At 42.7% G+C, this 118,555-nt stretch overlaps 4 protein-coding genes and 2 long non-coding RNA genes across 10 annotated transcripts; 4 read left to right on the plus strand and 2 right to left on the minus strand.

Moving 5' to 3' along the window:
- Positions 1-6,272: 6,272 nt before the first annotated feature.
- Positions 6,273-32,864, plus strand: SYNDIG1 (synapse differentiation inducing 1). 3 transcript variants are annotated; one of them, XM_081015233.1, is made up of 4 exons: positions 6,273-6,350; positions 19,455-20,007; positions 28,284-28,421; positions 31,275-32,864. In XM_081015233.1, the coding sequence occupies exons 2-4, from the start codon at positions 19,513-19,515 to the stop codon at positions 31,431-31,433; spliced, it is 792 nt and encodes a 263-aa protein (XP_080871359.1). In that variant the 5' UTR covers positions 6,273-6,350; positions 19,455-19,512; the 3' UTR covers positions 31,434-32,864. The 3 variants fall into 3 exon arrangements, with proteins under 3 accessions (XP_080871359.1, XP_080871361.1, XP_080871360.1); XM_081015235.1 differs by lacking the exon at positions 6,273-6,350 and adding an exon at positions 7,915-8,018; XM_081015234.1 differs by lacking the exon at positions 6,273-6,350 and adding an exon at positions 15,391-15,465.
- On the minus strand, positions 24,814-60,646 carry LOC308482271. Its single transcript, XR_013989175.1, has 3 exons — positions 58,529-60,646; positions 41,409-41,572; positions 24,814-26,083 (listed from the first exon to the last, which is right to left on the minus strand). It is a non-coding gene; the product is annotated as an uncharacterized lncRNA (long non-coding RNA).
- SEC23B (SEC23 homolog B, COPII coat complex component) lies at positions 57,889-89,068 on the plus strand. 3 transcript variants are annotated; one of them, XM_081015161.1, is made up of 20 exons: positions 57,889-57,994; positions 60,676-60,911; positions 62,836-62,893; positions 64,118-64,204; positions 64,369-64,605; positions 64,728-64,813; positions 65,630-65,774; positions 66,225-66,383; positions 67,188-67,303; positions 67,668-67,791; positions 68,164-68,244; positions 77,631-77,720; positions 78,220-78,326; positions 78,497-78,650; positions 79,853-79,930; positions 80,173-80,334; positions 81,750-81,836; positions 83,965-84,120; positions 86,575-86,640; positions 87,837-89,068. In XM_081015161.1, exons 2-20 carry the CDS (start codon positions 60,691-60,693, stop codon positions 87,924-87,926), a joined length of 2,304 nt encoding a protein of 767 aa, XP_080871287.1. In that variant the 5' UTR covers positions 57,889-57,994; positions 60,676-60,690; the 3' UTR covers positions 87,927-89,068. The 3 variants fall into 3 exon arrangements, with proteins under 3 accessions (XP_080871287.1, XP_080871289.1, XP_080871288.1); XM_081015163.1 differs by having other exon boundaries at positions 57,899-58,008; XM_081015162.1 differs by lacking the exon at positions 57,889-57,994 and adding an exon at positions 58,179-58,331.
- Positions 89,069-94,943: 5,875 nt separating this feature from the next.
- On the plus strand, positions 94,944-96,210 carry SMIM26 (small integral membrane protein 26). The gene is made up of 2 exons (XM_081015250.1): positions 94,944-95,162; positions 95,985-96,210. The coding sequence occupies exons 1-2, from the start codon at positions 94,994-94,996 to the stop codon at positions 96,173-96,175; spliced, it is 360 nt and encodes a 119-aa protein (XP_080871376.1). The 5' UTR covers positions 94,944-94,993; the 3' UTR covers positions 96,176-96,210.
- Positions 96,211-97,218: 1,008 nt separating this feature from the next.
- On the minus strand, positions 97,219-102,333 carry LOC308482262. Its single transcript, XR_013989164.1, has 2 exons — positions 102,110-102,333; positions 97,219-99,437 (listed from the first exon to the last, which is right to left on the minus strand). It is a non-coding gene; the product is annotated as an uncharacterized lncRNA (long non-coding RNA).
- A 5-nt stretch (positions 102,334-102,338) lies between these two features.
- On the plus strand, positions 102,339-117,740 carry DTD1 (D-aminoacyl-tRNA deacylase 1). The gene is made up of 5 exons (XM_081015241.1): positions 102,339-102,474; positions 104,922-105,012; positions 106,438-106,673; positions 111,562-111,659; positions 117,565-117,740. The coding sequence occupies exons 1-5, from the start codon at positions 102,432-102,434 to the stop codon at positions 117,718-117,720; spliced, it is 624 nt and encodes a 207-aa protein (XP_080871367.1). The 5' UTR covers positions 102,339-102,431; the 3' UTR covers positions 117,721-117,740.
- Positions 117,741-118,555: the final 815 nt, after the last annotated feature.

The raw sequence follows: 118,555 nt of genomic DNA on the forward strand, positions 1-118,555 counted from the left end.
GGATGGGCCGGGTTCAGGACCCTGGCGGGCTGGATCTGGTCCTTGGACTGTAGTTTGAGGACCCCTGGTTTAACGCACCAGGCTTCTGAAACTAAACCCACTCAACAAGTTGCTCAGAAACATCATTTCACAGGGGTGCGGTGTCACATTGCCACACGTCCTGCCTGTCTCTAATTGTGGCTGCCATGTTCAGAGAAAGGTGGTGACCCACATGAGGATGTGGACATGAAGGTGCCTTCCATTAACTTATGGGCTAGCAATTGACATGCCAGAATAAACACAGTTGAAAACCCTTCATAAATTTACCCAGTTCTGCCTTAAAACCAGTAAAGGAGTAGCTTGGCTTCTCCGGTTGGGAAACACTTCATGTTCTACAATTTGTAGAACAAGCCAACACTTATTTTGTCGAGCACAAAACTCCAGGCAGATGTGGGACCCATGAACACAGCTGCTGGCCTCCTCCCTTGGGCAGCTTGTAGCGGTTGCTGGAGAGCATGGGGGAGGGGTCTGCTGCCGCTGTGGCCCAGCCCTATGGGACACACTGGCTCTGAGGGGCAGGCAGAGGGGCAGGACCACCATGGGTGGGAAGAAAGGCAGAGGAGAAAGAAACAAGGAGCCTTGATTTAAAAACTGTTTTGTGTGTGTGTGTCTAATCTTGCCCCTGTCTAAAATTTATTGGTGTGTGCTTTTCTTTTCGTAAATCTACCAAAGAATAAAATAAAATTGGGATTAGGGGTTTTCTCAGGACAGTGGAGGGCATGTGCTGTGTGCCGTTGGTGTAGAGGTGGTGGCACTCACCCTTCCTCTGGTAGGAAATGTTCTGCAGGGAGGTTGAGGAGGGTCAGGGAGGGAGGGAGAAATGTCCCTGAAGAATGTTGCAGGGTGTGATACACACACTAACCACTTCTGCAAGCCTCCTACTGAGATTCTATTGTTAGTTTTGTGCCTGGTTTGTCTTTTAAACTTGTTTAAAAGCCCATTTTGGCCACACCCTTTTGGACATGAGGCCCCCAGAAAGTTGACCATAGATCCATGGCCCCAAGGGATTTGCCACCCCTGGTTGAAGGAAACCCCTGTGAATATTATTGTTGGTATGTAGTTGCTTAGAAGGAAAGCCCCAAAATATTAATTTTTATTTTATTTTAACCTGAAGCTTAATCAGCATTAAAAGGCTTATAGCATTTGTGTTAGCCCTCACAGGCTAACTCCCATTGGCCACACATTCAGCAAAGGGGAAGGCTCTCTCTGCATGGAGTGACAGACATGTACTAAGTTCCTTTGCACAAAGAGGAGGCTGCTTAGCACAGACTCTCTCTTCACAGGGAAGAGCGCTAGGCTTATGTACTGATATGTGCGTAACACCCCTTCACACATGCATCACCCCTTCACGCAGCGTCGGAAGATGCTGTGCAGGCCAGTGGAACCTGACGCAGTGGAAGCACACTAGTCCCCACTGCTTTTCCGGACACCATGCAGGCTGGGGCAGCCTTCCACTAGCCGCAGGAAGACCCAATGGGGCTGGCAGGCTGTGGGATATTGGAAATTTTGGAGATGGGCCTTGGCTCCCAGCCCCCACTAGATGGCGCCCCTGGTATTGGGAAATGTTCCTTGTAATATTAACGTTGGATTTTACAGGATTGTCACAAAATACAATCTTCCAACCCTTCTCCTAATAATAATAATAATAATAATAATAATAATAATACCACTCTGGGCTGCTTACAGCACATGTAAAAACATAGTAAAACATCCCTATACAGGGCTGCCTTCAGATGTCTTGTAAAAGTTGTGTAGTTCTTTATCTTCTTGACATCTGATGGGAGGGCGTTCCACAGGGCGGGCGCCACCACCGAGAAGGCTCTCTGCCTGGTTCCCTGTAACCTCACTTCTCGCATGGAAGGAACTGCCAGAAGGCCCTTGGTGCTGGATCTCGGTGTCTGGGCTGAAAGATGGGGGTGGAGACGCTCCTTCAGGTATTCTGGTCCGAGACCATTTGGGGCTTTAAAGGTCAGCACCAATACTTTGATGGCACATGTGCCTGGAAGATTCTAGGACAGTCAAAGAAACAAACATTTCAATATTGTGTAGTGTAGTGTAGTATAGTATAGTATAGTATAGTATATATAAAATTATTTGCAGAATATGGATAGATATCTTTTCAAAATGAGAGCAAGAGCATCAAGTGATACTGAGGACAATCCTTGTTTTGATTTGTTTTTAATTAGTTTTTATTAAAGATTTTCTTGTGTAACAAAGCAAACAAGAAAAAGGAAATCCTGCACATGTCCTCTTTTTTGGGGGGGCTACATGCCCATCTGGGGGGATTTTTTACAAGTTATAGCAATCGCCTGGTTTTGGTGGGGGGTTGATTTTTAATTTTACTTTTTTGTGCTCAGGTGATTCTGAATCGTGCTCGGGCTCCGACAACTTTTTTTTGTCCAGATTCATGTTCTTATGCAGCTGCATTGTTTGATACTTTCTGGGTGTCCCCTGATCACATAATAATGTAGTTGTGTTCTATGCTATAAATCAAAGATTGCTATGAGTTGTTTCCTTTTGTTTTCCAGCGTATTTCTTATCAATAAAAAAGTTTGAGAACCACTGGGTTAGAGCCCTCACACATCTCTGTGTGTGGAGGACAGAGGAGTTTTCATATATATATATATATATATATATATATATATGCAGAAATCTCATCTGGCTCCAAGGCATGTGCTGGCTATTCACATTCAGACCTGCATCCTTCCCTCCACGTATTATGACAGTGGCAAGTGACTGAGGAGACAGGCCTCTAAGGAACAGGATGCATTTCATAACTTTATGAATATGGGAATGATAATTGGGGGAAAATGCACTTCACACACATATTATAAAGCAAGAGCGAAACCTAACATGGAAAGCTACCATATCACTTCCTTTCATCATCTTGAATTTTAATTTATCTATTTACTTTACCCAAAGCTGTTGGGAATCACATATTACAGCAAACAGCCAATGTTATAAGAATGGCTATGTAAGGGGTACAAAAAGTGAACAAGGAAGGTTGTATGTACTTCATTGCGACAATGAAACTTATTTTGGGGAGCAGTGTGTGTCTGTGTGTTCATGCAACCTTTGTTCAGGGTACTTAAGCAACGCTGCATTGAATCAGAAGAAATGGGAACTGAGAATCAACTTCAGCCTTGTAGCTATGATTAAAGGGAAGGAATCTGCTATCAGTGATGTGAAGCAGACCCAACTTGCATATGTAACAATGCATGCGAATTTTCTGTTCACACAAGCAAAGTAAATGTACACCTGGTCACATTGCAGTCTTGATTGTGCACATAAAAACAAGTAATTTATGTGAAGTGTTAAATGTGCAGATTGAAGCAGTTTCATAATTTTGAGCCAACAATGTGATGAAAGAAGGAGAAAATACAGTTTTTGGAAGCATCCGCTTAAGTCTTCTTAACAGGCGCAAGGCAAGTCTCATCTGTCATTGTGTATTCAATGTTGAAGAGGAAAGTCAGGTTAGAGCTAAAGCATCTCAAAGAGCAACTAACATGATTGCAGGACTGGGGAATCAGTATTCTGAACATAAGTTAAATGAGTTTGGCCATTCTAGCTCTTTTCTAAAATGGGAGGATGATGGCACTTACACTTCTGAGCTGACACTTTAGCACTAAACCAGAAATGTGTTTAAAATTTCTCTAAAAATAGGGGTGAAATGTGATGTTGGGCAACCCTCTGGCTGCCTTGGCCTCACACTTTGCCTTGTCTGTGGTGCAGATGAGCAAAAGGACAGGAAGCGGAGGCAGGCAGCGCTGAGGAGAATCAGATGCACGCGAGGCGTGTGCCCCTCAGCACCACCACCAACTCTCCTTCCAATACGTGCTTAAAGGAGGGGAATTGTGCTCAGACATACATCTGAGAAGTGAAGTATTTGGAAAATAGAAGCATACACATTTGCATTTATAATGGTTAAATGGCTCTGATTCAAAAGGAAAGTCACAAATACGCGTCAACAGTATGTAAGGTCCTCCATGCTTCTACCCAAAGATCTGTGTCATAACAATGGATTTCAGTGTCCTGTGCAGAGCAATCCTAAACGTGTTCAATCAGAAATAATCCCCACTCAAATTCAATGGGACTTATTTCCAGAGAAGTGCACACAGGATTGTAGTCTGGGTGTTTAACTCTGTGCAGGATTGTGGCCTTGGAATGATAAGCGCTTTATGCAGAGAACCTTTCACTAGCAAATATAAGCTTTTCTAATGTTTTTATCATTGAAATCCCTTACATAGGATATTTCTAGATATTAAAAAATGTGAACCAGACCATATAGACCCACTTTAAATAAAGAGGATGGAAAGTGAATGTCAAGTTTCTAGCTCTCTCTCGTTTAAGGCTATTATGTGAACTAAAAAGTGCTGGAATGCAGGAATTTCAAAAACCGAACATAAACCAATGGCCTTAATGCCATTGTTTGTACAGGTCTGGTTTTCGGGACAAAGTGCCTTCCTTCCCTCCTCCTAGTCCTGCCCAAAATGGGTTGGACGGAGGCTTCAGCTCACGCTGTTTCACAAAGGTGACAGTGACCAGCAGAGAGGGCAAGCGCACACCAGTAGCAAACCATCAGGACAGGAAGCTGCTCTAGGGGTGGCGGGGGGGGGGGCTTGTGGGAAGCTGTGAGCTGTTTCAGAAATCATTGTCCCTGGATGTCTTCAGGGCTCCCAGCCTCCCTTGCAGACACGCCCTGGAGAAGAGTGGACAAGACAGAGAATAAATCCTTGTTCCAAAGCCCAGCAGAGTTGCCTACAGTGGAGGCCCCTTCATCCCTACCAGAGACCAAAATGGCTGGCTTCCCTCTGTCCCAGGAAACAATGGAGGAGTGTGCCTTTGGGGGTCAGATCAAGCAGTAGGAAGGTTACAGCATCTGTTGTGGCTGTAGAGACTGATACAGGACAGATATGTTTTGTTGCAGCTGGGGCAGATTAAGGCGTCCAGTTGTGCTGCTGCAGATGCACTGCAGCAGTTCTTTGCTTTGCACTCTTCCCAGTGGTCGTCCCCGCCCCCCCCCGCCCCCATCACTGCTATGAACTTGACTGGTACCACGGTCGTCTGCAAAGGATTCCCACACAGTGATGTTGAAGTTGCCGGCCTTCATGTCACATTTGCGGACATTTTTGTTAACACAGAGTTGATCTGCCAATTGCCCTGGTGCTGGAGGCCAGCTCCCCATAGAGGACGTCCTTGGGGATCCTGTCCAGTGGGTTGTTTAAGAGACAGGTCTCTTTTATTTCCTGAGAGGTATCCTTACTGAAGAGTGGTGGCCAAGGAAGCAGGGAGGAACTTGCCTGAATCAGGGCCAATCCGGACCCCTGGCCCCCAATTTATATGTTTGTGAGTGGGTGGGGGTTAGCCTGTATGATGCCCGAGGCCCTTGGGGTCCTGGATCCAGCAAGGGTTAAAATCTCATGGAGGATTCAGTTGTTGAACTGACCAGGCAACCTTCTTCTGGAGAACCAAACTCTGGCTAAGCACCTGGAACCCCTGGAGTCTTGCACCATTGGGAGACTGGGGCCGTATGCGACAATATTTTCATCCCAGCATTCTGGCCAGTGAGCAGAACATTCCAGCATAGTTTGGCCTGGAAGGAGCAGGGTCTTCTCTGTGCCTACTCTCTCCCAAAAGGGGTTCCTTTAGCTTTCCCCTCCTGCCCTTTTCAGCATCAGAAGGTGATCTTTCTTTTTCAGAAGGCCTTTGACTTTGGGGCTCAGCTTGCCTTTGCTCTCTAGCCGGCTGCTGCTTACTCCTGCAGTAATGTGATTTGCCTGTTTCACAGGCAGCTGGGATGTTGTTGGTCTGGTGCCGTAGGCTTGGCTGGGCTGGCTGGGCGCCTGACGACCACCTTGGCTCGCCTTCCCTTCTCCGGCGCTGGGCATCGCCCGCGTTCCGCGGCTTGGCGCCGACGTTTCGCGCCGCTTCGCCGCTTCCCGCCTCCCGCCTGGCTGCCGCCTGCCCCGCCCCGAGCTCCCTCTAGGACCCGGGGGGATCTTCGCGCCCCCCCCCCCGCCGAACCGCGTCTCGGTGCAGGGCTGTAAATTCCTCCCGTCAAGCCCCAGATGCGGCAGCGCTGTCGGCTCTCCCCGGGCGGCGGCGCTGCGCCCCGGCTTGCAGCCTTCGTGACATGCGGCAGCTCCCCCTGCCGCGCCGACTCTTTCCCCGCGGGCTGCTCGCGATCCGCCGCGGGGCTGCCCTGCCCGGAGCCGCCGCAGGGTGAGGCCGCCGCCGCCGCCGGCGGAGCGCCGGTCCCGCAAGCCGCAGCCTGGACGGAGGTCACCTTGCGGCCGCCGCTTGGCCCGGAGGTAAGTCCCGGGAGGGAAGACGGGGGGAGATGGAGCCCGCGCCCGTCCCGCCTCCGCCCCGAAGCCTCGCGGGGGGCGACGCCTTCCCCTTCTCCCGCGGCTCCGAAGTGGCGCAGCCCTGCGGGGAAGGACCCTCGACGGAGGGGCTCCGGCTGCTGCCGCGGGAGCGCAGGCTGAGTCGCCGCCTCCTCCTCCTCGGGCGCCGGGTCCTCCGACGGCAGCGCGAAGTCGGCAGCCCCGGTCTTTCGGCATGTGCCGGCCTCCGCGCGGTTTCGCGAGCCGAGCTCCCCCGAGCCGCGTTGGGCATTGCTGCCCCGGGAGACGCCGAGAAGGGCTCCCTTGGGACAAATCCAGTCCGGCAATTCCCCACCTGCGAATCTGGGCTCGCCAGGGTCATCTAGTCCAGCCCCCTGCAATGCTCCGCCTGGGGCTCGAACCCGCCACCCCGAGATAAGAGCCTCCTGCACAGGCGCGTCGGGAGCCCCATCGCCGGACGCATCCCCGGGTGTCCGGCCGGCAGAGAGGCGCCTCCGCGGAAGAGAGGCTGCCACTGGCCGGCTGCCTCGGGCGGAGAACTGCCTGTCGCCCGCGCTCAGCTCCGCCACCGTTTCCAGGGATTTCTCCCCAAGGGACGCGCTCGGGAACGTGCTCTCTGCTTCCTTCCCGAAGGGGGAAGATTTATGGGGAGATGCTAAAGGAAGTCCCTTGGGCTTAGAATGCAGAAGAAACTTCTGTGAAGACGACTAACACCACATTCTTATGCAAGTCTACTCTGAAATAAGTCCCAATGAATTCAGTGGGCCTTACTCCCAGGTTGAAACTTATTAGAGCAGTAATAATATAATAATAATAATAATAATAATAATAATAATAATAAGTACCACACCCTTCTGGCTGGGTTGCCCCAGCCACTCTGGCTTCCAACTCATATAAAAACATAAAAAAACATCAAACATTAATAGCAACAATCTGATCCAATATAAAACAGTCACAACAATTTAAAAATAAACAACTTATATCAAATAAAGCAATATTCAATAATCCATTAGAATCTAATAGTAAACAGTAAAATTAAACATCAGCAAATAATAATTAAATTGTTTACACTTATCAATTACAATAATTACTAATCTATAATCAATAAAGGAGATCATGTATTTATTCTTCCAGTTCATCAATATAAATTTCTTGGCTACCATTAGAGCGTGTAAAATCCATTTTCGTTGTCCAGTGGTTAAGTTCCATACAGTAGGTATATAGTACAGCAGAATATTCTTTTTCTGAAAATTTTAGTTAAAGGCATAATCTCCTTTAATCAGTGGGTTGATAATATGAACTTGCAATTTATGAATGGACTGCTTACAGACATAGACTCTGCTTGGATAAAGTGATGAAATTGAGAAACAAGGACACACAAATTATTCTTAAAATTAAAAAAATATATCCCTGAACTCCTCTCTTCCCAGCTGCGCCTGCCTGTTGCCTGCCTGCTGTTCTCAAAGTCGTGGTCTGAGGAAGACTCCCAGGCCTGGAGGGGGGCGCAAGGCAGGTGGAAAGAGCCATTGCCTGATGGCCAGCAGAAAGTCCCTCTCCCCTCACGTAAAAGTGCAGCTATTTGTAAGCTCCACTGAATTTTGGAAGTCCCACAAAATTCAATGGAACCTGGAAGTAAGTAGAGGTCTATAGGATTGTGTGGGTGAAACTGCTGTTTATTTCCAATTAAAAATGGATCCAATGCATTACTGCAGTAATTCTTCAGCTGTGGTCCATGGGCCACCAGTGCTCTATGGCGTTCCTTCAGGTGGTCCCCATAACCACAGCGACAGTAATTCAGAAAAGCTTCTAAACTGTATTTCCAGGACAAATGGTGATACCGTAAATGTCAAATTGTAACTCTTTCTTCTGCACTTTAATGCATCTACACTGAAAGTGCAGAGAAGGAAATGGAGAAACAAATAGATGCCAAAATGTCTTGACTGAAAAAAGACTCAGTGACACGGACCAAACTGTGGTTCACACCTGTTCTAGCATGGTAACCCAGAACTCCAAATTTACCTGATATAGTGACACTGATTTATTGTCACATGAATTCTGGACCTTGGGTCTCCAGCCACTGTCGGTTTCATGCATTTTCACTGCAGGTTTGCCTATTTTTTTATAACTAATTCTTGAGATTCTTGAGACAACCAAGTAAAATTTTTACATAATGCTCCTGTTAATGTGGAATTTGTTGAAATATTTATAGTATTTACAAAAGTTATTCACAGTTTTTCTTAATGGAGATGGAAGAACACCAATTATCTGAATGCAAGATATTGCTTCATAAGGTTATAAATACTTTTCCTGAATACATACAGGTTACACAAGCAGTGTTCAATATAACAACCTGAATAATTTTAGTAGTTTTATTCAGGATGAAGCCCATTTTGGCAAGTATCAGTGGGATGTCAGAGTTTGCATTTTGCCAAAAGTAGGTCAATGTGGGGTGTGATGATTGTTACACATAGTCTCAGATCATTATTGTAGGGTTGCCATATTTCAAAAGGTAAAAACCAGGACACCCCAAAAATTGTTGAGATGCGTTGTTTTTACAGTAACGCCCAAAAAATGCAGTTATCCTTTTAATTTTTTTTAAGAATAATTTTTTATTAACCGACCAATCACATCAAATCAAACCAAATTACATAAATTCCAAATTACACAGCCGAATTTTAAATTTTTGTTGGGGGTACCCATATTTCAAGTTCCGAAGGGATCCAATCAACTTCTTGCTTCTTACTGCTGTTTTAATGTCCACAAATCTAACCTTATGATGTTCACAGCACTATCCAGTCCTTTCTTATTGTTTTTCCACATCTCTTGTTGTTATTTTCATATCTTTTTCCTTTCTCTTTGTGACCTCTGATAGTCTCCGCAAGCTGGTTAGAACAGTTTGTAATCCTGCGTGGATATTATTTTTTTTATCCAGTAGCCATATCCAGACGTTTTCCATATAACATCACTTCCATACATCAAAACAGTCTTAGCATCATTAATCTTCACCAATCTGCCTCCTTTCTCAAAACCTCTGAGGAGATTCACTAGGAATGCAGTCTGAAAACAAATCCGTTCTTCCTCCCGGCTATAAATCCTTTGGCAAGATGGCGACTCCGAATTAATTGCTGCGCCATTCCCAAAAGCTCTTATTGCTTCTCGGTCTCCATAAAGCATACTTTTGGTTAAAGTTTATCTCCACACAGACCTTAATCATTCTGCTTGGGTCAGTTCAACTGACGGTTCTAATGAGGAGGGGTTCTTGTAAATCACATAGAAGGAAAGTAAAAAAGGTTCCCCCCCCCCCATTCAGTCCCGTTGCCGACATACCCAGCCTTTGGTGTATTTTCATCGTAAAATATTCCTGTTTCTCCAGCCCGTCGTCTTCTTTCGCAGAGGTCACTTAAATTAGCAGACTTCACTCCCCTTCTTCACTTGAAATATGTGCATTTGCTTCTTTTATAATTAATTATTCCAAATTGCTGCAACTAGTGCGCGATCAGAGACAGCGTCCAGGAGAGCCGATGTCCACACGGGGGCATTCTGCCTAGGGCCCTCACCCCTTTCTTTCAAATTAGGGGGTGTTTTATGGGCACAGCAGGCAAGGGCAGTGTTCCCCATTTCCTTGGGGCAACAAGGGAGGCTGCCTACTCCCATAACAGCCTCTTAATTACCCCGTGTGGGTCGGAGAGATGGTATTGTCGGCCATCTTCCAATGCGCCCCCTAGTGGCCCCCCCAAAAAATGCAGTTTTCCAAATGACTTGCCTAAGATCCAGGACAAAGGGCCACACTTCAGAAATCCCCCCCGGATGTCAATTCCACCTTTGTAATCCTGGTAATGTCTGGCAAAATCCAGATGTATGGCAGCCCCACATTATTAATACATTGCTAAAAAACCTGTCTCAAAGACAGGTTTTTGAAAAAACTCTCAGGCAGAGCCACAGCTGGGGGGTGGGGGCTAACCAGAGGGGCGTCACTGAGGCTCCCAGCCTGTGTATGTATAGAAATGCACGGGGGCGGGGGGGGGAGTGCCAATCTGGGTTTTTGACCTGGGTGAAATAAAACCTACCAGTAGTTTCACCGCTGCACCCGAGCTTATATTGATTCATCAGCAAGCTCAGGATAGTACTAGAGTAATTTTAATGGCATGAAGCCAAAATTTGAATAGCCTAACTTCCAAAAAATTATCTTCAAGGGTCGTGTCACATGACAATTCAATTAGCTGTTGTTCTTTTTGTGCAGACACATTGAGCAATAACATCCATTCAGTACTGGATGCAGGCACCTTTGGGGGGGGCTGTATACCCCCATGCTGTCACTATTTGTCACTAAAGCACATTCTGCTGAAGCAGAAATAATCCACGTGATGCCAAAGTGCACTTCTCAGTTTAATTCTTATTAATTTTCCAAACAAATGTTCTATATAATTCGGAAGCCATTTCTGCTGCAACAGGAGTCCATAATGTCAGAAAAACTGGAGGTCTGCAATGAGCAAGCAAGAATACAATGAAGTTTAAGGTTTAAGTCTGAGCAAACCTCAAATTGATTGAGACTGACCTTTGCAGAGTTCACTACACATCTAGCCTTTCACCGCCACCACCTTCAGAGTGAGGTAATAATAAACCTATATGGATAGGAAGGATAGGAACTATTTATCATCACAAATGCCATATTAGTTTTATCAATCTTTAATTTGTGATAAAAGTGGGCATCTTCAGTTGCTTCAGGGCAAGGACACTTTCTATCCAGATAGTAACTTGATCAAGCGCATTGCTTCTTAGGCGGCATATTTGGGGTCATAATGCCTCCTGGTGATCTCTTTCCTCCCCTTAAACACCAGCTGAGGCCATGGCAAGGAGCTGCGAAGCCATAAAGAGTAGGTTTTCTTTGCATTTGCAATACAGGCGGAAGCCCTTATAGCATGGCAGCAAATCAGAAAGCGCCCCTTCAAATCTTGCCTCTGCCATAATCGTGCTGGACACCCTTAGGCAAATCCTCTCAGCCTCTGCTCCCCAGCCCTAGCTCAGTGGTGATGATAAGGGCTGGTAAGGATTGCTGTGAATTACTTTTTGAGAGCTAAAAAAAAATTGTTGTATAAATGCTTATTAATAGGTTGCAAGTAACCATGGCTGTGTGAGGACAAGTAGAGTCACACAAATATACCCGTATTTTTCGCTCTATAACACGCACCCAACCATAACACGCACATAGTTTTTAGAGGAGGAAAACAAGAAAAAAAACATTCTAAATGAAACAGTGGATGTATGATTTTTGTGGTTCATGCTGTGGCCACAGACATGTGATCTGATGGTGAATTTGGGGTGACCCAGTGCAAAAATCCTGAGGATCCATGTGGATCCATGCTTTGAAACCACGTTTTAAGTGGGGAGGGAAGGAAAAGCACTCAAGGGACAAGGAACACACGTGGGGTGTGTGGAGAAGGATGCTGCTAATAATGCAGGCGAGGGGTTTAAGGGGAGAAGGAACACGCGTGGGGTGGGTGGAGAAGGATGCTGCTAATAATGCAGAAGAGGGGTATAAGAGGAGAAGCAAGCAGGCTCTGCTTCTCTCCCTCCTCCCTGGCTCGCTGAAAAACTTTGCTGCTATTTAGCCAGCTAAGTGGGGAGGAGAGAGGGACAGAGAGCCTGCTTGCTTTAAAGGAGCCAACCGGACAGGAGCCGCTTACACTCGTGTAAGCGGCTCCTCTCCTCTCCCGCTTTGCTCCTTTAAAGCAAGCAGGCTCTCTGTCCCTCTCTCCTCCCCACTCAACGGCTCTTCTCCCGCTTTGCTGTTTCAAAGCGAGCCACGGAGGAGGGAAGGAAGGGGAACCATGGATCCTCTGCTCACGACTGCAGCAGATCCCCCCGCGACCCATAGGCATTCGCTCCATAACACGCACAGACATTTCCCCTTACTTTCTAGGAGGAAAAAAGTGAGTGTTGTGGTGCAAAAAATACGGTAATTCTCCACTGCAGTCTCTCTCCCTGCACCCAAGAGCCTCTCCTAAGAGTTAGGAAAGGGGTGGGATGGAAAAACCAAGCAAGCAGATGCACAGAGAGGCATTCCAGACCTTTCCTGAGCTCCCCACCCAGAGAAAGGTGTTGTTTTTGGGGAGCATGCAGGAGCTTGCAGTGTGGAGGAGGTGAGGAATTCCCCTTGAGTGACCGTTCTCCAGGAGTGTTGCATTAGATAAATCCATTACCTTATTTTATTGTGTGCTTTTGTAGCAAACAGCATTCTAATGCATTAATGATTGCAAACAGAGGCAAAGGCTGTTTTTTAAAATATAGATTTAATTAACATGAAGCACAAGAGCTTGATTTTGTGCCCACAGAGTTTGAGTGAGTCTGTCTGTGGAAACATGCAAAACTGCAGCTTCTGCTCATGGTGAACGTTTCGCCCAACCTGTTTGCCATATGGGGAGAGCTGTGTGGCGCTGAGCCTGAGCATCAGCGTTAACTCTAAGTAGTCTGTTTCTCAGGGCAGAAGGTGACAGAGTAGATTCTCACATTACTCTGCTAATGAGGAAAATGCTGTATTTCAGACCTTGCTTTACTTGTTTTAGAATCCTGTGGAAGCTTAAACGTTGGCATGAAACTGTGGAGTTGCAATACTATCCATCAAGATTTCAGGGGATATCCAGCAAAGGATTTAAATTGGTTTACCAATGTCAGACTATCTGTGATATCAACAACAGTTTGCAAATTACGTACTGCTAATTACATAAATATCACTGTCTGTTCTTGACTGCATTTCATTGCCCTCTGGCCATAGCTTCATGCATCTGCTGAAGTGCCTGTAGTCCACAAAGCTTATGACGCAAGGCTCTGTCCTGTTTGCTGCAGCAGGCTAACTGTGCTACTCCTCTGTAAATCTTCCACCAGAGGCCAATAAAGAGATCAGGAATGAGATGCTCCCAAGATTGGTTTAAATTGTCACATGTTTTGAACAGCAAGTGAGAAACCTCTTCTTGTGATATGGCACCTAGCTTAAAAAAAAAAGCTAATGAAGAGAAAATAGCTGATATACCCTGGTAAACAAAGTATGAATGGTTCCTATTCTGCTACTTAAGACATGAATGGGTTAGGTCTTCTTGTATCTCTGGTGGTGCAACAGAGTTTGTTCCCTTCTACAGGCAAAACAAGTACGTGTTTCCTCACTCTGAAGGTTAACAGGCAAACCAGCTTTTGCATTGCAGTCTCAAAGCGCACGGTGCATGCCGATAGCTGGGTGTGAACAATTTAGGGTTGCCACGTTTTCGGAAGCAGGATCCTGGACTAGATGAACTAGATGATGCAGCAGAATCCTTACCTCTCCATTTGGGATATCCGTCCTCTTCCACTGAGCTCACTGCTTTGGGAGAGGAGGAGCACACTGAGTGGTGAGGGAGTCAGGGGACTCCTGGCAAGTCAGCCAGATCAACCCTGGCAATCAGTGGGGTAACCAGTGTTGCAGCCAGTCACCCTCACTATCTTTGATAGGAGGAGCATAATGCATGTGACTGACTAGTGGTAGCTGTGTTCGTCTGCACTGTTTTTGGTCATGTCTGCAGGTTCAGAAACCAGTTTAGAATTCAATGGCAATTTGCAAACTTAGCTTCTTAAATTAATGTAGTAAAGTGTGACTACAAGACAGATTGTCATTTACATATTATAATTAGATGCTATGTTCTCATATGCTTATCTCAAGGAGGATTAAAAAATTAATTCAGAAGATAATTTTAAAACCTAAAACCAGGAATTATCATACATTAGAATTTGCATTGGTATATTTGTTGTACTTTGTTTACACTGTGCTACTCAGCCAAAAGGTTCTTGTTGTGGCAGCTAACTCACAAGTTAAAACCCATCAAAAAAAATAAATAAAGCAGAGAGTGGTCATTGGTGCACAATTGGACTGTGGTCGAATTACTCCAGTGCAGGGTACTTGGGCTTGCCTTGGGAGAAGAAACAGAAATTTCAGCTGCCCTCAAACACAGCTGCTTCTTCTTTAGCGATCACTCGTAGCCAAGTAAGATTTTCTTCCATAAACACAGTCTTAACAGTGAGTCTGTAAGTGACTGTGGAGCCAATTCTGGATCCACATGACCTTCCACAATGGGGACATAGGTTTCCGGGTTGGAGTTGATCACGGTGAGGGTTTGCCAAGCGTGCCTTCCTCTTAGCACGTTTCTCCCTTTCATCCTGAGTTCAAGCGTCTTCAGAGTCCATGACACCTTTGGTAAAGGCTGTTCTCCAGTTGGAGCGCTCACAGGCCACTGTTTCCCAATTGTCAGTGTTTATACTACATTTTTTTAGATTTGCCTTGAGAGAGTCTTTAAACCTCTTTTGTTGACCACCAGCATTACGCTTTCCATTTTTAAGTTTGGAATAGATTGTGATGTCACATAGAGGAGGGAGGAAGGTTGTTTTCTGCTGCTCCAGAGAAGCGGACACGGAGCAATGGATCCAAACTACAAGAAAGAAGATTCCACCTAAACATTAGGAAGAACTTCCTGACAGTAAGAGCTGTTTGACAGTGGAATTTGCTGCCAAGGAGTGTGGTGGAGTCTCCTTCTTTGGAGGTCTTTAAGCAGAGGCTTGACAACCATATGTCAGGAGTGCTCTGATGGTGTTTCCTGCTTGGCAGGGGGTTGGACTCGAAGGCCCTTGTGGTCTCTTACAACTCTATGATTCTATGAGTTGCCTTCAAAAACAAAAATCAGGCATCCAAACAACATGACCGGTCCAGCGAAGTTGATGTTCAAGAACCATTGCTTTAACACTGGTGATCTTTGCTTCTTCCAATACACTGACATTAGTTCGCCTGCCTTCTCGAGTGATATAAAAAAAAAAATTCAGAGACACTGTTGATGGAATCTTTCGAGGAATTGGAGATGACATTTATAAGAGGTCCATGTTTCACAAGCAGACAGTAAGGTTGGCAGTACAATAGCTTTGTAAACAAGCATTTTGGTTTCCCTGCAAATGTTCCAATCCTCAAATACTCTGCACTTCAGTTGGGATGGGCTGCATTCATAGAGCTCAGGCGATGCTGGATTTCAGCATCAATGTAGCCCCTTGTGGAAAGATAACTGCCCAGGTAGGAGAAGTGATCAGCACTTTCTAACATTACACCATCGAGTTGGATTTGTGGCACTGCAGAGGGGTTCTTTTGTGCTTGTTGGTACAGCACTTAGGTTTTTTGGATATTGAGCAATGGGCATTTTTTTCTGTAAGCATCTGCGAAGATATTTAGGATGGTTTGGAGGTCACCCTCTGAGTGTGCACACGCTACATTTTCCTCAGCATACTGAAGCTCTATGACAGAAGTTATGGTAACCTTATTCTTTGCTTTCAGCCTGCTCGGATTAAAGAGCTTTTCATCTGTTCAATATATGACTTCTACTCTGCTGGGGAGTTTCCCTTCGTCAAAGTGTAGGATCATGGCAATGAAAAAAATAGAGGCAATAACACAACCCTGTTTAACACCTGATTCCACTGTGAATGGTCACTTTGAGAGCCATTGTTATCTGCAATTATTGCTGTCATATTATCATGGAGGAGCCGAAGGATGTTCACAAGTTTATCTGGGCAGCCAATTTTCAGAAGGGCATTCCACAGGGCATTACGATTTATAGTGTCAAGGGCCTTAGTCAGGTCAATAAACACCATATACAAGGCTTGGTTTTGCTCTCTGCATTTTGCTTGAAGCTGTCGCGCGGTGAAAATCATGTCCACTGTTCCCCTATAAGGTCAAAACCATTTTGGGATTCAGGAAGGGTAGCCTTGGATATTGTTAAGAGACGGTTTGCTAAGATCTTTATAAGAATTTTACGAGCCTCAGCTAATAAAGAGATGCCTTGATAGTTTCCGTAACCTGCTTGATCATCTTTTTTAAAAAGATTGATAATTTTGACACCCCTAAAGTCTGCTAGGATTTCTGTCTCCAAGATTTTTTTGATGGGATTGTGAAGTTGTTGTGTAAGTTAAATTCCACCCACTTTGAAGACTTTGGCAGGTATTTCACCAGGTCTCTGGCTTTGTTGTTTTTCATTTGGTTAATAGCTGTACACAACTCTCCCAGATTGAGATACTGCAAGCTCATCTCTAATTTGTTTTTGCAGAATTTGTGAGAACACCTCAGCAGATACGGGGGAGTTGCGGTTAAGGAGATGCTGGTAATGTTCTTTCCAGTGCAGTTCAATAGCTTCTTTATCTTTTAGAAATGTGGTACCATCTGTAGAGCATAGGAAGCTTATACCATAATTTAATGGCCCATAGATGGTCTTTGTGGCTTTAAAGAAACTCTGTACATCATGAATGTGGGCTCAGTGCTGGATCTCTTGAGCATTTTTTATCCAGCATTTTTTATTCTCTGGTTCTTCTTTGAACCTCAACCTTAGCGTTGGCATAGATATTTTTCTTAGTGGCGCAGTTTCTATCTCTTTTCCAGATCTGAAAGGCCTTCCTTTTCTTGTCAGTCATTCATTCAATCCCACTGTCATTCTCATAAAACCAGTCCTGGTGTTTCTTGGTTTGGTATTCAATAGTTTGCTCACAGGCTGCAATAATAGATGTTTCTAGCTTGGTGAGCTCCCGTTGCTCGGTCCCTGCTCCTGCCCACCTAGCAGTTTGAAAGCACATCAAAGTGCAAGTAGATAAATAGGTACCACTCTGGTGGGAAGGTAAATCGCGTTTCCGTGCACTGCTCTGGTTCGCCAGAAGCGGCTTAGTCATGCTGGCCACATGACCCGGAAGCTGTACGTCGGGTCCCTCGGCCAATAAAGTGAGATGAGCGCCACAACCCCAGAGTCATCTGCAACTGGACCTAACAGCCAGGGGTCCCTTTACCTAGTGTTCCTCAGTGTTATCAGGGAACTCCAAAAGCAGATGGTCCTTAAGAGTCATTTGGAAGCAATCCTGCTTAATAGGACCTTGAAGGGCTTGAGTGTTCATTTTGCACCTTTGGGTCTGGTGCATAGACATGTAAGAACCCCAACAACCACTTTTTTTTGAAGTTTTTTAAGGATAAGAGGCAAGAGGGCAGTGGTGGAAAGCAGAATGGTGCTTCAAGAAAGCAAATGAATAATTTTAGAAAGTGAGATTAGCCTAGGAGTTCATGGCACAAACCTAGGGTTCTCTTCAAGCAAAGCAGCATCTTGGATGGTCACGGGGGGGGGGGGGGGCATAAGGGACAAAGCAATATTGGCAGCTTGGGCTCTGATGGACAGGTGACTCACTGAGGTTGCACATAGCACAGAAAATGCCCAGGGCTGGAGGAAGAAGCAAGCAAGATAGCAAAAGGAAGGAGATGGGAGCTGTCAAAATACCAGTTTGTGTATTGGAAGGGAGATGCAACCTCTTTATATGATGGAGGACTAGTGAAGCTGGGTCATATAAAGGGACTGGTTCTGGGTAGGCCAGAATCATGTCCCAGTGCCAGTGCTATCTTTAGGTGCCAGTTGCAGATCTGTCTTTTGCTTCAGATGTTTTGCATGCTGTGGAGGTGGTCTCTGTGGTAAAAAGAAAAGCCGACAGACAGTTGACATTTTATCTGATTTGATGAGTGGGTACAGGACTTTGTTTGTGGATTTGTATGTTTGTTGTTACCCTTCCTAGTGTCTTACGATGGAGGGCGGGGTGCAAATCTCACAAGTGAATGAATAGCTAAAGTACAGCAATCCCACCCCAGGAAGGGCCATAGGTGGTTTGTGCAGCAGGGAGAAGCTTGAGGTTGCCACTTCACCCTTCACTGCAGCACTGTGATAAGAGTAGCAAGTTCTACAGAATATTTTTGGCCTCATATGTCATTGGGACACATTACCAGACATGGTATAAAAATCTTTATAGGAGTGTATTCCCACCCACCCTGCACATTTAGAGAAGGGTGAAAAATACTGTCGCTGCAGAAATTAATATCAAACATACATGGTTAAAACCTTTGTATTTCAGGACTCTGTAATGTTCCTGAGAATCCCTTTTTATCTTGCTTGTGAAAGGAGATTTTAAGCATTAAGATTAATTCCTGTGTGAAATGCAGCCCTGATTTGCCTGATAAATCTGCATTCGTTTTATGTTCAGAGCAGGTTATGCCATTGTAGTGCCAAATACAACATGAAAAGGTTCTGCTAAAAATAGTTTTTGCAATTCTGGCTTGACTTTCCCTTCCCATGCTAATACAAGTGTGTAAACATTTGTCAATCAAATGAAATTGGGTGTTAGAACATAGGAGACGTGGTGGGGGTAAAACAGCAGTCCCTCTTGACCAGGACTACTCAAAGTGGTGGTTCATGAATTGGGTAATGGTCCATTAGCCATTGGTTGTCATTCCTCAGGGACACCCAAGGTTGGGGGGGGTGCTTCAGGGACCTAATATGGTACTGGTCCCTGGCACATTGGCGTTGGCGGAATTGCTAGTCCACCACATCAGATAGTTTGAGAAACAGGGGTCTAGACCAGGGGTCAGCAAGGTTTATCTTGCCTGGGCTGGATCGGTCCCACAGAGATCCCTCCGTGGGCCGGATCGCACGCTCACTCGCGATTTTCGGCATCTGCGCATGCGCAGACACGATTTCTGGCACCATGGAAGCAAGTCCCCTGCCCCGCCGCGCTCTGCCGGTTTAGCGCAGCATGTGAGTGGGCAGCTCAGTTGGGGGGCGGCTCGTGGGCCTGTCAGTCGACCTCCGTGGGCTGCTTCCAGCCCCTGGGCCTTAGGTTGGTGACCCCTGGTCTAGACCATATTGTCATCTTGCAGAAGGGGGAGCAGGTGCTGAGTTTGAGTGAACACTAACTTACCTAAGTCCATTTAGTGATAATTATGTAAACCTTTTCCTGTTGTAAGCCTCCTTGAGCATGTATGGAATAGATGGCATACAAATATAGTGATGGTGATGGTTAACAGCTCTGTCTCTTAGCCCTTTTACTACAGTATCTTTTCAATGCCGTGAGAATCCTCTGTGGTGAAATAATTTTTAGCCCTATCATTTCCACACAAGAAGCAAATTGTCCAGGAAAAGTGATTTGTAAGGCCTAGGAATGAATGGGGCTTTTTTTGCTAATTTGTGGTTTATTCCCTTTCTCATGCCTCAGGATATAAGATCTCTTCATCCCATGTGATAATCGTCCACAAAGATTCCACTTCAGTGAGATGGTAGAGGAAAAGGAAAACAGGATGGATGGCTTGGCTGAGCAGAAGAGTGTCCTTAAGCACACCAAAGCAGCTGATGCCAAGAAGAGGAATGGGCTGATTAACACCAGAAACTTGATGGCTGAGGGCAGGGAAGGTTTGGTGTCTGTGTACCCCACCCCCCAGTATCAGAGTCGGCAGATTGGTACTCTCTACTCTCCAGGCTACCCACGGAATGACCCAGTGCAACAACTCCTTGACCCCAATACACTACCACAGACAGTGGAGTCCCGCTACCACCCGAATATCATCCTCTATTCGGAAAGCATGCTGCGATCATGGGGAGAGAGTGTGAGTGCGGAGTGCTGTGAAACCACCTTCATTGAAGACAGGTCACCCACCAAAGACAGCCTGGGATACTCTGATGGCAAATTTGTTAGCCTCTCCACGGATGAGATCAAGATCCATACCCTCTCCTATGAAGTGGAAGAAGAGGATGACTTCCAGGAAGTAGAGGTCAGGCAGGTCTTCTTGTCATTAGTTGCAGGAGTTTTTCTATGATGTGATCTGGTCCAATGGCATGCCTTTAATATTACACGATTAAAGACTACTTGGAGTCCAAAGGGACCACCCACAAAAGAGGTTGCCCGTTCCTTCTCTGCCTGAGTGGCTACTCTGGGCTACCACCCTTCCAGCTGGTCTCCATTGCAGGTGAGTAATTCTGCTACATCTCTCCATTAGGTGTGATAGGCTCGGTCACGTATTCCCAGTGCAGAGACATAGCAGAATTACGCAGTCTGAGAATCCTTCCCTGCTCAAGTGGTGAGTTTGTTTTGAAAAATACTGTATATTTTAAAACAAACTTAAAATAAGTTTTGGTTTCTGTTTTTCAGATGACACCACTAAGATTCTAGTGTTTGTGTATTGCCATTTATGTGTTGCTGTTTATGTGTTTAATTATGACTAGTGTGGGAGAATACGTATAGTTGAAACATGTTCAGTTTGCTCAGAGTGGTTGTCAGTCAACACATGTATTTAAATGAAACTTGTACGATGTCAGTTCTTAAAATGGTGTGTGGCTTCAGTGTAAGTGAAAAGTCACAAGTAAAACCCCTCAAAACTACCGTCATCTTCAGTTTGTGGATTTTTAGGCTACACTTGGGACTGTCCTGAAACATCAGGTGGGGGAGCAGGTAAATATTTGGCTCCCTGCTTGGTGCTTGCAATATCCTCTGCCTTTGACCATGTGGTGTAGAGTAAAGGAAGATCCATTACACTCACTCTCTCTCTCTCTCTCTTTGTAAATTAGTCTGTGTTTTGCTACCCAGAGCTTAAATACATGATCTTACACACACCCTTTCAATTGAAACCATGCATTTGGAGAGGACCCCTAACTCGGCAGAGAGAGAGAGAGAGAGAGAGAGAGAGAGAGAGAATACATGAAATTCAGGACAGACTATCAGTACAGGACATAGCATTTTACATTGAAATACAGGAAAATCCTGTATTATGCAGGACAGGAGACAACCCTATGAGATGTCCTAAAAGACTGAGGGGAAATAGACTGCTATTGTTTTGTGTCTTTCATTTTTAATTTTTTTATTTTGGAAGCAAATGAGACTCTTCCCTTGCAGAGCCCGATGCAGCAAAGTGAAACTGTTTTAATTTCAGTTGTTTTCAAGGGGAGACATTTAAGCACATGTGAAATCAATGAGACTCAAAGGTACTTTACTTCAGTTGTAGTCTCGTGTGCTGTCTCGATCTTTGTGGAAAGCAGTTAAAGCACTGCAATACAATTTGTGCTGGAATTAATATACTTGCCTAGTTACCCGGGCCACCCCTTATATCATTGCTCAGATGTAGGGTCCCTGGCAGACAATTATATTAGTTGCCTGACGTTGTTCCAAAGACTTGCTCCTATACATTAAATAGCACAAGCAATACATTCTTCAGCCAACAAAAAGTCCCATGCCAATAAGGAAGCAAATTACAAAATGTGTATAGAATATATAATGAAATCATGCAGGTCTGGATGCTGGCGCAATTTCTTTTCCATTGCACAGTCATTAGATGTTCTTGATTTTTCTTTTTGCAAAAGCAGAAAAAAGTAAAACTGAATATCTGATTTATTTATTTACTAAGATTGGAGGAATCATAGCCCCCCTCCCTAAAGTCGTGCTATCATTTTAATTGAAATCTAGCCCTCAAGAGAAATAGAGAAACCAGGGGTATTTCTCCACACAGCCAAAATTTTAAAAACAACAACAAAACCAAAATCTAGTTTCCTTTATCTCAGCAGCCAATGGCGCCATCAGGGCAGGACTTTAGGTAGAGGTTCAAAGCCCAACTCAGATGGATGAGCAGGACTGGCTTGCCATTTTTTGAAGTAAACAAAGTGGTAGCCATCAAAACAGGAATCCTCCATTAAGTCCAGAGCCTAAAATTATCCAAGTGCACTACTGACACCAGTCCATGTGCACAAAAAACTCCAGCATTGCCCAGGTTTAAAACTTGGGTTCATTGATATTTAGTCTGCTGATTGGCTTAATTTAATTAAGACAGTCCATGAACAGCAATAATCTTGCTTTCCTCATTCTCTCAGCCAGGTAAAAAAAATCAATAAAGGGGGTGGGGGACCACAGTCTTAAATGGCTCAATTTCAAATCCCTTAAAATAAAGAAAGTCTTCCCAAGCCGTTTTCTTCGCTTGGCAAGCCTCTGAGTTGCTTCTTTGGCGATACTGTCACCAACTACACACTGGAGTTCAGATACTAATTCTCATAGGCAATATTCCTCTCTGTTGGCAGCTAATGCGTTGCTTTGAGTGACTTTTCCTTGGAAATATGCTTTCTACCGTTACTCTCAGTGAAGTGCCTAAATCGGGGGGATGGGGGGAGCTTCAGGCCTGGTGGGCCCCCTCACCCAACCCTCAGGAATCTCCCTAGGCTGCGCCTCCTCTCCATGCCCTTCCCAAGTGTTTTTGTCTTGCTGGAATGTGTCTTTGAAGTGTGATCATGCCACTTGCTTGCCAGCACAGAGATCGAGGGTGAGGCATGTCGCCGACTGTACAAATGCACAGTCCTTTGCTCCATCCACTGTTGCCTCTGGCTCAACCCTCCGCTCGCACAAAGCCCCTGGGAAGTTGCTCTCAAACGAATGTGGCCCTCAGGTTGAAAAATCTTTCCCGCCCCTTGTCTTAAACAACGGTGTCCTTCCAAAACACAGTTCAGAATGCCTCCTAATTTGGATATTTATCCAAAGTGTCTCTCCTTACTTGGTTTCATGCCAGCTTCCAAAATTCTTTTGTGTTCTTATTTTTAGTGTAACTCAGATTGTCTTCAATTGCATCTTCAACTGTTCGCTCTTAAGAGGTTCTTGTTCACAGTACTGATCTACACAATGCAAAATGCTGATAAACTGGAGAGTTCTGTTTTCTCCAGGAAAATAATAATCTGTGCTTGCACTGAAGCATGTAGAAATATTTTTAATTCAGCCTCAGCAGTAATCTTGAGATTAGTCTACAGATCTGAAGGCTTTTTACTAAACATTTGAATGAGAGCAAGTATTGGAATTGAGGGGAGAAGAAACTAAATGATTTAGCATGGTGTGGCTGTGGGTGCTGCATTTAGTTTGAGGAGACCCAAATTCAATCCCCCGCACAGTGTGAACTTGGACCAGCCATTATCACATTGCCTGATCCACCTCCTAGGACTGTTGTGAGGATAAAGAGGCATGTATGCCAACCAGAGTAGGAACTTGTTTCTGATACACACCTGGGCTATAAATTTCAGGTGTAGCCCTGATGCTAGCCATGGCTTTCTTGCCAGCCTACCTCCTTGTCTATTTCTGTCAGACACTTCCTTTTTCTGTGAACAAGCTGTCAGTCACCAGTTGGCATGGCTGAGAAGGAATTCTCCCTAGATTCCTGGTTGGTAGCTAGGAGCTGGTGCTTTCACCAGATAATTTCAATAGCAAATTATATATTTATTGGTATTGGTTCACCTGTTATAGACTCAGCGCTCTATTCTATTCCCCTTCAGAAGAGCTGCTGATGTACTGAATCAGCGTGCAAGATGGAAGCAAGGGCGCACTGAGTGCCCACCCTCCACACTGCCCGCTTCCTCTGCCCCCAGCAGCCACACATACATGCATGAAGACTTTCACACAGTCTGGAGGCCCAGTTGTGTATGATTCTTAATTGTGCAGAAGTCTTCACACATGCAGATATACCCACAGATATAGACTTCTTTGCTGCTGGTCTTTGCACTGTATGCTCAGATGCCAAGCGATGAGCACATTTGTGGGGGCAGAGTGGTCACTTGATTGCTTTTCTTTTTTGAAGTGGGCTCCTCATGCTCACAGGGTCCATATTCAAGGGGTGGTGGTGAAATGTTTCTCAGATATCCCCACAGAAGGGTCACTTGAGACTGGCATGCTAGCTACAGTGGGCAGAAGGAGTGGCATATTGGCAGCCTCCCTAGGCACATCAACCAGCAGAAGGGCTGCTGGAGATTCAACTGCTGGCAGATGAGCTGCTAGTTGAAGTCCCTGCCCTTGCTACACCAAACTTTCCTGGAAGTTAAAATCAGTAAACCTGTGGACTGATTTATGGCCGAGCAAAAATACTGCCACTATTCTAAATTCATCACACTATGCACAGAAGGTGAATGGAAGAGGGTTTCGGTGATTTTTCCAGCAGAGTGAAATTATTAGCAATAGCAGTTCCCACCTCCCCAGTTTCTTTGAAGAGTTGATGCCACAAATGGTGGGGCTCCTTTCAGTATCCACCAGTGGGCAGCTGCCATTTTTGTTTCCCAGAAAGTCCAGAATAATGTTATGTCTGAGGCATTCTGGGAAACAAAAATGGCAGGTGCCAGCTGATGGCTATTGAGAAGAGCTGCACCACCAATATCTTTTCTTTTTTGTTTTTATTTTAAAGAAATTGTTACTTTGCATCTGTCACCCATGAGAAAACTGAACATTTCAAACAGTTTGGTTGCCCCTGAAATATTTCCCACTTTCATGAATTTCACCCCTCCTCACGAACGCACTGTAGCTCCTCTCCAATTTAGTTGTGAAGGTTATCTATTGAGAACCTCTTCCTCAGCCTTAGTCACCATGTCAAGTTCAGTCTTTTTTCTTGTTCCTCACTTACCCTGCTGAAGGCACAATCTTAACCCAGGCTGGCTTTGGAGTTATTCTAGAGAGCATGACAGAACCTTGAGATTTTGCACGTGTGTGAGATGCTTTTTATATAATTGCCAAGTCACGTCTTTCTCTGTCTCTCTCTCTGCCCCCTCTCACACACCCACACCCACACCCACACACACACTCAATATTCAGGAAGGCTGGTGATGGGGCTGGGAAAGCTAGTGCAGACTACTGAGAACACAAAGATAAAAGCACACATACGCAGACAAATGTCTTAGTCTGCAGTCTTATAACACTTACCTGGGAGAAGCCCCATTGAACTCTGAGACTTCCTTCTAAATAGACAGTACAGGATTGCACTGCAAATCAGGAAGGGGGGCTGAAGATTAACTTTATTCAGGCACTAAACTATTTATGGCCATTCTGAAGCTGCCATGCCTGAATAATGGCTGCAACCTCAAATGATTATGAATAAATTAGTATTCCTTTCAGCCATTTATTGCTGATTGATAGATGTTAAGATTTGAGAAAATTGAATACCAAAGTTCTGAATTATGAAAAGTTAGATTAACATTTCATGGGAGGTGTCAGTGCACTGAGCTTTTCACTTGAGCTGCCGTGCTCTTTTATCCAAAAGTCTCTCTTTCCGCAGCAAATGTTTGCTGGGCCTGGGCCAATTGAATGTCTACAGAATTCACTCAGTATGGTGGTGGAATCTTATAGTATAGACGTCATTTAAAAAAAACCTCACGGTCTTTGTTGGCTTTACCTTTGCAAGAGATGAAATAGAACAAACCAGTCTTCATTTTCCAGACAGAGTCCAGAGCAGCAAATTAAATTCCTTCTGCAAGAACATACAAGGTGGCTATTGGTGCACTGCACCTAAAGGCCTCTCCAGATGCAAAACATAACCTGACCTTCGTGTGCCAAGGCCCTGAGACCACCCCATTCCCTAGATGAAAAAACCAGTCGAAACGCGGTATAATGATTTATGGGGTAAATTGAGGCCACAGCTTTATTGGTGACAGATGTGAAGGTTTGGCAATAGGCATTGGGTGAAGCCACCACTAATCCACTCCAGCCCATCTGTTGGAGGTCTGATGGTAAACCCAACTGGGGGTGGGGGCACCCTATGACTTACATCAGATAGGGGTGCCCCCAAGAGGTCCCTGTTTGAGGAGTGGTATGGCCCTAGCCCCGGTCTGAGCGTTGGACAGAAGCCACTCCTCCTGGATCCGCAGCTGAGTCTCATCCCTTGATCCACTGCTGCACAAAGTTCCAACAAAAGGAAGAGGTCAATTAGCCTGGCAGGCCACAGTTTATTCTGTCCAAGTGCCCCTGTTGGTCAGTTGGTCCCGCACCCAGGGCAATGTCCAAGACCTCCTGCCTGCTCTTCGTTGGTTCACTAGAGCAGCTCAGAGCCCGTCCACAAAACTGCCTGCCTAGGAGGGCAAGCAGACTTAATTCAACAGGGGAGAGGAGAAAGTGTACATAGAGTAGAATGTTAAGAGCATCTGTTCAACTTTCTGCCATTGAGAAGCCACGACAACTAAAAAGAGCTTGGTTGTGGTTGTGATGTGCCCCATTTTCTTTTTCCAAAAGCAGCCATGATTAATGTGCAAGTTCTAAATAATGCTAATCATAAAGATGAAGCCTGACTGCATTCCCCTTTTGGTCAAATACTTTCTCATAGTCCCACATATAGCGGGATAACCCTGGCTTCTTAGAATCATAGAATCTTAGCCTTAGAAGGGGCCCAAGGGTCATCTAGTCCAACCCCCTGCAATGTAGGAATCTCAGCTAAAGCATCCGTGACAGATGGCCACATGACCTGGAAAGCTGTCCCCTGGCCTGAAAGCGAGATGAGTGCCACACCCCATAGTTGCCTCTGACTGGCCTTAACCGTCCAGGGGTCCTTTACTTTTACCTTTTTTACCTTCCCCAGATAATGAAATGTATTCTAGAACTCTCTGGAATAGAAGTAAACGGTCATCAGCCCTCCCAGAATTTCCCTTGAAACATTAACATTGCCAATTGATTAGGGAAAAAATGCCTGGCTGTTGGGTTTTTTTTGCTTTGGGGACAATTCCCAGAAATGAACGGAGCAAGCTTGTTTTTCTCAACAGTTCTTCAACCTGGCTAAGCGCACTGGGCTTCATCAGATGGATGTGCTTTGGGACCTGCCTTGTGACTCAGAAGCCTCCTTCCTACTGCAACCAAACCATCTCCCAGTGTTGTTGTTTTTCATTTCACAAAGTGGCAACCTTATGATCCATGTAGTCCTCTGCTGCTGCCATGTGGTGACTCATCCGTGTGTTGGTGGTTCTGGGAAAAGGGAGGGTGTAACTTTCCTGGGAAGGACAACTGAATGCAGCCTGTGGGCTTTACACCACCTTCTCTAGGTTTAGGGGACTTTCTGTCTGAACTTGATGGCTTACTTAGGATGCTGCCCACCTCTGAAATTCAGGATCACCATAATCACTCACACAGGTCCCTGGCTTACAGAGGGCCTGAGGCAGATGAAAGAGGAGAGACTCCTCAATAGGTAGCCTTAACAAACCACCAGTCTCTACCTTACCTGCCCCAATTCATATTACATAATCATGATATTGACCTGCCTTTAACATTTGAAATGTGCTACACACTGTCTACAGCCAGTGTTTACTTTTCTTTGAACAAGAGCACACTGCAGACTTAGACAGATCCCAGCAAGAAATGACAAAGACAGCCTATCTTGAGACACAATGGAATGCACCTTGGCGGCAGGGGTGTGTGTGTGTGTGTGTGTGTGTGTGTGTAGTCAAACTGCTGCAGTAGCAGCACTGAAGGGACCAGCCCCAGGGTGCAAGCCTGAAGGTCCTGATGTGCTCCAAAGGAAAGCAGAGCAACACGTTTGGCACCAGCTTGGCTGCAGGAGTTGCCGGAAGGAGGCGTACTAGGCACCATCCAACTGCCTTAAGGACTCTTTATAATGTTAGCCTAGATATATAGCTAGATACAGATAAATAAAGCAGAGCCTATAAGAAGCAAGCAGACTCTTAAAAACAGGCCGCAGATTCTCTGAGGGCAACTTGTGCAGCTTTCACAAAACCATATCCCCGGTTTCAGCTACAGACTCTCAGCTGTCTTTCTTCCAGGTCTGAGGCAAGCTGCCTGTTTCACTAATTCACCCCCTCCCACTGCAGAGCACCCACCTGAGACCCCACCCACGCTCATCTGAGAAAGCACCCAGTCGCTAGGAAAGAATACATTTTTGTCAAGGTTCCGATTGCTTATTCCCAGTGGTCAGGGCAGCCAAATTCACAACAGTATTATTAATAAGGTTTGCTAGTTTTTAAGAAGCTTTTGGCTAGTCAGTTCAACTTTCGTGAGTTATTTTAAAAAGATATCTTCTTAAGATATAGAATAGTAGAGTTGAAAGGGATCCTGAGGATCTTCTAATCCAGTTCCTAGCAGTGCAGGAATCTTTTGTGGGGCTCAAACCCACAGCCCTGAGATCAAGAGCCTCATCGTCTACCAGCTAAGCTATCCCGGCTATATAGCAAACTTTAAATAAATGACCGCAGATCCAAAAGTGGCAGGCAATAAGAACTTGCCTCTAATCAGTGTCCTCTTTACGTGCCCTTCCTCTTGCTGTTCCAGAGCGATTATTCAAGTGACACCGACAGTGAAGACCATTTCCTTATGATGCCGCCCAGGGACCATCTTGGACTCAGCGTGTTCTCCATGCTCTGCTGTTTCTGGCCACTGGGAATTGCTGCCTTCTATTTGTCACATGAGGTAATGTAGAATTCTGTTATCCCAGTTAGCAGTGTGTGCAGGCATGCGCTGCCCTGTTTATGCTGAGGGCATGATGAAACCATCCATGGACTGGGCAGACAGAGCTGAGTATGTAGGGGGCAGGATGACCTTGCGCCTCCACTTTTATTTCTGTGTAGCAACTATTCCCCTCCCTGGTTTGATATTTCAAGCTTGCCTTATCAACTGTACTCAGGAGTTCTTTCCGTTTCATGAAATAGAGGAGATAAATTCTCAGCGCAGGTGCTTGGATGGCTTTACTTTAGGCTAAATATGCACAAGATTGTATTTAAGATAAGCTCATCATGCAAGAGGTTGGTTGTCAGAAGTAATAATTTAGAATTCTAAAGCTTAGCTTATTAAAATTTGATATATCTCTGGAAGTTTCAACCCTTCAAAAGAAGAGAATTGGGACTGAAAGACCAAGGGGAAATGTGGGTGCATGAAGCATAAGTTGAAAGCAAACACAATATTCAGGATGTGGTTATTGCTTACATGGGGCAGAAGTTAATGGGGGCACTTTAATGTATAATGTCTATACTTCTTGGTGCATTTGAATTTGTAAGTACCTTAATTTTTCTTTCAGACTGAAGGGCTTTTGATCCTAGAATGCATTCAAGACCATTTTTGATGAGAGATCAAAAAAGCATTGAGGCTCTTTAGTGCATTTTCCCCACCTGCCAACATTGTGAATGCAGGATAGAGAATCCACCTGGTTCCTTCCACTGCTATTTTTAAATGCCTGTGCAAGGCTGTGATCTAGTCCCCGCTTACTTGGGAAGGAGCCACACTGAATTCAATGGAGCTTACTTCTCAGTACACATGTATAGATTGCACTATGAAACTCAAATTTTTGTTCTCTCACCTGACACCTTTATTATTTCCCACCTCTCTCCTTCCATTGAGTGTCTCTCATCTTACACTGACTTGTGTTTTATATAGAGCACCTACTTTGTTTCAGCACTCTAGAAATAAAATTAGAGGGTGGAAGGAAGTCATTCAAATGTGCATTCTTGCTACTGTGAATTTGACAGTCACTTTATAGACTGATTTAAGCAACTGGCTTCCTTCTGTTGCAAAATCCCTAAAAATATACCCATTTTCACAAGCACATGGCACATATGATCATATAAATGTCACCAGCCCCTATGAACTGCTGTCAGGCTTGCCATTCTGCCACTTGTACAGTGCTATTACAAATACATTACTGCAGAGAAAACTAAAATAGTGGAGACATCCTAGGCTAATGAGTGAGGATGCTCTTAATGAGTGAGGATGCTCTAGGCAATAGACATTTAAAGGTGATTGGTGCTGAAGGATCCAAGACCTTTACAAGGAAGTCTGCACTGTTATCTTTAATTCTGTCTGCTCTTGAACAAGCTGGCTTGCCCTGTGCTGCTGCTGAGCGGAACCCCCCAACTTAGAATTCCGTTTGTGTTTTGTGCCTGTTTTTTATTTATTAAAGCTCTTGGCCTGCTACTGAAAACATTTCAGCCTGAAGACTGTGTTAAATTGGCTCATCAGTCATCTTGATGCCAACCACAGTCTGGCCAAGTATTTTTTGTTTTTTTTCTCCAGAAAGGAAAGTGCTGGAACTCATAGCCGCTGCAGAGGTGTCCTGCAGGACAGCAAAGGAGGGTTGATTTTGGGGGGTGGCCGTGTCGTTCTTCAAGGTCATGTGAGATAGATGTCTCTGGTGTCAGATATTCTTCTTCTTCATCATCATTTAATTTGTATGCTGCCTTTCCGTAGTTAAAACCATGCTCAAGACGGCTTACAACATGAAACGATTTACATAATTACAAACGTGACAAAAGCAATTCCCCAGCCCAAGTGTCTGTTCAGCAGGCTCAGCTTTTGTAGCTGGAGTCAGTCAGGGTCTTGCCCTCCCAGGCCAGGTGGAAAAGCCTGCAAGACGGGGTAGGTTTTCTAGGACTCACAGGCAAGATTTTGCCATTAACCATGGCAGAATGACCTACTCTAGTTACAGCATGCTACAACATGTTTAAAATATTGATTTCTTCATTTTGGATTTAAAAAAATAGGGGTTGTCTTATACATGGGGGCATCCTTTACATGGAAAAATACGGGGTGTGTGGGTGTGTATACCACTGAAGATTTGAAAGCTTAAACCTATGGCATTCTGCATGCAAAGCAGGTGTTCTGTTATGACCTAGCATGGCACATAGAAAAGGGTTTCACTTGGCCTTTATTAGCCGAGCAATAATTTAACACACCATGTTTATTTAGACATGCTTGTCTCAACATTATAATAGTTTAAGTGTTATCATTTAGATGCTCAGTTATAATATCGCAAATTAACTCATCAGTAATTTTAAAACAGAACAGCTGCAGTGTAATTGCCTTTCACCATTTGTGTTCATTAAAATGCAGTTGACAGGAGTTGCAGAACCACCTAAAAAGAAAACAGACCCACTGAATCAAGCATCCAGGCAATGCAGCATAAAGCACATTATTGTAAAAGAGATGTCAAAATTATTTGACATTTAAGAAGTGGGGCTGCAGCTTAATGTGGCTCATCTGTTTATGCCAAAAATGGATGCCAGGTGGCAAAGACAACTAAATTACTAACTCAGAAAGTCCTATTCAATGCACCAGTTTGTCTGTGACGGGGCACTCCTTTATCCTCCTGTGCTTGATGGAATGGATCTGACTTTGTAGTGTTTGGCTATTTCTACCTTAGCAACAGCTTTAAAAGCCCAAACTATACAGTATACTAAAAAAAAAAAAGTCTAAAAAATCAATTTTCCTCTTTAAAGTTGAAGAGTGCACCATATCCAGGTTTACTAAAGTGAGCTTTTCATCCCCCTACAGACAAACAAAGCCATTGCTAAAGGGGACTTCCACCATGCCAGCTCCAGTTCACGACGAGCCCTCTTCCTGGCTGTGCTGTCCATCACTATTGGAACAGGCATCTATGTGGGGGTTGCCGTGGCGCTTATAGCGTACCTGTCCAAAAACAATCACATATGAAACTCAAAGAAGTGGACTGCTGTAGAAAGCCACAGGAGGCCATGACATTTCAAATATCACTTGTTTTGATGGTACGAAGGGCTGCTGTAATTTTGTACGATTTGAATTCTGAAGAAGAATGTTCAGGATCTACACACCCCCTCCAGCTCACTTTGAATGTTGGCAGTACAGTCATTGCAAGAAGCCAAGAAATGCAGGTTCTTTCCTGAGAGCCAGATATACGTCTTCAGAGCTCGTTGCTGTCCTGAGCTGGACCAAACCCAAAGGGAGCTCTGTCGCATATATACCCTTGAACATGAGGTTCATCTGTCAAAAGGTGAGAGGCATCTGAATGTAGAGACCTAAAGCTCTACACAGCTGACTGTTTCCTACATAAGAAAGGCGATTCCTCTCTCGGCTTTGGATGATTGAGAAGATGAAACAGCTGGTTCAGTGCATATTCATGACCATGGCTCAAATATTACCTGCAAAGTGAATGTCATATAGGAATAGCAGGAGCCCTATAGGAAAAGAACAAACTCAAAATGATACGTTCTTCTGGTCCATCACATCCAGAGGTGAGGCAAAATGAGGTGGCTGCCTGAGGGCAGCAGATTTGGGGTGTTGAACTCATGGAACAAAGCTGTTGTGAAAGCTTCCTGTGCAAGCTGCGTTGAAACCAAAATGAGGTGTGCAGAAGTACGGTCATGTTCTTGTGCAGCTCCTGTTCATTTCAGTGGAGCTTACATTGAGCTTCTTGGTGCATTGCTAACAAGAGGATTTGTCCCTCTCAGGTGCCAAAGTGTCTTGGGCTGGCCCTGATCCCACTCTGAAAACGACTGGCTTGCAAAGCATGCAGCTCTTTCTGGCAGCATCTCTCTTAACAAAGGGGGCCTCTCCTGCAACTAAATATAAGAAGCCTGTCCACAGATTTCATGACAAGGCATGGAGTTCCACATCACAGCATGGACCAAGAGGTCTGGTTACAGGACCCTGGAGTGTCAGCCTGATGGCACAAACCTTCATTCTTGGTTTATGGACTTTCAGTCATGCTGTGATACATTCCCCATTCTCTAGTTGCGATGTTCGCCTAAAATAAACTCAAGTGGGCAATGGGCATATTGAAAAGAATTAATTAATATTAAAAATCAACTGAAAATAATATTTATTTTGTGTATTACTGTGCTTCTATTTCTTTGATGTTCTTCTGATCTCCTGAAGCAACATCTTACCTAGCATTTTGCAGATTTCTGTGAAACCACTCGTTGCAATGAACCATTGTATTTATCTCTATTTATTGCTTTTAATCAAGGCTGTTAATCTAAGGTCCTGTTAACACTGAATTTGTTTATTTTCCATTTTTAAAAAGTGCCGTTTGAAATTAAAGGGCATACAGATGTGGAACTATTTTTGTGCAAGTTTAGGAAGTTCATTAAAAATATAAGAAATGCAGATGTTGGTTCATGTAATTTGCCTACTTGTTATAAGGGCTTTTACCTACTTGATAGATCTTGCACAGTCAGTTTGCAAAATGGGAACAGACTACTGTCAACTGTGACAAAAGTGATGAAAGACAGCCATTTTACAAGATATCCTGCAGGAAACTTTTGTCCATATATAAAGCCCATACCAATATCAAGAGACTTTGTTATAAAATTCTGGGCCTTTACCACAACCTCCCTCACTAAATGACAGGGCATTTTTTGGGGGGGTATGTATATGTTTCTACACAGTATTTATTTTTTATAATATTACAGATACATTGCTCAGTATAAAACCAATCCCTGAAAAATCACTTGATGGAGTTGGAGGCAGAATTTTAATTTGAGCCTGCCAGTTGCATTCCTAACCACCGTGCCTTTGAGGGAAGCTTTCTATCTCTTCTGCTTGGAACTTTTAGTGGCTATGGGATGGCTGCTAGTAACACAGTTTACTGGGCTTTTGATTTGATGCTTTCACTGTGGTTTGCAAGATGGGTGGAAATGCTGTCCAGTTGTGATGATTCGCACAGAAATTGTCAATACCGGTTGTTTCCATTGTGTAATATGTGGGTGTGGTGACTGCTGGCTCAGTGTAATAAGAATGTAGCATGCACATGTGGGCTTGCCCCACTTGGGGTGCAGCAAACCATGCTGCAGTACACTGGTCATCTTGCCCAGATCACACAATCATTCCACAGCTACTTGTTGTTCCCACAATAATCCTACTATTTATTTTTTGCCTTGCCCTACAAGGTATATTCTCTCACAAGGCCGTTTCCACATATCATACCTACCCTGCTTTACAAACAGGGTCCTAGAGCTGAGAATGCTACTTGTCCAAGTTCACATTAGAAATGGATTGTGAAGCCAGAACTCCCAAAGGAAAGCCACCAGTCCACATGTTGATTCCACCACTCCAAAAAAATCTTTTGAGGATCATAATATTTTTTTCCTAATTACTCAAACTTAGTTCTGTAGTTTTGAAATATCACATGGATTTGTCTGCAGGAGAACCTCTGTCACGATAGAGGAGTCTCTGGGATATCTTCAGATCTGACTCTTGGTTCGCACCTGACAAAACCTGTTTGGTCTTGCTGGTTCACCATGCAAACTAATAGCACATCCTAGAAAGCACACAACCATCTCCCCACATTACCTGCACCCAGTGCTTTTTTCTAGAAAGAGAGGTACTCGCCATGAAGTTGTTACAGTAAGTTCCACACTTTTTAATAACAAATAGAGGTGCTGCTACTGCATCCCCTTGAGTCCCCCCTGAGAAAAAGCACTGTCTGCACCCTTGTGGGACATCTTGGGAAGAAACAAAACAAAGGAGCAAACCCTATACAAATCCAGAGTGGATTCCCTAAGACGGTTGGACAGTTGGTGTCTTGTACACTTCCTTCCAGCAACTCCTGTAGTCAAACTGGTGCCAAACGTATTGCTCTGCTTTCCTTTGGACCATGCAAGGCCAAGAGCAGGGTCCTGTTGTCTGGGTGGTGGGAATGCAACAAAAACAATGCAGGGGGCAGCAGTTACGATTTACCTGTCTCTGCAGCCACAGCAGGCGCTGTGATTCTCTAGTGGTTTGACTTCACCTTTGGAGGTACCCTCCATTGTCTCTTGAGACAGACGGATGCCAACAACAACAGGAGAACATCTTAAGTTACTTTTCAGGAAGCTGCCAGACATTGCCATATAAACTTTTGCATGCTAACTTAGAAGTAAATCCCACACGCCATGACAGCAACCCTATATAACCCTATATAAGCGGAATTTGAAAGCAGAGATTCCTATTTTGATTTATTGTATTTTAATTCTTTAAAAACCCTGAAGCTAAAACAGAATTGTGTGCAATTTACTACTGCACAATGAAGCACATGAACTAACAGGAGATATTAATGCTTAAAAACAGGACTAATTCATGCCCCCCTCTCGCTAGTATGGAAAAAGCAGTTTCAGGGATGGTGAAAACCACCTCAGAAAATACTACCAGCCTGGCATTAAGAAGGCTTCGGGGATCCCTGACAAGCAACAAAATGTGTCGTCGTGAGTAAGGAGCAGCCTTTGCCACTCCAGAAAGCTTCTTTGCAAGCATCTCAGGTGAAGAACATGAGTTGCCTTTCAAAAGAGAACAAGACATAAATCAGGGGCTCTCTTTTGAAAGATGGTAGAGAAGAAGAATGCAGTGCTCTGTATGGGAGCCGTAATTGCGCAGTTGTGTGTATGCAAGCAAAGGTTGCCATATGTGAGCTTTGATAGTGCCAGGAAAAACAAACAGAAAATAACTGAATTTTCTTTACTCAATAATGCCTTGATTGGCGGATAGGCATTGGGTAAGCCTAGTCTTGGCTGGAGGGGAAGTTGTAGCCTCCATTTGCCCTTCTCGGGTGAGCAGCTTTGCCAGTGGGTCCCAGGCCTCCACGGTGAACCAGCTTATTGCAGGCCGGATCATCCTGCTGCTGCCGAATTGGACAATGGTGGCAGGAATTTAGAGGGCGTTCCCCTGGGTGCAGGACCAACTGACCAATAGCAGCACTTGGCCTTGTGCCCAGAGCAAGGATAAATGCCCGGCCTGCTGGGCCTTTCGGCCTCTCATGTGTGCACTTAAATCTGAATTAAAAATCTGGATCACATATGAAACAGATCAAGAATCTGCCTGCAAGTGGAGACATGCACAAAATTCTCTTCACAAAATTTTCCCTACATGTCATGCTGTGTGTGTATGTGTGTGTGTGAGAGAGAGAGAGAGAGAGAGAGAGAGAGAGAGAGAAAGAAAGAAAGAAAGAAAGAAAGAAAGAAAGAAAAAGAAAGAAAGAAAGAAAGAAAGAAAAATGGATGGTCTATTTCTACCCATTGCCCATCAAGCATGTATGCAGTCAAGCTTTAAAACAGTGTATATGCACACAAAAGCCTGAAGCACCCAGCCAGCATCCCGTGTCTGGTAATTCATACAACCATTTGGGGTTTACACCCTTGTCAAACATGACATTCACCTGTGCCTGGAGCAGGAAGGGGCACTGTCCTTCGGCCAGCATGCATAGAGTCAAGATTGTGAGATCTTATCAAATGATCCAAGGTATGGAAGGGGATTTCAGCAAGTGCCACATTATGCAGGAATGGGGGGGGGGACTGTTAAAATTCTCTATTTCAAATACAACAGCTAAAGGAACAGGAACCAGCATGACCTTTGCATGTTGCTGTAAATAGCTATATATTCCCTACAAAGGAGCAGGGTAGATCTATCGTTCATTTGTGTCTCTAGCATACAAGATTGGATCTACAGATTAATGGGAGCAACAAGATTAAGAAGGTTTGTAAAGAGACAGATTTTCAAATGAGAAGTTCCCAGTGCTAACTCTTCCTGAAAAGACTGCTCGGAACTTTCCTTGGCTCAGTGGAAGGGGAAGGAAAATTTGATTTTTTTCTGAAGAGGCACATGTTCCAGGCAGACAGGCTCTTCAGTATTCAGACTTTGTATTACAGGCACAATGCCTCCTGCAGTCAGGAAGAAAAATGCAACTGTCTGAGCTGGATCTATCCACATACAACATCAATATATCACATATGTGCCCATTGTTCTTGTATTGCTCAGTGACTATTATGCTGAATTAACAAGCCCTGTAAAAAACACACCTCCTTATAGCATTAATGGAACTAACTATTCCCATTGTGTGAATGCTCACAACAACTGCAAGCACTGCAACCAGATAATCAACCACAGATTCCAAAATAAACTGGATAGCCAAGTTCTTTTGGAAACTTGACCCTCATTAGGATTCTTGTCCATTGATTATTCTTTCCTCTCACTCCCCCTCTTTTGCTTGCTGGTGACAATTAGGGTTTTCGTTGTTCTCCTGGAGGGGTGTTGTGACGGCCAGCAGAGCCAGACCAGAGTCTGGTGATGCAGTCCCTCTGAAATTCCACCAGAATGCTGGCACCTCTCTCTGATTGGCTAGAAAGTCAGCTCGTCACAGAAGGGGGAGGAGTAGCACTTTGGGAGGGAGAATAAAAGGAGCAGTTTCTGAGGGAGAGAGTTAGATAGGGCTAAGGTTCAGGTTAAGACAGGCATAGGCAAACTCGGCCCTCCAGATGTTTTGGGACTACAACTCCCATCATCCCTGACCACTGGTCCTGTTAGCTAGGGATGATGGGAGTTGTAGTCTCAAAACATCTGGAGGGCTGAGTTTGCCTATGCCTGGGTTAAGAGATAGGGCTGGATTTAAGAGGAGAGATAGGGAGTAGGATAGGATTTGATTGAGGGAGAACTGGTTCTGAGTCAAGTTAAACATCCATACTGAGGAGACCTGGATAGGGAGACTGGGTTGAGGGTCTGGGAAAGGTATACAGGTACACAACCTTCTGGGAGGGTTGTGACTGAACCAGGAGAGGTAGAACCTGTGAGAATACAGGCTCCCTGGGTCTCAGTCTAGCCAGGATGGGAGAGTTCGTCTAGTCCAGAAGACTCCCAACCCAGTAACAAGGGGTAAGGGGATCCCCTGGGTCTGTTATACCGTTTGGAATACCTCAGGTGCGGGATTGCTGAGAGAGTGGGCAACTGAGGAAAAGTGCCCCTCACTCATGAACCGAAGTATTAATCGGTGAAGGAAACTGTATGATGTTAAAAGTATTTAACTGCCATAATTAAGTAACAGAAACTGAAGTTTAACAACTGATTTTGAGTAAAGAGAGGTTAAGAGAAGCTCTGATTGTAACACTGTGTTACAGTGAGACATCTTATAGTTAATTAAAGTACCGTAAATAAGTTAACATCTACCTGAAAGACCACATTTCCTGACCCACTTTGTTTCAAAACCTTCATTTTGTTTAATAAAATTTTCTTGTTTGTTTGATCATTTTATGCCCGAGGCTCTAATCATAAAGTTTTCCCTCCCACAAGTCCCCCACTAGACATCCTGTGGTAAATTTGTAAAGCTTTGTATTAATTGGTGTACAGTGAGGTGTGTGCATTATATTTAATAGGGGACAGTTAGCAAGGTGAGTCTGCCACATTATTAACTGGCGATAAGCCGTTGGATCCAAGTGTTGGCTCATGTTCTCACCTCAAAACCAGAGAACCTAGAACTCCTATTTGGACTCTCCATTTTGGAGTCTGTAATTCCATTAAAGTCTCTCTCCACTACTGATGAACCTTCTGCAAACCTTTTCACCTTTCATAACAAGCACAAGTTTGCCTGTGCGTATACTGTCAGAGAGGCAGCCAGCAATAACTCACACAGAGTATGTGGAGCTAACTCTTAATTAGAAGAAACACCCTGGCTTCTTCACCAGCATGCCTAATCTCTGCCTTTCCGCTCCCCTCCTCTCCTGCTTCTTTCTCTACTTCTGATTCTGGACTGTTCTCTTCCGCAGCCTCTCCCTGCTCATTAAACCTCCTAAACTACCTTCTCAGCTTCCAACACCTCCTCCTCCCAGTCTGCTTCCTCTTCTCCCTCTGTCCACCCGTCCTCACCACCAGTCCCCGGGCTCTGAACCTTTGGTGGTTCTCCAGCTGGTGCCTCCCACCATTTTTCTGTGTCCACCCAGTCCATGACAATGCTCACTGAATTGTATTTTTTCTCAAACAATAGCCTTGTGTATCCCAATAACATTTTAGCTCCCTTTTTGAGGAGATGAACAGATGATATTATGTTTTGTGTATATCAAAATCTGAGGAGCCCTTGAGAAATGGTGGGGGAAAGTGAGGTGTTATGGACACTGGAAGTGCTGGAGCAACACAGCATGGCAGCCACAGCACTTAAACTGCTAACAGACTTTATTAATGAAAGTAGGAAAGAAAAGCAAAGTATTATCAGTCTGTATTACAAACAAATCCCAAAGTGACCAAGTCACTGGGAAAAATTGAAACCTCTGATGGACAGATATAGAGACAAGGGGAGCTTGCTGCTGGATGCAACATCGTCACTGGAGGCTTGGGTAATTTTGGTGGCTAGGCGTGTCTTTTCCCCACTACTTGCCCACGTCCACATTAGACGTGCTGTAGTCATAAGCACAGTAACATGGAAACACGCCCTGTTAACTTACTTTTGAGTAAGCATGCTTAGGATTGGTTAAAACATTCAATACATTGTGTGTGACATTTCAAAGTATAAGTATAATTTATTTGGGCCCAAAAAAAGAGTGTTGCCTGCTTCACACATTAGGTGTGCACACCTAAGATTTTTAAAGATGCATCTAGAAATAAAAAAAAAATGTGTTTGCAAACAAATATATTATACACAAGTGCTCAGCAGGAAAGTGTGATTAGAATGGTGGAAAAGCGTGCAAGACTTTTCTATCTTTAATAGGTGTGTAGAAGAGGGGAAGTTCAGCATGTAAGGTACACCTGTTGGAATACCCTCTTCTACATTCCTATCGAAAGCACAAGAGTGCTATCCTTTTTCTCACCTGCCCCTTCTACTTGTGATTTGCTGCACCTGCCTGTACAGTGTATTGATTACTCAGTGGCAAATATGTGTCTCTGCTTAGTGTGTGAAGTGGCCCAAGCAGGAAGATTGTAAATGGATTTCTGTGTGCATCTGAATGGGTGTATGACTCTGAACAGTGAGGTAGCCAAGTTTAAATGGACAAAAAGGAAGGGGGTTCTCAAAGCAGAAAGTGGCAAAAAGGCCCCAAAACTTTTAATACGGCCCTGCACAAAGGGATCTGGAATGAATGTAGGACTGACAAAGGTTAGTTTAAGAGCACAGCTTTCTTCTCGAAAGTTATGAATGCTCCAGAAGAATAACAGGAAAGTCGCTTTAAGATACTAGCGTCTACATTTACTGCAAATGAGTGGATGTGAATATGCCAAACTACCTTCAACAGTTTAAGGTTTAGTTGGGTGTATGAACCCCACATTGATCCTTTCCTAAAAGAGCTGTTCTATTGTTGCTACATAGACTTTATGTAAGGCATAGTATCTATTAATAAATAGCCTGGCGGCTTGCTTATCGCAAATAACTCTGCTGGCTGGAAGGCTCCTTCCGCATTAGAATCTGCTGTCCTGGGGGTGTTGAGTGGGGTGTAAGAATTCCATCACTCAGCTTTTGCCGCTTGCAAGGGCTGGCAGATTTGCGAGGGCTGCTACAGCAGATCTGTCTGGATCTGTGGAGCCCTCCCTGACTGCAAATCCAATATTCCCCGTGTTCATAATGCCTGAGCAGACAGTGTATTGAACTTCACAGGGAAAGTTAGTGCCTCAGCACATTTCTGCACATTGTTTAATCAAGCACCAATTAAGAAGAAGTCTGCCAAAAAGGATGCTCTTTCACAGTCTGTTTGTTAACACTCTACAGACTCTTGTTCCTCAGCATATGGAAAGTCATTTATTCCCAAAGAAATGTGGCGATGGGAAATAAATTCTGCACTGAGCTTTTGGGAAGCTGGCTGTTGTGTTGCACCATGCAAATTTTTAAACTGCATGTTTACAAGTGTGAATTTGTTTTCTAAAATAGTGAAATCAGTCACTCTTAGGAGCAATAGGCTTAGTGCACACATGAACACAACACAGACAATAATCCTTTACAGGAAAAATATATTAAATTAAAACAGACCTTAAGCTGGGAACTTGTTTACAAAATTAGTTTTCTTTTATCTCTTTGGAGAGCAAGTGGCCCAAATCAGTGGTGGCAAAAACTGTCCTACAGCCTTTGAATCAACCCTATCCTCTGGAATCAAGCATTGCTAGAGAACTGGTACATGTAAACCTCAAAAGAGGCACTGTGGGCTCCTGCCCCATTTTATGGCTGAAGGCAAATGAAAGCATGTTAAGACGCTGCACTGTCAATGTTGGTGTCATAGTACAACCATAGGGTCACAGGGCTGAGATGGGCAACTTCAGAATTCCTCAGAAGCCTCTGTATACAAATCTGAAACCCACACTGCTGGTAATGGTCTCCCAAAAGTGCTCAGCCTTGGCTGAGGGATGGTAAATGAAAACCCAAGAAGAGAGATAATATTCAAGTGTGGAATATCTACCACTCAACCTCTTTGTAAAAATGTTCTCTTCTTAAAAATGAAACAGTGGGACATCCCCATCCCCACTCCAAAACTTTACTTAGATGACTCTTAAATTTCTTGGTGGACTAGAGTTATACTATCTGCCTCCAGATATACTATCCCTTGCCTTGTCTGTATCACTTTATGTCAAGGGATTCTAAATACTTTCCACTCTGGCACTTATACAGCAGCACTAGCTCAAACCTTTGTAAAATGCTCCTGCGATGCGTCTGGTGGATGCTAATTATAGGGCCACCTACCAAAGCAATGTTCTGAACAATAAGATTGGAGCATTACTCATCTTTAGGATGTCAGTTATTATGTTAAAAGATGGTGAGGTGTTTTAAATAAGAAGAAACAATCTGGAACCAAGTTTTTTATGTAGGGCTTATCCACACCAGAGTTTACTGTGGGTTTCAAGATGATTGTGTTCCCATTTAATGTTTGTAGTCCACATGATGCTACACCAAAAAACCCACCAGTATCTATGTTTCCCCCCCTGTAAATTTGGGTTTACCTGATATGGGGCTAATCCACTAACTTGGGTAGAAATGGACTCCAAATTAGTCCAGTGTTTTGGGGTGGATGGATCAACAGTCTCTTTCTTCTATTCCTCTTTCCATGCCCACTCCTTCCTCAGTGCTTCCCTCAGTGCATATATATTTTCTTCCTGGCATGCTACTGAACAGAAGAGAGAGAGAGAGAAGATTCCTCAGATTTGCATAAAACCAGTAAACTGCAGAAGCAAACCAGATTAAAAAAATATCCACCAGATATTGCACAGGAATCTGAAAAGTGTATTTTTATTAGTTTTCCAAATTATTACAAATCAAACCAAATTACTTTAATTTAATACAATTTCTTTTAAAAAATCAGGTTTCCCGCTCCTGTTGCAAACATATGTCCATCATTTCATCCAATTGCAAACAATTGCGACACATGGGGGGGGGGGGGCTTCTGAGTCAAGCACCTCTGGTTTGGCATCAGTGCCAGATGGGTGTCCTCAAGGCCAAGTTTCTGGGCTTCCTCACTGATGCTGATGGCATCCACCCATCTCCATCCAAGGTAGCCAGCATCTAGAACGCTCCACCATCACATTCTAAGCAGGAGCTGCAGGCATTTTGGGGACCCTTGAACTTTTATCATTCTGTCCTGCTGCACAAGCTGTGGTGGAGCCCCTGCACCAGCTCATGGACAAGAAATCCCCTTGGGCCTGGGGCCACACGCAAAGGGCCTCCTTTCCTCAGACAGTGTGCTCGCCCACTTCAGTGAGTCCCTGCTCGTGGTACTCACCTGTGATGCTTCCCCATACGGCTTCAGCGCTGTGCTCAGCAACTGCTCGCTGGCTGGCCAGGAGGCTTTGGTTGCCTATTGCTTGCGGACCTTGTCAGCAGCTGAGTGGAACTGTGCCCAAATTGACAAGGAGGTTGTGGCGGTCATGGCTGGAGTAAAGAAGTTTCACTGTTATGTACTGAGCTGAATCCTAAACAATAGGATCCAGAATGCAGCAGTCTGATTGGTCCGCAGGAGCCACCCAATCCAGCTCCAGGTGGAAGTGAATCAGCGACCTGATTGGCCTACAGGAGCAGCCCGGAATTAGCCAATCACACGGGGCCCATTGTGTAAATAATGAATATATAGCTAGACGTTTTGGGGAAAGTTTCATTCATTGCTACTACGAGCTGAATAAAGAACATGAAATTCACACTTGACTCTGAGTATATTTCATTCACAATTACCTCTATGGCCACCACTTCACAATAATCACAGATCACAAGCCACTGCTGGGCCTCTTTGCACCAGACCCCACAGATCTTGTCCCCCCCCCCCCCGCATGCTCTGGTGGTTCATCTTCATGGCCCCCTATGACTACTTGCTGCAGCACCGCCCCAGCAAGCCCACTGGCTACACACAGCTGAACCTTGGCCTTGGGTCATGCTTGAACCCACCTACATTTCAACACCCATGTTCATTAGGCTCCAACCATAGCAAAACTTTTCTGTCCCACCAGATGCCACCCTTTTGTGGTTCCTCCATCTCACCAGGCTCTGCTTCCTATAACTAGAACATGGTATTGTTAAATCTGTTTTTAATATGTCTATGCAAATTTTATCACTGTGCTTTTTTTTTTACTACGTTGTGAATCGCTTTGGGACTTTTTAGTGGGAAGTGTTTTACTAAACCTAATTTCTATACTAGAGCCTATACAGGATAATTGATAGAGATCCACATACAGGAAATATTCTTTTGTGTTTGAGCTCTCCCCCAATCTGTTCATTCCTTCCACATCTTTACTGAGGTCTGCTCTGGGTGGCGGCAATCACCCAAAAAATCTCACCCACCATGTGTGGCATTTAGATCAGCCCTTGTCTTTCACTTCCAATAGATGATTATCTGAGCCAGAGATACATTATCACTCCTTCGTCATTTTACAATTACCTGATTGTTACCTGACATTGTTCAAAAATATAATAATCACCTCAAGTGTTGCTATGACTACATACTAAATGAATGTTCTGCAGTGCTCAGAGTGAGGACTTTTGTTGGACTGGCGCTGCCTAAAGAAAAGTTGCTAAAGAAATAACTAGCAACTTTCAGACAGGGTTGCCCAGTCCGAGTATGACCTGGAGTTTTCAATATTTTTCCACTTTCCGCAGTGTCTTCAAGGGAAGCGCATGAGCCTTTTTCTCCACCAAGCCATATTCATTCCACCTCACCAGACTCTCCTCTCTAACCACCAGCGACCAATCCTTAGCAGCCAGGGCTATGTGGAGAAGGAAAAATGGGAGGATACTAGCTGCAAAAAATTAAAAATGAAGAGATCTCAGAAATAAGCAGATGATGTAGCCCAAACTTTTCCAACCTGGTGCCCTCCTGATATTTTAGACTACAGCTCCCATAATTACCAATAATTGGCCCTGCTTTCTAGGAGTGATAGAGCTGTAGTCCTAAACATCTGGAGAACACTAGGTTGAGGAAGCCCAGTGCAGGCACTTGCCACAAGCATTATACTTGTCTGAAATGCCGAAATTGACAAACAAAATTATTGTAGAAAAGATGAAGAAAAGCAGCCTCCTAAAGCAGGGAAATAAAATCATGTTGTTCAGTAAAATCTGTGGGTGTTATAATTGTGCAAACTCAAACTACAACACACTTCCTTCTTTAATAACAGCTCAGTGTTGTGTTTCTTCAGCTTGTCTATTACCAAAGAAGAAATTAATGATATTATTATGGTCCAAAAACATTCCCCGAGAGGCTCCAGCTATATTATATTATATTATATTATATTATATTATATTATATTATATTATATTATATTATATTATATTATACCGTTTTCCTTTCTACATTTCTCAAAAGCTCTTGTAATTTGACCAAGGTATGATTTCCTAGAAGGGCATTTGATAGCATATACTGTACCAATGGGACACGGGTGGCGCTGTGGGTAAAACCTCAGTGCCTAGGACTTGCCGATCGTATGGTCGGCGGTTCGAATCCCCGCGGCAGGGTGAGCTCCCGTCTTTCGGTCCCAGCTCCTGCCCACCTAGCAGTTCGAAAGCACCCTTAAGTGCAAGTAGATAAATAGGTACCACTCTATAGCGGGAAGGTAAACGGCGTTTCCGTGTGCTGCGCTGGCTCGCCAGAGCAGCTTTGTCACGCTAGCCACGTGACCCGGAAGTGTCTCCGGACAGCGCTGGCCCCCGGCCTCTTAAGCGAGATGGGCGCGCAACCCCAGAGTCGGACACGACTGGCCCGTATGGGCAGGGGTACCTTTACCTTTTTACTGTACCAATAAGTGCTGCAGCTACATAGGATGTATTTTTGGGGCTTGTATGTCTTTTAATCCACAGGAACAGAAAATGAGTTTTCTTAATTGCATACTTCTGATATATGCAGTGACCAGACTGGCATTGTCCTGTCCACAGTCGAAAGTGCAGTGTTCTCAACATGGATGTTCTCTTGCGCTCTCAGTCAGACTGAGTTTCCCCAATAAGTGCCCCTTATTCAAACCTTGTGCATCTTTGGCTGGACTTTATTTATAGTGTAACTTAAAGACATGTTTAGGTCTTGTCATATCTTAAAGACAAACAGATTTATTATGGCAAAAGCTTTTGTGGATTAGAGTCCACTTCATAAGCTATATGAAGAGTTACTATTTTCTTATGCAAATGGTTGCCATATGTCCTCTTTTTCCAGGACAAGTCTTCTTTTTCATGATGAGAGTTGCCATAGAGATCCATAGTTAAAAGTAGAAGCCGGCAAATGCGTCTTCTTTTTTGCTCTTCAAAACATGGCAACCTTATTTCTTTATGATAACACAGACATTTTAACATTGGTAAGTGGGAGGAGACCCCATTATCTAAATTTAGGCCACTGGTAGCAGGACTGAACTTCTTAGCCCTCGTTATACATTATTCAAGGGAAGGCATACCAGGTACAAAGGGCTGCATCCCTGTCCCCAGTGATGTGCAGCTGGCCCTGATGCTGCTATTCACACATTAGGGTGAACATCTTAATTGGGGAAGCCTGTGTGTATTTTTACCCAAGTCCTGGAACCTAGAACAACCACGGAAGTCCACAGAAGGAGACTTTTGCACCTTAAGCATCCACACTAATGTCAGGCAATTTCTACCTGAATTGCCCATTCACACGAATAACATGTGACGGGAGCTGTTTGATGTTCCTTTTTTCTTAGAACTGTCACTTTAAGGACAGTTGCATAGTGGTGGGTTGAAATGTTCTCCCACTGGTTTCTGAAAACTGCTTTTTCCAGTATTGGAGTCCTATCCCTTTATCCTCTTGCCTAAATCAGTGGTTTTCAACATTTTTGAGTCCACGGCTCTCTTGACTGTTAAGTTGTGGGTGAGCATATCAGACGACACAGCAATTCTTCAAACAGCTCTTGTTTATTCACAGGCCAGAACAGAACTGAACTGAAGGGTTCAGCCAGCCTGCTTATATAGAGCTCCACAACAACGCAACTGTAACACTTTCTGTAACTATCCAATCACTGAATGTCACTTTCAATCCCTTATTTGCATATGTGCACCTGAGTGAAAACTATCTACAGTATCCCCCTGCTGGCCCAGGGTGAGAACTTCAGTATATAACATTGACCATCCACATTTTTCTGCAGCTCCCCTGTGGAAGCCACTTACACTGAGGTTCTGTTACAGGACACGCATAAGTGGGGATTTTCCCATTCCGCCCCACCACTTTTCGGTGCTATTTTTGGCACGTGATTAAGTGGGAATGCATGTGGGAAGCCAAGCAACGTCACTGCTCTGCAGGGCCGAACTGACATTCTCCACATGGGAGACCCAGCCGGCCTTTCCCGAAAATAGTGTGCACATGGTGGGCGAGGCAGGAGTAGAGGGAAAAAACAAGGTTAAGATCAGAAGCAGAAATATTTTGTTATTGCGAGGAAGGAAAGCTTTTTCACATCATTGGATGGGTAGTGTAGTAGTCTGAGACATTAGTGACATAAAACCTTAGGTTCCAAGTCTAAGAAAAAGTCAGAAAATAAGCAGTTGCATCAAGAGCTTGGCTGTAGAATGGCCTGGGCCTAACTGAGCAAGGCACTTCCTATGTTCTTGCCAAACCAGACACGATGTGGAGGTACAAGAATAAGGTATAGCAAGTTTAAAAAGTAATAGCAGGTCCAAAGGCTCCATTTGGATTTGGGTTGTATTTCTGGAGGAAGAATGGTTAACCTGTTCCCCTCCTGCCACCATCCTGAGACAAATCCTTTCCCAAGCCACTGCTTGCCCCACACGAGCAATTGGGGGGGGGGCAGGGCTTGACTATTATTAGTGTTTTGCAAAACCTGCAAAGAGCCACCCCCCCTCCCCATCTTGTAGGACATCTTGTTTTAGTGCTCAAGTATAATTTCTTCATGCCCAGAATAAACTTGCAAGACAACTCTGCAGGACTCCCCCTCCTCCAAGAGGTGGGGTGCAGGGAGACTCTGGTCTGGTAAATTCCTTGCTGGTGAGCTAACCTACAGGCAATGTAAATAATTTTTGCTCATAAACAGAAAATGAGAAGGATGATTAGTAATAAAAATCAAACGATTAGAAGTCCCATCACCAGTGCAAGCATATTTCTAGATACACGGCGCACAGCTCAAAGAGATTGAAAAACCAACCCTCTGGCTTGGCTGGAGGACAGCACTGCAGGTCAAATGCTTTAGGATTGACAGGTGGCTTCCTTCCAGGGTAGAGGGCATTTTGCATCTGCAGACAGATGCAGCTGCAGGATTATTGATTCTGAGTGAAGCAGTAGATGAACTTCTGTAAACAAGCAGAATTGCCTCATGGAGGCCCTTTTCTGTCCTTGACCTCTCACATGCCAATATTCAAGCAGTTCCATATTATCTGTTATTTTCGCAGTGTGCAGTGTTTCCTGGGCTGGAGTTCTTCTAGTGCAGCTGGTAGCACAGTTAACAGATTTGCATACTTGAATCAGTAGGTGGTTCAGTGGTGGGTGGCAAATATTCAGATATGAGTTGAAATCCCCCCCCTTTCAATCCCACATAAAGAGTTTAAGCTATTTAAAACACCATTGTACACCCCTGCACCAATGTAGAAACTATTCATTGGTAAGGATTACTCTTAATACCGCAAATATTCATTGTAAAAAATAACCTGAAATGTTACTAGAATATACGGTAATTTAATAATGAGCTTATGTTCTGCATAAAGAGCACTAAGATCAAAAGCGGTGTTCTGTTTAAAAAAAAGTTTCCAAACTGCAATCATCTTGACTCACAAAGCAACAAAGGCTCCTGCTATGTTCACTGGCTGACGTTTAAATTTTGTGTCTTCTGGGGAAATAAGCATATTAACTTAAAAGAAGAATTGAAGCAGTATTTCCATGGTCTTGGCCCACATTATATGGTTGCACCTTCTCCCCTCTCCTCATGAACCTTTAATAGTGGCCCAAACACACAGAAAAGTAGCTGGTGAAGTTTTCCCAAGGTAAGAGCCAGACGTGGCAGGTATGCTTAACAGTCTCTTCATGATCTTTTAAAAAAAGATTAGAAGCAGCCATGAGAGGCAAATGCAAGGAAACCAAACCCTGGGAAAGTGCTGGAACCCCTGGAGTATCTGGTCACTTGGAGATTGGGATGCAAGCAACACTGTATTTTTTGCTCTATAAGACTCACTTTTCCCCTCCTAAAAAGTAAGGGGAAATGTGTGTACGTCTTATGGAGCGAATGCAGGCTGCGCAGCTATCCCAGAAGCCAGAACAGCAAGAGGGATCGCTGCTTTCACTGCGCAGCGATCGCTCTTGCTGTTCTGGCTTCTGGGATTCGGAATATTTTTTTTCTTGTTTTCCTCCTCCAAAAACTAGGTGCGTCTTATGGTCTGGTGCATCTTATAGAGTGAAAAATACGGTACATCTCTTTGAGATTATCACATTAACATTTCTCACCAGGGAATCAAATTAATAAAGAGGTGGTAGCAGTAACTTGAGGTGTTGCAGGCTGGTCTTGTTTCAAGACAGCTGGGCATGTCCACAGTCAGTCTCATACCAGTCATGAGTGGCCCACCCATGAGGCAAGGTGAGGTGACCACCTCAGGCAGCAGGATCCACAAGGACAACAGATCCAACCTCCAGTTAATGCATTGCCTGCTACTGCTGCCACCTCCGCCTCCACAGTTGCCACGATGTCTGTGGCATCCTTCTTGGAGGCCAGATCTGCAGCCTCCTCAGAAGCCCCCTTCCCCCCATGCCACCTCTTCAGTGGCCTCTTGGTGAACAGGAGGTGCTGTTGGTCTCCCACCACTGGGAAGAAAATAGCAGGGGCTGCCTTTTGGGGTCTCCTGGGGTCTGCACCACCCCAGCGTGACACAGAGCAGGCCGCTCCCCAGCAGGCTTTAATTCCCACTTCAACCATCAGGTAAGGTTGATTTGATTCCCCCTACTCCATTCCTGAGGTAAATCATCACTCAGCCCTTCTTTCCAGACAGGGGTGGGAGCATTTTGTGGTTTGCCTCAGGTGCCAACTTGTCTTGGGCCAGCCCTGATACCCATTCTATGACAAGAACTGTGGCACTAAGCATATATTTTAAAAAATCCAAGTAATTTGCTTCTCTATTTCATCACCTTGTACTTTAGGAGTAAAGCTTCTGGTGTAGATTGACTGTGCTGATGGCATTGTATGTTCACAAACATCCCAATCATTCAGGGAACAAACCTGTCTGCCAAAAGGGTTACTTCTCATTACAGGTAGGTAGCCATGTTGGTCTGCTGTAGCCAAAACAATAAAAGAAAATCCTTCCAGTAGCACCTTAGAGACCAACTAAGTTTGTTATTGGTATGAGCTTTCGTCTAAAGAAGTGTTCATGCACACAAAAGCTCATACCAATAACAAACTTAGTTGGTCTCTAAGGGGCTACTGGAAGGAATTTTGTTGTTGTTGTTGTTGTTTCGGTTACTTCTCAGTTTGTTTAGAGTTAAAACCTCAAAGGTTTTAAATCTGATAAAATCCTTATACGGAGGGGTGTTTGATCTGATAATGCTCAGGGGGCAATAAGAGCAAAGTTATAATGGGTTATAGTACTGGACGTCATATACAGTAAGAGTTGAACTAAGCAACCTATCATTTCATAGAACTGTAGAGTTGGAAGGGACCAAGAGGGTCATCTAGTTCAACCTCCTGCAATGCAGGAATTTTTTGCCCTATGTGGGGCTCGAACCCATGAGGCTGAGATTAAGTCTCATACTCTACTGACTGAGCATCTCAGAATATTTGACTGCAGGTTTCTACTTTCCAGGCAAGAGCAATACTTGGACTATTCAACTTAATATTTTTAACTAGCAAGTGCTGTACAAGATGCATGCAGCAAATGACTCTTCTCCCACATGCCTTCTCCTTCTGACAGCTACAAGACCTCGCAGTATGAATCATTTTCTTAGCATCTAAAATGAAATCAACTGAAGGAAAGAATCTGTGAATGGCTGGGAAAGGGGAACTTTCTGCCTGCAGTGCTGCTAGCTCTATTTTCAGTTTGTGCCCTTCCTTTCTGACATGAATCCGCACAACTGATTAAACGGGATCTGTTTTAAAGCATTTCACACTCCTTGCCCTACTTCATTTGAGAGAACAGCAAATTATCCGCAGGGTGCTCTGACTTGCCACAGACCCACTTGAAAACATTCAGTTGTTGAGGGGGGAGATGAAAAGCACTCTGGGATGCTGAATACCTGGCAGCTGCCGCTGTGTTCTGTGTATCGCGCCTTGCTCATTAATCATAACTTCTGCTTCAAAGGATCCCTGACAAAGCACAACAGCAAGAGTCAGGCAATTATCCCTTACTGCAGGTTTCTGGGGACGAGTCTCCAAGGTGATGTATGTGCCATACTGATACTCCATCCTTGGAACATCCAACAGAAAGGAGACCCTTCTCTGCCAACGCTGTCACTACAGAGCAAGGTGTAGCCAATGTGGTCCCCTCCAGATGTTCCTGGATGCCAGCACTCATAATCCCTGACCGTTGGCATGCTGACTGGGCTGGGAGCGGATGGAAGTTGTAACTCACCAACATCTGGGAGGGAGCCACATCAGGAGCAATGGGGCAATCACTGACAAACTAACCACATAGCAGCACCTGTGGTGGTGTAGACCCTCCAAATGTATTTCAGGAATTGGTCACGTGTTCAGTGTGATAATGTGACACAAGTTTTGGGCTATCCTCCTTCCTCCATCATCATTCTCTCTACAGTGTTCAAACTGTCTCTACCACGTTTATCTACATGAGAGATCTTCTTACCCCACAATCCACCTATATTTCCCACCCATTTCATGAGCGGAATCAGGAACATATATACAAAAGTGGAGTGTCTGACTACCAGGCCCTCTGAGTGGCTGTGGAAGACGGCGTAGCATTGTGGGTTAACCCACATGGCCACTGAGTAGAAAGTGGTCAGCTCTTAACAGGCTACTCTATTGTGTGCCTCACACTCATAATAATCTACCATATTATTTCCCCTCTTTTGGATCCATCCCATGAAATCAGTTGACCCTTCATGATTGGCACCCCATAAATTTGTAGCAAGCACTGCACACAACAGCACAGACAGATGCAAAAAACAAAACAAAAATCTGGAACAAATGGTGGGAAATTTTAGATTCAGGAATGAAGCGAATGAATAGTTTTAAATATTTGGTTTGAAAATTTAGCCATTTTTGAGAGATGTGGTGGAAAACTACCACCAATGACCCTCTGGATATTGTTGCTCCTCGGGAGAATAATCATTTTAACAGCATTGCTACTACAGATTGCTGCCTTTCTTAATTCAAGCAATACAGTCTCCAGCAGCCTCTTTAGAAACAGACTCCACATTTAACCTCCAACCCACAGCATGGGATTTTTAAAATTAACCATATAAGTCCATCTTTCTCCTCTCTTCCCCTCTTTTGTTTGATTTAGGAAATTGCTTTTCCTGTTGTCAAAAGCGGTACTGTTGCTTAATATAAATACTCATCTCATTTTCATCTTTGATTAACAAAATGTCCAAAGTTCATATGCACACAATAAAATAATAAGGTGAACAAGAATACCACAGAAAGTAACAATTTCCAACATATCAGCAAGATCCAACAGTCACAATACAGTAAAAGCAACAGCAAACAACTATAAAACATGCAAAAATACCTGGGCAAATACCACCTCACCTGACACTGAAGACTTGTCAAGGTGAGTGCCAAACAAACCACAAGCTATAAAAACCTCTCCATGGTCACCACTTACCTAACCTCAGATAGTGAAAAGAGCTGAAAGAGTTCTGATAAATATTTTGTACTCATGAGGTAGAAAATGGATCTTTGGATACCATTTTAAAAAACACTGAGAAACAGCCTCAGTCTTCTGCATAGTAGAAATTCAAATGACACGTTTTGTTTCATCACCACATTTTTATAATTTGCTTTTACAATGGAAATTGTAAGAGAGAGAAAAGAAATGAATGTGTAGAAAGAAAGAAAAAATCCTGAAGAGAGCAGGGGAAATAAACAGCAATAAACAGCAATTTTAAGGAGAAAGAGCCTATATGGGGAAATGTTGTCTGTTATTTGTTCATTCCAGAACTGGATAAACAAAGCCTTTATCTCAGTGAATTAGTCCTATTGGCTACTACTTAAAGCTTTTCTTTTGGATGTTTGTTTTGTCATTAATGCTATCTCCCAGAATTTTCTCAACTAGTCTGTTATAGCCAAAGGATCCCCCCCCCACCCATTGGTAGGTAATGCAAAGTTTAACACCAGCCAATAAGCATGCCAGCTGAAGATCTGTGCTTCTAACTCCTGACCGTATCATGCACAGAAGACTTGTTTTTGGAATTTAAAAAGTCATATCCTGTTGTTTCTTGTATTATATTCAGTGGCCCAGAATGTTTTTATTTTAATGCACTTCCTACAAAGCAGGTGCTGGCAATATATTTTATTCATTCTATACGGGGGAAAGTACCATTGCCGTGGGCAAACCAGAGCCTAGGGCTTGCCAATCAGAAGCTCGGCGGTTCAAATCCCTGCGACGGGGTGAGATCCCGTTGTTCAGTCCCTGCTCCTGCCAACCTAGCAGTTCGAAAGCACATCAAGTGCATGTAGATAAATGGGTATCGCTCCGGCAGGAAGGTAAATGACGTTTCCATGCGCTGCTCTGGTTTGCCAGGAACAGCTTAGTCATGCTGGCCACATGATCCGGAAGCTGTACACCAGCTCTCTCAGCCAGTAAAGCGAGATGAGCGCCACAACCCCAGAGTCGTCCGCGACTGGACTTAACTGTCAGGGGTCCTTTACCTTTACCATTGGTCAGTTGTTCTGAAATTATTTTTCCTTCTTGTTGGTACTAATTAGAGTTACTAGTATGAATTTGAACAACCATTCCCATTCAGTTTGTTGCACTATAATATTAGGTTTTCAATAGACTCTTTCCTCATTTTTTCCTCTATGTCAGTTGATCTCTCTTTAATTCAGATAGAATTAAAATTATTTTCTCTGATCAGTTGCAGCAATAGATTTTCAAATGGAGTTTAAAGTAATGGTGTCCATGGCAGATTTATAATCTGCAAGACCCTGTGCGAAACATTTTTGGGTGACCCTATTCATTTACCTTAATTAATGCAACTATGTGAAAATATGGGGTGCATGAGGAGATGACAGTAATAATATTTCTGTCTTTGCATGTATTTCCCCCTGCCCCTTGGGAACAATTCCTGCTGTGGTGTTTATAATAACAGCACCTCTGAAACTGGTGAACCAACCTCCACTGACTTTAATTGGGAAGCAGGAGAAATGAAGAGTACAAACAATGCAAAAGATTCAAATACTATAATTCAGCAATGGCAATGCATTGTAATTATGCTTCAGATGTATTCTCTCAGTTAACAATGCATATTAATAACTTGTGGGGCCCTCAGCTTCAGGGGGCCCTAAAACTGCATTTTGCGCATACCTATGAATCCACCACTGCATGGTATTCCATGTTTTGTTAATAGTTGTCCTAAGAAAAAGCTCTAGCACCTTCTGCGGAGTTTTCTTCAACGGGAACAGGAGTGCTCTACTAGCCAAGCCAGCTCCATCAAAACACCACAGATACCCAATCCACCCTATAATTACTCCGTATGATCAGAATCAATTGAGATTGCATGCATCTTCATAAAACCAGGTTGCCTAAGCCTCTTGCTGGGGGCAGGACAGCTAGGATAAATAACAGATGTGATAGTGAACACCCCTGCTGTGTTCCCTGTGGGAAGGTTTACTTTAGCAGAGTTAAACAATCCCCTTTATAAGTTTATGCAGTGGTCTGAGTTCTACTAATAAAGATGCCTTCCTGGTTAAAAATCTCTTTAAACCCCCTTTAAAGAATACACACACAAATCTGATTCATGTTAATATAAAACTATTTCACTCTCAGATTCATTCAGGTTTACAGAACTGTACCTGAAGGCAGGCTTAGGTTACATAACAAGCAAATAAACTAAACCAGGGGGAAGTTGGTCCTGAGGTGACTGCAAGTGAGCAGTTACCTTTCAAAACTACCAGCAACCGACAAACTGGTTGTCACAGCAACTGGTTAGAACATGGAGGCCGTTAGTCCTCTGTCAGAATGTTGCACTTGACTGCACCTTTACATCCCACATTCCCATATAAAAGTGCAAACAGCGTCAAGTCCACCAAAGTTCAAACTTGCTCGTGCTTCAGAGTCACTCAGATAACTTTCATAAGTTTACCTCCAAATTGCATAACTTCAAAAACTTTCTAGGGAGACATCCATTCAAGACAGTTGGAACTTCTTGAACAAATCTAATGAGATTCAAGTGGTTGGTATCTTTAAAGACTTACTGTTGTGCATCATATTTAGAGCTCTGTGCACAGAATCCAATATGTGCCTCTAAGGAACAAAGCCCTGATGATTGCTATGAACATAGTATCCCACCACCCTGTTCAACCTGGGCATTAGAAGGTTTGTGTCTTGGTTAATCAGGGCAATGGGACGATATAGTCCCAGCTGAGTGGGATCTCTGTCTGGTTTGGCAATCACAGTTGGATGAGACTCTCTCCAAGAGTCTGGTAAGCCCCCACCCCAATTATGTTGTTAAACAAGACAGCAATATAAGAGGCTGATTTTTCTCCAAATATAAAAATTGTTTCCAAATCTGTTCCAAAGGGATTTAGCCATGTTATTGATTACTCTTGAATCTTGCTGCTTGGACTCATGAACTGTTGTGAAAACGTCTCCGGGAGGAGAGCGGGGAGTGTTCGCGTGACACACCTACACACTGCAGCCAACACACTAATGTGTCGCAACACACGGTTTGGAAAGCTCTGATATAAAGGTGTCATGAGTTCGTTATGTGGTGGTCAGACCCTCTTTTTGAGCAGCATGAGCTAAGGTCTGCCCATCCAGTACTGGATTAAGAAAGCTTTTTGAACCTATACACTTGTGTCTGCTTCCCTTTCTTTGGGATTTTTGGGCATTCCCCCAGGGAAAGAACTTGGCATAATTTTATGCAACATTATTCTATATTTCCATGCTGCCACAAGCCAAGGTCTCATTTCTGAGCCCCTCTATTAGCAATCCTGCACTTCCAACTCATCCTGCACTTCCAACACTTGCTGCCTTCCAGTTACTTGCTAGCTCCCTGCCCAACATTTTGAATTACAAAGCCATACTGCCATCCCTTGACATCCATTCCAGCCTTTTCCATGCCTAAGCCTGCCACGGACCATGTTGTCTACGTCTGACAGCTCCAATTTCTTGGAAGCCTCTAACTCCAGTAAATCTAATCATGTAGATTTAACTTGTCTCCTTATGGATCTTGTCAATTTTGTGCCCCCTTGGCTCAGCATACTATGCAATGGAAATGCCCACACTGCCCTAAATTTGATTGTAGATAAATAATCAGTCATGTAGGATATTGCAGTGCAGAGAGCTGCAACGTCAGCCTAGCAATATATGATGATTTTCTTCTAAACTTATAATAAACACACTTTAAAAAACCTTTTGCTTCCCAGATCTTTAAAGTGATTTCCAGGGCTTTTTTTCGGGGGGGGGGGGGGAGAACATTTTGTGAATCTAAGTTTGGCCTCATTGAGGGACACTGTTTCAATATGAGTAGGAAAATGAGAGTACCCCTATATATTTTTTAAGAAAAAAAGCACTGATGATTTCAGATTCTTTATTTCCTTCCCTTTAAACAGGTGCTTGATCTGAAGAAGAGACAGAGGTCTCTGTTTGGTCCTGTTGCCTTATTCATCATGGTATTGATCTCATTAGAGGGACTGTGGCAATGGAATCCTTATTATCTGGAGAATCAGTGGTTGACAGAAAAAAATGTGTACTGGCATTCTTATGAAGTTCCTCCTTCCCTGTGCTACTTATTCCATCTAATTTTGAAGCTGGCCTCATGAGCAGGAAGGTCCCAAAGGACTAGGAGAGGAGAGGGAGGTTTTAAAAAGCTTGATGAATACAATTGCTTCCAATTGGAGAGGTAAGTTAAACAAGGGACTTGGATAAATGAGCTTTTGTGAAAGAAGCAATGTTTCTGAGCTGCTATTTACAGTGAATAACCTCCTCTCATTCAGGTAGGTAGCCATGTTGGTCTGACACAGTCGAAATAAATAAATAAAATGTCCAGTAGCACCTTAGAGAGTTGGTCTCTAGTGCTACTGGACAATTTTTTTATTTATTTCAACCTCCTCTCATGTTTATCTTGCATGTTTTCTGTTTTAAAACACCCAGTTGCTACAGTGCCGTTGCAGGACATATTTGTTCACGTAGAGACAAACTAGGAGCCATGTCAAATACCCATGGCATGTTTGTTCCTGATATATATCTCTTGAATGTAAAAAAATAAAAAAATAAAAATTGCAAGACAGTTGCTTATTTCTTCCTCTTGTCTGAAGTCAGTTTCATGCAGGCCATGAGTATTGCTCTTCTAAGGGTACCATCACCGAGGCTGCCAGCAACTGTATTCCTAAAATGCTGCACTAGTGCTGAACCAATCATAAGTAGTTAATTGCTCGTCCTATTATTTTGAACCTTTGGGATATGTTGGCTTAAAGTATTTGTACTGTGATCTTGATCAGTGAAGTTACGTTTTTGCCCATAAAGACTGAAAAGGTGGGCTTTGTTAGAGTCATGATTGGAGCGCTGTAGTAAGGGACTATCAGACTCTGGTATGTGATCAGGGTAGAGGGGGGTTGTGTGATCCACACCCTCTCCACTCCCCTATCCCACTTGTAACATGGGAAACCTCATAATCGGATTTTGATTTGAGACTTCGCGGGACTTGTGCTTGTGTAGCCAAACTGCACAAGGCAGCCACAAGTGAGTGGTGTCAGAAGACTTAGGGTAGCCCTGAGGTTTGAAAATGGCAACAAATCTGCCAGCGGGGTGGGGGGAACCGAGGGAACCAAGAAACCTCAAAACAGCACCAAAACAACTCAACAGCAGGGGATATCATGTGGCTGGAAGGGGAAGGTGAGCAGTGGGTGAAACGGAATGGCTGGAACGGGACAGAGAGCGCATAGGTACATAAAGGGAAAGAACCTTGTGTGGCTGAGAAACAAGTCCTAAATGTCCCCGGGGATGCAAGTGAGAACTGCCCGAAGGAATCAATGGAGAAATTAATTTCTTTCCATGGAGTTGTGCACTTTCCTCAAAACACAAATTTCCTGCTACGTCTAACTGTCCTTATTTAGTGTGACCATTTAAAAAACAACCACGCTAACGCACCTTCGAAAGCCAATGTAGCTCATTGTCCTCAAATTCATAGAATCATAGAAATCTAGAGTTGGAAGGGATGCCAAGGGCCATGTAGTCCAACCCCTGCAATGCAGGAATCTCAGCACGGAGTCCCTCATCCGATTTTGGTTGCGGGGGTGGGGGTGGGGGGAGAGAGAGAATCTGCCGCCGGTTCCCCGCCCAAAATCACGGCTTTCCCTTTTTCCTCTTTCTCTGCACAACTATGAGCAGGCGGAGCATGGAGGGGGCGGGGAAATGTAGTCACAAGCAGCATCCACGTCGAAGGGATGGTCACTCTGCTTTCCCCCCCCTCCTGCGTCTATGGTCCCGCTCGCGGCCGCTTACTCAACCCAGCGGAAAGCTCGCCCGCCATTTTGAAAACGGGCAGTTGCCCAGGGGCGGAGTCGCGGGCGAGGATGACGCGAGCGCCGTAGGTGACGCATCCGCCAATGGCTAAGCGGCAATCAAGACTATAGACCGAGGAATCGAGACCATAGATATAGGAAGGGGGAGAATCCTGAAAGAAATAGTCGAACAGCAGGACCTTAGAACAAACTCTCAGCTTTGCTTTGTTTCTGAAGAAAGACACCCCTCTGCCTGTTCGCATGTACACCTAAGTCCCGTGTCTTTTACAGGTAGGGCTTTTGTTTTTTAAAAAAACTTTCGCGACTTCAGACGTGGCTCTCCAAGTAGGCGCCGAGCACAGCTCTTAGACGTCACTGGTGTGCGCCGCCTCCGCCTCCGCCATCTTAATTGCGGGCAGCCTGCCGCTGAGGTGTCCTTTCAGCGGTTCCGCCAAACGGGCTGAAAGCGGCGGAAGGGACAGAAGCGAGGCTGGCGCGGTCAGGTGGGGCCGCCGGGGTGAGCCTGGCCCTTCGGGGGCGGCGGGGGGGGGCGCGGCGGGCGCGCCTATCTGCGGGGTCCCGGGCTCTCGGGGCGGGGAGGGACCGGGCAGCGCCGGGCATTTGGGGCCTACGTGTCCTCCTCTCCGAGGCGGCAGCCCGTGAGCCTTCAGGCGGGCAGCCCCTCCGTGGCCCCTTCTCCCCGCGCCTAGAAAACTAGCAGGCCATTGCCGCTTTCTCCTTTACATGCTAGCTTTCTACGTGCAGAGGGGATTGCGTGTGGAAGAAAGATGATTTACTCTTGTAAAACACATACTGTACCTGCTCTCTGAACTAGGAAAGGTAAAAGAACTAGTACATTTAGGGTATGTTGAATATTTCAGCTTTCAAAATCTAAAAATGAGGGGTGCCAGAAAGTTGTAGCGGAACTTGGGAATTCAAAAGCTATTTTGGTTAAATTAATATAATTTGGTTTTGCTTGCTAAGCGAAATGTGTATAAGCAGTAGTATTTTCTGGGGAAAAAGAGGCCAGAACTCACTGTGAATGCCTCCCGTGTTTTCTTAGAAAGGCAATGGCGCCCACCTGAGAGGGGCCGGAACTGAATTTTGGTGAGTTCCAACTGAAAAAAACCCCAGTGTGTAAGATTGCATAAAAATAATTAAAAATGACACTGAAGTACTTTCAGTTATATATTCCACATTCCCTGACATTTTCAGAAAGTAATATTAAATTTCTGTGGTTTTCCCTGAGCACTTTGTGTTTTTTTAATCAAACATAGACTTACCAAGTTAAATGTTGTCCAGTCACAGAAATAACAGCAGATTCAAATTCATCACACCCAAAAGTTCTGTCCTAGGCCCATTGTTGTTCAGATGTCTTTATAAATGATTTAGATGAAGTAATTGAGGGGATGCTCATCAGATTTGCAGATGACACCAAACTGGGAGGGATAGCTAATACTGCAGAAGACAGAATCAGAATTCAACATGACCCTGTCAGATTGGAGAACTGGGCACAAGCTAACAAAATGAATTTCAATAGGGACAAATGTAAGGTTCTGCACTTAGGCAGATGCATAAATATAGGCTGGGGGAACATCTGGTTTACTAGCAGTACATGTGAAAAGGATCTAGGGGTCTTGGTAGACCACAAGCTTAACATGAGCCAACAGTGTGATGCAGCAGCAAAAAAAGTGAATGCTGTTCTAGGCTGCATCAAGAGAAGTCTAGTGTCCAGATCAAGGGAAGTAACAGAACCCCTCTATTGTGCCTTGGTCAGACCACACCTGGAATACTGTGTCCAATTCTGAGCACCACAATTTAAGCAGGATGTTCATAAGCTGGAACGTGTGCAGAGGAGGGCAACCAAGATGATCCAGGGTCTGGAAAGTAAGCCTTATGAGGAATGGTTGAAGGAGTTGAGTATGTTTAGCCTGGAAAAGAGGAGACTGAGAGGAGATATGATAGCCATCTTCGAATATTTTAAGGGCTGAAACATGGTGGAAGGAGCAAGCCTGTTTTCTTCTGCTCTGGAGGGTAGGACACGAACCAATGGCTTCAAGTTGCAAGAAAGGAGATTCCAACTAAACATTTGGGAATAAGAGTAATAGCTGTTTGGCAGTGGAACAGACTCCCATGAGAGGTGATGGACTCTCCTTCCTTGGAGGTTTTTAAGCAGAGGTTGGATAGCCATCTGTCATGGATGCTTTAGCTGAGATTCCTGCATTGGCAGGGGGTGGGACTAGATGACCCTTGGTATCCCTTCCAACTCTAAGATTCTACAGTTCTATGAAAAACATATTTTAAAGACCCCTCAGTGAAGAAATTTGCCAAAATTAAGTTTCACTCCCCCCCTAAAATGGTGTGCCCTACTAGTACAACCCAGATAGAGACGGGACTCTTTCTCTTTCTTTCTTCCTTTTCTTTGGGGGGGGGGCAATACGTTTTTATTTTCAATAACATGAACAGGAAAACAGAACTGAAGCCCTGCCTGAGGTGTTAATAATGACCATGGTACAGCTTGAATTAGCACATCTTTGTTGCCAAGCACAGACATGCCAGAGATCCACATGTCCTCCCTGTGACCGTTCCTGGTCCATTGGGTGGAGTAAGGGGCCTTTCTGCCTGCATTTATATGTGATATAAGTGAAAACAAGTGTTTCATCTAATGGGGTCCTCCTTTGAGAGTCCTTTCATCACTGTTCCTGTGGTTGACCCTCCTTTGGCGAGAACTATGCCTCAGGGAGGATGTGGCTACTCAGGCAGGGAGGCAAAATGGACCTTCTGTGTTTAGATGCTGTGTATCTTAACTACTGTGGACAGGCAGCTGTGGGGAGCACTGTTTGCCCTGGTTCTCTGCTTGTAAGCTTTATTGAAGGATCAACCTGCAATGGGTGTTGGACCAGAGGGATGTGTGGTATGAATGGGAAAGGAAGTTTCTCTGGTGATAAACTTGAGTCTTGCCATGCGTTAATCAGGCATAGACAAAGATGTGTGATACCTTGTTCAGAGAGGTTTGGACACTAGCTGATACCAAGTATTAGTCAAAAGTAAGCCTTGCTGATTTCAATGGGATCTATTTCCAGGTGAGTCTGATTAAGATTGCAATCTTAAGCACCTGTCAAATATCTACTATGGATCTATGGCTCCAAATAGTTGTGAACAAATTTGTTGTCTGTCTTTGCAGAAACATTGCTATTCTATGGCGACTTACCTGGAGTTTATTCAGCAAAATGAAGAGCGTGATGGGGTGCGTTTCAGCTGGAACATATGGCCCTCCAGCCGACTGGAGGCCACAAGAATGGTTGTCCCACTGGCCTGTCTACTGACTCCTTTGAAAGAAAGATTAGACCTGCCGCCTGTCCAGTATGAACCAGTATTATGCAGCAGACCAACTTGCAAAACTGTACTTAATCCACTTTGGTATGACTTTCTTTAACGTCTGTTGTTTCAGTGGAGCCATATTTTGTTAGTGACCTTATTCTGCAAAGCTCAAGACTGCACATTTTTCTTAGAGTAAAGAAAGCCCTAAATTGGAGTTTTGTAATTTAAACATACAGTATAGCAGATTCTTCCATGTCCTATCGGCAAGCCTGTGTGATACATTAAGATTGTATCATGATCCATTACTGTTAAAACTGGGTTGGCATACCCAAAGTACATTAAGAGAAGGGAGAATATTATTTTGCGTCAGAGACACTGTATTGCTCCCAGTATTGAGGGGGCCCAGCGTTGCACACCTGTGAAGTCACAGGTGTGGCGCACATTGCGTGCATGTGACATCACACACACAACGCGTGTGCATCATCCGGAGGATGTTGAGCCTGGAGCCCAGAGCCTTGTGGCTGGTGGCTCCTCCTGAGTGGTGGACACTGATTCTGCTCCACGCTCGGCCTCTTCCGCTCCTCAACATTTGGGGGCTCAGACCCCTGCCAACAAATATTGAGGGGGCCGAAGACAACTCTGTGCCTAGGAGCTGATGCCTCTGTTTCCGATGCAAACCTTAATCATTCAAGCAAGTAAGCCCTGCAGTATGCATGAGAAGTGTCAAAACTTAGAAACCAGACACTCTAACCTAGGCAACACAATTGCACCAGGTAGATATTTGGGCCACTGTGTTGTAGTTAGAGCTCCAGATTGAAAAGTAAGCTTGGAACCTCAGTATTTTTTATATAAATTTAATAAGCCTAATACAGACACACAGTTAGCTGTGGTTTCATAATTGGATTATAGGACTGAGTGTGTTTTTTCTCTGTCCTTTTCTTCTTGTTTGCAAATTGCCTCCCCACGAAAAGTCTGGCTTTTGCGTTATGTGTGAAGTAAACCTGGGTATTCTCTTTAAATGTAATTTGAGAACCCTGATCACAAGTTACACTGAACCTAGCTAGAGAGGATTGGGAAAGAATCCATGCATGGTAGGCAAGAGAAGCAGAAGCACAATCCTGTCACACACACAAAACCTAAACACTGACTGATTGTATGTATGGTATTGAAGTCACAAGGATACTATTTATTTTCTAAGACAAAGCAAATGTAAGGAAACAGGTCTGGCAGTACTTACTCTTGTCCAAAGGCTAACAGGTTAAATGAAAGGGCAAACAGCAAGCCTGAAAAAGTGTCCCACTCCACGGAGGGACACACAGATGCCTTGATACTTGCCAGTCAAAATAGCTCTCCTTGTTGAGGAATCACTTGCTGAAAAAATGTACATTTGCCTAATTGGCACTAACTGAAAGTACTCTTATTGGCTACTAGCAACTGAAATGAAGAAATTAAAGTTGGCTTTTATGAGGTAATGCCAGTAGTAGGAATTTTCTCTTAATATCATTAGTTTTGTTATGTCATATGTTTTCCTTAAGGGACGTGGGTGGCGCTGTGGGTAAAACCTCAGCGCCTAGGGCTTGCCGATCGCATGGTCGGCGGTTCGAATCCCCGCGGCGGGGTGAGCTCCCGTCTTTCGGTCCCAGCTCCTGCCCACCTAGCAGTTCGAAAGCACGTCAAAGTGCAAGTAGATAAATAGGTACCGCTTTATAGCGGGAAGGTAAACGGTGTTTCCGTGTGCTGCGCTGGTGCCGGCTCGCCGGAGCAGATTCGTCACGCTGGCCACGTGACCCGGAAGTGTCTCCAGACAGCGCTGGCCCCCGGCCTCTTAAGTGAGATTGGCGCACAACCCTAGAGTCGGACACGACTGGCCTGTACGGGCAGGGGTACCTTTACCTTGAGGCTATGTATCAAAGACCTAATACCAATTATTTGAGAGAGAAATGGAGCACCCTGACATATATTCCCTTAAAGCGCAAGTTTGATATATCACAAGGATTTTAACAGCTTTATTTCTTTTTTACAGTCAAGTTGATTACCGAGCCAAGCTTTGGGCTTGTAACTTCTGCTTTCAGCGGAACCAGGTGGGTGCAGAAATATAGGTTACATCTTCACTAACTTAAAAAAAAAACCTTTATTGGTGCTGAAGTGATTGCATTGTCCCTCTCCCATTTGCCCAGATCAGTACACCTTTTTAATGTGTCCTGCGAATGTACAACTTTGACCAGTGACATTGACAAAAATGCTGCATAAAAACTTTTAGTTTCTGTTATTGAGCTGTCATCAGTATTTGCCATGCATTTGGTTGTCTTTATGAACCAGGGGCATCATTATGTGTTGCCTTTATTAGTCAAATGGCAGTGGCTCAGTTCAGACATAGCACCAAATTCTGGTTCGTGCTAATCATAGTTTAGAACCTTAACTGAAGCTTCAGCTTCTAAACCTACAATAGGAAAACCATGTTTTAGAGGTGCTTGACTGCTTTCATTTTCCAGCTGCTCAGCACACTGGGCTCAAGAAGCGTTGATCTCCGATAGTCAATTCATTCTTCACGCCAGACCAGGAGTTTGCACAAACCATAATTTGCAAACACATTCCAAATCATGTCAGTCAGATGTCCTATTAAACCATACATAAGTTCGGTGTTAATGATTTGGTGTGATGTCTGAATTGAGTTTGTAAGTTACTGTATTTTTCGCACCATAGGGCGCACCGGACCATAGGGCGCACCTAGTTTTTAGACAGGGAAATCAATAAAAAAATTCTCCCCCCCCCCGTCCCAAAGAGCAGCGTACAGGCTGCGCACAACCTCTCACTGCCGGAGGGGTTGCGCGCGGCTATGTCACAAGCCAAGGCAGCCAGCGGGATGGATCGCGCTCGCTGCTTTGGCTTCCTCTTTAGCCCCACGCAACCTCTCCCTGCCAGAGAGGCTGTGCAGGGCTAAAGAAGCCATAGCCCCGTGCAGCCTCTCCCTGCCGGAGGGGTTGCGCCCGGCTATGTCACAAGCCTGCATTCGCTCCATAGGACACACACACATTTCCCCTCAATTTTTGGAGGGGAAAAACTGCGTCCAATAGAGTGAAAAATACGGTACCTTGACCAACCACTTGAGCTAGTTTGCAAATCCTGTAGCCTGATTTCCAGTTTAATCAGAAATTCATCCCAAATTGGCAGCTGTCATTTTTTAGTAGAATGTGTAATTAAATTCTCATTTTTTATTGAAATATAATTGCTTGTATATACGTTGCATTACAAGTCAGCTTTGACATATTTTGATGTATTTCCTAATCTTTGGCGTGTTTCTCCAGTTTCCTCCAGCATATGCAGGGATATCGGAAGTGAATCAACCAGCAGAGCTTATGCCACAGTTTTCCACAATTGAATATATAGTTCAGGTAATCCTTTGTATGCTGTGTTTGAAACGCCACTGTGTTTACTTTAGTATCTCTGTGACAGTAATCTTAAAGTGTTTAGACTATGGTTTTCTGTAAGGAAAAAAGAGAGTATTCTATTGTATATACTTCAGTGTGGTAAATAAATGTTTTTCCTCCCACACAAGCGTGGTCCTCAGACACCCCTGATCTTTCTTTATGTGGTGGACACATGTTTGGAAGAGGAGGACTTGCAAGCCTTGAAGGAGTCGCTACAGATGTCTCTGAGTTTGCTGCCTCCTGATGCTCTTGTAGGGTTGATAACCTTCGGCAGAATGGTGCAGGTTCATGAACTGAGCTGTGAAGGCATTTCCAAAAGTTATGTTTTCAGAGGCACTAAGGATCTAACTTCAAAACAAATACAGGTATGCTTTGCTTTAACTTTTATATAAAAAAACCCTAACCCAACCTTGTCTGCCCCTCAAAAATTATTTTAAAGTGCAGTCTTCTGGGTTCCTCCAATTCTGATATGTGTTTTGATTGTCAGGATATGTTGGGTCTTACAAGGCCTGCAGCACCTGTTCAACAAGGAAGACCGCATCAGCCTCAGGAACAACCTCTTATTTCAAGCAGGTATATGGTTTTGCAAAGCAAACTGTATTTAAAAGGATGTAGTTGATTGGCTTGCGTGAAACTTCTAAAGATCCTTGTCTCTGTAGATTCCTTTGCATGGATCAAATTTGTCTGTTTTTGGCTATTTTGAAGCAGCTGCTTTTCTTATATATTTAGGAGAGAAGTGGCATTTACAGAATCTTAGAATTGTAGAGTTGGGAGGTACTAGTGAGGGTCATCTAGTCCAGTCCCCTGCAATGCCCAATGTAGGGCTCAAACCCCCAACCCTGAGATTGAGTGTCTTATGCTCTACTGACTGAGCTATGATGGGCAAAGCTATGGTCAAAATAGCTTTTAGCAATTTTATCCAATTTGCATCTTCAGTTTGAAAAGATGGGAAATCACCATATGAAATGTTATATTAAAGTAGGATCAATAATTTAACACTTTCAGGGCATATGGATTCATTTGAAAATGATACCTGATTCATATACTGTGGTGCAGTTGGGTGTGTCTCTCCCGCCCCCCCCCCCAATTATGTGGAATTTTATATGCTGTTGTGTTCTCATGCTGACCCCCTTGGGGTCCTCCAGCAAACAGATATATTGTTGCATGAGCTTTCATAGACTAGAGCAGGTGTGGGTATAAAAGTGATCTTGTATGTTCTGTCTGGGTTGATATGCACAGTTTGTATCCTGTAGTGCCCGGCTTGCTTCTGCTTGTATTTACTGATATTTGAGTAGTAAGATAGGAATTCAAGTAGCCTGAGAACTTTACACATCAAGTTTGTTCTCTGTAAAATAAAACACAGTGTACTTTTATTCTGAACTTCTGTAGATTTTTGCAGCCCGTTCACAAAATTGACATGAACCTGACAGATCTCCTAGGGCAACTGCAAAGGGACCCATGGCCAGTAACTCAGGGAAAGCGACCCCTGCGATCCACTGGAGTAGCTTTGTCGATTGCTGTTGGATTACTGGAGGTATCTTTGTTATGCTGGTGGAGGAAGGAAGTGAAAATTATTTACTGCATTCAGTATCTGAAACTTATATTGTTGAACGTGCCTAAATTTTTAAAAAATGCTGTATGGTGTTCCTTCAATACTGCTTTGGAAATGAGATATTTTAGAATTGCTTATAGTGATATATGAAAAGTAATAACTTGCGATTGCTATCTGACAATGATGTGTTGAAAGTGCATCCTTTCTGTATGCGATACCTTCTCCACCATTTTAATATAAGGCTGGAAAAGTGATAAAAGAGCATGAGCAGTCCTTATTCTTCCTAATGAAAATGTCAGGCTCAATGGATTTCTTTTTTTCTTAATAAAATAACTAAAATCCCCAGTGTGGTTGATGTATACTGTACTGCCTTTGCGGACTACATTGCCTGCTGATATTTCATGTGTATTTTCTTCTCTTCCCATCTCCAAGGGAACATTTCCGAATACTGGGGCCAGAATAATGTTGTTTACAGGAGGTCCACCAACTCAAGGGCCAGGCATGGTGGTAGGAGATGAGCTGAAAACTCCCATCCGTTCCTGGCATGATATAGAGAAAGACAATGCCAGGTTTATGAAAAAAGCTATGAAGGTAAGAGTTGGTCTCTGCTTTAAACTCTCTCTCTCTGTTAGGGTTCTGCTGGAGTCTGGCTTTGCAGCAAAATATGTAGTTTCAGGAGCTTTTCTGAATGGAATGGAATGAACATTCTGAACAGAATGGAAATGTTCACCTTGGGTTCTAACAGTCAGGTGCATGCTTCTTCTTGAATAATCTTTTAAATCGTTTTTTAATGCAAGCTGAAGTGGCTAAAATCTCTAATAAAGTTCCTGGATGAAAAATTTTCATATGTCTGTTGTACCAACTGCTCCTTTTTAGACCATGATTTTTGCTGCTTTCTCTTCCCCCTAGTTGTTTTTGCTAAGACTGTGGTTTTCAGTCCTGCCTCAATGGTTGTTTCACAAATTTTTGTACTTGCGGGTAATCAGTTGTAGCCAGACAAAAGTAATTAGGGGTAACTGACCTCCAGGTTTGCTATGCCACATGCAGCTCACTTGGTTAGAGTGTGGTGTTGCAGGGTTACCTTCCAACTCCATGAATCTATGTACTAGCATATGCATGCTCATATTCATGTAAAGCTTTGGAACTCAGTAGTTGTTACATATCAGTTTGACACCCGTGGTTTAATGGGTTTGGCACACTGAATCCCATAGTTTCCTATGCTATTGTTTACCTGTTGAATTTGGACAACTTTTTGTTGGACTACATATTCCATCAAATTCCCAATGGGAGTTGTGGTCCAACACAGCTGGAGGACACCATGTTGCTCTAGGATTATAATATTTAATCATATTGGTAATAAAATATATCTTCAAAATGTTTGTTATGTTTTCTTAGCACTATGAGACATTGGCTAATCGCGCAGCTACCAATGGACACTGCATTGATATTTATGCCTGTGCTCTTGATCAGACTGGACTTCTGGAGATGAAATGTTGTGCAAATCTTACTGGGTATGTTCTCAGTCCTCAACGGGAGGGTGTGCCTTTCTCTGTTTTCACATCATAGAGAAGGGATAAATTTCTGGATTGGTCCACAGTTTCTTTAGATGACTAGGAGGGACAGGTTTTCAGTCTAGGGTTTTTTGAGTGGGAGAACGGAAATAATTGCAGTTATTTACTTCAGTCATTATCATGTATATAAATCCAATTTCTGGGTTCCTCTTCTTTTGCATACTATAGTATTACACTCAATTGTAACTAAGGCCACAAACCTATATACTTAAGAGTTTGAATTCAGTAGGAGAGTGAGAAGGATGGTTGGTTTATGTTTTGTAACCCAGCAGCAGTATTTCATTGTAACACATTCTTTTCTCAGGGGTCATATGGCGATGGGTGACTCCTTCAACACCTCTCTTTTCAAGCAGACTTTCCAGAGAGTGTTTAACAAAGATCCCAGTGGAGCATTCCAAATGGCTTTTGGGGCCTCTTTAGAAGTGAAGGTGAGTGTGGCAGACATCAGCTGTATTTTGAAGTTGCAGGGCAGTTGGTTAGGTATTACTGCTACACTCTCCTAACTTTGGAGGAATTGATAATATAGTTGCCAACTTCACTCAAGATCCCTTATTCACAGTGGGGTGGTGTACAACATTTTCACATAATAGTGGGTAATGGCCCTACTTGTTTTATTCAATTTTTTTCTCAAAATTCCACTTTCTCTTTCTGTACTTTGCAGAATTCACAATTTGAAAACAAGGAGTGTTGTGGGGAGGATTTATCAGGCTGTGGTTAGGGTGGTTGCTAAGGGGACTTCAAGGGACCCAGTGGACAATTGTTATTACTTTAGGATTACTTCAACCTTCTTTTCACTTTAGACCTCTAGGGAGCTAAAGATTGGTGGAGCAATTGGACCATGTGTATCCCTAAACGCAAAAGGGCCATGCGTTTCTGAAAATGTAAGTGTGTGTATGGTTACTGTTTGTTTATTTTTATTTTTTTTTTTTTTGCATGTAAATTTTTATTCAGAATTTGTACAAAAAAAGAAAAAAAAAAGAGAAAAAAAGAAAAAAGAACTAACAAATACAAAAATAAACATTTTAACATAAATTATTCATCCTATTTTCATACTATACAAAAGGGAAACATACAATCATACAAAAAATAATAATATAACCATTAGGCTCTCCTTAGCCTTTGACTTCCCTTCACCCTTTTGGTAAGTATCAAATAAATCTCGGATTGCGTAATTAGTTTATTAAAGTTTATAGTTATTAGCTGATAAAGTTTTTCTAATACCGCCAGTTCCTCCTATATATCCGTTCCAATATAATTCCAAAATTTACTCCAATTTTTTTGAAATTTCTGGTCGTCTTGGTCTCGTATTCTGCCTGTTAATCTATCTAGCTCGGCATAGTTGATCATTTTGACCTGCCAGTCACTTATGTTAGGAATAGTTTCTATTTTCCAGTTTTGTGCCAGCATAATTCTTGCGGCTGTGGTGGCATAGAGAAATATTTTTTTATCTTCATTTTTTATTTCCTTACCCATTATTCCCAGCAAAAAGGCCTCAGGTCTCTTGGGAAAAGTATATTTAAAAACTTTTTTAAGTTCATTATAAATTGCTTCCCAAAAAACCTTCACCTTGTTGCATTGCCACCACAATGGTAGAGGTCTCCCTCCACTTCACCACATTTCCAGCATGTCTTATTTTCTGATCTATAGATTTTAGCCAATTTTGCCGGCGTAAGATACCATCTATAGAGCATTTTCCAAACATTTTCTCTCAAACTCGTACAGGCCGTAAATTTAATATCTCTATTCCACAATTTCAACCACTTTTCAAACTCGATGTTATAACCGAAGTCAATTGCCCATTTAATCATTGCCTCTTTGACTTCCTCGTCTTTTGTATGCCATTCCAGTAATATGTCATATAATTTAGACAATGTTTTGTTTTTGCCTTCTATTATTTCTATATTGAATTTTGATTTCTTGTCCTCGAAGCCCATTTTTCTTTTATCTTGTTTTAACATATCATTCACCTGATGATATTGTAGCCAACCGGTGAATTGATCCTTTATTTCCTCATATGGTTTAAGTTTAAGCCCTTGTTCTGATTTTCTTACCAAATCTTCGTAGGTGGCTGTCTTCCCTTCCATGTTGTTTTTTTTTATTGTTAAGACCTCTACTGGTGAAATCCACCATGGTGTTTTTCTTTCGAGAAGGTTCTTATTTCTTTCCCAGACCTGATATATTGGTCCCCTGAAAATATGGTTTAAGAAGGCCCTGTGGACTTTCACCTTCTCATACCAGAGATATGCGTGCCACCCATACCGATTATTGAAACCTTCTAAATCTAGTAGGTCTCTGTTCTCCAATTTTATCCAATCTTTTAGCCAAAGTAGGCACGCTGCTTCATAATATAGGCTCAGATCTGGGAGAGCAAAACCTCCTCTTTCCTTTTTATCAGTTAGTATTTTCAGTTTAATCCTTGGTCTTTTCCCCTGCCAGATGAATTTCATCAGGGTTCTCTGCCATTCTTTACATTGTTTTAAACCTTTAATAACTGGAAGAGTTTGAAATAAAAACAACATCCTCGGCAAAACGTTCATTTTAACCACTGCTATCTTCCCTAAAAAGGAGAATTTCATCCTCCCCCATATTTCCAGATCTTTCTTTATTTTTTTCCATGTAGCTTCGTAATTATCTTTATATAGGTTTATGTTTTTTGCCGTGATCCACACTCCCAAATATTTCACTTTTTTCGCCACCATGATTTCCACTTTTTGTTCTAGATCTTTCGTTTCTTCCTTAGTTAGATTTTTAACCAGCATTTTAGTTTTATTCTTGTTTACCTTAAAACCTGCCACCTCTCCAAATTCCTCAATTTTTTGTAATGCTTCTTTTACACTATCTTGTGGATCTTCCAAAGTCAGAACAATATCGTCGGCAAAGGCTTTAATTTTGAATTCCTTCTTTCCTACTCTAATTCCTTTCACTTCTGTTGCCTCCCTCAGTCTCTTATTAAGTACTTCCAAAATTACAATAAATAATAAGGGGGACAGTGGGCAACCTTGTCTGGTCCCTTTATAAATATTAAAATATTCTGTTGTATTATTATTTATCACCAGCTTTGCTTTCTGTTCTTTGTATATTGCTTCTATGCCTCTTCTAAATTTTTCGCCAATTCCCATCCTTTCCAAAACCTTCTTTAGGAAGTTCCAGGAAACATTGTCAAATGCCTTTTCGGCGTCTATGAAAACCAGTGCGGCTTTTCTGTCTATTTTCATGTCCAGGTATTCAATAATGTCAATCAAATTCCTTACATTATCCCGTAATTGTCTCCCTGGGAGAAATCCTGTTTGATCACCATGAATTTTATTAATCAAGACCTTCTTTAATCTTTCCGCCATTATGTCTGCAAATAGCTTATAATCATTATTTAATAATGAGATTGGCCTATAGTTCTTTACTTCCATAGTGTCCACCTCTTTTTTAGGGATCAATATAACATAGGCTTCCTTCCAGGTATTAGGTATCTTTCCTTCTCTCAATATATTGTTCATAACCTCTCCCAGCACTGGTGATATTTGGTTAATTAATATTTTATAATATTTGGCCGGAAGGCCGTCCGGTCCCGGCGCCTTCTCAGCTTTCATCTTTTTAATAGCCTTTTTTATCTCTTCCTGTGTTATTTTCTCCTCTAGTGCTGCTCTTTCATCTTCTACAATTTGTTCCAGATGGTGTTTTTGCAGAAATTGATCTATTTCTTGTTCTGTTTCCTCTCCTCTTTTGTACAAATCCTTATAATATCTTTGGAATATTCTTTTTATTTCTTTTGGTTCTTCCATAATCATATCACCTTCTTTTATTTTACTGATCGTACTCAACTTCTTCCTTTCTCTCAACTGCCACGCTAGATATTTCCCTATCTTATTTGCGGACTCAAAGTTCTTTTGATTCATCCTCTTAATTTTCCATTCTATCTCTTGGTTAATTATTGTAGCAAATTTAGCTTGTAGTATTTTTAAGTTCTGTTTTAAACTTTCTTCACTAGGGTTAACAGTTAATTTTCTTTCATTTTCCATAATCTGTGTTAAAATCTGCTCTTTCTTTTTTTCTTTTTCTCTTCTTAATTGGGTATTTTTCTGAATCAAAAAACCCCTCATGACCGCTTTTCCTGCGTCCCACACCGTCTCTATGGAAGTTTCTCCATTTAAATTCCACCTAAAGTATTCTTCAATTGTTTCTATAGCCTTATTTACTATCCTTTGATCATTAAATAAATATTCATTCATTCTCCATCTGGCTGTTTTAACCTCTCTACCTTTTAACTCCATGGAAACCGCACTATGATCAGATAAAGTTCGGGGCCAAATTTCAGACTTAATTAAATTCTGTACCAATTCCCTCGAGACCCAAATACTGTCTATCCTCCCCCAGCTCTGATTCGGATTTGAAAAAAAAGTGAATTGTTTTACAGTAGGGTTTTTAAACCTCCAGACATCCGTCAATCCCAAATTATTTACCATGTCGAAGAAAGATCGTGGTAGTTTACCTTCTTTCCCATCTTGTCTTTTTGTTAATCTATCCATATTCGGCGTCACCACCCCATTAAAATCTCCCATCAATATCATTTTCTGGTCCATCCATTCCATTAGTATATTATCTAATTCCAAAAAGAAAGCTGATTTTTTCTCATTCGGGGCGTATATTCCAACCACAACTATTTTTTCTCCATGAAACACCATCTGTACCACCACTATTCTCCCATGTTCATCTTTGTACAGTAATTGCGGGTCATATTTTTCCTTTATATAAATTACTACCCCTCTTTTCTTAACCTTGTCGGAGGTCACAAAGTCCAGTCCCAATCTCTTATTACTTAATACTCTCTTGTGTTTTCCTATAACATGCGTTTCTTGAAGACAAATTAAATCCCAATTCTTTTTCAACAATACATGTGCAATCTGGTTCCTCTTATTTTTATTATTCAAACCGTTTACATTCCAGCTTATTGTTTTTAAAGCCATCTATTAAACTATTCTAGCTAATTTAACTAGATTAAATAGAAACTACTGTTCCTTGCTTTCCTCCTCTTGTTCTTCTCCTTCTCCTGTTAAGCTCTCCTCTTTTTCTTCTTCTTCACTCCCTTCACCCTCCTCGTCTCTCTGTCGTTCCTCCCTTTCCACCTCCCCTTCAACTTTTCCCAGGTCCTTCTCGTATCTCCTCGCAAATTTTTGGAGTTCAATACTGGTGCTTAATTTAAACCTTTTTTCCTTAAAGTAGAATGAAACGCCTTCGGGAAACTCCCATCTATACAATATCCCATTCTTCTTCAATTGGTTTGTTAATTTTTTGTATGGCTCTCTCCTTCGAAGAAATCTCGAAGGAATTTCTCTAAAGATAATAATTGGGCTTCCTCCAATATATAACCTTTTTATGTGGTTCTGTTGCAGTATTTCATTTCTTATTTCCAAAGTGTTGAACATGACAATTACATCACCTGGCAGCTTTTTCTTTCTGGTTCTGTCTAATTTTGGTCTTATTCGAAAAACATTTACTAAATGACAGTTTATCTCCTCCTCGCTCTTATTTAACCAAGTTGCCAGCTCTTTTATCATTTTAGATCTAATATTCTCATTTGGGGTCTCTGGTACACCCCTCAGTTTTAGGTTGGTTTGATTTTGTCTCATTTGCGTCATAGCCATATTGTCCAACAACTCTTCCTGCACTCTTTCTATCTCTTTAACTTCTACTCTAATTCTATCCACCTCCTTCTTACTAGTTTTCGTATCTTTTTGCACCTTTTTCATTGAATCTTCCAAAACCTTAGTTCTTACTGATAAATCTTTAACTTTTCCTGTCAATTCCCCCACCACTCCCTCCAATTTCTTATCCAAAGTGTCCTGTACCTCAAGTAATTTTCTCTCAATATATTGTTCATTATTTTTGAATTCTTTCCTTATTTCGGCCATCAGACTGCTATAGTCTTTAATTTCTTTACTTTCCTTAGCATCCTCTTGCCTCGACGACCTCCTTTCCGCTGGTGTTGCCACGCCTTTTTTTGCACCGTTTGTCATTTTGTAGGCTTGAAAGGTCTTGGGGTCCACCACACTAATGTTATTCAAAAAGGGATGAGGCACAGGATCACCGATAGTCTCTGATGGGTTAATAAGTTACCGGGTCTGGCGTTGGGGTATAATAGCAGATATTAGTCATCACACATCAGGCTATACACAAAGTTTTACAATCTTTACCTTTTACAGTCTTTGTCCTCTTAGAGGGTGGTATTATAGAGGTCTGGCGTCACCAAAATTTTTCCTTTACTGGAGACTTGGAGGTTCTTCAGGAAGTGTTCTTTATGCTGGTTTAAATTCTCCTATTTGGCTTTTGGCGCATGTCCCTTTAAATCTCAAATACATGCAGAGGCGTAGTAGATCAAGGACAAGATGAAATGGCAGGTAACAAAGCCAAGTTAAGTCTCGAAATGGCTTCCTCCTCCCTTTTTTATACCCATAGGGAAGTCACTAACATAAAACCAGCATTAAGGTCTGGGAAAGACCCAGGCTTTCTTCCACCCACTTCAAACAAAAAAAGTTGTTGTTAACAATAACGTCCTCAAAAAACCTGTCAGTTAAAGCATCAACCAAGTGCCCCAGAAACCTCCTTTCCTCCTCTCAAACCCGGTAAAGAGTCTCTCAATCAAAAAAAAAGAAAACTCAATATTACCTTGCTTCCAACTCTTTGTACTTTGTACTTTGTAAAATGTACTTTATTACCGAGGATATTCCTTCCCCTCGCTAGCGGTTACTTTCTTGCTCTTTCATTCACGTCTGCCAGCTTTTCGCTTTACTCCTTTATCCTTCTTACCGCCAGTAGTGAATTCCTCCTTCTTTTGTCTTTAATTACTTCTCCGCTGGGTACTTCATTCAACATTCCTTTTGCTTTTACTTTGATTGTTTGATTGTTTTCCAATGTTCTCCCTCCTCTGCTTTCATCAAAGCTTTAGAACTATTTCCCAGCTTTTCCTCTGTTGTCGGAGGTCCGCCGCTTTCACTCGGAGCCTGAGGCTTCACAGCATGGAGTCTGATATTTCCCCTTCTCGCTGCGGCTCCAGCCTTGTTAAACGCCGGCAACACAGGCGAGCACACGCAGCCTTGCTGGGTGTTATGGCCAACAGGATATTCCACCTGTGGTTTAGGGGTTCACGGAGCCTTCGTGACCCCTCTAAGACCCCCACGCTGTTCGAGGCTCCTCAGACGAGTTGCCTCGCGCTCCTTCCCGTGGCCGCGGCGTCCCGGAAGTCCATGGTTACTGTTTGTTTAAGTTATTTAGATGATATGTCAATGACACAAATGCTATCATACATAAAATACAGTGGTACCTCGGGTTAAGTACTTAATTCGTTCCGGAGGTCCATTCTTAACCTGAAACTGTTCTTAACCTGAAGCACCACTTTAGCTAATGGGGCCTCCTGCTGTCGCCGTGCCGCTGGAGCACAATTTCTGTTCTCATCCTGAAGCAAAGTTCTTAACCTGAAGCACAATTTCTGGGTTAGTGGAGTCTGTAACCTGAAGCGTATGTAACCTGAGGTACCACTGTATTGCTTAAATAGTCTTGTGGAGTTTAGCAGCTCAGTTTCTAGTTAGTGGCTATCTTATAGGTGCAACAGAAAATGATATAGAGAGTTGGGGAGGTGTCCGCCTTTTTGTTGCCATGAGTAGCAGAGTTGAAATCAGGTCTGCCGTGTGGTTTGATCTTGTGCCATATGAAGAAGGCTTTCATTGAAAGGATATAGGATGTTCAGCTGCTAAGCAGGTTCTTGGCATCCAATTCTGCAGCCTGCCACATTACACCTTGGATTTTTGCTTCAGGGATAATAATAATAATAATAATAATAATAATAATAATAATAATAATAAATTAATTATACCCTGCCCTCCCCAGCCAAGACCAAGCTCAGGGTGGCTAACAACCAATAATAAAAACAAGTTGATTGAAATGCAAGTTAAAAAACAAGATTAAAATACAATATTAAAACATTAAAATGCAGCCTCATCACAGGAGGAAGAAAGAGGAGGAAGAAAGGAAAAAAGAAAGAGGGGGAGGGAATCAAATTGATTCCAAGCCAAAGGCCAGGCGGAACAACTCTGTCTTACAGGCCCTGTGGAAAGAAATCAGATCCTGCAGGGCCCTGGTCTCATGAGACAGAGCATTCCACCAGGCCGGAGCCAATGTTGAAAAGGCCCTGGCTCTGGTTGAGGCTAATCTGACTTCCTTAGGGCCCAGGACCTCTAGGGTGTTGCTTTTTATCGACCTTAAGGTCCTCCATGGCGCATACTGGGAGAGGCGGTCCCGTAGGTACGAGCGTCCTAGGTGCATGTTGGGTGATACCTACTTTTGCTTTTTTTCCAGGAACGCGCTGTGTGTGTGTGTGTGTGTGTGTGTGTGTGTGTTGGTGTTCCTCTTTTCCAGAAGGGAAAAGTATGTTTATGTTGCCTCAGATTTGAGAGCTGAGGAGTTCCCTTATAAAATTATGTGTGTTGACTGGTTTTTTGCATAAGTTCATTGAAAAGAGTTGGCTGATTTCTTTATCAGGGTTTTTTTTGCACTTTCCTTCATGTGGTGTTTTAATACTACATTGTGTGTTTGTTGCCAATACTCTACATTTGTTACCCAGTGTGATTTATCTTATTCTTTAGGACAGGGATGGAGAGCCTCCGGCCTGCAGGTCTTCCCATTTGACCCACAGGTTCATTTCAGCCAAGCCATACCCACCAGTCCTACATCTGACATCCTATATGAAGTCAGGTGTGGAGCAGGTAGATGGCCTGTCTCAGCCAAGGAGGACATTCAGGCACTTACAATCAGTTGATTATTGGATCTTGAGAAGCTCTTTTCAAAGTGCTGGGCAAGCTAGTGCTTTGAAACGGGCTTCTGAAGGCCCCTCTAGGCAAAACAGGTCACCTGACATCACATCCACCTACCTGTTTGATGGGAGCCGCTGGCTGATCTTACCCAGTTTCACACTGCTGCTTTCGGAGGTCAGGCAGGAAATGGAGACTGTTGAATGCAGTGCCACAATTTGTCAGCTTTCAAGGTTTTTAGCTGGGGCAATTGGAATAAGATCCACTATTTGACTATTGATTCAAAACCCTAAAATGTATTTTATATAATTGACTTTTTATTTCTATTCTTTGTATATCGTATTGATGTTATATTACTATGGCCAATGGCTGACACAAATAATGATCCATTCATTCATTCATTCACTCACTCACTCACTCATTCTAAGGGACAGCCTTCTCCTTGCCTCCGGCTTGTGCAAGGTGGAGATGGGGCTGGGACTCCCTTAGACTTCTCTGTTGAGAGGTGTGGGTGTGCGCCCCTCAACAGAGAAGTTTAAAGGTGCCCCCAACTCACCTCCGTCGCAAGCCAGAGATAGGGTGGGGGTTCTGTTAGACACACACCTTGCCAGGGCAGCAGCGGTTTAGCGTGCTTGCCTCATCTGCCACCACCTTGGCACAGGAGTCGGACAGACTACCACTTTCTCCCTGGAGAAAGAGGTAGCCCGCCTGTGCAAGGTGGAGGCAGCCTCTCAGAGGGAGCCTGGCAGGCTCCGTTCACCCAGGAGGAAAGACAGAGCCCTCCCTCCCAGTGAAGTCAGCTAGGCAGTGCAGAGTCTCCTTAATGCTGCTGCCGGGCCCAGCGCTCATCAGCAGCCTCAGGCGGCCCAGCTCCGCAGGGCACGGATAAGGTGGTTTGCCCACTGACTGAGAAGCGCACAGAAGCGCCACATCCCTCTGGCTCATGTGTCAACAGGAGGGCTGTGGGGCTTGCTCAGCAACATGCAGTCAGCCAGGCAGAGGGAGCCTCTCACATCTGCCTGGCTGGCTGCTTGTTTGGCTCCACGCAAGCAAGTGGGATGGGCAGCAGGTCTCTTTCCTCCTGAATGATCCACTGGGAGGAAAGAGATTGGCCACCCCTCTTGCTTGCGAGGAGGCAAACACACAAGCCAGAGAAGCATTGGGGCTCCCTCAGCTGGAGGGCTTTGGGGGGAGCCTTCTGTAAGTGGGGAGAAGAAAATTTAGCAGGCTGTCTTACGCTGACATGGGAAGTTGGTACTATGTGAGAATGATTGGGGGGGGGGGTGTTTGTCGGTAAGCAGTCCAAGCAAATGCATGTCTACTCATAAGCAAGCCCTACTGAATTCATTGGGGTTAAACTGGCATATGAATCTGCAAGAACAAAGATGAGCTATGGTTCATATTTGTAGCCATAATGTAAACAGATGTTTCGGGTTTCAGAGTAGATCTGAATATTTTGGATTCTCTTATAGGAACTTGGGATTGGTGGCACATGCCAGTGGAAGATTTGTAGCCTTGACCCCACCACAACTCTTGCCATTTATTTTGAAGTAGTAAACCAGGTGAGCCCGCCTATTTGTTTATTTGCCTTTAACGTTGTATGTACATTATGAAACATTTTTTACTGTGCTACTCAAGTCAAGCAAATTATTCATCCAGAAATTATAGCTGCTCTTTTTTGAGCAATGCTTCAAGTTTAAGAAGGTATGATTCCAAGCTGCATCCCTATTTTCTTTGCATGGGGGTTGCCACCACCCTGTTCTAACTATTTCTCATAATGTACTTAATTAGACTTGATTAAGCTGCAATCCTAAGCACTTATTAAAAGTGAGTTTCATTGAGTCTTACTTCTGAATAAACATCCATAAGATCACACTGGCAGTCTATTTCTCATTAGTTTGGCACTGCACAACAGTGTTGTTGTTTTTTGGTGGCTCCAAGAAACTGTTGATTTTGAGTATGCCATACTGCTTTTATTTTGTTTTCATTTTGTAACTGCATGATGTTTTCAATCTGCCCTTAAAATATCCTAAAAGAAACTTCTGTTTGTCTGGTTTTCAGCACAATGCACCAATACCTCAGGGTGGCAGAGGGGCTGTCCAGTTTGTTACACATTATCAGCATTCCAGCACACAGAGGCGCATTCGTGTGACTACAGTTGCTAGAAAGTGAGAACAACTTGGTGATATTTGGCTGGGTATTGGCTTCATGTTTATATTGTTTAGATTGTGTTGCTGCTTCATACAGGGTGTGCATACTTTTTCAGGAATTTGGGAGGGAGTTCGGTGTGTCCTTTAATCTTCAAAAATCTAAGCGTACCAATTGTTGCTGTTATTAGTTGGGCAGATGCACAGAGTCAGCTGCAGCACATAGAAGCTGCATTTGACCAAGAAGCAGCTGCTGTCCTGATGGCTCGACTCGGTGTCTATAGAGCTGAATCAGAGGAAGGGCCTGATGTCCTACGATGGCTGGATAGGCAGCTAATCAGACTTGTGAGTATAATTAATTGTAAGCCTGTGTAATCTTAGGACTCAATTATTGTTTAAGCTGACTGGACTGCATTCTGGTGGAAATGTTTCAGATTGTGGGTTTTTTTTAAGCCCAGCTGGTATGAAACAAAATTTGAATAATCCATTCCAAATCCATTGGCTAAATCTAAAACATTGGGCTAGTTCAAACAATTCTGAACTCTATTTTAACATTACAAGAACAAGCCTACACAACTCAGAGGCTTGCATACTCCCCTCACCTCTTTTCCTCTGGCATGGTCACAAAGAGAGCAAAATAAATGGCCTTCCCCTTTAAACTATTCAGAATTTCCTATTACATCTGAACTCAGTGATAAATCGGTACGTGTAAAGTAAACTTTGATCAATGAACAAGCCAGGATTTCAAACCATGGTATGGTCTTGGCTTATATGAACTAATAATAATTTAAATTAACCCAAGTTCCCCCAACTTCTGATCTTAACAAGCTTCAAACCATTGTTTAACATCCTGGCTTGTCCAAAACTAGGAACTATAGTTTTTTGATTCAGAGGAAACAAGAAAGTGTGGTTAACTGGAGATTTCTTGACTTAATTGTGGCTCTCACAAAGGGAAGAGCAAAGGGGCACTGAGTACAGGCAAAATGCTTGTTCATATCTTGCCTTGCTAGCTGAGATGGTAGTTCAAAGCCAGGCCACTAAGTAAAGTTCTCAGATGTCTAAATTGAGCTTGTGTGTTTTGTTATTGTAGAATGAGTGACAGTTTCCAGGAGTGAGCAGAAAAGCATGGATGGGGAACCTGTGGCCCTCCAGATGTTATTGGATTCTAGCTATCACCAGCCCCAGCCATCCTGGTCAATGGTTGGGGGTGATGAGAAGTATAATCCAGCAACATCTGGAGGGCCACAGGTTTCCCACTCCTGGTGTTATGCAGTTGATGTGATATAAACACTTGATTATCTAAGGATCAGTTTCTCCATTAGTAATTTTAAACTAAACTGCTTTAGTAAATCCATCTGTGACAAATTTTATTCTATTATGTGAAAAAGCATAAACATGTTTTTTCAAATTTCTCGGTAATATGATGTAATCTATTCCTTTTCTTGTTACGTTACGTTACGTTACGTTACGTTACGTTACGTTACGTTATGTTATGTTATGTTATACTGTTTAAAACATTTAAGGTTTTATTACTATATCTCCAACAGTGTCAGAAGTTTGGCCAATACAACAAAGATGATCCAAATTCTTTCAGATTGTCTGATTCATTCTCTTTGTATCCCCAGGTAAGAGGATATTTTTTGGAACTTTAAAAAAATTAGAACAATTAATAGGAGATAACAGTGGGGTTCCAAGACTCTTATGATGATTAAACAAATTCTTAAAACAATGATGCGTTCTGTGTTTGTGTGACATTCACTGACTTAATTCAGAGAGTTGAATGCAAACAAAGAGGAGGAAATGTTATAGTAGTAGTTTTGATTGGTATTCTACTAAAAATCTCTACCATTTTCTGTGTCCCGTGTAGTTCATGTTCCATTTGCGGCGATCTCCATTTCTTCAAGTGTTCAATAACAGCCCAGATGAATCTTCCTATTACCGTCATAACTTTGCCAGACAGGATCTGACTCAGTCTCTCATCATGATCCAGCCTATACTCTATTCTTATTCATTCTATGGACCACCTGAGGTGATTTGCGTTTGTTCAAACCAAAGTTGTAGTAGATATATCTGTATATTTTGGGACACATGTTAAGCTAGGAGTAAAGACCCCAAAATATCAAAATGTTTGTTTTTAGAATCTTACTGTGTGTATATTTTGGGACACATGTTAAGCTAGGAGTAAAGACCCCAAAATATCAAAATGTTTGTTTTTAGAATCTTACTGTGTGTATATTTTGGGGAAAATGTGCATCCCAAATTGTTAGAAGATCTAAAATATTTGTTCTCTGTTCTTAGTTACTGAAGAATAAAAAACCCTAATGAAATGAAATCTGTGTTATAGTATTTAAAAGGCAGGGTGAGGAATTTGCGCCCCTCAAATAGTGGGGTCCGGGACGCGGGTAGCGCTGTGGGTTAAACCACAGAGCCTAGGACTTGCCAATCAGTAGGTTGGCGGTTCGAATCCCCGCGATGGGGTGAGCTCCCGTTGCTCGGTCCCTGCTCCTGCTAACCTAGCAGTTTGAAAGCACCTCAAAGTGCAAGTAGATCAATAGGTACCGCTCTGGCGGGAAGGTAAACGGCGTTTCCATGCGCTGCTCTGGTTCGCCAGAAGCGGCTTAGTCATGCTGGCCACATGACCCGGAAGCTGTATGCCGGCTCCCTCGGCCAGTAAAGCGAAATGAGCGCCGCAACCCCAGAGTCGGTCACGACTGGACCTAACGGTCAGGGGTCCCTTTACCCTTTACCTTTACTAATAGTGGGGTCCAGAGGTTTTGCTATCTACTAACAGTTGATAAGTGTGCTGAAGTTATATATCTTGATTTGAGTAGAAGATACCAGCATAATATTGAGAGGTACCGTATTTTTCGCTCCATAAGACACACTTTTTCCCTCCTAAAAAGTAAGGGGAAATGTTCGTGCGCCATGGAGTGAATGCAGGTGGGAGGCTCTGCTTAGCGCTCCCTTTAAAGAGCCGTGTGGAGCGTGTGTGTGGCTCTTGGGGGCTTTTCCCCAAGGAGGGATAAGGGCAGTCCCTTCTCCCTCCTCGGGGAAAAGCCTGCAAATGCCGCACACACGCTCCATGCGGCTCGTGAAAGGGAGCGCTGAGCAGAGCCTGGGATGCATACAGGCTGTGCTCAGCACTCCCTTTAAAAATATTTTTTTCTTGCATTCCCCCTCTAAAAACTAGGTGCGTATTATGGTCAGGTGCGTCTTATGGAGCGAAAAATATGGTAGCTATTAATATTTGGTAGAAGTAAAAGATGTTATGTTAAAAAATATGTATTTGATTTCCTCTTTGGGTGGAGATGAGTTGTTTGAGAATCTGCCTATTTTCTGTTTAGTTTTGTTGTTTTAAAGTTGAGGTTTTACAAAAGCTATATTCCACTTTACTTTTGTAATAAGATTAATGTGATTATTTTTTTCCTTTTCTTCTGCTTCTAGCCTGTACTTTTGGATAGCAGCAGCATTCTTGCCGATAGGATTCTCCTGATGGATTCTTTTTTCCAGATCGTTATCTACCTTGGTGAGGTAATGTGCTGATAACCTTTTGTTGAAACTGAATGCTTCCTGTGAGGTGCTAAAAAGTTTAACAAGCTCCTGAAAATATATTGTCTATTTTATTATCTTTTATGTACAGTCGTACCTTGGTTTTTGAACGGCTTAGTTCTCAAACGTTTTGGCTCCTGAATGCTGCAAACCCGGAAGTGACTGTTGTGGTTTGCGAACTATTTTTGGAAGCCGAACGTCCAACGGGGCTTCTGCAGCTTCTGATTGGCTGCAGGATCTTCCTGCAGCCAATCAGAAGCCACACTTTGGTTTCTGAATGTTTTGGAAGTTGAATGGACTTCTGGAATGGATTCCGTTTGATTTCCAAGGTACGACTGTATTGGATAATTATTCTGGGATCCATATTCTTGTTTGTTTTCCCAGATGCTCTTGCCTTGTGCCTTTATAATTTGGTGAGTGGGGTGTGTGTTTAATCAATGTTCTTGGCTTTAGGCATAATGCCAAACCACAGTTAAAGCAGGCCTTTATGAAAAGGAAATATCTTCTATAGCAGTGGTTAGCCAAGTACGGTGGACCTCCTGTTTTTCGTGTGTTTTTTTAAAAAAAATTTAATTACTTTTTCATTAATAACAGTCCAATGGAGGCCACATTAATACAATACCAAATCATACCAAATCATAATACAACCAAAAGAGCCAATTAATCAGTCCTGAATTCAATGTTTTTGGATGACTTCCCGTGTTCCAGCTATCAGGAGCTGATGTTATTCCTTGGTCCTGCTCCAATTCTCTTAATTTGTCCAAATGCCACAATTCCGATCTTAATCCATTGTTTTAGCAGCCACTGGTGTGATGACTTTTGTTTGTATTTAACAAATCCATATCCATTAAGTTGCAGAGGAAATTTATATCTTGTATTTTTGTGTGTGAAATATTTGTTTACATTCTTCTTTTCCTTTGTGTTGTAATCAATCCTCTTCAACATTGCCCCTCCTTCGAGGACTTATTTCTTATTACGTCACAGTTTCTCCATTTTGCCTCTACAAAACAAAAAGCACTCCAGCGTCCAGCCGTGACTCCTGCTTACTTCCAGCATTTGTCTCCTTTGAACCTTTCCAACCTTCTAACCAGCTGGTGTCTTGCCAAAACCATAATAAATCAGAATTAGAGCCCTCTTTAGTAGGCAAAGTCACAAGTCATCACAGTATTTCACACAGTCTATTCTTTCAAGTACTCCGTAAAGAAAATTATAAGTTCTTGTTGAATCCCTCTTGCATTCCATATATAGTTATAATCCATTAATAATTTCATTCCATTAGTAATTAATTGATTCTTCTTCAGTGAAGCCTTGTCGAATCATAGCCCAGCAAATATAATGTAAATATAATGTAAAAAGAGAACAAAGGCTCCCCTTCACTTACATAGCAATCCAATTACGATGAGAGTCCTCTCCAGATCAAAACCTTGGCACTTAGTGGCTGATTCATTTAGCAAGTTATCTTTCTTCTTCATCCAGAACACGTCTGTTTCTTAAGTCCAAATTCAGATCCATCTTAATAGAATCAGAAGTACCTCCACTCATGGAATTGGGGAGTTTCCAATACGTGCAGTGCTATGCACTCTGCATCCATCGGAGCAAGAGGCAGTTATTGGATGATCCGCGAGTGAAAGCTCCCCCCCCCCGGCCCTGGTGTGGGGCTTGCAAGGATAATTACTCCCAGATTATCCTTAATTAACTGCACGGCTGGCATCCACTATCGTGGGATCCACTGTTCGCCATGGCGGCTGCACCAGAAGTGGACCTCCTGTTTTTCAAAAGCCAAGCCATGGACCCCCTACTTTTGAAAATGTTGATATCTTTGTGGTAGTTTTTGTTATGTGAATGGTGCCACCATACTCTCCAACATGTCCCATCGCAAAACTGGGACGTGCCACTTCTGGATCATGCTCCCATGTGAATCATGTGGTCCTGGGACTGCACAGGGCCCCATTATAAACATCTTGCTTCTCCTTTATGTCTGAACAAGGTGAGATGAAGATTCTGCACTAACACAAATCATAGATTACGAAGCAAAAACAGGCTTGTCTGTCAGTACCTAATAATAAAAGTTGAAATACTTTGATTATTCCCTCATTCTCTTTCCTTTCAGACTATTGCCCAGTGGCGTAAAGCTGGCTATCAAGATATGCCTGAATATGAAAACTTCAAGCACTTACTGCAAGCTCCACTGGATGATGCTCAAGAAATTCTGCAGACAAGATTCCCAATGCCACGTTACATTAACACGGAGCATGGAAGCAGTCAGGTAAGGCAGAGCATTACAAAGGTGTGTGATGAAACTTAACAGAAGTATATGTAGAAGTGGATTTTGAACAGGTCACGATACCTAGTCTTTATTTAGAGTCCGAAAGCATTTTTTTTTTATCTTCAGCTATATTAATAATTGTGTACCACAGCCACGCTATAAAATGTATGTCTCTTTCTTGCACTAAAGGTTACTGTACTGGTCATACTGTACTGTACTTAAGATGTCAACTCCTGGGAGTTACTTGTTTTGATACAGTTTGTACCTCTTGCTCATCTGTTGATTCTCTCAGGCTGTTCTGTTGATTATTTTAAGATTCCTCCAGGAACCTTAGAACACTGATTCTATACAGCTATCCTGTATTTTTTTTTTTAATGATATTTATTGAGAATTTTTTTTTTTAATTACACCAAAAAAAAAAAAAACAAGACAAAAAGAAAGAAAAAGAAAAAGTAAAACCATCATTCTCCAATTCTCCACTTTCAATACCTTCTTTCCTTGACCTCCTCCTCCTCCCTTTTCCTGTATCCTGATTTGTAATAATCACAGCAAATCCTTTCCATAATTCATAATATTCTGTCCTCACATTACCTTAATCTATTTTCATCTTATCTTATATATACAAAAGTGTAGAACTTAAACTTAATTTTTACCAACTTCTCCTAACCACAACATTCTTACCTAATTCTTTAGACATTTTTATAAGAGCCAAATAATTTCATTTCAACGTTTTCCTAACATTCATCAATTCTGTAAAACAGTCCTAATGATAGAAATAGAAACTTAAGCAATCCAATCTTTATCCAGCGTCCCTTCCTCCTGGTCCCGGGTTTTGTCAGTCCTTTTTGTCCTATTAATCTAGCACATTAACCTGGCAATCTTATATCCGAGGCCCTCAAGTCTCTTCCATGTCCCTTCCACAACTCTTCTTCATATTTTCCTTTTATTCGTGGGAACTCCAGCTTGGTAATGTTTTTGACCCTTTTCAACAAAACAGTCCCTTTTCCATAGTCCAGACTAGACTCGATGTAGTATTTAAAAACATGTTCCAGATTCCCTTCAAAGTTGAGAGCCCCCACTGCTCCAGACATCTGACGGCCCCTTTCCAGACTCGAAAAGTCCAAATCTCCCTGTATAGGGGGGTCTATCCACCCCCCCATTTCCAAACCAAACCAAATTTTTTCTTTCCAAGTCTGGTCTTTTCCAAGTTCATTTGTCAAATCCAAAAATTTATATTCCTGCTGGGCCGCAGCTCCTTCCGTCTCTGGCGCCCAAGATTCAGCAGAATCCTCATCTCTCAGCTGTTCTGTCATGGCACGCTCCTGTTTTAGTTCCTGGGTGGGCTCCATATAGTTTCCCACTACCTGTTCAAAGGTTCTGGCCACATTCGTCATCAAATCCGTCTTCTGGCTTAACTGATCCAATAGGGCATTTATTTTGCAGAAAGCACCCAACAGTGCTTCTGCAGACATTGTCCTGCAAGGTCACAAACCCTTTCCCACGGTTGTAATCAGTGACAGCTGCAAGCTCCCAGGGATTAGTTACAATTTCACAGTTCCCCTCTAGGGGGAAAAACTTCTGATTGTTCTTTCTCTTAAAAACAATAGCAACAAAGTTTTTTTTTTAAGATATATTGTCCATATTTGTTCTTTTAAGATGCGAAAGGGAGCAATGGAGTCACTATGTTTCTCTTCTTTTAACTATCTGTCAAAGACATTCGTTTCTGGTCAGTGAGCTTCAAACGTCAATTCTGACACCCCGCTCCAGGATCTGGACGGTGGAAAATTACTTTGCTTTAGATTCACTTCTGCAGGTTTAAACAGCTCGAAAAAAGCTCCCCCTTCTTCTCCTGCTACCGAAGGAGGGTTCAGCGATTTTAAATGATGAAAGTCAATCCCCACGAGTGCTCTCCCCGCTGGAGAGGTGACGCGCGGCTATAGAGGCTCCTGCCACAAATGTGTATTACTTCTTTCTAATCATTTACTTGAAATATGCCAGTAACCATTTGAACTATTAAAATCAGCAGACTAGTTTTTTGTAGTGGCAGAATTCTTCCTTCCTTCCAAGTTCCTCTTCTGTGAAAGTTCCTTGTTTTTTATTTATCTTGAGCTGAGATGAGCAGTATACAGTGGTACCTTGGGTTACATATGCTTCAGGTTACAGACTCCGCTAACCCAGAAATAGTACCTCGGGTTAAGAACTTTGCTTCAGGATGAGAACACAAATTGCGGGGCATGGCAGCAGCGGGAGGCCCCATTAGCTAAAGTGGTGCTTCAGGTTAAGAACAGTTTCAGGTCAAGAACGGACCTCCGGAATGAATTAAGCACGTAACCAGAGGTACCACTGTACATGCAATCACTTGACAAATTCACGTGGACATTTAGGATATAGTGATAAGCTTGAGATTTCATTTTGTATTATGTCTAACCAACTTTCTGATTTTGGCTTTTATAGGCACGCTTTCTCTTGTCTAAAGTGAATCCTTCGCAGACTCATAATAATCTCTATGCATGGGGACAAGTAAGTAATGAAATACCTACTCCTGTGTTTAAAGTGTATATTTTTATTCTGTATATGTATTCACAGTTTAATTTACTACATCAAAATTAGGGAGTAGGGATGTGGGCATTGTTTTTGGTATTCAGGAGGCTTGGTTTTCATCCCCTTTCATCCAGTCTTCCAGTGGCTGTGGGACAGCCAATATGCTGTAAGAAGTGTGACATAAAAATACACAAATTGGAACTAGGATATTCTGCAGTGTTTTGAGGGGGCGGGAATCAAATATAGTGTACATCAGTCATGAGGAACCTGTGGTCCTCTAGATGATAACTGACTCCAGCTTAAATCATCATTGGCTATTGGACATACTATTGGGGCTAATGGGGTTGGAGTCGAGTAGATCTACAGTTAGTTCTGTTGAATTTGTTAGCACTTACTTCCAAGTAAACATGCTTAGTATCAGTGTGTAAGTATTAAGGCCAGAAGTGGACCCTTTCAGAATTGTAGATGATGATAGTATATAGGGATACAAATTGGCTTTCTTAGGACTAAAGCTCACCCCGTCGCGGGGATTCAAACCGCCGACTTTCTGATCAGCAAGTCCTAGGCTCTGTGGTTTAACCCACAGTGCCACCCGCGTCCCATCCTTTGGACTATAATGTAACCTAAATAGAAAACTATCTTTAGAAAGATTTTTTCTCCAAAAACATTTTATTTTTAAAAATCCGATTTAATTTTTTTAAAAAATCATTTTTAATTTTTTTAAAAAATTCAATTTAAATTTTAAAAATCAGATTTACATTTTTTTAAAAAATCATTGATTTTTATCCATCCTGGTGCATTTATACCATCCATTCTGCTTACCATCTGTGTGTATATACCTGCAACAGAATTACATTGAATACATCTGCAGTGGATTCTAGTTGACAAAAGCTTATGCCGTAATTAATGTAGTCCTTAAGTTGCTGCAAAATTTAGTCTGTGTTGTAGCAAAACAGCAAACATAGCTAACCTTCCAGAAAAATTTAGTTAAGTCTGTCAAGTATAAGGCCTGTGAGAAATTAGAATAAAAATTGTAGCATAGATTAGTAGAGCTAAATTAGATAGCTTTGTATTCTATGGTTAATTGCACTTAATCTGTCCAGTTACCACCACCCTTGCCCCCACTGGTTACATTAGCTTTGGTTTTGGTGTTAAAATGTATCTTCTTCTTCCAGGAATCTGGTGCTCCAATCCTAACAGATGATGTTAGTCTGCAGGTATTCATGGATCATCTGAAGAAACTGGCTGTTTCAAGTGCATCATAATTTTGACCTGCTGAAGAAATCTCAAAAAATCATTGAACTAAGTGAATCATGCTACTGATTTCAACCTGCCAAGAAACTGATAACATTCCTACCCCTCTCTTCAATTGATTTTTCTTATTGATTCTACATAACAAAGATGTGAGGGAGTTTTTTATTTTAGAGTTAACTTATTTGTATTCCTTTTGTTTGTGTTCTGCCAATTCTACCTTTTCCTTCATGTCATTATTACAAAATGATGAATTATCTCACCTGTTGTCTCCTATAACTCACCTTTTTTTACTTGTACTTAAAAATAGTAATAACAATAACTGAGGAAGGTATTGATGCTTGGCGCTGTCACTAGCTAACTTCTTAATTGCATAAATGCAGTTAAACTTTGGCATGAGCATGTTAAAAGGAACTGAATAGAAGTTCTAAACAGTTTTACTTAAGAAACACCCAACATTTCCAAATTGGTATTAATATTTTTTTCTGCTTTTATGAGCTGTTTAGTGTAGCTGTAAATTTCAAATCTGGGCACATACTCTGGATACTGTATAAGGGGCCAATAGCTTCTGGGGAAAACCCCTGTTCTTACTTTACCTTTGAAAATACATCTTACCCACAAGAGTATTGCCTACGATTAAGTAGGCAATGCAGTGAATTAGGAGGCTAAAAGGGGAAGGAAGGGCTACCTGGAGCTGCTTTAGACTTGAAAAATCATTAATCCATCTAGTTTGAAACTGTCTACTAGAACTGGCAACAGCCCTCAAGCCTTGTGGTCGTGCCACGAAGGATGTCAGGCATTGACTCATGTGTACAATCCCTGAGCTGTGCCCCCAGAATCAAAGGGAATTCACCTGTGCCATTCTATAGTTGTGGATGTAGTCTTTACCTTTTCTAACTGGTGGAGTGGGCTGAGGGGCTACTGAAGCCCTGGCTTGAGAGGCTGATGATGTTAGCTGTTGGCTGGTGAGGGAGAAAAGAGGAAGAGTTGTTTCATTATGAACATTTAGCTGTTCAGCCTTATTCTCTTGATCTTTCAGTGTGAGTCAACTTAGTATTTCTTGAGACAATGTGACAGCTCCTGATATTTTTAACCTTTTTCTATTGTGAACCACAGTAATAATACTAAATCTATTAAATCCCTGATAAATTGCTTATTTCTTTCTGTAAGGTGTCATTTTTATTTGTGCGTTCAGCGTATTTAGTTACATGATATATCTGAATCAACTATAATAAGGCACAGAGTTTTCCATGGGGAGCTAAGAAAGCTTAGTTCTATGAACAGGAAGATAAAGAATGTGAGTATTATGTGCCAAAAATAGCAGTAAATTTACAGGCGGCATCTGACTTTGCTACTGGTCTGTTTTCACAGGATAGAAGAAAAAAAATGCCATTGAGCTTTTCTTGCTATATTTTGGGTCAAATGTGTAATGCAGGACAGAACACAAACAGGAAGATGAATATGCATTTTTGCTATTGTAGTTTTGTGATTCAAGTATGCACTTGCCTGTTCGTTACCAGAATGGAAGCTGCACCTCCTATTTTAAAATGGTGCTTCATCGATGCGGAGAAGGCATTCGACAATGTTTCATGGCCGTTCCTACTAAAAAGCATGGAGAAAGCAGGGCTAGAGGGTGAATTCATGGAAGGAATAAAAGCAATTTATTCGAATCAATCTGATAAATTTATTATAAACAACAATTTGACAAATTCATTCAAAATTGAAAAAGGAACAAGACAGGGTTGCCCTCTATCCCCGCTTTTATTCATTATGGTATTAGAGGTAATCACGACCAAAATAAGAGCAGTACCAGAGATCCGGGGGATCAAAGTAGGAACGAAAGAATACAAACTAAAAGCATACGCAGACGATTTGATGTTATCTCTAGAAGAGCCGCAAAAAAGTGTTAGTAAAGCTCTGGAAGTATTAGAAGAATATGGCAAACTATCCGGTTTCAAATTGAATAAATTAAAGACAAAAATGTTGACTAAAAATCTGGGAAAAGTTGAAATAGAAAAATTAGAGATACAGAATGGAATCAAGGTGGCCAAAAAATAAAATATCTGGGAATTTGGCTAACTACAAAAAATATAAATTTAATTCAGGATAATTATTTGACAACATGGAAGGAAATTAAGAAAGATCTAGATACGTGGAACAGAGTGAAACTGTCGTGGTCGGGAAGGATGGCGGCAATAAAAATGAACATACTCCCAAAAATGTTATTTCTGTTTCAAAACATTCCAGTGATTAGAGGTTCCACAATATTTAAGGATTGGCAGAAAACACTTTCGAAATTTATATGGCAAGGGAGAAGACCGAGAATTAGATTCAAATTACTTACAGATCGAAAAGAAAGAGGGGGTTTCTCGGTGCCAAATCTGAAATTATACTTTGAGGCTTCTTGCCTTTGCTGGATCAAAGAGTGGATCAATCTGGAAAACACGGACCTGTTGGACCTGGAAGGTTTCAACAACAGGTTCGGTTGGCATGCCTACTTATGGCTAAATAAAGAAAAGGTACACAAAGGGTTTTCAAGCCATATTATTAGAGGGCCGCTATATGAAGTTTGGGAGAAAAATAAAAAACTTTTAGAATGGAAAACACCCTGGTGGTTATCACCAATTGACATCTTAACAACTAAAAAAGCAAACATGGAAGGAGAAAGATTGACTTATGAAGACCTATTGATAAGATCAGAAAGCGGCTGAAAACTGAGAACATATGAGGAGTTGAAAGATAAGCTAACAGGCTGGCTGCAGTATCATCAAATAAATGCAATATGGATGGAAGATAAAAAGGCAGGGATAAGTGAGAAAAAATCCAAATTTCAGATAGAAATAATTGAAGGCAAAACCAAGTTATTATCCAAAATGTATGAAATATTATTGGAATAGGACACTAAAAGGAGGTCATGACAAAATGGGCAATGGACTTGGGATACAATATAGAATATGAAAAGTGGTCGAAATTATGGTGTAGTGGAATGAAATTCACGGCATGTGTCCCACTCAGAGAAAATTTGGAAAAGATGATGTATAGCTGGTACATCACGCCAGCAAAACTAGGAAAAATGTACAAAACAGGAAATAAGGCCTGCTGGAAATGTAAACTTAAAGAAGGCAATTTCTACCATATGTGGTGGACTTGCGAAGAAATGAAGAAATTTTGGGTTCTGATTTATAACGAGTTAAAAAAATGTTTAAATACACTTTCCCTAAAAGACCAGAGGCCTTCTTATTAGGAATAATTGGGGACGAAATCAAAAAAGAAGATAAGACACTATTCCAATATTCGACAGTAGCGGCTAGAATATTAATTGCACAAAAGTGGAAAAGTCCAAATATCCCAACGGTCAGAGATTGGCAAACAAAACTATTTGAATATATTGAACTAGCAAAAATGACGCAAAAAATTAGAAACCAAAAAAATACAAAGTTTATTAGCAATTGGAATAAATTTATGGTATATATTGAAGGAAACTATAGAAACTTAAAAACTACAGCAGGTTTGATATAAACCTTACGATGCGCAAACCATTGACAATTATTAGCTGCAGAAAAAGGAAAGAATTCTTATCAAGAAGCCCAAAATCGGGAGGGAAGGAGGTCAATAGGTGTGTAGAGGAAAGATTTAAATATTTAAAGATATAAAGATTCAAGGAATAAGACAAAGAACTGTAACGGAAATTGATGTTATTTTTGTGTTATGTATGGATATCTTTTTTTTTTTCTTCTGAAACTGTTGTTTTGTTTTTTTCTTTTGGTTACTTAAGTGAAACTCAATAAAAAGAAATTTAAAAATAAAATAAAATGGTGCTTCACGTCCATCTACAATATCTCCACTAGAAAAGCCAATAGCAATCTGTAATTCAGTGATCTATGGAAAGTGTGCAGCGCTTGCTTGCTTTCCCTTTTTGAGAGGGAGGGGTGTTCTGACAATGCTCCAATGAATTCTGGGCTTCCTTGATGAAAAGTTTAGTAATAGCAAGGAAAGCAACTGACAACTATTTTCTCTACAGCTACCAGTTCCCCCCTGAAATATACAATTAGAGAGTGTTAGGTCCTGTAAGTCTGGCTGACTAGCACCCCATACAAACTGTATTGTTTAGAATGGGCCTTGGATTCCTCCATAGAATCTATTGGCTGACAAATCAATATGAAAAGATTCCCCTAAACGTAGGAACTTTAAAAACCTGGTACAGGGGCAAGCAAGGCTAGCCCTACAGTTAGGCACCTTCCGCAGTCAAAATATTTTCAAATACTATTAAAGGGCAGCAAATTGTCTACAGTTATCACCCACTAAAACTGACAGGTTCCTACTGGACTTTCTGCATAAGGCAGTAAATTACTCAGTGGATGGAACTGATGATACTTTTCCTTCTGTGTTCCCACCCTTCGTTAAGAGTCATTACTGACTGCAAAATTGTCATTCCTGAGCTCCTATGTGGTGAGGTTTTTATGTTAGTTTTGTTCAGTATCATATTTAATCAATTTTCTTATAATTGTTCAAGCATTCACACTTAAGGCATGTCTGAACTTTAATGGGAATGTTGGGAGGAATTAGGTTCAGATATTCCAAATAATTTCTCCTTGAGTCTGAACTTTCAGGACAGGTGTCAGGGACTGGCAGGGCTCTGAAGTGTGTGTGGCAAAGGCAGGGGACCAGGGGAGTGACCCAGGAGAGGGGACCAGCAATTTATGGGTTGTCATGCCACCCACAAGGCAGGAGCCAGGGCTTGGGAGGAGGGAGAGTCAGGGTACTCTGAAAAGAAGAAGAGGAGGAGTTTGGATTTGATAGCCCGCTTTATCACTACCTGAAGGAGTCTCAAAGCGGCTAACATTCTCCTTTCCCTTCCTCCCCCACAACAAACCCTCTGTGAGGTGAGTGGGGCTGAGAGACTTCAGAGAAGTGTGACTAGCCCAAGGTCACCCAGCAGCTGCAGGTGGAGGAGCGGAGACGCGAACCCGGTTCCCCAGATTACGAGACTACCGCTCTTAACCACTACACCACACTGGCTGGTGTGCAGGATGCAGCGGAAAAAGGGGCTGCTCAGGCAACAGACGTGTCAGTAGACGCTAACCTTCTCCTGCCCCACGTTCTCCTAGAACTGCTGCCAGAATATGACAATGTGAGGGAGTGATTTGTGATTACTCAACAACCCTAAAGTTCAAACTGCATCACTGTGTATGTATTTTAAGGGAGTGGGGGAGAATAGACCTGTCCTTGAAAGCTGTTGTTGCGCAACCCAACTGCACAATCTTGTGTAACCCAACTGATTTCCTACTTGGGAGTGAAAGAAGAAAAAAGGGGGTGGGCACGAGCATAGCCAGGATTTATTTTAGGGGAGCAGGACCGAGTTATCTTCAACACAATTGATAAGTATTGTCTGTTAAGTATTTTTATTTATTTACTTGATTGGGAGGCAGCTGCTTGTTAGCATTTCAGTCCCAAAACTGGCTACACAAAGAAGCAACTTGAGTGAGGATTGCTGCCTTAAGAGAAACCCCATTGACTTTTTTCTGAATAGACTGGTTAAGATTGCACTGTTGTTGATCCTCTCTCTCCTCAGCGGCTTTTACAGTCCTCTGACACTGACTCCACAGTTTGCTGCAAAACACTTTCCTCCACTGTAAGTTTGTTTGAGCTGTCTTGACCCCATTGCACACTTGTTTGAGCTGTCTTGACCCCATTGCACACCTGTTTGAGCTGTCTTGACCCCATTGCACACTTGTAATACGGCCAGCCTGTCCATGAGGCAGACTGAGGCAGCTGCCTTGGGCAGTTCCAGGGGCAGCACCCCATGGGTGCCCCACCTGCTCCCACCTGACCTCAACAGAAGCAAGAAGCAACAGCTGTGGCTTCCAGTGAGATCTTGTAGAGCCCCGCAAGATCTTGCTGGAACCCCAAAGCCGCTTCTGCAGCAGCTTCTCACTTCTCCAGCAGTGGGGTGGGTGGACAGCACCTGCAGCAGCAGCACCAGAGAAGTAAGATGTGGCAGCAGCTAGCAAGTTCTTGCAAGAGCCCTGTGAGGGCCCACCCTAACCCAGATGTTTTCGCATGAGTGAGGCTTAAGTGGGGTGGAAACAACAGTGTGGATGCGTGGGGAAAAGATACTTCCTATTTCACATCTGGCGCTGAAATGTGATGGACTGCCACTGCCTGTAATAAAAACAGTAGGCTACATAAACGCAGGGGTTTTTTTTGTTTTTTTTTAAACAAAACAAAACATGCGCCTCCTCCAACCACAGCAGCCTACCATGCAACATGGGTGTGGTGGCAGCCGTGACGGGGTCCTTTAATCTATTCTAGGTGCGGACATTTGGATTAGCTTTCTTAGAAATGCTTTTAGAACTTTTATTCCCTGACAACTATATTCTCCCCAGGAAACGAGACCCTTATCTGCAGTTTTATTTTGTTTTTGCTTCTACCATTTGGGGCCGGGTGCGGTGCTGCTTAACCGCAGCTGCCATTAAAACCTTCCGCGCCGACATTTATTACTACTATTAAATTCGTTGGCCGCTTTTTCTCTTGCCCAAGGCAACCCAAAACGGCTTACAACCAAAAATTCCCCCACGCAGCGCCGTCAATAGGCTTATTGAAAAAACAAGGAGCCTTCAGAGGCGCCGCTGTGTCCTTTCAAGTGTATTTGCAGCAGGAGGAGTTACTGGTTTGGTTGGTTTGTGCTTTTATTATGTACTTTGCGGTTTCATTCTGTATTTTATGCTGGAAACCGCCTTGGAATTTTCGGATAAAGGGCGATATAAAAGAAGAAGAAAAATTATGATTACTGGTGCTCCAAGAACCATCAGACCATCATCTCGGCCGCGCCCGGGTCGCAGGGAAAGGCGAGCGATTGGCTCCAGGCGCGGCCAATGGGAATGAAGCATTTCGCCCGGCACGCGAAGGGGCGGAGTCAAGTCCGAGGGACCAACGAGCGAGGGAGGCCAGACTGGCGAAGAAAAGGACAGGAAGTGGGAGCGGAAGTGCGTAGCGGGGAGCGCGGGCCTGGTCCTCCCCGCTGCCCTCGTCTCTGTCTCGCGAGTTCCGGAGCCCTGCCAAGCAGTAGAGGTCGCGCAGGATGAATGTGTGGCGGGCCTGGAAGGCCGTGAGCAGCCGGCCCGCCATGGTGTACACCTTCGGCGTGTGGACCATCCTGGGCTCCATCTACATCTACACGTATTCCCGCGTGGCGAAGGAGAAGGAGGCGAAGGAGGAGCGGGAGAAGACCGAGGAGGAGCGGGTGCTCGGTAGGATCCTTCGCCTTCGTAGGGGGACGGGGGCCGCTTGCCCTGGAGCGCCTCTGAGCATGTGTAGAGTGCCCCTTTTCCTTTTAGCCCCTTCCTCTTCCCACCAAAAGAAGCACGCGCACGCGCCCCCCCCCCCGCTTTCTAAAAGCCCTTATTCCCCCCGCCCCGTTTTCCAATCTTAGAATAATAAGATTGCAGAGTTGAGGTCCCAATTATGTGGGGCAGGTCTTACCCGGAGCCCCCAATATTTTATTCAAGTTAGCGCCCTTGACGGTAGTTGCAGTCCAGCAACATCTGGAGACCCGTAGGTGCTTTACGGATGAGCCTTGCTTTCTTCAAATATTGATGTTGTAAATGTCCTAATGCTTTCTTCTGTAACAGGAGAAGCGGCTTCCCAAAGCTGTTTGACTGGGGCAGGGGGCGGGGTACACCTAAAGGTAATAGTCTGCAAGCTCTGAAGTTGTGCAGAACTTCTGCACATTGCCACACTAGCTAATGGGTGTCAAATTAAATGCGCTTGAATTATTTATTTTTGAATTGTTTATTGTCTGGGACCAACTTAGTGATAACTCCCTATATTTCAAAGTAAGGTTTTTGTGCAGAACTTGATGGCAGCAATCATTAGTGCTTTGACAATGCACTTTGAAGTGTCCTTGTGTAAGTTAAATATGTGTAAAATAATCCATTCATTTTTAAAATATATTGTCTCATCCATCACGATGCTTCAAAAAATGATAAATAGCAAAAAACAAATAGTTTTTTCTCTTAGGAACTCTTATGAAGTGGGACTTTTGCCTTTTCTTTTCTTTTTCCTGCATTTAGAGAATGCAACTGGATTGACCAAATATGTTTCAGAAGATGGACGGAGGAAAGTTGTTATGTTTAGAACAGCAGAGAAAGGCTTTACTTTCAACATGACGACAACTTATAAACCAAACTTTGTGCCACTGTCAACTCGCCTGCATAATTACATACAGTCATATTTTGATGATACTACTAGATCAGAAAAATAAATGATTCTGAGCAAAAATTCTCAAGATACATAAAATGTCAGTATGTTTTATATTTTCTAAACTCACATGAAACCCAGTCTGAAATAACAGATATGTTATCAGCAGTTGCTTTGAAAAATCAATGGGTTTTCTAGACTGCCTCACTGAATTTGAGTTTTTTGTGACCTATTAAAATTTGATATCTATTGGAACATTATTATTATGGGGTTTTTATATACTGTGCTGCTTTTCAGCTCAAATCTCCCCCAAAACACCTGTTAATAGAAGAAAATGTACAAAATAATCAAAACAACATAACATAGCAAAATCTCAATAAAAGAGGAACAGAAGTGTTCCTAAGCTTTCATCACCCCTATATCCCACATCTTTAGCACCTCAATGGGGCGTGGGGAGGGGAGTTACTAGTGTGTTTTGTTGATGTTTTTATTACGTATTTTTGGTTTTATCATGTTTTTATGCTGTGAACTGCCCTGAGATCCATGTATGAAGGGTTGTATACAAATTAAGCTAAGGAGGCAGTGAAGGAATCATAGCATGCATCACCAAGGAGTTGTCTAGGCAGAGTTGTTGCAAGTGGTCTGGAAATGATGGGCACCAGGAGCACATGGTGATGATTTGCAAGCAGCTTGCAAGGCATTCTGAGGACAATTGCTTGACCTCATAGTGACTTAAGATGCTGCTATTACAGTAAATCCAGCTAAGGTGTCTAATGCAGTGCATGGTCCAGTGTTATGGGGCCGTTTCTAGTTAATGCAGCCTGATGATGTGGACAGGATACTTGCACAAATGTATTCAACCGCATTGCCTGGAACTTTGCCTTTCCTGGCTGGTGAAAGCTAACTGAAGAGAAGTTGGACTGAGAGTGGTGAACCCATCATCACATGGATAGGTGCCAGCCGTCTTTAAAGAGGGACACCCCCCCTCCAGCCTTCTGGATGGCCTGCTCATAGAAACCAGGGCAAACTGAATGTGACTGGGCAGCAGCTAGGGTGGCCAGGTATCCTGTTTTGCAGAGGACAGAGCTCTGTTTTGAGGGAATTCCCCCCCCACAAAGATTTTTATTAGTTTTCACAATACAATAAAATATTATCTAGAACAAATAGAATCAAAGAGATGAGAGAGAAGAACAAGAAAAGACACATAATAAAGCACAGAATTATGTGTATATAGTCCTCCATCATAATTATAGCTGAATCTTCAATCCACAGACAAAGAAGTGAGTTTTCCCAGCTCTCAGCAAGGAGCGCTTCCCCCTTCCTTAGCCTCACACCCTGAGGAAAATTCATTCTGGCCTGTCTCTCACACAGGTCCCTCTCTTCGATCCATCACCTCTCTGTATGTATATCTTCATTTATCCCAAATATAAATCTTCAGAAATCAAAACATATAAGAACCAAGTTAATAGAGTGCTATCAAATATTAACGATCGTAAAACAAAGTAAAGGAGAGGGAGGAAATTAAAAGAAAAAAATAGGCTTCCACTTTTCCATCTGCCAATTATTTGTATATCAATTCAAAATATTTAACATATACACTCTAGAAATATCCAGCTTTTTTCCATTCTGCTAATCCCAGATTTTCAAAAGAGTATGAGGAAATAAAAGATCATTTTCAGAGTTGGTTACATTATAGGCAATTACATGAGATGTATAAAGAAGATAACAAGAAAGGATTTAGTTACACCACTTCTAGATTTCAAAAGGAAGTAATAGAAGGGAAAGTGAAGTTGCTGAAGGGTGCATATAGTATTCTGCTAGAATGGGAAACAAATGATGAGGAGGTGAGATCGGTCATGATCAAATGGGCACAAGATATAGGACATAACATACAATTTGAAGATTGGGAAAAACTGTGGAAAACAGATTTAAAATTTACAGATTGTTCTCTTCTGAAAGAAAATTATATGAAAATGATGTATAGATGGTATATAACACCAGTACAGATAGCAAAAATGTATAAAACTGGGTCAAACATGTTGGAAATGTAAAGAAAAGGAAGAGACCTTCTACCATATGAGGAGGGACTGCAGAGAAATTTTAAAAAATTGGGAAATGATATACAATGAGTTGAAGAAAATGTTTAAAATGACATTTATTAAAAAAAAAACAGAAGCATTTCTGTTAGGGATTGTAGGACAAGAACTGCCAAGGGGAAAAAAAAAATTATGTATGCTACAACAGCGGCAAGAGTCTTGATTGCACAAGGATGGAAGAATGAGGAAACCCCGACAAAAGAACAGTCGCAAGAGAAATTGATGAACTATGCAGAAATGGCGAAATAGACATGCAAATTGCAAGACAAGGACAACTGTGACTTTAAAGAAGAATGGGAGCCTTTTATAAATTATTTAAGAAGACAACAAAATGAACTGGACTCCTTGGCAGGTTTTGAATAAACACAGAAATTTATTGAGGATTAACATAGTAGACAGATATAATATAAGGATGTATACAATTTTACAATATGCAGAGGTTAACGTGTTTAGAAATCAGAGAGGAGCTGAGGGAAGTCTTAGGGGGGAGAGAGGGTTTGCTGGGGAGGTGGGAGGGGGGGGAATAATGAAGATTATTTGTTTTGATAATTTGTTATGTTGAAGTTGTTAAATTTTTTTTTAAAAAAGATTGTAATCCCCAATTTTCGTTTCAGGCATCCAAAATTCTTCTTTTCTCAATGTAGCTCTTCATTAACTACTGTTACCTTCAAATGTCCAAAATAATATTTTTCCAGTTCCTTGTGGCAAGTTTCTCTTCATTGGTTCCAATGAAGCTCAGAAACATAGTAATCCATATTTGTTTGGCTGTAAAATTATTAAAGCATTGCCATTTTTCTTTTTTTCAATCTTTTGATCATTTTAGTCTCTAGAAGATGGGATACTTTTTCTGTTTGTATATTCATTATTCCACAAATCTCATCAGACACAGCTTTGAAAGCACATTCAATGTAAAAAACAACTATGCTTTGATCTGTCTTGTGCTCTTCTTGCTGCAGATTCCATCATCAGCTCCCACCTTTCCAGCAGCCATAAATCTGTTTCCTCAGCTACTTCCTGTTCACCGTCTGCAGGTTCTGCATCTCCCATTCTTATCTGTAGCCCAATCTCCTTAACCATCTCCTTTTAAGTCCATTAACTGTATTTTAAACAGGTCTTGCATGAGTTCAAAGATCAGGGATGTTTTTTTTTGTGTAGCCATGATTTAAGGCTGTCTTCGCTTCCCTGCATCATGTGAGACTGTAAGAAATTCCCACTTTCGTTTTTCATCAGCTCAGCACAAGGAAACAAAGATTTACAAAAGACGTAAAAAATAAGTTATATGCAATTCCAGTCCATTTTAATCTTCCCAGGCAATAAATTATTTAAGCTTGAAAGGGCTCTGCCTGTTATCTGATACTTCTTTTAACCACCTGCAGCCTTTTTGCCTCTGTGTGTTATTTACCGTATTTTTCGCTCTATAACACGCACCCGACCATAACACGCACATAGTTTTTAGAGGAGGAAAACAAGAAAAAAAATATTCTAAACAAAACAGTGGATGTATGGTTTTTGTGGTTCATGCTATGGCCACAGACATGTGATCTGACTGAGTTTGGAGTAGCCCAATGCAAAAATCCTGAGGATCCATGTGGATCCATGCTTTGTAACCACGTTTTTGCACCACTGCGGCCCCAGGCAACAGTGGGTGCGTGATTTTTTTGGTGCAAGATGTAGCCATGGACATGCTATGTGATCTGATGGTGAATTTGGGGTGACCCAGTGCAAAAATCCTGAGGATCCATGTGGATCCGTGCTTTGTAACCACGTTTTAAGTGGGGAGGGAAGGAAAAGCACTCAAGGGACAAGGAGCACACGTGGGGTGTGTGGAGAAGGATGCTGTTAATAATGCAGGCGAGGGGTTTAAGGGGAGAAGGAACACGCGGGGGTGGGTGGAGAAGGATGCTACTAATAATGAAGAAGAGGGGTATAAGGGGAGAAGGCTCCTCTCCTCTCCCACTTTGCTCCTTTAAAGCAAGCAGGCTCTGCTTTTCTCCCTCCTCCCCGCTCATCCCCGGCTTAGCGAGCTGAAAAACTTTGCTGCTATTTATCTAGCTGAGTGGGGAGGAGAGAGAGATAGAGAGCCTGCTTGCTTTAAAGGAACCAACCGGACAGGAGCCGCTTACACTCGTGTAAGCGGCTGCTCTCCCCTCCCGCTTTGCTCCTTTAAAGAAGCAGGCTCTCTGTCCCTCTCTCCTCCCCACTCAGCGGCTCTTCTCCCGCTTTGCTGTTTCAAAGCGAGCCACGGAGGAGGGAAGGAAGGGGAACCATGGATCCTCTGCTCACGACTGCAGCAGATCCCCCCCGCCATCTGTAGGCATTCCCTCCATAACACACACACACACATTTCCCCTTACTTTCTGGGAGAAAAAAAGTGAGTGTTATGGTGCACAAAATACGGTAATTGGCAACTAGAAAATCCAGTTTCTTTCCAGTTGGTGCTCGAGCCAGTATATTTGCCTCGCTGTAGACGTTCTCTCCTCCCCAGAGATTTTTCTCCCTCCCCATGATGATGATGATTGTCTTCTTCAGAACATCTGAGGCTGTGCCCTTCAACACCCCATTTAGTTCAAAGGGGACTTATCTCCTGACCACCTCTCATTACTACTTAATTATCTCTGCTAGCGGGAGCGCTAGCAGATGATATCTCAATTTGGCATATTTCCAATTGGAATTTTGTTTTTGTTTTGAGGGAATTCTTGGTTCAAAAGAAGGAACTGTAAGAAAGGGAGAGCAGGGGCCTTGTTGCTGGTTTGGAGTTTATCTGCTAAAGTTTATCTCATGCATCACCAAAATGAGCAAGGTTTATATGTGCTAATTTTTATATATTTAGAAATAATTTACTGTTAATAAAACTGGAAATTCATCTCAAACCAGTTGCTGGCATAAGACTGTCCTGAGAGACAATGGAGTGTGCCTCCAGGGGTGAGGTGAGCTGGAGAATCACAGTGCCAGCTGTGGCTGCAGAGACCGATAACTTAACTGCTGCCTCCCGTGTTGTTTTTGCTGTGTCAGCAGGAGCAAAAAGTACCAATTATGAACCTCATGTAAATTAGATTAGAGGCTGGACTGAAGCAGGTGTCATTTTTAAAAAAAAATGATATTTATTGGAAATTTTTTTTTAGAGTTACAAAAGAAAAAGTAGAAAAAGAACAAAGAAAGAACAAAGAAAAACACAAACCACATCCAACAATACAAAAAAACCAACAAATTAAAAAAAACCAAAAATACACCACAAACTTTTAAAAACAAATCCATTTTTCTCAAATCCTCAACTGTCATTACCTTCTTTCTTTGACCTCCTCCTCCCTTTTTTTGTATCCTGGTTGTTAATTGTTGCAGCAAATCCTTTCCATATTTCATAAAATTCTGTCATTACATTACCTTAAACTATTTTAATCTTATCTTACTATAAAAAACCTTGAAACTTAAAACTTAAATCTTATTTTTACCAACTTCTCATAACCATAATATTCTTACATAATTCTTTAAACATTTTTACTAAAGCCAAGTAATTTCATTCCAACATTTTTCTAACATTCCATCCACCCTGTCCCCATACAAAAAAAATTCTCAGTAGCAGAGCTCAATCTGCTGAAACTGCCCCCTGCATACAGAAGCCGCCTACACCATTCTCACGCCCGCAGACCTGCCACACTTTTTTAGTGTTTCAGTTTTGAAATGTTGTATACCCCCCCCCCCATGAAATAAGATACGAGTTTAAAAAAGCAGGAAAACATGCTGCTCACTTTTTTCCCTTTTCCTTCGGGGTCGGGTTACAGACTGCTAGGATTATTTATTTGTTATTTTTTCCCTGATGGGGACTCAGTGCAGTTTACAAATAAGAATATGAAAAACAGAGAGAACAAATGCAAGTAAATATTGAAAGAATATTTCTCATACACACACACACACACATCATACAATCACAGAGTTGTAAGGGGACCCAAGGATCATCTAGTCCAACCCACACAATGCGGGGATCTCCACCTGCAGTCCCTGATCCAAAGGCTCCCCTTCAGCCGGCGGAGGGGCGGCTCGGAGGGGCGAATCCTGGCGACGCCTCCCTGGTCTCTATGGTCCGCTCCTCCCGTCCCAGGCGACCCGGAAGTTGGCGAGGCTGCCTCCCTCTGCGAAGGGCGCTTCCTGCCTCTCCCGGAAGTGGCCTGACGCCACTTCCTGCTCCGCCGGCGGGGGGCCGGCCGACTCTCCTGAGGGCCCGGAGCCATGAAGGCCATCATCCAGCGCGTCGCCCGGGCCAGCGTGACAGGTGCCCCGCGTCCCCGCTCCCCTCCGGGTCTCCGCGCGAGCAGAGCCGGCCCTCGGGCTCCTGGGAAGCGCGCCTGGGCTGGCCAAGAGGATTCGCCGGCGGGGGGGGGGAGAGCCTGGGCTCCGTCTCCAGGGGCCTCTCAGGCAGGGCGGGGCAGAGTCCCTGCCTGAAACCCTCCAGGGCTGCTGGCACTCAGGGCAGACAAGCCTTTCTCAAGGGATCCCCCACCCGATGCTGTTGAACTACAACTCCCATCATCCCTAGCTAGCAGGGCCGGTGGTCAGGGATGATGGGAGTTGTAGTACCACAACATCTGGGAACCTCCCCCCCCACCAAGGTTGAGGTACGCAATACTAAGCTAAATGATCTGACTCAGCATCATGTAGCTTTCCATGTTGTTAAGCAGTTTAATTTGGTTCATTTGGGCCTTAGTAGAGACAACAGTTTCCTATTCTGCCACAGGTGTTAAAATGTTTAGTTTAGCTGTTGCAATGATCACTTACCACTGTAGTCTTAAAGGGCTACTGTGCTCTCTACATTTCATTCCCCACTGACCTCCGTATAAGGCAGCTTCCCATCTGTGTTCCTAATAGTGTCAGAAGTTCCTTGAGGACATGTCGTGCCTTTTAATCCCTGTGCTTGTGTCTGCATTGCTTTGGCAACAGGGAGCTGGCATGGAAGGTTAATTAATTAATTAGTTAATTAATTGCATTTGTATATCGCCCTTCATCCATAGATGAAGTGGTCTCAGAGTGGTTCACAACATAAAATTACAATACATTTAAAAAGACAAAATCAGACCAATAACAGCCCACCCACTCCCAATTTTCTCCTGTTTTCCCCCTTGTGTGAATAGGGCAAGCTGCTGGATAGCAGTTAGAGACTTGATAAGCACAGGGTTGCATCCATATCATCTAAGCAGAGCATCCCAAGGTGCCATAACGTTTAAGGAAGCAATCTTTAAATCCCAGCTTGGGCTTCGTGGGCCTGAACTGAGTGGTGGAGCTGCTGCCGCTTGCAAAGCACTCCTGCTCGCAGTAGTCATGGTTGAAGCTGCGAGAAAGGCAATAAAGCTGCCAATTTTTTTGCTGTGTGAGCTACAGGTCCCTGCATCAGAATGGGCAGATTTTGCCCAGTAGCTGGACTGGCTTAGGATCCCGTGGGTTCTTGGCCCAGCTCCCACCCTGGGGGTACTGGTGTACTCCACCTTTTAGGACAAGCCCTCACAACACATTTGAGCATATTGACAAGTAAATGCATCAAACTAAAAAAAATCCCTTCCAGCTCTATGATCCTGTTATCTTTTTGCCCATACCTGTACTGACCTCAGAAGTTGTAGTTTTGTTTATATTGTGTTTTTATGCTATGTTTTACTGCATACTACATACTGTTAGGCCTATAGACAATTTTAAATTAAATAAAACATAGCATGCCAACACCAAAAAAGCTATAAAGTCTCTAAGGCCTCTTACGAATTCAAGAGTTATAATCATGAAATTGATTAATTTGTTGTACAGTGGGGCTCACCCACAGCATTGCTTTGAGCCTGTTAGGTTAGGCAGGGTATAAATGTAAGAGAATAAACAAATATGCACTATGTATTGTTGCCAGATTGATTAAGTATGAATCCTGTGCATAAAATACCTCATGCAGAAGGAGAATTTTGATAGATGTATTTTTTCTTGCCATTCTAAGCACTGTGAGAACTTTATTAATAAAATGTCTCCCTTTGTTTAGCTGTAAGAGTACTCTGCTTCTATAATGAATGAAGCAAAAAACCCCACAAGAATGTGCACAAAAAGGCTGATTCATAAATTGAATTATATATGTGAATTATATATTCAGCATAAAATGCTAATAAGCAAAAAACAGAGTAGCTAGCATAAAGCACCCATTTCCAAATACATCCTTCATCAGTGTATATACATATTGTTGTAAAGCCAAACACATAAAACAAGAATTAATATCTGTTCAGTATACCATCTATAAACATTTTAAAACCATAGGACTATGCTGATATAAATAAAGCAACTATTACATACCAATCTTGGGCCAGATCACATAGCCATTTGGCAAAGTAAAAAAATAAGTGTTTCCAATAGCGTATGTATGCCTGTTCTTTGGGTCTTGGGGAGGAACCCAATGACTGTTTTCTTCTTACACTGTCGGACGCAGTATGGCTCTGAATAGCAGTTGCTGGGCATCAAAACTGGGAAGAACGCTGATGTGCTCAGGTTTGGCTGGCACGATTCCTATAAGCATTTCGTTGGTCACTGTGAGAGCAGGATCCTGGACTAGATGGGTCTTTCACTAGTATTTAAGGGGCAACAAACCAATGGCAGTAAGTTGGTTTATTAGAATCAGAAACTTTTAAAACTCCCTATAGTTTGCTAGGATATATAATTGCATGTGACAAGTTTAACCTATTTTTAAAAATTCCCCTACAGTTGGTGGGGAGCAAATTAGCTCCATTGGACAAGGCATTTGTGTCCTGCTGGGTATCTCAGTGGAAGACACTCAGAAAGAGCTTGAGCACATGTAAGTCAATCTAAAGTATAAAACTTTTTCTTTGTATTGTGCTTATATAAATTTTTCTTAATTTTTAACAATTTTGCATACAAATGCTAATTTTGTTTGTTTGTTCACTCATATGAAATATCCAGTCTCGCTTCTAGTCAGGCTTCTGAATTAACTAGCAGTACGCTTCCTGATGATGTTAGTTACTGAGCTAGGATATAAGGGCTCAGGCAGTCCTTAGGACAGCCTTTCTCAACTTTGTATCCCTAGCTACTGTTGGACTACAACTCCCATCATCCCTGGTCACTAATCCTGCTAGCTAGGGATGATGGGAGTTGTAGTCTGACAGCATCTGGGGAACCAAGGTTCAGAAAGACTTCCTTAGGGTATCCTGGACCCAGGTTGTTCAGAGCTTTGTATATTAATACAAGGACTTTGAATTTGGCCTGGTAACGTGTGTGCAGCCAGTGCAGATGTTTTAGGAGAGGTGCATGCTGTCAGCTATTTGTTTCTCATCAATCTAGCTGCTGCATTCTACATTACCTGGAGCTTCCGGACCAGGCCCAAAGGCAACCCCACATAGAGCACATTGCCGTAATCTAGTCTTCAGTTTACTAATGCATGGACTACAGTGGCCAGGCTATCCCAATATGACTAGCTGGCAAACCGGATGAAGCTGGTAAAAGATACTACTGGTCACACAGATCACTTGGGTTTCTAATTACACAGGAATACCCTCTTGCTATATATCTGCTCCTTCAGCAGGAATGCAACCCCATCCAGAACAGGCAGTTGGCTAGTCCCTGCATTAAGGCATCTAGTCCATGATTTTCACAGCCGTTCCCAGTTCAGCTGGTAAGGAGAAATAGAACTGCGTGTCATTGACATATTTATTACATCATGCTCCAGCCTAATAACCACTCACAATGGCTCAAGTAGGGGTTAAATATTACTGGGCACGAAAGAATGTCTGTGAAACTCCATAGTAGAAGTGCTGGGGGATGAAGAGCAATCCTTGAATGCTACTCTCTGGACCCAACCATGCAGGTAGAAACAAAGCCACTGTAATACAGTTATTCCAAAACCCATTCTACACAGTTGGTCTAGGACGATGCCATGGTCAATGGTACAAAATGCTGTTAGGCAGTAGAGTAGCAGGGTCACACTCCCCCCACATCACTCTCTTGATAAAAGTCACCCATCAGGCGACCAAGGCCGATTTCATTTCTGAAACCAGGCCTGAACTCCGGTTGAAATGGATCCAGATAAACCTTTAATTTACTAGATATGTTGACAAAATATGGAATCTTCAAGGTCTATGAATCTTTTCTTTATTCCATATTTTAAGGCTGTGGTTCCCCAGCCCTGCTTCATATTTATGTGGAATTGTAAGAATGATCTTATTTTGAGACAGGGACCTTTCTTGTCTTTTGGTTTTCAACTTAGGGTTAGAAAGATTTTAAACCTGCGTGTGTTTGAAGATGAAAGTGGCAAACACTGGTCCAAAAGTGTAATGGACAAGCAGTACGAAGTGCTCTGTGTCAGCCAGTTTACTCTTCAGTGTATCCTGAAAGGAAACAAGCCAGACTATCATATGGCAATGCCTACAGATCAAGCAGAGTCTTTCTACAACAGTTTCCTAGAACACCTTCGCAAATCATACAAGCCAGAGCTCATTAAAGGTAAGGCCAAATTAAAGAGTTGGATAAATGGGAAAAGCTTCCTACAGCACAATCCTATACATGTCTATTCAGAAGTGAGTCCCAAGGGGTTCAATGAGTCTTACTCCGAGGTGAATATGTGAAGAACCTAAATATACAATAAAACATGTTTGCCTTTTGGTAGTTGCTACTTTTATTTTGCCTTTTCCTATCAGTTAATGGGATAATTATTTCCTTAAATATGTGGATAAGGACCAGGAAAAGTACAATGGTTCCAGGACAAAAATGAAAACAAGTAGTCTTTTTGGACTGTTAAAACAAAATTCACAGGGACACTTGAATAACATTGCTTTGTTAATAAAGTGGAGTATCTGCATATAGATGTGCTGGATGGGGAAATGAGTGGAGAGACAAGACAGAAGCGAGTCACTGCAGATTGCAAGAGGGAGAGGTCAGAAAAGTGTGCAGGAAAAACTGAACTTGTGAAATGACAAGCCTGCCTCTCCTTTCTGCCCCTCTAAAGCCTGCTAGAATTGAGAGCTTGGTGTGTGCTCTGCCATAATATTGCCTTAGAACCCTGGCGTCTGAGAGCAACACATAGGCATGAACTCTTGGCTGACTAGGGCTAGCAGTAAGGCTGAAGGAAAGTAACTAGACTGTTGCTTGATTTCCATCAGCTTCACATATGTCATCTGCACCCAATTCCTCTCCCTCACAGAGTAAAGGACTGGGGTGTGTGTATGAGCTTGGCTCCAGAGAATGCGCTTTCTGAGGCAATTCCTTGCTTTAGCTATGACCTCCCCCCACCTCGATCCTCTTCTTGTCTTCATGAGGACCACCAATGTTTGCAATAACCTTTAGGTTACTCAAAACTTTCAGGCTTCATGTTCTCTCTCTCTCTCTCTTTTTTAAAAAATTAAAATTGAGAAAAAGATGTTTCCAGGTCCAGGCTCCGTGTTACCTTAGTTGTTTTGGTCTTAAAATGGTAATGGAGGGAAGCTTTTGTGTTGTTTAGAAGGGTGCCCCCAGATTATACAGAGGCCCACGGGAACACAGGACAAGATTCAGTCTTGCACCAGTGGCTGTGATGGACTTTCCTCTCCCTCTCCAGCAGTCCTGTGACGCCCAGTCTGCATCAGAGGTTCCTCCAACCTCTGGGAGCACATGGGAGACTGCTGTGATGGAGAAGAGCAAAGGACATTCCTGTTTGTGTGTGCAGTAGTCTGTTGCATAAGTGGGACATAACAGTTGGATATCACTCAGCAAAGCGAAGATATTGCCTTAGATATACTAAAAACAAAAGTGATCCATGCGGTTAATTAATTAATTAAAAGAATTTACATGTACAGTATTGTCTTTCATTTCATAATTAATCAGTTCGTGTAGTTATCTGGAAATTTATGCATGTATCTTTGTACTAGAGTCTTTGCAATTTTGGAAGTATTTTCTCCAATCCTTCTGCACTCTTGTCTATGACAAAATGTGAGGTGGCTCAGAGGTAGATCAGATCAACACTAACCCATACTGTTTGCTTTCTTTTCATGGACTAACAACTGGTTATATATCTTCAGAAAATTCTGGCACTTGATTGTATGTTCAATCCTGTTCCTGAAAAACTAACTTCCAAATTAATTTGCTTATACATATTGGAGGGAAAGCAAATGTTGAAAGAATCCCTGTATCTCTTCCCCACCTCATTAGAAAAGAAGCAGTTGGAGATTTGGAATGGCAGTTGGTTGGCTGGGAAAGTTTCAAGTCACAAGAAAACCTTGCTCAAAAGTTAGGAAAAGGGGATAGCTTAGTCGGTAAAGCATGAGACTCTTCATTTCAGGGTTTAGGGTTCAAGCCTCAGGTTGGGCAAACGATTCCTGCATCACAGGGGGTTGGACTAGATGGCCCTCATGGTGATTTCCAACTCTGCAATTCTATGAAACATGTAGCTTGGCCCTCACTAGAGATCTCTTGTGCTTTTTGGAGACTTCTGCCTTATAAAAAAATGCTCTGTACCTTTCTTTAGAAGTAGCATATTACCACCATGCCATTCTGTTTAATCTGTTTAATATTGTCATGTTTTATAGGAAGCATTTGTGCTTGAATGGGAGGAAATAAAACAGTAGATAGAGAAAAATGTTATGATTCAAAATCCTGATTGGTAGTGCAAAGATATAATCACTTATTGTTTTTCCTTTAGAAAGGAGCAGTGCCTGGTAGGGTTTAAATTAATTTCTAAAATGTCAGCTTCTTGTGACCTACTTTGTATTCAATGCAATGTAGTTATAATGGAGCTAATGATCTGCTGAATATGTGGATTGAAGCTTTTAGACATAAACATGTTAAAATAAAAGTTCTTGTAAACTGTCAAGTCTGAAAACTAAAGCATCAAATGGAACTCTTCTTATTCACTTCAGATTCTGTTATGATTAAGAACCAATCTTTAAAACGTATCACCAGGTACGTAGTTGTGGAGGAATTATATTCTTAGTTTACTTACTAAAATCTTTGCCAAGACACCAGCATCTTCAGCTTTTTTATTACTGTTAAAAGATTTGTAGCTCTTAGAGTCAAAAAGAAAGGGGGAGTAATAGTATATGAGAAATATAAATACAATGCATAAACTTTTAATTGAAGGAGCGATATTGTAAGTTTGGCAGAAGGAAAACTGTACTGCCACCTAGTGATTACTTGGCCAACAGCATAGCATCTTAAGCTAAGTGAAAAAATATTTCCTTGGAAAGAAACCTCATCCTGCAACTTTACTGTTTTATCAGTGGTTACATTAGACAAGGTTTCAAGGGCTATGGATGTATTCAGACAAAAACTGGCAAGAAGATGGATATCCCTGTAATTCTTTGCCACCCCTACGAATGGGGAAAATGCTCTTCGAAACAGAGTCCCATACCTACAAAAAATGTAAAGAAAAAGAAGGTACCTTTTATCATATGTGGTGGTCATGTAAGGCAATAAAGGCTTTCTGGGAAATTATATATAATGAACTGAAAAAAATGTTTAAAATAACTTTTGTTTAAAAAAAACAACAGAAGCCTTTTTATTCGGAATTGTAGGTACTGACATCCCAAAGGAACAGACTTTTTATGTATGCAACAACAGCAGCATGGATGTTACTAGCCCAGATAAGGAAAGAAGAAAGAGTCCCTATCAGAGAGGAATGGCAAACCAAGCTGTTAGACTATGCCAAAATGGCAAAACTGACCGGAAAGCTCAGGGACCAAGAAGACAAAAACTTCAAGAAAGAATGGGGAAAAAATTATAATTTATTAAGGAGACCACTGTAAGCAGATGAAAACATTAGCAGGATTTAATCTCACTTGTAATGTAACAAATACTATGAACAATATGGATAGATATAAAATATAGATTATGAAATAATATGCACTTGAAAATGACGGCGGAAGTCTCAAGATTCAGAGAAATCTCTTTATATGGCTATGTATTTGGTATTGTTATAAAGTTATATTTGTAAAATCAAATAAACACGATTTTTTAAAAAAGGGAAGGAGGGGAAACTGAAAGGGAAGGAGGCAGGTATTTGAAGCTGTTATTGCGAAGGCAGACACCACTGTTACAGAGAAGCTAGCGGAGGGAGTGTTCTGCTATTGGAGGGGAAACTGAAAGGGAAGGCAGACAGGCAGCAATTATATTGTCCCCCGCAGTTTGAAGGCTGTGACTTGCCTGCTCAATTTGTTTGAAACTGTTATCACGATGTGGATTTAATATTGATTTTAAATTACAGTGGTGCCCCGCAAGACGAATGCCTCGCAAGACGGAAAACTCGCTAGACGAAAGAGTTTTCCGTTTTGGAGGTGCTTCGCAAAATGAAGCTCCTATGGGCTTGCTTCGCAAGACGAAAATGTCTTGCGAGTTCCTGCGGTTTTTTTTCCCTTTCCCCCCCTTTTTCTAAGCCGTTAAGCCGCTTATCTGCTTATCCGATAAGCTGATAAGCCGCTAAAAGCCGCTAATAGCGCTAATCCGCTAATCCGTCAATGGGCTTGCTTCGCAAGACGAAAAAACCGCTAGACGAAGAGACTCACAGAACGGATTCTTTTCGTCTTGCGAGGCACCACTGTACATATAGCCACCCAGAGTGGCTGGGGAAACCCAGCCAGATGGGTGGGGTTATATATATCAATATTTAGAATCATAGAATCATAGAGTTGGAAGAGACCACAAGGGCCATCGAGTCCAACCCCCTGCCAAGCAGGAAACACCATCAGAGCACTCCTGACATATGGTTGTCAAGCCTCTGCTTAAAGACCTCCAAAGAAGGAGACTCCACCACACTCCTTGGCAGCAAATTCCACTGTCGAACAGCTCTTACTGTCAGGAAGTTCTTCCTAATGTTTAGGTGGAATCTTCTTTCATGTAGTTTGGATCCATTGCTCCGTGTCCGCTTTTCACCCAGCCCTACTGCTATAATCTTAGGCTAAAAGGATATAGAAAAGATAGTTACAAATTAGGTCCTTTGGCACACTCTTCCAACCGCGGGAGATCACTCTGATTCTTTAGGCTGGTAGGTGGCTGCCTGGGCTTCCATGCCCACAACACATCCAGATGGTAAACGACCCTTTCCTTTGAAGTCTGTTTTTTTATACAGTCCCAGGCAGCGAAATGCCAGTCTCTAGCCATCAGTGTGCCTCCCTTCTATGTTCTCAGCAGTGAGCCAAAGTTTATGTCCAGGTGCCAGACCTGTCCTCCTGTTGACTCCATTATCAAGGCCACCTGGCAGAACCCCTGTCTTTTGCCACGTCTTGTAAAGGGGCTAAATATATAGCAAAGAAGCATTGGAAGCAGGTGCACTGTGCAGTGACTGCTGTCGGCCACTATAAAAACCAAAGGTGGGTCTTAGGTAAATGTCCTCTTCTTCCCACTCAACTCTAATTTAATCTTTCAGATGGCAAATTCGGTGAATATATGCAGGTACATATTCAGAACGATGGACCTGTGACTATAGAACTGGAGTCTCCTGCCCCTCCCATTGACCCTAAGCAGGTAAGTTACATTGATGCTTTCCTTCATCTGACGTGTATCTTGTTATGAAAACAAGACTATGATCTTGTGTACATATTACTGGTGTCATTTTCAATGAGAAAGTGCTATTAAATTGAGAAGATCAAACTATTAAATTGTTGTTTAATGGTAATAGTTGTTGTAGTAATGGACCTGGTATTTAATGGATGCCCATAACTTCTACAATGTGGATTGGGATTGTTTCTAGAAATTGATGTTTATTAGTACTACTTTTGTGGCATCTGAGAACAGAAATATTTGACATGTAGCCATATATTTCAAAAGAGATGCAATTCATCAGCTTCAGATTTTATAAAACTTTCCCAAAGCTGTTAATCATATTTTGTGAAATTAAAATATTTATCCAGTAGATCCAAAGACGGCAGGTGTCATTATGTTTCATTTCATTAGTTCACCCACTTTTACCTCATTTTTTTTTTACATGCAGTAAAAAGAAGTGCTTGTGTGGTCTCTGTACCTAAGTCTCTCTGTCACCATATGCTTCTTTTTGTTCTAGTTTTATTTCTCATTGCTGCTTTATGTTCCTGTTATACTGTTTGCATATCTGTCACACATTGCACACAAATCAGTACTCTTTTCCTGTAGGAAAAGAGAACAAATAAGGGAATAATGTACAGGTCTCACAAGCAAGCTGAGCGTTTTTACTCAGATTTTCTTGAAATGGCATATTGTCCCCTATCCTTTTGAAAGCGACCACATTCCTTGTAAAAGAGAACTGACTTAGTGTGGCAAGGTGAGTCAGGAAGTTCAATTGAAATCTCAGGTCAGCTGTGGTTTCACTGAGTAGTTTGCCCAAGGTTACTTGGCAAAATGAAAATGAAAATAATGGCCTGCCTTACAGGGGTTGGGGCTTTGGGTACAGGTTACTGACATAATGTGTGCAAAGCAATTAAGAACACTATATGCATACAAAGGCTGTAAAGCTACAGTTAGTTCTGTTGAATTTGTTGGCACTTACTTCCAAGTAAACATGCTTAGTATCAGTTTGTAAGTATTAGGGCCAGAAGTGGACCCTTTCAGAATTGTAGGTGATGATAGTATATAGGGATACCAATTGGCTTTCTTAGGACTAAAGATTCCTGACCCAAGCCTTCCATTATGCAATCTTTATTAAAACAGATACAGAAGCAGTTAAGATATAACACCAAACAGTGGTTTGAAGTTGCATGAATAAGCAATTCAGAACATTCAGGCTCTCCTACTCCCCCTCCTTCTTCCATTGCATGCAGTAATTCTCTTCCTTCTATCCATGGCTTGCTGTTTGATGTGAACTGGTAATTTGTGATCTGCTTCAAAGGCAGTGGACATCTGTTTGTGAGGTTGAAGAGGGAGTTTGTGAATCTAAAGTTCCCAGCTGGCCTGATCTGCCCTGTACAAAGACAGAGCAACAAGGAGCCTCCTAGCATAGGGGTGTGATCCATATAGGCACAGCTAATTGCCACCCTCAGTAGGACCTACTAAATTAAAATTAAAAGGTAAGGTCCAAGTTATCCATATTGATACTCTGCTGCTAGGGGCCCATGGAGCTGCTAGGAGCCCATGGATACATTTGCAACCTGGAAAAACTAGTGGGCACCACAGTCTTGTATGCACTCACACCACTGCTCTTTCACCAGCAATAAGGCTTGATTGCCGAAGAATTGATGCTTTTGAATTATGGTGCTGGAGGAGACTCTTGAGAGTCCCATGGACTGCAAGAAGAACAAACCTATCCATTCAGAAGGAAATCAGCCCTGAGTGCTCACTGGAAGGACAGATTGTGAAGCTGAGGCTCCAATACTTTGGCCACCTCATGAGAAGAGAAGACTCCCTGGAAAAGACCCTGATGTTGGGAAAGATGGAGGGCACAAGGAGAAGGGGACGACAGAGGACAAGATGGTTGGATAGTGTTCTCAAAGCTACCAGCATGAGTTTGACCAAACTGCGGGAGGCAGTGGAAGACAGGAGTGCCTGGCGTGCTCTGGTCCATGGGGTCACGAAGAGTCGGACACGACTAAACGACTAAACAACAACAACAAGGCTTGGAGAAATATCATTTTTCAAGCCTAATGTGGGGAGGAATTCTGGAGAATGTAGCACTAATCTTCCTCCCCAGTGGCAATATCCAGGAAAAGCACCTCCCCCTACAATCACAGAATTAGGCTAGAAAAAAGCCTTAATTGGATCCAATTATTGGAGCCAATAAAAAGGCTTTTTTTCCAACTCTTAATTGCAGCAATAAGGGCAATTCTAGATGGGAGTAGTAGCTGGGGAAAGAAAGAGTAATCCTTTACTTTCTAGCTCTGTCTCCACCTGAAAGTATCCTCCTCAGATGTAACTTGGCTTCAGACAAGCCTTCTGTTGGCTAATTGCAGCGTGTAGCTGTTTTCAGTGAGGTTGGGGGTCATAGAATTGTAGAGTTGGAAGCAACCCCAAGGGTCATCTAGTCCAACCCCCTGCAATGCAGGAATCTCAACTAGATCATACTTGACAGATATCATACTTTACATCTCTGCTGTAAAACCTCCAAGGAAGGAAAGTCCAGCACCTCCTGAGGGTGTCTGTTCCACCGTCGAACAACTCTTGCTGTCAGAAAGCTCTTCCTGATGTTGAGTCAGAATCCCATTTCTTGTGACTTGAAGCCTTTGGTTCAGGTCCTAGCCTCCAGAGCAGGAAAAAACATGCTTGCTTCATCTTCCATGTGACAGCCCTTTAGATACTTGAAATTGGCTTTCATACCTCCTCTCAGTCTCCTCTTTACCAGGCTGAACATACCCAATTCCCTCAATTGTTCCTTATAAGGTTTCCAGACCCTGGATCACCTTGCTTGCCCTCCTCTGCACGCGTTCCAGCTTGTCAGCACCCTTCTTAAATTGTGGTGCCCAGAACTAGACACAACATTCCAGGTGTGGTCTGACCAAGGCAGAATAGAGTGGGAGTTGTATTTTTATTTTAAATTGTAGTAATTGGGCGGGATTCAACATTGTGCTATGGTGAACGCAATGAAATTTAGTGTGAAAATTGCAGCTTGCCAGACAGAATGATCCCCCCTCCCTCCCCCCATGCACTGTTCTGGAGGGTTCTTCTCACTCCCCACAAGCCAACTTTGGGGAGCTCCTGGGATGAAAGGGGGCAAAAACCTTGTTGTGCAAGTAGAAGTTCTCATGCAGATGAATTTGTTCTAAAGTCACTTCAATGACTCTCTGTTCTTTTTGTAAAGTGTTTTGAGGTGTTTTACAATCAAGTGGGATATAAATTGTTTGAAATAAAATAAATAACTAAAATTCAATTTGGTTCATGCTTTCTGATTCTGCTTTGTTGGCTAATTGAAAACGATGGTTTAACCATTCAAATATCACATAAGCTTCAATGTTTCCTTAACCATGGTTCATTGCAATGCGTGAATGAGCCCACGTGTTTCTTCTTTACTTTAGAACTTAGTATGATGGTGCTGAGCACACGATTGATTTTACAGCATATAGAGAAGGGGTAATGTTGTGGCAAAGCCTTGGCATTGTTGGCTGCTAGAGTGAGTGAAATTGTGGACACAGTGGCAGTCATTGTTCATATCCAGTGAACGACAACAACAACAACAACAACAACAAATTATTTATACCCCGCCCTCCCCAGCCTCAGGACGGCTAAATGCATCTGACTTGATTTAAGAACATTAACCAGCACCACAGTCTTATTCATACTTGGGAGGAAGCCCCCTTGAACAATAAATTTGAGCGCAAGGGTGTGGTTTAGAGGGCGGAGTGTTGGACTAGGGATCTGGGAGGCCAGGGCTCGAATCCCCACTCGGCCACGAAGTTCACTGGGCGCCCTTGGGCCACTCACTTCTTCTCAGCCTAATCTACCTCACGGGGTTGTTGTGGGGATTAAATGAAGAAAAAGAGAAAAAGGTGGGATATAAATGCAACAAAGAAACAAATAAGCCTAGGCTTGAATCGTCCCACACATTCTCTCCCCTGCAATGGTAGGGAAATACTCTTCAAGTCCACCCAAAGAAATTAGATGTGGGGGGGGGGGGGGAGAGGCTGGTCTGCTGCTTTTAAGAGATCCATCATGAATGAACATTTTGAACTCATTGAAGCTTATGTGATTTACCTTCTCTGTGACTGGGCCTTACCTTGGTAACTGTTGCCAAGGGAGCCGTGTACACAAAGAACGGTCATTCTCCATGGCAGTGCTAGGAGTTTTAGGAGGCCCTTTTAATTTTTCTCTTTCAAAGCAACCCAAACTCTCTTATTCTGATGAGATTCTTTTAATCTATTCTACTGTGTTTCAAAGACATAATTTACGTCCCTGTGAAGTTCACACCAATTGAAATAGATTTGAAAGAAAAAACTCTTCATGGTCCTTCTGAAGGACTTTATATCTAACTGGAAATGCTTCATTGTGACGAAGAGTGATGCTGTAGGACTTAAATGATGATACCTGGGGGCAGAGGGACCTCAAGGAGGCCTGCATGTACTGAAAATGTACCACACTCACTTAATACTCCTAGAAGAGGAATATTAGTTTGAATTTTTAATGCCCATTCTGCAATAGAAGTGATTGCAGAAGTGATTAAACTGATCCCGTTTGTTCTTATTGTCCATAAGGAAATCAATCCTCTACTATTTCTGACCCATATTTTGGAGGTGCAGCCTGAGATAAGGAAGCAGGGAGGGGCTGAACTGTCAATGAGTCTGTTGTGCTTTTAAACATCACACATCGTTATGCAGCTAAATAGGTGGTAATAACATCATTTTAATTATGTGTGATCGTTGCCAGTTAATTTGTGTTTTGAGTAGGGGTTTATGTTATCAGTTCACAGGAACATCTTGACTGGAGTAAATTTTGAAGTTAGTATAAATCATTTTTAGTTTCTAGACAGGGCACCTGGGGATGGATTTGTCCACTGAGAACATAGATAGGCAAATAATGTCTTGGTGTAATGACTCCACAGTAATGTCAGCTGCCTGTTACACTAATTGAAATCATTTTGCATGGTGATGTCTTAATATATTCAAGGACAAGGTAAACTCAGAAGAGAAGGGAATTCATACTTTCCTTATGTCTCTGTATTGGTATCCTGACACCCTTCACAGTCATCTCAAGCTTCCAGTCTCTGCTATTAAACTTCTTTGCTTCTTACCTGACTGTAGCTCCTTGCTTGTCTATTGTTGCACACCTTTTTGCATTTATTTTTTACAAAAACAAACCTTTTACTCTGGTACCCTGATATAGGCAAAATGTGAAGTTACTTTCTCTGTCCTATTTTGAATAGTCTCTGGGGATAAAATGCACCTCAGCACAGATGTTTGGTAGTTTCAGTGTTCATTTCAGCAAAAGTAAATTGCACCCTTGTAGCTAAGTAAGTAAAGCATAACTTTTTAGAAAATTGAAAAGGTGGGGCAGAGGAAGGAAACATCACAGGACAACTGGCCCCTTAATTGTTGAGGAATACAAAGAGTATGATGTGACTCAAGTTTGCTTTAAAAAAAATGCTAATAAAGTTTTACAAATATTTCAAACAGATGCCGGAAGGGTTAACACCTGTTACTTAAGATGAATGTCCATGTTACTAAAGAAAGCTTATACTATTGGAATACTGTACACATGGTAATTTCATTATATCATGCTGTAATTTGTGTTTGTAATTCATTTTTTAAAAGACAAAATATGTGTCTTTTGCACAAATCCCAAGGTTCCGTAGCAGTAGATGATTCCCGGCAGAAAATTAGATTTGGTGCATAATCTTCCTAAGAGATGCCAAAGTTTTAAGTTTTTTGTTTTTTTAATGCAGTGGTCTGTTCAAAATATTTTCAGTGCTGCTGAGCTGCCTCAGTCTCTAGTGTGCATTTATGAAACTTCTTGTTTTGTTTTACTTTGCAAACAGCTGGCAAAACTTGAGAAACAGCAGCAGAGGAAAGAGAAGACCCGGATGAAGGCACCCTCTGAATCAAGCAGAGAGAGAAATGTTCCTAGAAGTAAAAATGATCCTAGTGCAAGCAGTGGGGCTGAGGGGGATGTGTCTTCGGAAAGGGAACCGTAACTTATGAAAAACAGGCTCAGGTATGGACCCTTGTTTCCCAGCTAATATCTTGAACTCACTCTTTGCATGCTTCAGTGCAGGGTGAAGGGGAATTCATGAATGCATAGTTCCTAATATTTTCAATTATTTCCTTGGTGCTTAAAAACATTGAGCTAAACCATGATCAACTCTCATATAATCCAGGGATGAGAAGAGGGTAAGTTGGTCTTCTGCAGGGATGTGGGATCTGTGGCTTTCCAGATGTTGCTGGTCTACAACTTCCATCCTCCCCGACCACTGGCCATTTTCACTGTAGTTGATGGGAGTCTGGCAATGTCTAGAGGGCAACAGGTTCCCAACCCCTGGTCTATTAGTTTGCCAACTAGCAGCTGCTAGTTGCTGAGATTCTTACAAACAGTTGACTTCTCCAGCAAACTTCATGCATTTTTAAGCAAAACTGTATATGACTTAGCACTGATTACTTATGCCATAACAGTTAAGAGAACCTGAGTGTATATTGTTGTTTTGTGAATTTAAAGCAAGTTAACAGATCATGGCAGATAATGAGGACTAGACCATGCAAGACCGAAGGCAGCCTGTTCCTGGCCTACTCAGCTCTATTCATGCTGGCCTCCCATTCTTCCATTATCTTCTCTCAGTCAGTTTGACATGTCTCTGCTAAATTTTGTTGACTGCTGTTGAGATAATTTCTCTCCTGCCATCACTCTTTGCATGCACTTCAAGCTTTGGGTCCTTTTAATATTCTCTTTCCAAATGACTTAAAATTTCTTCCTCCTCTTTCCTTATGCTTAGCTTTTGCTCTTTTGGCACATAATAACTGTTACAAGGTCTAAAG

This window comes from Podarcis pityusensis (genome assembly GCF_964106645.2).
Source record: "Podarcis pityusensis genome assembly, chromosome: 7".
Lineage (NCBI taxonomy): Eukaryota > Metazoa > Chordata > Lepidosauria > Squamata > Lacertidae > Podarcis > Podarcis pityusensis.

Coding starts and splice junctions, on each gene's coding strand:
- SYNDIG1 (XM_081015233.1), top strand. CDS start 19,513: ATGGTAGAGGAAAAGGAAAACAGGATGGATGGCTTGGCTGAGCAGAAG. Junction 20,008..28,283: donor ATGACTTCCAGGAAGTAGAG/GTCAGGCAGGTC, acceptor TTGCTGTTCCAG/AGCGATTATTCAAGTGACAC. Junction 28,422..31,274: donor CCTTCTATTTGTCACATGAG/GTAATGTAGAAT, acceptor ATCCCCCTACAG/ACAAACAAAGCCATTGCTAA.
- SEC23B (XM_081015161.1), top strand. CDS start 60,691: ATGGCGACTTACCTGGAGTTTATTCAGCAAAATGAAGAGCGTGATGGG. Junction 78,327..78,496: donor GTGACTACAGTTGCTAGAAA/GTGAGAACAACT, acceptor TGCTGTTATTAG/TTGGGCAGATGCACAGAGTC. Junction 78,651..79,852: donor ATAGGCAGCTAATCAGACTT/GTGAGTATAATT, acceptor TATCTCCAACAG/TGTCAGAAGTTTGGCCAATA.
- SMIM26 (XM_081015250.1), top strand. CDS start 94,994: ATGAATGTGTGGCGGGCCTGGAAGGCCGTGAGCAGCCGGCCCGCCATG. Junction 95,163..95,984: donor CGAGGAGGAGCGGGTGCTCG/GTAGGATCCTTC, acceptor TCCTGCATTTAG/AGAATGCAACTGGATTGACC.
- DTD1 (XM_081015241.1), top strand. CDS start 102,432: ATGAAGGCCATCATCCAGCGCGTCGCCCGGGCCAGCGTGACAG. Junction 105,013..106,437: donor CAGAAAGAGCTTGAGCACAT/GTAAGTCAATCT, acceptor TTTTCAACTTAG/GGTTAGAAAGATTTTAAACC. Junction 106,674..111,561: donor CAAGCCAGAGCTCATTAAAG/GTAAGGCCAAAT, acceptor TTAATCTTTCAG/ATGGCAAATTCGGTGAATAT.